Source organism: Bos mutus, chromosome 7, assembly GCF_027580195.1.
Source record: "Bos mutus isolate GX-2022 chromosome 7, NWIPB_WYAK_1.1, whole genome shotgun sequence".
NCBI lineage: Eukaryota > Metazoa > Chordata > Mammalia > Artiodactyla > Bovidae > Bos > Bos mutus.
Window position 1 is genome coordinate 43,591,089 of NC_091623.1, and position 121,731 is coordinate 43,712,819.

General features: G+C 50.7%; 5 protein-coding genes across 19 annotated transcripts; all 5 read right to left on the reverse strand.

Moving 5' to 3' along the window:
• Positions 1–489: 489 nt before the first annotated feature.
• Positions 490–18,131, reverse strand: AKAP8 (A-kinase anchoring protein 8). Of its 2 annotated transcripts, none has more exons than XM_005904145.3 (14): positions 18,047–18,131; positions 15,054–15,092; positions 13,602–13,634; positions 12,816–13,092; positions 11,882–12,365; positions 11,224–11,353; positions 10,934–10,980; positions 9,700–9,733; positions 7,756–7,843; positions 5,712–5,853; positions 5,248–5,341; positions 4,672–4,802; positions 3,419–3,514; positions 490–1,771 (listed from the first exon to the last, which is right to left on the reverse strand). In XM_005904145.3, exons 1-14 carry the CDS (start codon positions 18,063–18,065, stop codon positions 1,334–1,336), a joined length of 2,052 nt encoding a protein of 683 aa, XP_005904207.1. In that variant the 5' UTR covers positions 18,066–18,131; the 3' UTR covers positions 490–1,333. The 2 variants fall into 2 exon arrangements, with proteins under 2 accessions (XP_005904207.1, XP_070229333.1); XM_070373232.1 differs by lacking the exon at positions 18,047–18,131 and adding an exon at positions 17,352–17,955.
• A 313-nt stretch (positions 18,132–18,444) lies between these two features.
• On the reverse strand, positions 18,445–50,485 carry AKAP8L (A-kinase anchoring protein 8 like). 10 transcript variants are annotated; one of them, XM_014480941.2, is made up of 14 exons: positions 50,351–50,485; positions 45,279–45,353; positions 40,629–40,661; positions 40,282–40,339; positions 37,799–38,252; positions 37,611–37,707; positions 37,457–37,527; positions 37,025–37,088; positions 36,091–36,199; positions 34,497–34,638; positions 34,299–34,404; positions 33,932–34,062; positions 18,912–19,007; positions 18,445–18,821 (listed from the first exon to the last, which is right to left on the reverse strand). In XM_014480941.2, exons 1-14 carry the CDS (start codon positions 50,361–50,363, stop codon positions 18,513–18,515), a joined length of 1,758 nt encoding a protein of 585 aa, XP_014336427.1. In that variant the 5' UTR covers positions 50,364–50,485; the 3' UTR covers positions 18,445–18,512. The 10 variants fall into 10 exon arrangements, 4 of the variants coding, with proteins under 4 accessions (XP_014336427.1, XP_005904206.1, XP_070229334.1 ...); XM_005904144.3 differs by having other exon boundaries at positions 40,099–40,339; positions 50,351–50,484; XR_011464718.1 differs by lacking the exons at positions 18,445–18,821; positions 50,351–50,485 and adding exons at positions 34,154–34,203; positions 50,094–50,330 and having other exon boundaries at positions 40,099–40,339.
• A 2,669-nt stretch (positions 50,486–53,154) lies between these two features.
• On the reverse strand, positions 53,155–79,253 carry WIZ (WIZ zinc finger). Of its 5 annotated transcripts, XM_070373225.1 has the most exons (13): positions 79,098–79,253; positions 77,432–77,695; positions 72,299–72,371; positions 68,266–70,430; positions 66,861–67,184; positions 62,025–62,195; positions 60,620–61,123; positions 59,177–59,575; positions 58,054–58,605; positions 56,402–56,929; positions 55,789–56,208; positions 55,327–55,522; positions 53,155–54,319 (listed from the first exon to the last, which is right to left on the reverse strand). In XM_070373225.1, exons 2-13 carry the CDS (start codon positions 77,634–77,636, stop codon positions 54,160–54,162), a joined length of 5,697 nt encoding a protein of 1,898 aa, XP_070229326.1. In that variant the 5' UTR covers positions 77,637–77,695; positions 79,098–79,253; the 3' UTR covers positions 53,155–54,159. The 5 variants fall into 5 exon arrangements, with proteins under 5 accessions (XP_070229326.1, XP_070229327.1, XP_070229328.1 ...); XM_070373226.1 differs by lacking the exon at positions 59,177–59,575; XM_070373227.1 differs by lacking the exons at positions 68,266–70,430; positions 72,299–72,371.
• Positions 79,254–80,526: 1,273 nt separating this feature from the next.
• RASAL3 (RAS protein activator like 3) lies at positions 80,527–92,727 on the reverse strand. The gene is made up of 18 exons (XM_070373236.1): positions 92,682–92,727; positions 92,205–92,539; positions 90,023–90,153; positions 89,792–89,870; positions 89,619–89,680; positions 88,781–88,851; positions 87,908–88,034; positions 87,724–87,822; positions 86,735–87,277; positions 86,253–86,397; positions 85,857–86,001; positions 84,507–84,743; positions 84,218–84,419; positions 83,994–84,112; positions 82,569–82,959; positions 82,128–82,285; positions 81,569–81,632; positions 80,527–81,462 (listed from the first exon to the last, which is right to left on the reverse strand). The coding sequence occupies exons 2-18, from the start codon at positions 92,524–92,526 to the stop codon at positions 81,319–81,321; spliced, it is 3,039 nt and encodes a 1,012-aa protein (XP_070229337.1). The 5' UTR covers positions 92,527–92,539; positions 92,682–92,727; the 3' UTR covers positions 80,527–81,318.
• Positions 92,728–94,967: 2,240 nt separating this feature from the next.
• PGLYRP2 (peptidoglycan recognition protein 2) lies at positions 94,968–100,983 on the reverse strand. The gene is made up of 5 exons (XM_005904143.3): positions 100,893–100,983; positions 98,674–99,756; positions 97,956–98,166; positions 97,053–97,350; positions 94,968–96,089 (listed from the first exon to the last, which is right to left on the reverse strand). The coding sequence occupies exons 1-5, from the start codon at positions 100,981–100,983 to the stop codon at positions 96,000–96,002; spliced, it is 1,773 nt and encodes a 590-aa protein (XP_005904205.2). The 3' UTR covers positions 94,968–95,999.
• Positions 100,984–121,731: the final 20,748 nt, after the last annotated feature.

Genomic DNA, 121,731 nt, shown 5'->3' on the forward strand with positions numbered 1-121,731 from the left:
AGGGGAGCCTGGCATGCTGGAGTCCATAGGGTTGCAAAGTCAGACGCAACTTAGTGACTGAACAAAACAAATGCAGTATTAAGGAATGATTAGTAGAAAAGATTCAGAGGCACCGTTTCTTGCTTACTAAGCAATTTATTTGCTTTTAGTTCTACCATTTGACTTTTTCATAAATACCCATCTCACGTCTCCAATAAGGCTCCTTGAGAGCAGTGCACACACCTAAGTTTTGTCATGAATCAGTTACCACCTGTTGTATACCAGGTGCTCTCTTTTCTATCACCTCTTTTCTAATAACGTCCCGCTGGCCAGTGCCTTCCTAAGTGTGACAGCTCAAAGGCTTACAGGAAAACAGACCCAGCAGTACCATTTCAAAAGGGCGGTTATCTTCCAGTTCTTTTGATTATATGAAAGTGTAACTGTTGCTTACTAACCTTCAACACATGCTAGCTTTTCTTTCTTACAGATTCAGAAACTTCCAAAGGAATATTTATCTAAAATAAAATGTTTATTCACTTTCCACAGATAGGTATCTCTATGGCAATTTATATTGATTTTCCATTCACAAGACATCAAATTTTCTTTTTAAATATATTTAAGTAAAAGTAACTCAATTTAAAGAAAAACAAGAAACCCTGAAGTAATGCAGAGGTGGGTCACAAATGAGGTAAAACATTGCAAAGGTGATTCACCAAGGACTAAAAGTTGGGAAACAATGCCCCAGGCAAAATATCCTCATTCTTGAGGGTAAGTAGGTGTGCTTCCAGTGGTTCACGTGTAAGATTCTTCAGGCCTTTGAGAATTCACTGATGTGACAGAATCAAATCACATGTTACCAAGATTCTGCTGCCTCTTGTGAAGGAGGACCACACACCACACAGTGCACCACAAAAGCAGAGATCAAAAACCGAAGCCAAAGTAAATTCTTGAAACTTTAACAAAAACAGTAAAAGCTTTATAAAGCAAGATACATCCTAGTATTGAACTGCTCCCAGACCAAAAAATAAAAAGGGGTGCATTCAGCCAGTGGCTGTATTTAACAAGCAAAGTATCAGCAAGGTCTAATTATCCAACTTTTATTATTCCAACTATCATGTAAAGAGAGATGTCACAGCCACTTGGGGGAATGTACAACTTTTACAGCCTTCACACCAAGGCAGAAAGCCACACGACTCTTTGAGACAAGCCTGTGAGGTACACTTTTCTGAAGGAAATGGCTGTGTCTCTTTGCCAAAATAATATTCCAGTATCACATACCCTAGTACTACTTACAAACCAAAGGAGAGAGAATAATGCATTATATAACATATCCCTTGAAACAGGGAAAGAAGGATCATTCTGTGGGAACAGCATCTTTGGACTCTGCATCAGTCTGTTCCACTGTGGCTTCTGCAGCAGCTGTGGCTGTCACGGTGCTTTCTGACTCTGCTGCCATGGCCTCCACTTCGACTCCAGCCTCCGCAGCTTCACCTGCAGCTTCTCCGTCAGTGCTGCCCTTCCCGGGCGCCACTCTGCAGGGAGTCTCTGCTTCGGGGTAGGGACTACTGGTGGCTTCGGCCGTGTCTGTGGGGCCGTCCCGTTCGGCCGGTATCTCACCACTTTCTGGAGCAGGAGCATCCTCACCATCCACTGCCCTCACTGCTGCCGTAACCACCTCAGCCAAGACCTGGGCCGCCACCTCCTCAGGGGTCTCCTCCTTATCCTCACTTCCTAAAGGCTCATCTCCTTCTATTTCTGCATCACCAGCTTCACTGGTGAAAGGGTCTTCACCCTGGCCAAGAAGAGGAAACCCAGGTTAGTGCGGTCTAAACAACTGTCCAAACGAGAGACTGAGGCTCAGGCTGCTGGGAGTTCATGTTTTCATGATGGGCAGAGTCAATAAGAGAAACATTTTAAATCACATCAAGTGAGTCCATCCTACACATGCTCAGAAAAAAACATCTCAGAAAAGCTTCATGAGCACTATTTTGCACTTGTTATTCAAGCATACAATGATGAGGAAAGGTTTAAAAAGTCATAGATATTCTTAACCCAATTAAAAAAAAAAAAAAAAAAAACCCAAAACCCCAAACCTCATTTTAACAGGAAGTTCAGGCTTTTTTTTTTTTTTAATGTGGACCATTTTTAAAGTTTTTATTGAATCTAACACAATACTACTTCTCTTTTGTATTTTGATTTTTTGGCCACGTGGCATGTAGGATCTTAGTTCTCTGACCTGGGATCAAACTAGCATCCCTTGCACTGGAAGGCATATTCTTCATCACTGGACCACAAGGAAAAGTCCCAAGGCTCTTTCTAAAGTTTCATTTAAGCACACAGCCCAGGCATGAAGGTTACCCCCATTTTACAGTGAAGAAAATGAGACTTACTAAACAATACCACTAGCAGATCAGAAAATGTTTTAAAATACAGTGTTTAGGACTTTCCTGGCAGTCCAGTGGTTAAGACTCCTAGCTTCCACTACAGGGGACGTGCGTTCGATCCCTGGTTGGGGAAACTAAGATCCCACATACCAAAAAAATAATGGTGTGTAGGGAGTTCCCTGGTGGCCTCACGCTTAGGATTCTGAGCTTTCACTGCCACGGCCTGGATTCACTCCTGGTCAGGGAACTGAGATTCCAGAAGCTATGAGGTAGGGCCAAAACGAAACCAAGTATTTAGAAGCTTGAGTTAACAGCTGACTCCAGTAACTTTAAGTCTGTCTAAGCCTCAAGGTAAAACACTGACCAGTCCTGGTTCTTACACTGGTTGTTTAAATTCTATCCCTTTACGGATGAAATGAATCTTCAAATACTGAAGCAATTAATAACTGAGAGGAGGGCAAACACGTCCTAGTCAGGTTATGCTGAATCTTAACTGCCAGCCCCAAACGTTGAAGTCGTGGGTCTGAGCACTTAGCAAAATGGGCTTCCGAAGGAGGAACCAGAGACTCTTCCAACCAGACTCCTCTCCAGGGTATCCTCCTTGGGATTTTTTTTTTATTACTCTGCTCCTGATACCATGGCACTGCTAGCTCTTCCCTCTTCCTTGTTCCCCATCTTACGGTTGTCTCTGCTAGCAAAAATATGTTTTAGCATCTACATGAAGAATTATCATCTACTTCGTTTTTTTGTTTTGTTGTAAGCATTTCACCATCATTTGGGTTGCTATTTTATGGAGAGACAGTCATGGTGATAGTCAGCACTACTGCACAGATTAATCAAGCAGGACCATTTCCCAGAGTTCCCAGACAAGCAGTGAGTCTCAGGGAATGCACAGTTGTGGAATCTCCAAGCCTGATACATTCCAACATCTCTCAATTCTTCAAAAGACTCAGAAATGCTAAACACTGCACTTTGGATAGAATTCCAAACCCAGAGAGTTAGTTCATCCTCCATTTCCAAAGCTTTTCCCATCTACTGGACTCTGAAGCACAAACCTTGAGGTATTTTTCCAGCATCTTCACTATATGTCTGTTGTTCAAAACACTCTTAGCCACATGGAGACTTGTTTTCTTGAACTGTTCAGCAGCCAACTACAAAGGGAATCAAACATGAGTTTTTAAAAATGGTGTGCACAGAGCAGCGAGAGAATAAACCAGCCTGGGTACACTGAGTTGTTCTGAGATTCGTCCTATGCAACTAAAATCTTTCTTCAGTATGGCAAGTCCCCAAGTGCTGGACTCCAATAATAAAAGCAAGCAAGCACTGGAGAAGAATCAGAACTGAGTCTGTGAAATAGTGGGGATAAGTCTGAGACCTTAAAAAGCGCAGGCACACCACTGATGTCCAAGTACCACACGTACAAGCAAGGAAGAAATAAAAACATTTACAGATCAGAAGCTATGTGGACTCAGTAGGGGAGAAGGCCAAGCTTTTTCTTTTCAGTTTTCTGAGTTATTCTGACTTTACAAGTAAATTCTATAGGAAAAGTCTGAATGCTGCAAACATTTGACTGTTTTAGAGCCTAACTCAGATGATAATCCCTTGTTTGTACAGTGGTTTTTGTCTGGTCTTTAGTAATACCAGGAGATGATGGGCAGCCAGGTAGCTCCAATCTGGTAGTCAGGTAAACTAACCACAAAGATGCTAAACCAGGGCTTGGCAAGCTAGAGCCTGCAGGCCAGATGCGGCCACACCCATTCCCTTTACTTAAGGCCTGTGGCCATTTCTGCCCATTAGCCACAGACTTGAGGATTAACAAGTTAAGGCAGGGACCTGATGGCTGGCAAAGCTAAAAATATTTACAGTTTGACCCTTTATTTAAAAACAACAACAACAACCTGCCAATACTCTGGCATTTAGCCTCAGGCCCCATCAGCTAGTAAGGATCAAACCAATCCCTGACCCTGAGTCCTCCAGACCATTCTGCTCTGAGTGGTCCTCAGCCTCAGCTTGTAAGAAATCCAGTTTTTCAGCAACTGGGGAATTTACTCATGTGACTTACAGGGAATATTCTCAACCTGGGAAAATTTCCAGCTACTGTGTTTAGTCAATCTTAAGCAACACATTTTCCTCACATTTTAATAGAAACTGGGGTGCATGTTACAATCACTTCATGAAATGATGGACTTGATGGAATATGGCAAAAGCCCCTAAAGATGTTCACTTCCACATGAGACACACAAAGTTCTGAACCCCTCGCACTACAGCCAGGACTGCTTGCCCCACCCCACACCAGGGGGGCACTCACCCGGCGATTGTGATTGTGGTCAACAGAGTGCAGGTGCCGCTGGAGGAGCTGGGGCTGCGCCGGGATCAGCATGTCACAGGCCAGGCAGTGAGCAGCCTCTATTTTCTTGAAGAAGTGCTCCTGGCCAATCCCTGTTGACAACACCCCAGTCTTGTGGGATTTGGGTCGGCATCCAAGTGATGCTTCTCTCCCACTCACTCCCCATCAGGGCTCACATTTTCTCCCCATGGCCCTAAGGATTTAGTAAGGCCAGAATCTGAGACACGCATGACCTGCCCTCCAGCAGGTGCATGGAGACAGAACACAAGGCCTCCGCACCTGGGAACTTTATTTTTAACTTTTCTCATCCTTCGGTCCTTTCTCTTCATGCTAAGGAGGAAAAACATCAGAGTGCTTAAATAGCACCCCAATAAGCTGCCTGTAGAGCTGTCATCTACCTTAGGCCACACATGAAGGTCTCCTTCCCCTGGTAAGCGCCCCTCCCATTTGTCTTCACTTTGTCACATTTTCAGCCACTCTGACCTGGGCTCTGTGATCTGGACTAACACCCACCCTCCACCTCAGATCGTAACTCACCTTTGAAAGGATCTGGTTTTGGTTTTGTACTTTCCTTCTCCATCAGTTCCTGACGCCGTTTCTCAATTTTCTTATTCCTGTTTATAATGTATTCCTAGAGAGGTTGGGAGTGAATGAGGGGAGAATGAAATGAGGGGAGATGGCGCATGTGGGTATTTTTTTCAACTGTACCAGCGGCAGCTCACCAAGGGTGGCTGCCAAGCCCACGGTGGGTGGTGACAGCCTTATCTCAGCTGTCTTATCTTATCTCAGGATTGGAAGACAGCCATCAGAGCAGCTCCATGGGCAGAATTAATGCAAACTACAATGAGTGGAGCTCTCACTGTCCTTCTGCCTCAGGGACCTGCACACTGCTATTCTGGAAAAAGAAGTCTGGACCTAGTTTAGGCTTCCCTTCTCCGCCGGGGATTCAACACCTGCAGGATCACTGGGACACGCCGTGATGGAGGCTGAGTGTGATTTACCTGGAGGAATTCCACCGTCTTGTCAGGCAGCTTGGTACTTATAAAGCGCAGTGTCTCTTTGTGAAACTTGCTTTGCAAATGCTTCTGGATTTCTTCATCTTCAAAGCTACGGAACTTGCACACGGAACACGCAAACTGAATCCTGGAGAAGGAAGACAAAACGAAAAGCAGTGTTGGAGATAACCAGCTTATCTCTGCATCAGAGTAACAGTTACTCCAAGCTTCTCCATATTAAGAATCAGAGTACAAAGAAAAAAAAAAAAAGAATCAGAGTACAACCTTGCAAGTATTTCAGGAAAATGATTACTGTAGCACTTTACTACCATACCACTTTTTTTGGCCCAAAGAGGTGGAGACTTTTCAGAACTGTGGATTCCCTAAGTCTCTAGCCCATTGCTCTGAGGACCTAGAACCCAACTCCATAGCTTCTCAGATGTTTCTTTCTGCAGCCACTTGGAAGATACAAGACAACTGACCCCATTTAGTACCACAGAATTCCTGATGATCTCACAAAATTCAAAACTCACATGATCTCAGTTCTCCAATGGGACTCAACGGAAGGACACATGATACCTAAGGATGAAAACTGAGGTTTCTTCGTTGTGTGCTTTCAAAATCTCACCAGATACATACATGCCGTATGACAAGGGGAGAGCACCCTACAGACAGACTCCCAAACACCCAGAGCTGGGTGTTGCTTCCCTCAGCTCTGCTCCTCATGGGTCTAAGAGCAGAGGCCCTGTGCCACTCAGGAATCCTCCTCTGCCAAATCAGAGTTCTGCTGGACAAGTGCCACAAGACACCCTTGCCTTTGCAGATACCCCCGAAAGAGGAGTGAAGAGGAAAATCTCCTGGGTCCTGTGTGCACAACTGTCAGGAAGCCACCAAATAAATACAGGGTTCCCGGTTCTCTGCTGCATCTTGACCTCCCCTGTGACAGCTTCTCCAATTTTTTTGAGGATCATTAGTCACTAAGGCAGTCTAAGTGAAAGTCGCTCAGTCGTGTCTGACTGTTTGCGACCCCATGGACTGTCCCTGGAATTCTCCAGGCCAGAATACTGGAGTGGGTAGTCTTTCCCTCTCCAGGGGATCTTCCCAACCCAGGCATCAAACCCAGGTCTCCTGCATTGTGGGCGGATTCTTTACCAGCTGAGCCACAAGGGAAGTCCAGGCAGTCTAAAGATTCCTTTAAAATTAATCTCAGTTCCCATGTGGCATGAAAACAGATCTAGAATGACTGTCATTTTTATTCATCTGTTTAAAGATACGATTTCAGTGAATTCTGCAATACTTGGAACTCCTCCTTCCCCGCTTTCCAGCCTCTACTGTTTGTTCTTTTGCTAAGTGTTACTTGCACAGGAAAACCATTATCCCCATTTGAGCCTTAAGGGCAAGGATTTCCTCTCAAGTCTTCAAGAGAACCTGCGCACAGGGAAGTAGCCAGCTTGGTCAAGGCCTCATCAACCATGTACTCCAGTGGTTTATGAGGAGAGGTGCAGTGTGCTCATACCAATGCCCTTTGCGGTTTGCACTGCTGCTTTTAAATCTTGAAGTTTGACTTCTATACATGTCAAACTCCACAAGTGGTTTGGATTTACATGGACAAGGCACCCAGAACACCTTGGCAGCTTGGCTAAATACACTTCACCTGTCTGGGATGACAGCCAAGAGACAAGGGAACTCCTCACAGGCCTGCAGGAGGGCAAGCAACACCAACAAGGATAAGACTCAGTATGTTTCCCAAGTTTTGTCTCCCATTGACCTGATGACAAGGCTTTCCTGACACATACTCAGAGTCAGATGGTAGGCTGCTGGACTGGAAAAGCAAGATAGGGAAGGACACAGACAGCAGGTGGGCCGTAGTATGAGTGGGGTGGGCAGGCCGTGTCTCCCCAGCTCATCCCAACCTTATCAGGCCCTGAGGGGTGGGTGGGGGGGTTGGAAATGAGGTGATGAGGCCCCTCACCCCCAACACTACGGAGTGAAGACAGATGCGCTCAGGAGAGCCTTGACTATGCTCACCTCATCTGCCTCACCTCCTCACCTGTCAGCTGCTCGGTCTCGCATCCTGTCTCTCCTCCTCTGCTTTTCCCTTCTCTTCTTCACTTCATCGTCTTCGTCGTCCTTCTCTCCTGCAACAGAGAAGTCCCTTCCAGACCCTCTGAGGAGCCTGTAGAGGTGCTGAGCACCAGGGCTTTGACGGGGGCCACAGCTGTGCCACCATACCCCATGCCCTGCTGTGCCCTCCACGCATGGCAGGGTCAGGACACCCTGAGGCAGCAAGGGGCTGTCAAAGGCTCCCAAAAGGAGTGGGCCTTTGATGAGAACCCTGAGCAGTTCCCAGGGGAGTCACATCACTCCCCGCCAGGGCCTGATAAGGTTGGGATGGGCCAGGGACACGGCCCGCCCACCCCACTCACACTACGGCCCACTTGCTCTGTCCTTCCCTATGTTGCTTTTCCAGTCCAGCACCCTACCATTGGGTCTTCTCCCAATGTTACTTAAGGAGACAGAAGCGATTCTCCCCAGGCAGCAGCTGGACGGCTTCAGAGAGTGACGCCAGCCACTCTGCCGCCCTCTGTCCCGCTGCCAGGTGGGCTATGACAGCCGTCCTGCCAGCCTCCTCTGAGCTAGGGCCTCAGCAGGTCTGACAATCCCTGCTGGCCCAGACTCTACCTCCCACTCACAAGAAACCATCAATCTCTGGCTTTCCCAGCGATATGCAGGAAGCAATCCCAGAAATAAAAATGGGAAGAGACCAAACGGTCCTCCGTCCACCCCATGGGGCCAGCGCGGGAGCTCCGGAGAGAGCCGTGCAGCCCAGAGGTGCAGCCTGGGCCAGGCTGCCTCACCGTGGCTCAGGGCCAGGGCCGGACGCTGAAACAAGGTTGGATAAGCATCTGAACTGTAACCCCTACCCCTGATGCCAGTCACGAGACTGTCCCACGAAGATGGCGACCGGCGTGCGCTGCTCAGAAGCCTCTCAAAAGGGCGTGTGGGATTTTTGGCAAGAGATCACTGCCTGAAACTATTACTGCTGTTTAATAGCAAAGTCATCCCGGGTAGGCAGCAGGACCTGTGCGCAATAAACATGTCACCTTTGCTTTAGCATTTACCCCGCTGCACGAGCCGCTAAATGCTCTGTGGTCCCATGCTATGGATGTAATCGCTTCAATAAACAGGGCAGGAGGACCTCAGAGGGTTGGCTAAACCTGAACATGTAAGAGAAGGAGCATCTAAGTCAGGGCCTTCATAATTAATGGGAGCAGCCTGTGCGAAACCAGCTATGGACATACCCACAGGAACAGGAGAGAAACAAGTGGCTGCCTCTCCACACCCCTCCTAAAGGGCTCAACGTTCCTCTGTTCTTGCCACTCATTTGTGACTCTTAAGTCTCTCACACTGGAACTGCTGGGGCCTGCTGAGCAGTGCCTGCCTCTGGAGGATCCAGGCCCCCCACCCCCTGCGCCCCTCCCAGGCAGGCATCTGATCTCTGCCCCACACTGTGCCAGTGTCCCCACCACAGAGGCCAGAAGCACGGCCCTGGCCTGGCAAGCAAGGGAGCTGTGGACAGAATGAAGCCCAGGAGCAAACAGTACAGGGACCTGCACTGGCCAAAGGGGGAACAGAGAAGACAGGCTGGAGGGTGCCTTTTCTCTTCTCTCTTGCATTTCTGAGACTCTCTCCTCCCTACCATTTCAAGCTACTGCAGATACCCAGCGATGAGTTCCCCCTGCCTCCAGGGCCTGCATTGAGTGAGGCAAACAGACCCATTTCCAGCAAGTGTTGCTGCAAACACCAAGGCAAAGCCTCAGAGTGAGTGGCAAGGCCAAGGCCCACCTGGCAGCCACGGCCCCTCTTCTGCCCTGAGTCTCCAGCCCCTCCTCCAACCTTGCTCAGAAGCCCAGCTCAGCTGGGTATCAGGCAGTGAGTACAGGGCAGCTGGGCAGACACAAGAAAGCTCAAAGGGATGCTGGGGGATGCCTACCTCTCTGTCTCCCGGAGTCAAAGGATTCGTCCTCCTGAAAAAGGGCACAAAGGCACACTGTGAGGTGGAATTTTTAGAGCTCTCCACAAGCAGCCAAGCCCCCTGCCACCAGGAACACAGCCACAGCACGTCAGGACAAGTCCCAGGGCCACGGGACGGGGCCTGAGCGTCCTGCCACTAGTCCTGCTTGCCTTCTGAGGCTCTGTGCTAACAACTAACTTGCTTTTTTTAAATTAAAGACACAGACTAGCTTTCAGTTCTTTCTAAATCTAGAGAACTGCTGCTGCTGCTGCTACAGGCGTGTCCGCCTCTGTGTGACCCCGTGGACGGCAGCCCACCAGGCTCCTACCTCTGGCAAATGCACACCTCTGCACATGGGATACCCAAAGTGCATCCATCAACAATGTCGAGAAACCCCGATTTGTAGAAAAAGCTAGTCCTAGCACTCTTTCCTGAAAATGGGCTTTATGACATTTCCCAGCTACGTTTACATCTACCAAAAATGATAACGAGTCAGGTATAGATAAAAACTCATATAACTGAACCCAGTTCTTAGACATCAAGCTGATATACAGATCTATCAGCAGGTATACAGAAATTCCCAGACTCAACATCTAAACAATCTAGACAAGGGACAAGCAAGACAATCAGAGGAGCTGAAAAGTCACTGTACCCAGGGCCTTCCTCCCCGCCCCTAACCTCATCTGATCATCAGAAGCCCCGGGATGAAGCTTCACACGCCCAGATTTCCTGTCCTGCCCCAGACTTGGATTAGAGTTTGCAGGAGGCAGCAAAGGCTTGCACCCCAGGTACTTGTGCCTGGTCCTGGCTAAGAGCCAGCCTCTGACACCCATCTCCCATGACTGGTTTTAAGAGCTGAAGGACAGGGATACAACTCAGCACCAGCATACAGCTGGTAAGTAAATGAGTCTTCAGTGCCTATTTGAAAGCCTCAGCCTACGTGGCCACTGCAGTTACCACGTGGCAGCCAGGCACATCACTGTGAGGACCTAGGAATGGCTGGGGAGAGGGCTGGGAACGTTTTCAGGAAAACAAGGATTGTTTCAAGTGGAAAACTCTCAGAAACCGAGCTGCAAGTCTGATTATTAAATTGACTCATAAGGTGGAGTTGAATCTACCACAGCAGCTGTTCCTGCCTCTCTGTGAGGAAGACACTAAAGGAAGAAATCCCACACTAGAGACACTGGAGGTTGATCGGTAAAGGCGAACTTACACCCCTGAATTCTTCATCTCCTGATCGGAAGTCACCAGCTCCATCATCTACCAAACACAAAGGAATAAAGAAAGTCAGCCCCTGGCAGTGGGCCCACTCCCTGTTTTCACTTCCCAAACTCACTGTCCAGAGTGACTGTGCTCATCCTGACTACAGTGGGGACTGTGGCACTTCGAGTGACACATGTCATTGAGTTCCCCTGTGTGCGCTGTCCAGACAGGCAGGCAGAACACCAAACATGCAGCTGACCCATCTTATACCCACCCTGGCCTACTGGCCCCAGGGCATACCATTTTCAGAAAAATCTCCCTCACTGTCAGCTCGAGCTTGTTTGGTGTCAGGCTCGTCATAAATCTGCAGCTGCTTCCGTTTCCTGCCCAAGCTTTCTGGGCCACAGCGATTGAACCCTCTCCGCCGAGGCTACAAAGAGAAGCACACTCCCATGTATTGCTTACTCTGATGGTCCCCATTTGTCCCCAGAGCAATGAAGAACAAAGGGATTGTCAGGTCAGAGAACAAGGGCAAAAAAGGTCTTTCAGAAAGCAAAGGAAGACACCATAGTTGGAACCTCTCCCACCCTCACCCCCCCGCCGAAACACAAAAACTTTATGCTGAGTGAAAGAAGCTGGACACAAAAGGCCACGTATTACATGACTGCCTTCATATGAAACGTCCAGAAGGACATCTAGAGAGACAAAAGCTAGATTAACTGTTGCCATGCATTGAGGGAGAGAAGAGGAAACGACAGGTTTCTTTCTGGGATGATGGAAACACTCTTAATTACATAATAGTGAAAAGTGAAGGTTGCACAACTCTGCACATTTTCACTAGAAGTTGAACTGCACTTTAAAAAAGTGACATAAGGTCTCGGAAGATCTCTAAAATACTTTAAAGATAAACATATAAAAAAACACAAACAAGGCAGGTTAGAGCTTGGCAAAGGCTTACCTGATCTCTTATCCGGGTCTGTGACCGGCCACATCCATAGGGCACAGAGTTGTCATAACCACCTGCCCCCTGCATGCCCATCATGCCAAAGTCAGGGGCCATGGACTGGGAGAAGAGGGAAGGTGGGGGCCTGCTGGGGGAGGGGCCTCCAAGGCCCCGCCCACCCACATAGTTCATCTCCGTCCACGGAGTAGAAAGAGGCTCAGAGGCAGCTGCAGGTGGCATGAAGGGGTCACTGCGCATAAATGTGCTGGGGTTGCTCCGGTCCTGGAAGCGGCCCTGGCCGCGGCCCCGCATGAAGCCATCGAGGGAGCCCCGCTCACGGGTTGGGTCCCGGCAGTCACTGTACTGACCACCAAAGCCACCATTGCGGTTGGGCCCCAGGTCAAAGTCATAGTCGTAGCTGTAGCTGGGGCGGTAGGGATTGTGCTCAGGCAGGCAAGGCCTGGAATCATAGGACTCAAACGACTGGAAGCGAAAGGAGCTGCAAAGAAAGCACAACCCATCACCACACTGTCCAGGCACGATCTCAACGCCTCCTGCAAAGCACACCTCCCTACATTCAGAGCAGCAAAACCAAACTGCCATGCACCCCTCTGAGATGCTCACAAAGTAAAACATACTGAATCCCTCTGAAACACCACTGAACAAGGGGAGTGAAACCCTGGCCGCAGGAACAGGGAGAAGATGCTGGGTGCCTGATGCAGAAGTAAGGGGTCTTACATAGTTGAGCTAACGGGCATGCCCTAAGGCCCACCACCCAGGAAACCAGCAAGTCCTACCAAATGCCTCTGCCCCAACAAAGGCTCAACTTATCTGCCCTACACTGAGGAGGGAGCTGGGGAAGAGCCCTCCCAGGACGAGCAGGTGCCCACTCCCTCTATACAAAGCGGGGCACGTGGGACCCCCGGGAAGGACTCAGGTCTATAATCACCTCTCCCGGTCCTGCATGCCCTCCCCACCGCTGCTGCTCCCGCCCCTTCCTCCTTCCTTGGACATCATGTCCAAACGCTGGTTGATCTTGGCGATGAGGGAGTCAGAACTGTCAGTGCATGGTTCTGGGCCGTAAGAAGCCATGTGCATGGCAGGGCCCCCAGGCGCCAGGCCGTCGCTGGCCTTGGTGGCCTCCCATGAGGCTGGGCCGTAGCTGTAAGTTGCTCCTGTGGTGACGCTGGTGTTCTGGGCACCATAGTAATTGTAGTTTTCATAACCTGATGGAGGGAGGAAGAGCTAAGTCAGATCTCAGCAGCTACAAGACCAGTCCCTGGGGGACAAGTCAGGCAAGGAGCACCCACTGCCTGTGAAGAAGGAAAAGGGTCCTGGGATCAAGGGCTGCTGCCCCTGCCCCAGCACTGCACACGTCACCTGCCAACAGGCGGCAGGAGGGCACGGCCTCAACTCTGAGCAGTGGGTTTTTTATACCGAATCATAGGACTTGCTTCTCATCCAAAGCCAGAGAGCCCAGGAGCTGGCAGTTGGAAGACTGATGGACCCACCAAAGAGCAGACCACCACCACAACCCTCCCTACCCGCTACCTCCAGTAAACTCCCTCGGAGGCCTGCCCCCAGCACTCCCCCATATCTCAGATCCAGTCTGCTGAGCCTTCAGGACAACTGTGAGCACACCAAGGATGGGAGATGGGGGTCCCTGCACCCCAGCCCCTCTAGGTAGCTGGTCAGAGGCCTACTTACCCACCCACAGACCCCTAGAAGGGCTTACCTTGCCAGCTGGCCACACCAGTTCCATATGTACCTTAAATTAGAAGAAACAAAAACATACAAGATGTCGGTTTACAAAACGAAGGCATGTAAGACCTAGTTCCACACCCCAACCCCAGCCCCAGCCCAGACACTGAAGGACGGTTGTCACCTCACTCCACCATCCACAGGGCCAGAGCCGGGGGTGGCTAGGTCAGTGCTGCAAGGAGGCCCCCTTGGTTGCCCACTGAGGTCAGGAAAGGTGCGGTCCACTAGCTGTAAAACTCACTTCCTACAGAAATGCTCAGCTAAGCATAACCAGGGCATCTCTCCTAAGTAAGCTGTCCTTTAGGGCAACAGAAAGGACACTACAGTCTTTTCCCAGGAAGCTTGTCCAGCGTGGGCCAGCAGCGAAGAGGCTGCCAGGCCAGGTCCCCAGGCAGAGCTGTTCTAAAGTGCCAGTTTTCACCCGGCGCCAGATCTAAGGCACCGCCAACAGCATGGAGTGCACTGGTGGAGAATCATGTCCCCAGCTCAACTGAGCAGGGACATTGTGTGCCTGAGCAACACAGAAGGCCTCCTGCTGGGAAACTAGGTGATGGGTGGAAAAGCGACTCAAAAGCGACCCTGCTGCCAGTGGGGCAAGGGCCAAGTCCCAGGCTCAGAAAACAAAGGAAACCTTCAACCAATCCCCTGGAACAAATGCTGGCAAAAAGCAGAAAACCTGGCCCACCAGAGAGCACATTCTAGTTCTTCAAACACACTAAGTACCATGATGAGGACTCCTGAGCAGCGTCCATGGACGGGCCCAGGGCCAAATCTAGTCCACAGCCCTGTTTTTGTAGGGCCCACAAGCTAAGAATGGGTTTTATGTTTTTAAACGAATACTCCATAAAATGCAAACTCTGACAAAGGACACATTTTCATATCTGTCAAAACTCACAAAACTGTGTAACAGAGTAAAAACTCATGTGAACTATAGACCATACATTGTATGAACACTGGCTTATAAACTGTAACACATTCTGCTAACTATAATAATTAGGGGAATTGTGCCTGGGTCGAAGATAGGCTGTGGGTGCGCATATGAAGTTCTATGTACTATCTGATCAATCCCATTAAGTCTACAACTACTGAAAAGTATTATTTATAAAAATCTTTGGTTATACCCTCAACTATTGACTTAAGATAGAACAACAGAAATTGTTAAAATAAAGACTGTTCGATGACATAATGGAAATCACATGGCATGCAAATCTCAGTGTCTTTATGTGAACATTACTGGCACAGAGTCCTACCTTCTTGTTTATAAACTGTCTATGGTGGCTTCTACACTGTAGAGACCATGTAGCCTGCAAAGTCAAAAAATTTACTATCTGGCCCTTTACAAAAAAGGCTTCCTGGTTCCAGCTATGTTCATGCTAGTGCTGGCGGGGGGTAGCCCATGCCTCCCTGACAAGCAGGTCTCACTTACCCTGGGTGTTGGTAGGTCCAGCACTCCACGCCCCATAACCTGTGAACATATTTGTGAGTTACAGTCATACTTGTCACACCAGAGAACAAGTGCTTCTGAGGAGCATAAAGGAATCTCCTTGAAGGGGATGAGTGCCAGCCTTACAAGAAGGCAGCACAACCACAACAATGCCCCCCAAGTCATCCCACAGCTGGCTTTTGCATTATCACACTCCACCTGCCTGAGGTCAAAGCAGAAAAAAGAGGAGGAGGATGGGCCTCCGCGCCAGTTTGGTCCATCGCCTGCTGAGGGACCTTGACCTAAGCCTCAACCCACAACTGAGGAAGACACAGGACTAGCTACCAGCTCACTCACCATTAGGACATAGTCCCCACCCCCAGCCCCTCCAGCAGCCGTAAGAACCTCATAACTGGGAACAAACTTTGATTATCTGGAGCCAACAGCTGTGCCTCTATAGGCCTTGCTTCTTTTGACTCTGAACTCTCCAATGCTCTCCTGGGCCTTGAAGTCCCAGGGCTTCAGCCTGGTCCTGAGGCATCAGATGGCATTCCTCTCTGGTGGCTCCCCCGGCCCCTCCGGACACTCCCATGACAGCATCTATCTGGTCCCTCTTCATCTGTGTCTCCAGCCTGGCACTGAGCTGGGCACAGGTAACCATTCACACCTGCTAAATGACTTCAACTCTGCAAAGCCTCCTCTCTCTCAAATACCTCCCTTCTCTCCTACCAGGACTGGAGTTGCTGCTGCTACTGCTAAGTCACTTCAGTCGTGTCTGACTCTGTGCGACCCCATAGAAGGCAGCCCACCAGGTTCCCCTGTCCCCGGGATTCTCCAGGCAAGAACAATGGAGTGGGTTGCCATTTCCTTCTCCAATGCATGAAAGTGAAAAGTGAAAGTGAAGTCGCTCAGTCATGTCCGACTCTTAGCGACCCCATGGACTGCAGCCCACCAGGCTCCTCCGTCCATGGGATTTTCCAGCAAGAGTACTGGAGTAGGGTGCCATTGCCTTCTCCGACCAGGACTGGAGTAGGAAATGGCAACTCATGCCGGTACTCTTGCCTGGAAAATCCCATGGACAGAAAAGTCTCGTGGATTGCAGTGCATGGGGTTGCAAGAGTTGGACGTCAGTTAGCGACTGAGCACGAATGTTCTTACCAAGACAATCCAAACCATTAGATGAATGCCTACTGTATGCCCACACGAGACTGACACTCAGCTGGTGATCCCAGAATGCCATTCAGAGGGAGGTAGGGAGCTAAGGCTCAGATGTTATGGGACTTGAACTGAAGTCACCCTGCTGAAGGTTATCTCCGGTCACACAGATTTCCACGTCTATGCAGCAGAAAAGCAGACTAGTGATTCTAACAGCAACTGACCAATTCTGTGGCACTGGTCTAACTAAGAAGCATAAACCGTTCACATAACCTCAAGACCCTTGAAATAGGTACTGTTCACTCTGTTGTACACAGGGGTTCCAGAGTATAAGTCACTTGCCCAAGAACATGTTAAGGAGCAGGAAGAGGAGGACCTGGACCCCGATCGAGGTGCCTCCGCTGGCCAAGGAGCAACTCTTAAACTGCAACAAGTCTTAAGAAATAAACAACTCTAGGTGGAAAAGCTACAGATTCTGGGAGGCCGTTGCACTTAAACCGAGCCTGAAAAGGTTTTTTGGTAGGTAGGAAGGGGAGCAGGGTGTAACCCCTCTAAGCTATGAGCACAGGTAAGGCAGGATTATTACTAGCTGAAAAGTCTGGTTAGGGAAGCAGGCAAAGAATGGTGAGATCCAGTCAGACTGCAGAAAAGACCGGAGAACCAGGCTGAACCACTCAACGACCTTGGAGCCACCCAAGCACACCAGGACACCAGGACCTTTCTGCTTCTCTGCAATTTCAGCTGCTGGCCTCCTGCTAATGCTGCCCTTTCAAAACACGCGCCTTCCCTGAAGCAGCCAAGATCTGATCGCCCGTGTCTGAACCTCACAAGCCCGGACAGAGATCCGCGCCGGGTCAAGCCCAGTCCTGCATATTCCAACTGTTCCCTGCAGGTAAACGCGGCTTCCAGCACGCAGCAAAGGCCTCCTAGGAGGCTCAGATTCCAGAGACAGAGCAGGTCGCTCGAGGTCCGTCCTGCCGCAGACCCTGAAATCCAAGTGGGTAAAGGGCACTTTCCACCTCACACAACCCCTCTGGCGTCTCCAGGCCACCACAGAAGACAACCTTTAGGAGAACCACCGTCTGTCACGACCCCAGAGCACAACGAGTTTCCAGGCTTTGATCAAGAAGGTACCCCGCATCTGACCCTCAGTATCTTGTCCCAGATGTGCTTGAGCCAGGTCCGCGACAGGCGCCCAGTGAGGCTAATCACTGCAGAGGCTGCACTAGGTCCCGCTGTCTGCACCGCCCGGCTGGCGGCAAGGGGTCGGAATCTGCGCAGCCCACACGGCCTTCGGGATCAGCGCCCCAGGCCTCCTGTGCCGTACGGAGGCCCCAGCCAACCCCGCAGGTTCCCAGACAGGCAGGCACGACAGCCCTGGAAGAGGCAGCGGTCTCGTCTCGGTCCCAAGCCACAGATCCCGTGCCCCACGAGTCCCGTCATAGCTCCGCCTCCCGGCGCCGCCATTTTGTGGCGTCTTCCAAAAGGGACACCGGGCCTGCGAGCGGCGGGGTTCGGCAGGGCCCGGCCGACCCAGCCGGGGCTGAAAAACTGAAACGACCCCGACTGCCTGAAGCGCCCCCCGAAGTCCGCCCCAGCGTCGGCTCGCCGAACTCGGCCAACGTCCTCAGGCCCCGTCGGCCAATCGCACGCAGCGCCCCGGGAACGACAGGGCCGAGGTCCAATGAGCTGCGCGCGCGCGTCCCGGCCGCCTCTCCGCAAAACCAAACTGCGGTAACCGCGCTCGGGTGTAGTCTCCGGCCCGCGGCCCCCTGCACCGCGTCGGAACTGTGCCCGGACACTACCTTCCCGCCCCACCCCGCAGAGTCGCCCACACCAACCTCCGTAGCCCTGATCCATGTCTTCAGCTCCGCCCGCCAAGCAGCTCCTTTTTCTAGGCTACCACAGGACGCATGCGCTCAACGCACTTCCCGCCGTCCTCTACTGGTAGACCACGCGCATACGTCACCCCTGTTACGCGATACCATTGGTCGTAGTTCACGGCGGGCCCTCCTTTACCACCCCGGCTTGCCTTCCGGTTGTTCCGGGTCGGTGTTCGTAGCTTGCTAGTTTTGCTCCTGTGCGAAGTGCCTCACCGCTCGCAGGCCTATCCCTTCTCGCCGCCAATGCGCAGGCGTAACCCAACAGCCCCAGGTCCCACCCGCAGACACACAGCCCAGCGGTGAGGCCTGCACCCGCCCAGGTGGACCGTGCAGCACACAGACAAAAGACGACGAGGTGGGATGGGAAGAACTTTTATTAGACTCAGCTTCCAGCCTCGGCCCCGCGAGCCCCGCCCGTGCCAAGTCATGGAGCGCCTCCTCCTCCCTCCTCCTCGTCGTCGTCAGCCTCCACGTCGAGGCCCGGGATGCCTCGGATCTGGCGCTCCAGCGCCCCGCCCAGTAGGGGCACGGCCTCCTCGTCCTCCTCCGGGGGCGGGGGCGGGGGCGCGGCACCGGGTACTGGCTCTGGAGGCACTGGGGGCTGCGCCGGCGCGGCCTCTGCACCCTCCGCGACCCCGGCCGCTTCGACCAGCGCCCCCTCATCAAGGGCACCTCCCTCGGCCTCCTCTTGTTCCTTCTCCTCCTCTGGGCTGTCAGTGAAAGGGTTCTCACCCTGCGGAGAGGGGCACGACATGAAGAAAGGGAGAACCCGCAGGGGTCACGGCTGGGGACTGGGCCGGCGTGCCAGGGGCGTGCACCTCACCTTCAGATAGCGCTCCAGCTTCTTACTGATTAGCTTGTTGTTTAGGATGCTGCGAGCCACCATGAGCGAGGACTTCTTAGACTGCTCCATCATGAGCTGCGGGCAAGGCAGGCAGGGCTGCAGAGGCTGACCCAGGCATTCCAAAGGAGCTTCCAACCCTCACACCGCCGGGTCGGGTAGAGCCCACACACCCGCACACCTCTCCACCTCCACCTCGGGACCCAGCACTGCCAGTGACTACAACCAGACTGCCTTAGGTCTGTAAGTGGACCCTTGAGTACAAGCGTGGGTTCACTCTACAAGCATGGAGCCACGACCAGATTTGATCTTTGCTCCAATGGTCCATCTTTCCACTCCATACTTAACTATAACTGATTAAAGTCATGTCTTTACAGCTGTACTGCAGCAATCTGATTTGCTTACATAAAAATTCATAAGCAGTGAACAAACATACTAAAAACCAAATGTGCAACTCCTAACAAGAGGGCAACTGCCCTAAAACACACACAACTCTGCAGGATAAACAGGGAGGATATAAAAGCAGGAAAAGAATGTCAAACAGTATGTTTAAGTGATATGAAAGTGTTAGTTGCTCAGTCGTCTCCAACTCTTTGCGACCCCATGGACTGTAGCCCCGTCAGGCTCCTCTATGGGATTCTCCGGACAAGAGTACTGGAGTAGGTTGCCATTCCCTTCTCCAGGGGATCTTACCCACCCAGGAACTGAAACCAGGTCTCCCACATTGCAGGCAGATTCTTTACGATCTGAGCCACCAGGGAAGCCCTTAAGTGATATACATCCTTTTAATCCATAAGATTCCCAAGATAAAGAATTATACCCTCAAATGTAAAGGTTGAAAAGAGAGACACTTACACTCTTGGTGAGAGGCTCAAGTGTTTATTTTCTTAAAAATCATTGTGATAGAACTCATTGGTAAAGATTCTGATGCTGTGAAAGATGGAGGGCGACAGAGGATGAGATGGTTGGATGGCATCACTTACTCAATGGACATGAGTCTGTGCAACTCCAGGAGATAGTAAAGGACAAGGAAGCCTAGCATGCTGCAGTCCATGAGGTCGCAAAGAGCTGGACATGACTCATCGACTGAACAATAATCAAAAGTAAAAATTTCTCTCAGCAATTCCTCCCGGGAGTCTAGCCTAAATTTAAAATTGGGAACATGCAAGCACACTGGCTGCAGAGGTGAAAAATTGGAAAGCAGCTTAGTGTTCTTCAGTGGAAAAGTGGTTACGTAAACCAGATGTTCACAACACCACCATGCAGTCTTAAAACAGGGCTTCTCTCTCCCCTGGCATAAGATGTGTGATGGGACAGAGTGCGGAGCATGCCAGTGTCTGGGGGGATTTACATCAAAATGCTACATGATTTTCTCCATGAGTGAAGGCAACTCTCACTTCCATCATTAACGCAAGTAATGGTAACCCAAGTATAAAGTCATAAACAGGAAAAAAAAAAAAAAAAAAAAAAGCTATTTTTGGAGGGGTGGGGAAACTGACCTTTGGGACCTCTACTCAACCCTAGCCAATTCTTTACCTCGCATTTCAGAAAATCACTTCATTTGTCTGTTTCTATTCCCTTTCCCCACGTTCATCTTTTTTTCTTTTTTACTTGGGGAAAATAGTCCTCATGTATGCTTAAAATGAAACAAGTTAAAGATGCACAAAAGAAAACTGCCTACATACTGGTTTCCCCTGGTGGGGAATAAAAGGGATAACTGGTTCTAATCACAGGTGTAGTTGCGGGTTCTTTAAACTCTGGAGCACTTACAAGGCTGTAGTAGAAATGGATATCCTGTGGGTATTATATGTTAAATCATGTGTTATCTGTGGAATACGCACTCTCAATGTGCACACCGTTGACTACAGCTACAGAAGTGTTCCTTTAGCTGTGACTCAATTTTCTCTGGATAAGGGCAGAAACGTGTCACATTCCATTATTTGTAAAGTCACCAGCTGTTTGCTTTCATCACTTTTGCTACACTCATGTTCTTTGTATTCAGGTAACTCAAGAACAAATATACAAATATGCAATAAAAGTGAATTGCTTGATATCTATTACTTCATGTATATCAAGCACAGCAATAAAACAAAAATCTCATATGTTTAAATTTCAGGGTTTTTGCTTGTGACTTTTTTAAAAATATACTTGCCTAACATGCATATGCTGTAAAAAAAAAATAGTTAACATGGAAATAACTTGAGATGATGGCTTTGTTTAATGTCTTATAAGATTTTTATGAATAATCCAAATATAATGTGGAATAATTTTATGAATGGAAAAAAAAACTATGCACAATTAGGATACTACTACATCTTACTTGCTGACACACTATCTTTCGCCCTCTAGGTGCACAGACGGACACACCAGAATATCTCCCAACTGAGCAAACTTTAACATAGTTTTCAGATTTTTGCTATAATATCCAAATTAAGAATAAACTTAAATACTTCCATGCTAGTGTTTTTAATCCTACTAAACACGATCCCTGCAGTGACAGTGCCTGAGTACTCTGCAAAAACACTGCAGGCTGTGCTTCTTCCACCTGTCCTAAGACAGTGGACTTGTCCCCGCCTCTCCATCAGCATTAGAGGTTACCACTGTTGAATGTCTTTCCTGTAGGGTGAGAGAAAAGAATGTATGCTGCCTTCCGTGGCATTTCCCTGCCCACCAGCGAATCCGATATGCACACTTGAGCTGTCTGTCCGGATTTCTATGAAGTCATTTCTTCCACGGTCTCTTGGTTTCCTAGCTTGTTCAGGAAGGCTTCCTTTAATGTCAAGGTCAACAATCTTCGAAATGTTCTTTTCCCCCCACATTTAAGATCTTGAGAATTTAATATATAGTATGAGGTAGGAGTCCAACTTTCCTTTCCAGAAATGTGTAAGATAAACCATTGTTTCCCCCCATCAAATTGACATGGAGGTCTACAGTCCCTTATCTGCAAATCTGAAATCCAAAAGGAAAAGGTTTTCTTCTAAAATTCATTTGGTGCAAATGATGAGCTGACATATTTTTATACCATCTTTATTTATCCTATCTAAACAAGTCACTTGAAGAATTGTTGATGGTTTAACTGCAAGGCACTTTCCCAGATTCTGCTGGGGATGTTGGCAATACTATCATGTAGCTGTTCTGAAATCTAAAAATTATTTTAAAAAACATTCAGGTTTCTGATAAGAGATCTGCAACTGACTTTAATACTGAGTTCCAAAACCAAAGCAAAGAGGGCTATTTCATTAGACTCTATTCTTTAAATCACTATGCCAGTATCACTTATTTTCAATTACAATGACTCTACATGAGTCATATATCTGTCACAGCAAGTCCCTGTACTCACTGACTGCTGTATAATTTTCCTGGCTATTAGACTTAACTCTGTCAATAGTAATACGGGAGGAACTGGTTTTTGTTTTGTTTTGCTATTAAACCTCCCATCTAAGAACTTACTACTTCCTTCCATTCACTGAGGCCTTGCTTGTTTCATATCCTTGAATTTAAGATCCCATACCTTTCTTCTTTACATTCCCAGTTATTTCACACATTTTGTGGTTATTGTGAATAGATGTTTCCTCATTTATGTTTCTAATTGGTTATTACTATTAGAATGGATAAGAACTACTACTACTTTGAAAGTGAAAGTCTTTCAGTTGTGACTCTGCAACCCCAGATTCTTTGCAACTATACAGTCCATGGAATTCTCCAGGCCAGAATACTGAAGTGGGTAACCTATCCTTTCTCCAGCAGATCTTCCCAACCCCCAGAATCAAACCCAGGTCTCCCACAATGCAGGCAGATTCTTTACCAGCTGAGCCACAAGGGAAGCCCAAGAATATTGGAGTGGGTAACCTATCCCTTCTCCAGCAGAGATTCCCAACCCCCAGAATCAAACCCAGGTCTCCTGGATTGCAGGTGGATTTTTCACCAGCTGAGCTATCAGGAAAGCCTACTTTTGGTATGTCCTAACCCTCTATGGGGTTGCAAAAAGTCGGACACTACTGAGCGACTTTCACACTTTTTTTTCAACCCCTTAACAAATTCTATTAATTCTAAGAACACTTTTTTTTTTTTTTTTGCTGGAATCATCAGCTTTTCTAGGAATATAATCACATTATTTGCACATAAACAGTTTTCATTTCCAGGACTTTATACTGATAATGTTGCTAATTTCTTATTGAACCATCCTTGTATTCCAGAAGCAAATTTTACTTATAGTGTGTTACGTATTTGACTCACCACTAGATTGATAATTAGGAATATTTTGGGAATCCCTGGTGGCTCAGTGGTAAAGAATATACCTGCAATGCAGGAGATGTGAGTTTGATCCTTGGGCCGGGAAGATCCCCTGGAGAAGGAAATGGCAACCCACTCCAATATTCTTACCCAGAGAATCCCATGGACAGAAAAGGCTAGTGGGCTACAGTTCGTGGGGTCGGGAAACTTGTATATGACTCAGCGACTAAACCACCAACCACCACATCAATGGATGAAAGTTTCATTTGCTTCACATCCTTGACAACATAATTTTACTTAGCACTTTTATTCTTCAATGAACTAATCTATAGTTTCATCTCATTATTATCCTTACCAGATTTTTGGAATTAAGGTTAAAAAGACTTCCTAAAGGAATTCCCTGGTGGTCCAGTGGTTCATTCACCTGCCAATGCAGGGGACATGGGTTTGATCCCTGGTCTGGGAACTAAGATCCCAAATGCCACAGGGAAACTAAGAGCATGTACCCTACAGCCTGTGCTTCACAACAAGAGAAGCCTGTGCAATGAGAAGCCCACGCACCGCAACTAAGAGAATAGGTTCTGCTCATCCCAACTATAGAAAGCCCATGACCAGCAATGAAGAAGCCCTGTACCTCAACGAAGACCCAGCGCAGCCAATATATAATAATTAAAAACAACAACAGCAATAACAACAAAAAGGCCTCCCTCTCTACTCTGCTATCACCATTGAGGGGTGTATCTTCCCAGAAGCAGGACTGTAAACATTTCTCATCTTGTCCCTAACTGCCTGCTGCTGAGGCTAAGTTCTGGGCAAATTCAGCTGAAAGGTGGGGCTCCCTCCTATCGAGCCCCACTCATGGAATGGAAGTTTAACACCATGCATTGCTCTAACCCTGGCTTGTTCGTAAGGCAGAGGCCCCATGCCTAGAGAGGCAAACCAAACCAACTTGACCAGAGGCTACAGCTGCCTCCACACCTCTTCTCTCCTTTTTTTTTTTTTTTTTTAAAATATATATATTTATTTGGCTACACTGGGTCTTATTTGCAGCACGGAGGATCTTTAGTTGACGCATGTGGCATCTAATTCCCCAAGAGAGTTTGAACCCGAGCCCCCTGCACTGGGAGCGCTGAGTCTTTGCACCACCAGGGAAATCCCAAACCCTTCTCTTCTAAAGCAGCAGAGTCCAGAGTCTTGTCACCACTCCTAGCTCAGAAGCCTGGACTCAGGAGTTTTGCCTGAGGGAAAGGCAGACTTTAAAACAATGAGCTCCCAAATCTCTGCCCAAAGGAACTCCTTTTTTTAAAGTGTGGGGAGTTCAAAACTAAGGGCTCTCTCAAAACAATGGAGGGTGTGGAGAAAAGCAATTAAAAGGATGGTAGATATACTTCCCAGGTGGCATAGCAGTAAAGAATCCACCTGCCGATGCAGGGTGGGAGAGATCCCCTGGAGGAGGAAATGGTAACCACTCCAGTATTCCTGCCTGGAAAATTCCGTGGACAGAGAAGCCTGGTGGGCTACAGTCCATAGCGTCACAAAGAGTCGGACGCGACTGAGCTGAACTGAACTGAGCATGGATTTGATAAGCAGCACAAACTAAGCCATTGCTGTCTCCAAAAAGAACCAGTAAAACAGGTAGAAGGAGCCTCCCTAGGGTTCAGGATAAATCTCAAACAATGAATTTAATTGGATTAAAGTTATTTAATTGGATTAGGTTAATTCAGTTGGATTAGAACAATTTAATGCCTTTAGGCATTGTTGAAAACAACAGAGCTATCAGCCAACAACTTATGGAGAAGAACAGCTTGGTGCAATATGAGAAAAAGACAAATGTGGTCCTATCAAAACTACCACCATCCCTACCACCAAAATACCACCACCATAGGCCAAGTGGCTGTGCACTTGGCCAATGGCTTCCTCTTCTGAGGTACAGTAACAGGCTTTGCACTGTGGGAATTAAAGAGATTTCACTAAAAGATTTTGACTATTCACTCAAACAAACACAATAACAAGACCTACAATAGGGGAGGTCTAGAACAAAGAGTTGCCAGAAGAGATTATATAAACTGTCTAGTTTTCAACAAAAAATTATGAGATGTGCAAAGGAAACTGACATTCAGGAAAAAAGGCAGGCAAACAACAGAAACTGCCTGTGCCCATGGCCAGATGTCAGACTTAAAGACTTAAAAGCAGCCATTATAAATCCATTTAAAGAACTAAAAGGAAACATGCTTGAAGTACAAGATGACACTGTCTCATCAAATAGGGAACATCAATAAAGGGACAGAAGTTAACTATATAAATCCTAGAGCTGAAAAATACAATGAACTGAAATGAAAAATTCACTGGAGGGGTTCAACAGTAGATCCGAACTGGCAGAATAAGCAAAATCTGTAGGTTGGCAGAGATCACACAATCTGGAGAATAGAAGAATGAATGAAGAAAAATGAATAATCTCAAACAACCCTTGACACCATTAGGTGACCCATCACACCCATAATGAGATTACCAGAAAGACAAAAGGAGCAGAAAAAAAAAAAATCTGAATAATGGCTATAAACTGTAAATCTCATGAAAAACTTTAAACCACACATCCAAAAAGCTAACAAACTCCAAATAAACATAAAAAGACCCACAAAAAGACATCTTATAATAAAAATGCTGAGAGCCAAAGACAATGGAAAAATTTTGACAGCAGCAAAAGAAAAATGAATCATTACTTAAAATGGAACCCCAGTAAAGTTAAAAGCTGATGTCTTACCAGAAATGGGGCCAGAAGGCAGTGGGATAACATACTTAAAATGCTCAAAGAAACTGTCAACCAAAAATCCTGTGCCCAGGAAAGCTATCTTTCAAAAGTGAAAGTGAAACAATAACAGTCCACAACAAACAACAATTGAGTTTGCTGTTGGCAGACCTTTAAAGAAATACCCAAGGAGGTCCTTCAAGATGAAAAGAAGTGATCCCAGATAGTAATGCAAATCCACAAAAAACAACAATAAAAATAATCATATAATTATAAAGAAATACTATAAATGCAGTATCTTTTCCTGTCCTCTCAACTAATTTAAAAGGAGTTATATAAAACAATAAATATTTAAATATTAAAAATATATATACCTCTTAAATCTATATAATTGTATTACTTGACCTGTAGTAACATAGAGAAATGTAATATATTTGCCAGTAAGAGCACAAAGAAGGTCGGGAGAATAAAACTGTATTGGGCTAATAAGGCAATGACTACAGATGGTAACTTGAATCCACAGGAAGAATTCAAAGACAACCAGAAATGAGCAATAAGAAGTCTAGTTTAATAAAAGCTAGAAATATGTAACTGCTATTCTTTCTTCTTTTGGCATCCTTAAAAGACAAATTATATAAAATAATAATTACATTGTATTACATTATTGGGTTTGTAACACATATAGATGTACCACTTTGTATAACAAAAACCTATGCAGAGAGAGGTTCACAGGAGTAACTTAATCCCACTGAAATGACTGTATCTAAAGGAAATTTTTGAAGTTAATATATATAAAATAAGGCCTAGAGAAACCACTAATAATGCCCCCCCGAATTTTTACAAAAAAACCATTAAAGAAGATAAATAAATATTTGAAAAAAATAGTAACGTTAAATGTAAATGGATTAAACAATCCAGTCAAAAGGCAAAGATGGTCAAACTGGACAGAAAAACAAGTTCAAATAATATGCTCTCCACAGGAGACAAACTTTAGATCCAATAGATTCAAAGATACAAATAAATAGAAAGGAAAAGGATGAGAAAAGATATACAAACATCAACCATAAGAAAATGAACTGACTATACTAATACCAGACGAACAGACTGTAAAAAATGTTACTAAGATAAAAAGGGACATTTTATAATGATAAAAGGGTCTCTCCATCGGGGGTATTTAAGTATAGACACACCGGACAACAATTCAACCATAGCTGATTTTAATATCCCACTGTCAATAATGCAAACAACAACTTGGCAGGAGATCAACAAGGAAATAAAAGGCTTGAACACTATAAAACCAAACAGGCATAACATATCTAAAGAACACTTTGCAACAATAACAGAATATCCATTCTTCTCAAATGTACAAAACAGCACAGACTCTATACTACTAGGCCATAAACCAAGCTTCAGTAAATGAAAAGGACTGAAATAATGGAATGTATACCGTCTGACTACACTGAAGAAAATTAGAAATCAATAACAGAGAGGAATTTTGGAAATTTAGAAGTATGCTAAAATTAAATGACACACTGCTGAATAACCAATGGGTCTAAGAAAAAGAAGGCAGAGGGAAATTAGAAAATAATTTGAGATGAGTGAAAGTGAGGACGAGACATACCAAAACTTATGGGATGCAGTGAAAGCAGTACTCAGAGGAAAACTTACAGTTATAAAAGGCTATATTAAAATAGAGAAAAACCTAAAGCAAGCAGAAGATTAAAACAGAAATTAATGAAGCAGAGAACACAAAAAAAAGAGCAAAAAACCCACAAAATCATAAGTTTGTTCTTTTTAAATGTCAGCAAAATTAAACCTCAGCAAGACTGATCAAGAAAAAAAAGACTCAAAGCAATCAGAAATGAAAGAAGGGGACTACTGACAATACAGAAATAAAAAGGATTATAATGGAACACTAGGAATAAATGCATGATAGTAAATTGAGTATTAGATTAAATGCACAGATTTCCAGAAAGACTTAAAACTGACTCAGAAAGAGAGGGAATTCCCTGACAGTCTAGTGGTTAGAACTCGGCACCTTCACTACTGGGGCCCAGGTTGAATATCAGGACAGGGAACTAAGATCCCAAGTGCAGAGAAATAAGGTGAAAAAAAAAAAAAAAGAAAAGTCTAAACAGACCAGTGACCGGCCTCTTGAGAAACCTATATGCAGGTCAGGAAGCAACAGTTAGAACTGGACATAGAACAACAGACTGGTTCCAAATAGGAAAAGGAGTACGTCAAGGCTGTATATTGTCACCCTGCTTATTTAACTTATATGCAGAGTACATCACGAGAAACGTTGGACTGGAAGAAGCACAAGCTGGAATCAAGATTGCCGGGAGAAGTATCAATAACCTCAGATATGCAGATGACACCACCCTTATGGCAGAAAGTGAAGAGGAACTCAAAAGCCTCTTGATGAAAGTCAAAGAGGAGAGTGAAAAAGTTGGCTTAAAGCTCAACATTCAGAAAAGTAAGATCATGGCATCTGGTCCCATAACTTCATGGAAAATAGATGGGGAAACAGTGGAAACCGTGTCAGACTTTATTTTTTGGGGCTCTAAAATCACTGCAGATGGTGACTGCAGCCATGAAATTAAAAGATGCTTACTCCTTGGAAGGAAAGTTATGACCAACCTAGATAGCATACTCAAAAGCAGAGACGTTACTTTGCCAACAAAGGTCCGTCTAGTCAAGGCTATGGTTTTTCCTGTGGTCATGTATGGATGTGAGAGTTGGATTATAAAGAAAGCTGAGTGCCGAAGAATTGATGCTTTTGAACTGTGGTGTTGGAGAAGACTCTTGAGAGTCCCTTGGACTGCAAGGAGATCCAAACAGTCCATTCTGAAGGAGATCAGCCCTGGGATTTCTTTGGAAGGACTGACGCTGAAGCTGAAACTCCAGTACTTTGGCCACCTCATGCGAAGAGTTGACTCGTTGGAAAAGACTCTGATGCTGGGAGGGTTTGGGGGCAGGAGGAGAAGGGGACGACAGAGGATGAGATGGCTGGATGGCATCATTGACTCGATGGACGTGAGTCTGGGTGAACTCCGGGAGATAGTGATGGACAGGGAGGCCTGGCGTGCTGCGATTCATGGGGTCGCAAAGAGTCGGACATGACTGAACGACTCAACTGAACTGAACTGAAGTACAGAAATTGAATTCGTAATTTAAAAAAAAAAAAAAAAGCTACTCACAAAGAACAGCCCAGGTCCAGACAGCTTCAGAGCACATTCTACCAATCTAATACCAATTCAATACCAATTCTTCGCAAACTTCCAAACAACAGGAAGGAAAACTTCTCAACTCATTTTTTGAGGCCAGTATTCAGTTCAGTTCAGTTTAGTCGCTCAGTTGTGTCCATCTCTTTGTGACCCCATGAACCACAGCACACCAGGCCTCCGTGTCCATCACCAACTCCTGGAGACCACCCAAACCCATGTCCATTGTGTGGGTGATGCCATCCAACCATCTCGTCTTCTGTTGTCCCCTTCTCCTTCTGCCCTCAATCTTTCCCAGCATCAGGGTCTTTTCAAATGCATCAGCTCTCCTCATCAGGTGGCCAAAGTATTGGAGTTTCAGCTTCAACATCAGTCCCTCCAATGAGGCCAGTATTACATTGATACCAAACCCATAAATATCACAAAAAAACATACAGACCAATATCTCATGAGTACACATACAAAAATTCTCAACAAAATATTAGCAAAGCCAATTCAACAACATTTAAAAAGAATTATACACCATGACCAAATAGGATTTTTCCCAACAACGCCAAGGGTGGCTTAACACCCTCAAGTCAATGAAATATACTGTATCAATAAATAAAAAACAAAAATCACACGATCATCTCAATAAATGCAGAAAAAGAATCTGACGAACTCCAATGCCATTCCAGAATAAAAACACTCAACAAGATGCAACCAGAAGGGAATTCAACAACCAGAAGGGAATTCAACGACCAGATTGGAATTCAACAACCAGAAGGGAACTCAACGACAAGACAGAGAGCACCTATGGGAAACCCACAGCTAAGCAGCGCACTCAACGGTCAGACCGATGCTCCCCCAGAGATAAGAGGAGGGGCGGTCAGACCGATGCTCCCCCAGAGACAAGAGGAGGTGTGGTCAGACCGATGCTCCCCCAGAGACAAGAGGAGGGGCGGTCAGATTGATGCTTCCCCCAGAGACAAGAGGAGGGGCGGTCAGACTGATGCTTCCCCCAGAGATAAGAGGAGGGGCGGTCAGATGGATGCTTCCCCCAGGGACAAGAGGAGGGGCAGGGAGGAACTTCTCTTCAAGGCTGTGTTGTATGTTCTAGCCAGGGCAATTAAACAAGAAAAAAAAAAAAAATTTAAACGGCATCCATATTGGCAAGGAAATAGTTAAACTATAACTATCTCTATCTGCAGACAACTGATATACAGAACATGCTAAAAAATCCATGATTAAAATTAATAAACAACTTCAGTGAGGTTATAGGATACAGTATCAACAAACAAAAATCAACTCTATTTTGAAACAGGTACAAAGAACAACTCAGAAATGGAATTAAAGAACACAATTCCATTTATATTAGTATCAAAAGAATGAAATACTTGGGAATAAACTAATAATCCCCCAAATAAAAAACTTATACACTGAAAACTGAAATATTGTTGAAAGAAATTAAAGATTCTGAATAAAGCAAAGACATTCCATTTTCATGGATTGGAAGACTTAATATTGCTGAGAAAGGAATACTCTCCAAACTGATACAGAAATTGAATATAGTCCCATTAGGACACCAGCTGGCTTCTTTGTAGAAACTGACATGTTGGTCCTAAAATTCATGGAATCTCAAGGAACACAGTATAGCCAAAACAATCTTGAAAAAAAAAAAGAAGCAGAAGTTACAGGTGTCTGTTTCTGATGCTAAACCTTACTACAAAGTTACAGTATGCTAATGGCATAAGGATAAACACAGAGAACAATAGAATAAAGAGTCCAGAAATAAATCCAGGGAGCTGTAGTCAACTGACTTTTGGCAAGAGAGCCACGACCATTCAACAAAGAAAGAATACTTTCTTCTACAAACGATGTTGGGACAACTGGAAAATCACATGGACTAGAATGAAGTTGAACTTTACCTTACACCACATACAAAAATTAACTCAAATGCATTAAAAACCAAATTGTAGGAGCTAAAACTGTAAAACCCTTACTATAAGAAGGCAAAGGGATAAATCTTTGTGACCTTTTATTTGACAATGGATTCTTAGATGATACCCCAAGCACAAGAAAAAAATTTAGATAAACTGAACTTCATCAAAATTAAACTTTTGTGCTGCAAAGACACATCAAGGTGAAAAAACCCATGCCATGGGATGGGAGAAAATATTTGCAAATCATATGTCTGATTAAGAAGTTGTATCTAGAATATATAAAGAACCTTAACTCATAAAGACCACACAGTTAAAAAATAAAGTATCTGAACAGATATTTCTTCCCTTCCAAGAAGACAGACAAACGGCCAACAAGTCCATGATAAGATGCTAGAAATCATTGGTCAGTTATCAGGGAAATGCAAATGAAAAATACAACAGATACAACTCACTGCACACCTCAATGACTGAATGGCTGTTATCAAAAAGTCAGATAATAACAAGTATTGGTGAAGTACTGGTGACATATGAATAAATCAAAACTCACACATTGTTGTTGGGGATATACAATGGTACAGCCATTTTGGAAGATAAGCTGGCAGTTCCTGAAGAAGTTAAACTGTTACTATTTGACCCAGACATTCCACTCCTGTCTAAAAAAACCGTAACACATGTCCATACAAAAATTTGCATCATAATAGAATTACCCATAATAGCCAAGAGGTGGAAACAATCCAAATTCTAAAGCATGAATAAACTAAATGTGGTATAGATCCATACAAGAGAAAAGGTTTAGGCCACACAGAGGGATGAAGTTCTGATACGCTACACTATGGATGAACCTTGAACACATGCTCAACGGAAGAAGCCAATCACAAAAGACCACATACTATGGTGACTGCATTTATATGAAATGCCTAGAAATACATGGAGACAGACAGTAAATTAGTGGTTGCCTAAGGTTTGGGGAGTATGGTGGTTACAGAGTGACAGCTATAAGGTGTGGCTTTCTTTCTGAGGTGATGAAGATGTTCTATAATTGTGCTGACAGCTACACAACTGTGAATATATTAAAAACTACTGACTTGTATACCTTACATGGATGAATTGTATGGTATGGGAATTGAGCATCAATAAAACTGTTACCAAAATTAATAATAACTAGAAGCTTTTTATTTACTTCTAAATCTGGCATTTTACAGACTATAGTATTTATATTTGAACTCTCTATAACCAACTACTTCTGGTGTCTTCAAAGTATCTTTTAGTACCCTTCCAATCCCCTCTATGGCTGCTGGTTGTTACAGCTAATTTTTTTTTTTTTGCAACTTGCTTTGGAATCAGTTTATATTTTGCTAGCTATCATTCATTTCACCTAAATTTTCCAAGTTTTAATACCATGCACTATCCAGTCTCTATAGTCTGCTCTCTGTTCTCTTTCAACCCTTATCAGCTACCAATCCAAGAATCTCACCATGGCAAGATCCCTACAGCTTCTCTGTTGCCAAAGCCAACGGACATTTTCTGTATCTTTTCAGATCTGTCAACGGTATGTGCCAATCCCGAATCTCCTCCACCACCCCAGCCAGATCTCTAAGCCCATCCCACTGTTGAGAATCACTGCACTGAGAAAGAACAGAGATGAATTTGATGGGCATGGAAAAAGGTTGAGAAATGATTCCTTACACTCCCCTTGACTGCTACATCTGCTCATAAGGTCTATCAGCATCATCCAGGGTGACGGTAGCCAGGCCTCTCTTTCTAGCCCAGACCTGGCCCTGGGCCTCCCAGCTCTCTCCCTACTGCAAAGCCCCACCCCGCTCACTTGATCTCTAACAGCCAGCTTTAATTCAGGATGTCACCGATTCAACCAAAAGAACACCCACTCTGGCTTCTGTGTTAGGCCCTGGGAATACACTGGAATGCAAGACAGAATTTTTTCAATTTCTTGCCAAACTCGCTCCTTTTCTTGTACCATATACTACCCCACCCTCCTCATCTTAGCAGCACCACTGTCCACCAGTTAAACAAGCCAGAAATCTGCAATAACCCAGACTTTCATCACTCCCTCATGCCGAACTCCTATTCACTTTCTTAAACTGCTCTTCCATCATCTCCCAAGGCCCTTCACTGATCCCACTTCCTTCCCAGAACAAGTACCCAAAGTCTCTAGTCTAATACCAACTCTAACCCTTCTGCTAAGTCACTTCAGTTGTGTCCGACTCTGTGCGACCCCATAGACAGCAGCCCACCAGGCTCCCCAGTCCCTGGGACTCTCCAGGCAAGAACACTGGAGTGGGTTGCCATTTCCTTCTCCAATGCATGAAAGGGAAATGTGAAAGTGAAGTCGGTCAGTCGTATCCAACTCTTAGCGACCCCATGGACTGCAGCCTACCAGGCTCCTCAGTCCATGGGTTTTCCAGGCAAGAGTACTGGAGTGGGGTGCCATTGCCTTCTCCCTAATCCTTCTAGTCCCCCACTTAAAAACTCTGCTGCCTACAGGAGCAAGACCAGGGCCCTCAGCCCAGCCCTTGTAAACCTATGTCCAATCCCTCCTCCAACAACACTTGTACCATATGCTTCTCCCTGTTTGGTGTCTGAACCTAATCTGGCCATTGGCCCTTATGCATACGCAGGTCCCCATTTCCCACAGCCTACTTCTTCTTAAGGTCTGGCTCTGATGCCACCACCTGCCAGGCAGAATCACCAATTCCCATCCCTCTGTAGCGTGGCTGACTGCTCTGGGCTGGAGATGTGTCTATTTTCCTGCCCCTGGCAGCTCTTCATGAGCAGGCAGGGGTCATGACTCCAGCACCTCCCCAGAGGCCTAAGCCAGTTAGCCCACAGGATGGTGGGAGGGCACTGGTGGCCACTCACCCTGCGGTTCCGGTTGTGATCCATGGTCTTGAGGTGCTTCTGAATGATCCCAAACTGCATGGGAATGAAGAGGTCACAGGCTGCGCAGTGGGCTGCCTCTACCTTCTTCACAAAATGTTCCATGGCAATTTCTGTAGAGGGGAGAAGGAGGGAGTCGCCACTGGTCCCAGACACCTAAGAAAGACCCAGGAGTTGGGGGAAAATGCCAGACCAGCTCCTCACCTCACCCTGCCATTTCCACGTGGGCCTGAGGTTGTTCTCACTGACCCTCCCTGGGGGAACAGAGGGGTGTTGTGACCCTACTCTGAAAACCAGAGGAGGGAAGGCTGAGGTCCGGCCTGGTAGGACTGGGATGGAACCTCCTCACCTTGTGTCAGATCTTGGTCTCTGTAGATCTGCTGGATCAGACCATCAAGGTCCTCCACGGTTTTTCTGAGCTCCTCTGTCTTCTTCGTCTTGTTGGCGACATATTCCTGCCGGATACACCAAGGAGATAGCAAGCTTTGTGTGGGCCACTCTATGTCTGCAGGGTAACAGCAGCTGTACCAACCACTCCAAGGCTCACCTGCAGAAAGTCAGCTGTCTGCTTGGGGAGCTTGGTGCCTACGTACTTAAAGTGTTCCTTGTGAAACTTGCTGTCAAGGTGGCTGGCCATCTCATCCTCATAAAAGGTTCGGTATTTGCAGAGAGAACACACGAACTGGATCCTGCCACAGGAGGGAAACGCAGAGCTGAGACCAAGAGGGTTCTGGGGAAGGGTGCTGTTGCCTCACCCAACCCAGCTGCGAGCCCTGAAACAGGCCTTGCTCATGGGCCTCTGAGGTGTGGTCCCAGCAGGGGGACAGGCTAGGACCGGTGGGGCTGGGAGTGCAAAGGGACAGAACATCTGCAGGCTGCAGTTACTGCAACGTAGGGGACAGGGCAGGAGCTCTTCCTTCCCACAGGCAGGAGGCTGAAGCCTGAGGCAGCAGCTGCTGCAACAGGCAAGGAGTCGCTGGAAGGTTGCTGGAGGGCCTCTCTACCGAGGCTGGGCAGGAGCTTGTGCACTTGGCCCAGCTGGGGAGCAGAAGGAAGGATGCCCTGGCGTGAGCCAGGTGGCCCTGAGTGCAGAGTGAAGTACGCAGTCCTGAGGCAGGGCCCGGAAAGGTGCTGCATCTTCCTTGTGGGGGCTGAGGGGCTCAAAGACCCAGCCCATCCTCTGCTCAGAATGCTTGGGGGTAGTGTCGGGAGGGATGGGAGGCAAGCAGGCCTGGGCACCTGCTGCCTCATCTTCCTCTTCTGAGAAGAGACCAGTCTGAGCTGGAAGGAGGGCGCCTGCCCGGCCTGCCAGAGGGCAGCCTGGAGTCACCTGAGCGAGGTGCTCTGTCTGGGCCGCGTGTCCACAGCAGAAGCCCGGGGTCTGGGGCCTGGGCCGGAGCAGGCCGCCGTGGCAAGGGGCGGAAGAGGCCAGCCGCCACCGAGGCCTCGGGGCAGGTCCCTACCTCTGCCGGACGTCCTTATCTGGGCCACGGGGTCAGCTTTGTCTGGAGAGCCCAGGGGCCGGGCGCCGGCGAGGCTGAGGAAGGTCCAGCAAGAGCAAGAGTCTGAGGCGGAGGAGGAGGAGGCAAGCGCCAGTGCGGGAGCCCTGAGGGCAGACAGACCCGACCAAGGGGCGTGAAGGGCTCAGCCGCAGACAGGCCCGGCCTGACAGGGCCGGCGGGCCGGGCAGAGGGCAGGCCCGAGGCTGCCACAGCCCACAGGTGCTGCCATCTCTCCTGAGCACGGTGACGGCCTCTTGGCAGCTAGCTGGGGTGGCACAGGCGCCTTGGACCTTGAGTCTCTGCTGAGCTGGCCCCCTCCCGCAGGGGCATCAGGCCCCCAGTACACCTCGGGGCTCATGTGCCGAGTGACCTAGCGCCGGAGCTTCTGGGCAACGGTGCTGAGCAGGGTGAGATCTCAGGCCAAAGTCGCTAGCGGTCGCCAGGCGGCCGCACAGGGGCAGGGGACGAATCAGGCCTTGGGAGCTGGGCCTGGCGGAAAGCAGGGTCCATGCACGGCCGAGCAGGTGACGGCTCCCAAGGGAGGCCAGAGGGCGGTGAGGCAGCAGAGCTATGGCCCTGCTCTCCTGGAGGCAGCCCCAGAGCGAGGCAGAGGCAAAGGGGTGGAGGGAAGCTGGTTACCTTTCCACCATGCGGTCTCGCTGCCGCTTTTTCTGCTTGTCCAGGCTCTTTTTGCCTGCCTGCAACTTGCGTTTGGCCTGGCCACTCTCATCCTGGGCGCTCAGGACCCCTGTGGGAACAGAAGGATACGGTTACCAGTCTACGGCCTCTGGCTGGATATCCACTGTCTACTCCAGGGGGTCCATTCTGAAAGCAGCTGTCCGAGCAAGGCCTCTGGCTGCGAGCAGGACCGGGTGCCCTGGGATGGGCGGGGAGTTGACCCCACTACGTTCCAGGACATCCACACTCTGCAGAGTGAGCCACAGGGAAGCTGGAAGGTAAAGAGAGGCTGTCTCAGTGGGGACACTGGCAAAAGTTCAGAGGACCCAGGTGGCAGAATGCAGGAAGGCCTCAGGTGGGGCCTGAGTGCAGCCCCCAAGGGTAAAGGCCCCAAAGCTCACATGGCCCTGCCCACCCACACTGGGTACCGCGGCAACAGTAGGCTGAGGCTGGATTTAGGTTAGGTACCTGCTGGCGCTCATCACTCGAATAGGGAGACACGGACTCCCAACAGGGGCTGTAGAGGTGCTAAGGGAAAGGACATGCAAACCAGAGCCGTAAAAACTGCACCGAGGGTCCCAGCTTGGACACCAGCCACTGAGGACTTGGAACTGCATGTTACTAAGGGCCTGAGGGCAGGGGTTGAGCCTGGGGTTCCCCCACACTTTTGCTTGCCCCGCCCACCTGAAGGCAAAACCAGTGTACTGTCTCGAGATCAGGGCCAGAGTAGGAACCAGGCAGAGGAAGAGAGGTTACTCCCTACCAGTACATAGTCAGCCACACCGGGACGATCCAAGTTGGGCATATTTCTGCCAAGACCCTGCCCTTGGCTGGCCCCCTCCCGCCACAAGCCATCTGGAAAAGTCCCCAGTGCCCGGCCACTCAGAAGACTCACCCTTCTCTGCATCCTCTTTGCCACCTTCCTTCCCCTCCTCTTTTCCCTCTTCGTCTTCTCCTTCCTAAGACACAATTTCAGACTGTCAGTGTTAAAGCCTGTGCAGTCGCTCCAAACAGCTGTAAATGACAAGGCCCTGTACCAGGCCGGCATAGAGCTGGCGCCTCACGGCCTCCCAGCAGGCCTTGCACAGAGGCCTCACTGGGCCATGTTCTGAAAAGGAAACCCAGCCTCTGATCAGTGGCTGCCGGCAGCCTGCGCCCTCTACCAGACCTCCACTCCCTTGTGCTAATCATGTCTGCATGCAGGGATAACTCAGGCTGGCCTGTGTTTCTTGGGAGAGGCCTGCTCTGGGGCGCCGGGGCTCAAGCAGCCCCCTGTCCGCAGGCCTCACCCACAGACAGACAAGAGTGCAGGGCTGGGGCCACTTACTGCTCTGGAGCCCTTCTCCACAGTCTCAGCGCCTTCCGTGCCCTCTGCAGCTTCCCCCTCTGTGCCCTCGTCTGAAAGGCAAGAGGAAGCAAGCTCAGTGCAGGAGGCCCATGGGGCAGAGGGCAAGGGTCATGGGCCCAGCACACGGGCTCACCGTTGTCTGAATCACTGTTATCAGAGCAGTCCGTCCGGGTGGCTTTGCTGTCTGGCTCGTCAGGACTGCCGCATTGCTTTCTCTTCTTTTTCTTGGTCTGGGTCAGAAAGAGCGAGCAGGGTCAGGGTAAACGGCTTCAGGCCCTTCACTTTCTCAGTCACAGACCAGGAGGGGCCCCTTTCACTCACCCGGAAGTCAGCCGTGGTCCAGGTCTTCCAGGTCCGCCTCATCTGCTTCATGCCATTGCCAAACCCAAAGCCAAATCGGGAGCCACCTGGGAAGGTGCCCCCGCCACGCATGCCCTGGAACATGCCGTACTCAGGGATGATGTTCTGGGAGAAGAGGGAGGGCAGCCGGGAGGCACCAGGCATGCACTGGCCCCGGGCCCCCATGGGGTCTTCCCACATGCGCCCATAGCCCGAGGCCATCGGCCGGCCACTTCGGGAGTCCCGGGCCCAGCCCTGAGCCCGTGGGCCAAAAGTGTCGCTGCCACGCATGCGGAACTGGTCGCGGTAGGCATCGTACTGGCCCTCATAGGCCATTTCCATATCAGGGTCAAGTTCTCCGTAGTCATAGCCCGAACGGTACAAGTCACGCTCGCTCAGGACAGCCCTCGAGTCACAGGCCTCGTAGGAATCATACCTGCAGAGGCAGATGACAAGCATCAAGGGGGCCTCGGGTCCCCTCACCCTTCTGTTCCTGCCTTCCAGCAAACCGTCCCGTTTCAGGGACAGAAGACCCACTCCAGCACTACCCCAGCCCACTGTAGAGAACCAACGTTTAGAAATGCCAACTTAAAAGGCTTCTCGGGGCAGACTTCTAGAAGCTAGCAGTTCCCCCCAGCTCATGTCCCCAAGCCTGCATATGACCACGCACCAGCTTTCAGACCCCAACAAGGACTGACTACTAGGGTAGAGTAGGTCTCAGGGGAAGAGCAGGGCCACAGGAAATGTGCATGTGTCTGTGGCAGTCACAATGCCCAAGGCCGCTCCTCGAGGGGCAGAGCCAAGCATCCCAACATCCCGTAATACGTGGGCAATCCAGAGCATCAGTGTTTTGTCCACTGGGGCTGGTAACTTTCACAGGAAACCTTCAAACCCCCTCACCACTGAAAACAAAAAAGAATACAGAACGTTTGCCAGGAAAGACGCTGCAAGCTTGCCCAATGACAAGAACAGAACTCTTATGAGCTCGTATAATCCCTGGTGCCCAGGACAGGGCATCATAGCCTACACAGCAAGTGGGAAAGCAAGCCAGACGTTCTGACTGTGGAATCAGAGACAGCTATTCTAACTTCGGCTGCAGCCCACAGGCCCAGGCCCCACACGTCTCTTTGCCAAAGCTGGGTAGTTAAGAAGCACCAGCAGCATGAAAGAAGAGGCCAGGGCGACCCAACTGTCACTCTGTCTCTGAACCCTGCTTTCCAGCTTTAGGTTGCTGCAAGATGGTACACAGGCAGCTGGCACCAGCAGCAATGTCAGCCCAACCACCCCCCAAGCCCCCCTGCCCCGGCCCCACCATCTGGCAGCCTCAGATCCAACACGATGACTATCAGGCACAAGGAGAGGGGATGTGCTGGGCCTCCCCTAACACTTTCTGCTTGCTAGAGAGCCCATGCAAGCAGAAGTCTCCTTGGCACCCTCAGCCCTAGTGCTCCTGGAGCCTCACTTGGCCCTATCAGTGTCTGGCCAGGCCCCTCCTTACTCTCTCCCATCTGTCAACTGGAGCCATTAGGCCACTTCACTCCATCCCGTGGTAGAAATACATGTGCCCTTCTCACCGAAACCTCTCACTAGGGCACAGAACTCCTGGGCCAGCACCAGATCAGACAAGCACAAACCTGAAGGCAGATCTGAGTGGGAGGCCCAGCTCCTGTGTGCCTCTGGGTAAGAGATGCAACCCATGGGCGCTTCACTTTCCTCATCTACAAAGTGAGGACATCAACAGCTCCCCACAGGGGCACTTCTGAGGCTCAACAGCTACACATTGATAAGGCACTAAGGGTGGCTAGGATGTGCCCCCATCTTTCCCGTGCCTTACGTGGGACGGCACAGCTCGCCGTGCTCAGCCCGAGGGCTCACCCCATCCTTCATACACAACCCAAACGGTCGTGCCCTGACAGAGTACAGGGTGCAAAGTATTGCAAGGACTTCAAATGGCTGTCTCCAGAGGGAAGAGTCATTCAACAATGATCCTGAGAAGAGCCACTCAGAGGTCACAGTGAAACCAGCCCAGAGTGGGCTTGCTTGGCCCTCTGCAAGCTGGAAAAGAGGCTCACCACCAGGCAATGGGTGAGGATGGAGGGAGGACGGGACACAAGCCAGAGAAGGAATGTGAAACAGACCCTACACAGTCTCTGGGAAGCCCCAGCAGTACAGCAAAGAAGGAGAAAACAGACAGATATAACAGGAAGTTCAGGAGAGGGAGACTGCCAGGGGGCAGAGGGTGACCCTGCAAAGCCTTCGCCCCTAGGCTGGTGCCCACTCACCTTTCTCCACCTGAGCCGTACACGCCTCCTTGTATCATGTCCGTCTCCAAATGCGGCACCATATCTAAGCGTTGGTTAATTCTGGACAAAACGGAATCAGCACTGGCACTACCCATGGCACTAGGGTTTGCATTTGTGTCAGAGTTAGGCATTTCCCAAGAGTTTGAAGTGGCCATACCATACCCATAGTTGGTGGTGTTATCCTGGCCATAGCCATAGCCATAACCATAGTTCTCGTAGCCTGCAACGATGGAGACAGAAAGACAGACAGACAGACAAGATGGAGGGGGCGAGGAGAGACAGACAAACAAAGAGACAAGAACACCTTTGGTCACAGAGACAAGCCTGGATTTTAGCCACCCAAGGCTGGATGGGCCCAGCCTTCTGGGAAGGAACAGCCAGCCCCAGGGCACCTTGGACCCCCAAAGGCAAGCCCCATTCCGAAACCTTGGTTAAGCTGCACAGTGGCAGAAAGACTCAACCAGTCCAATCCCAAGGGAGAGAAGAGTGATCATGGGAATAATACTTGCCTCTGTTTGTCCCAGAGTTCCAAGTTCCATATCCTACAAAAAAGTAAAAGGGCAATTATATCTATAATTGCTTACAGTATGATGAGAGTCTAATTCCGGCATAAAAACAATGATTCCTAGAACCTGAGCGGTTATAGGAGGCTGAACCTCCCCTAACTGAGAAGCCTTGAGCTTGAGAGCACTATATAACTGACCCAGGCCACGTGTTGCCCTGGTGCCCAATCTTTCGTGGCTCTGACCATCTGCTATTTAAGGAACCCCCGACTCCTAACACTCTCAGGGAGTGTTGCAAGCTCCTATATGGCTTCCGCAATAAGTCAGAATTGGAAGATTACTCTCGCCCTTGGCTAAGCACCAATGAGAGGAGAGTCAAGCAGTTCTGGTGCCTCACACTGATTCCATGCTGTAAAAGAAGCTCAGCAAAGAGCTCATATCCACTCCAAAATCCTGTCAATCAGATCACCCGACAAAGCCAACTGGAGCAGAGAAAATAACCACCCTAGTCCCTCAAACGTCTGCCTTAACAGGGAGAACTATCAAGCCCTTGAATTGTGTAAGTATGCTGTGCTGGAACACATAAGCAGAGGGAAAGACAGGACACCACTCTTGAGAAGAATTGATGAAAATACAATTTGGCTTATAAACTAAATGTACTTTGCATTTTATTATAGCACATAAGAAAAATTGGTGATGGACAGGGAGGCCTGGCGTGCTGCGATTCATGGGGTTGCAAAGAGTCGGACATGACTGAGCGACTGAAACTGAACTGAACTGAACTGAACTGAAGAAAAATTCTTTCCTTCGAAAACATAAAGCCACTGAAAACTGACCAAGTGCAAAGCAAAGGGCAATCTCTGAGTCGAGCACACACGATTCTTTCCCAAGGAAGTACATGAGAACAGGAGACCACTTTCCCAGTGTCTCTGGTGGGACCTCAGAGTTATCTCCTATTCCACAATGTCTACCTTGCAGAGAGACAAGTCATCCTTGTCCCAGAACAGAGAGAGGACCAAAGCTCAGCAAGACAGGAGCGTGAGGAACAAAAGAATCCAGCCACAGGAAGGCAAGAGTGCATACACTGAGAAGATGAATCAGAGTGAACATGCGAGGTGGGGCAAGCTGAGATCCTATACTCAGGTTTCCCCTCGATCTACTGCACAAATGAATAGGGAGACACTGGAAACCAGCAACGACCTAGAGATGAACACTAATGAACCGTGGACATGCTAGAGCTCACAAAGCAAAAATCCTCTACAGCTGGGGAAATCAAAGCAGGGGCTTCTCATTCATTTGTTTATTCAACGATTATCATGCTCAGAGCACACAGAACAGAAGCTAGCAGTCCCAGGCACTCCTCAGGCCCAGAGCACTGTGTGGTAAAGCAGACCCTAAATAATTAGAGAGCAGCAAGGGACAGCAGGTGGAGATCATGCAAGGAGTGAGTGGTGAATGGGGCATTCAAACAGGCAAGAAGAGTGGCTGGCACAGCCACACAAGGAATAATGCACACTTAGTCCCAACAGCTAAAAGGGTCTGGCCACGTGGCTGTCTGCAACCAGGACAGTGGACACTGGCTATTCAAAAAGAGACAGGACTGGGAGACAAAGGCAGCCCATCGAGGCTATGCCTGAGTCCCAAATATGGTGTCCCTGCCCTACTCCAGGCTTCCACTACTGAGGACTTGCCAGACCAGCAAAGAAGCACAAAGAAAGGAAGCAGCAGTAGGCATTAACTCTGAACACAAGCACAGGCTGGTGGCTCCTGTGACAGCGGCAGGCAAGCACTCTCTATGTGCTACCTGCTATGCCTAGAGTAATCCTGGTGGGCTCCCCAGCCAGATCCCCTCAGGGGAAATCTTTGTCTACACTGTGTTCTTTGGTGACTCCCTTGCAAAAGAACACTGGAATTCACTTCATCTCCACAGAGATGAGACCATAGTTGACAGACTATTTTAAGAATGTAATTTATTTTTAAAAAGGAAACCAAAAAAAGAAAGAAGGAAAGAAAAAGTAAAGAAAAGGAGCTGGTTATAGAAAACAGTATTTAAAGAGCAAAAATAGAGAACTATGTAAATGTTTGACTTTAAGGTAATAGTTAATCACATTACGGTCAACCTACTCAGTAATATCACATAGGCATCAAAAAAGAAACTACTAAGCCTTATGCTGCCCAAGGAAACGCTCTAACAGCACAACAAAACAAGTTCTAGCCGCCTGTAAGTTATTCAACTACCTAAAATAACTATGCTGACAAGTATAAAATGGTGGGACCTTGGTTGACTGTTTTTCAAAATGTTATTTAAACGTTGTTATATTAGTCTTACAATTTAAGCCAGAAGTAAAACTATTCCTTCAAAACATGATGTAAAACTTCTCCAAAAAAAAAAAAAAAAACTACAAAAAAAAGTTACTAGTGGAAAAAAAAGTTAACTTGTGAATAAGTGAGCTTAGCAAGGTTTTATTACAAGATCAACATACAAAAAGAAAAAAAAAATCAAATTTCTACATAACAGCAATGAACAATTGGAAACTGAATTTTTGAAAACTATCATATCCCATACCATTAAAGACATGAAATGCTTAGCTGTAAACTGAACAAAATATGTGTAAGATTTGTGTGCAAAAACTACAAAACACTAAAAAAAAAAAAAAAGACATGAACAAATGAAGTGACATACTGTGTTCACATATTAGAAGGCTTAATACTGTTAAGATTTCAATTCTCCCAAACTATAGATTCAAGACCATTCCACTCCAAATCTCCAGAGGAATTTTTATAGAAATTGACAAACTGATTCTAAAATTTATACTTACAAGCTAAGGAACAAGAATATCCAAGTCAATTTTGGAAAAAGAATAAACCTAGAGGACTCATATTCATAAATTTCAAGACTGACTATAGTGATCAAGACAGTAAGGTACTAGAGGAAACTTAAGACAGGCAAATCAATGAAAGAGAATTAGAATCCAGATACAGACCCACACATATACATTCAATTAATTTTCAACAAAGGTAACGAAGAATCTTGACTTACATTGTATACCTGGTAGAAATATTAACTCAAAATCACAAAATAAATGTAAAACCTAAGACTATGAAGCGCTTAAAATCTTTGTGACCTTGGGTTAAGTATAAATTTCCGAGATACAACTGGGGGGATTTCCCTGGTGATCCAGTGGTTGAGAATCTGCCTTCCAACGCAAGCAGGGGACTTGGGTTCAAACCCTGGTCAGGCAACTAAGCTCAAGAGTCACAACTAGAGAGTCCCATGTGCTGTAATTACTGAGCCCATGCGCTCTAGAGCCTGTGTTCTACAACTAGAGAAACATCTTGCAACTAGAGAAGCTCCTGCGCTGCAAAGAAGAGTCGGTGCAAAAAAAAAAAAAAAAAAGATTGGCATTTCCCTGGCAGTCCAGTGGTTAAGACTCAAGTTCAATCCCTGGTCAGGGAATTAAGATTCCACATGCCACACAGCACAGCTGCAAGATTTTTAAAACAAAAATAAAAGACTGATGAATTGGACTTCACCAAAATTAAGAATTTGTGTTCTTCAAAAGATACTATCAAGAGAACAAATAGATAAGCCCCAGCCTGGGAGAAAATATTTGCAAATGCCACATCTTATAAAATGCTCTGGACTAGAATATATAAACTTGAGAGAAAATGGTTCAAAAAAGATGTGTAATTTGGGATTATGTCTAATGAAAAGGGTTGAGGCAGGGAGGGCAGGACAGAGAAGCCATGCAAACAAAGTTTCTCCTCCTTATGAACTATTTGATACCTCCTTACTCATTTTCAGAACATTTTTTTAAGTCTCTCTCTCTCTCCCCTGGGACAATCTGACAATCCTTCAGGGAGTTTTACTTATTTCCATTTAATCAGTGACTCCTGAGAGAATGTGACTGTGTAGACTCAGTCTTTCCCTAGACCTTGGCAGTAAAACCAATTACCCATCTCAATAACCAAGGCAAAACCCTTTGAAGAAAGCTCCTTCATGACAGAGAACTAGGGTCATGGTCACAAATCACAGAGAAACAGCTTTACTGGCAGTTTTGGACTGCTGAGAGACACCAATAGAATATCTATGGATCCTTCTGAATTAGAGATTCAGTGTGTCTGTCCACAGTTGAGAAATCAATGAGAAACTTTCAACCCTGTGTGTGAGGAGCCTACCAGCCTGACTGTGTCTCTAAAAGCCATCTAGATTCAGACAGGCAGCCTCTCCTACACTGGAATCTCATGCACTACCCTGGGGTTAAGTTAATGGCTTGGTTTCTGCTCACATCAATCCTTTGGACTTTGATTGGCTACTCTCCTCCCCAGACCCTCCCTCGAGGGGATTTTCTGAACCTACATCTTTGTCACAGGCCACAAGTACTTCTAACAGTTTGTCAAAGGGTCAAAAGAACCAATCATATACAGTCAAGAATTCCAGCTTGCTCAATAACAGACCTCTTTCCCATAATTGCCCCCAAAGGGCAATTCTAACCCCCTGAAGCTATTCTAAGAGCCCACCATACCATTTCACACAAGTTTGCATTTGGAAAAGACAGTGTGACAGCACTGTTAAAGGCAACTAATAAACCAGTGGATTGCTCTGCCACTAAAAGCAGAGCACACACCCTCCAATTCCCAGGGGCCCACACTTACCGTAATCACAGGTGGGCTGGGCGCTTGTGTCTGAGTACGTTGACTGCAAAGTGGTTTCAGATCCCTGGACAAAGCCTAAATATATGTACAGTGTGGTTAATTTCTCCAAAAAAGCCACATGAAGATGACCTAAGACTACCCTTCAGTGGAGACTGCCTGGCAGACCCTCCCCTCACTGGAAAACCACCAAAACTTTTGGTTTCTGAACACCTCCAGAACATATCAACCAAAGGAAAGGCAGGCTATATTTAACTTGTTATGTCAGAAGAATTGGATAAACATTTTTAAATCTTTAAACCAGTACCCTGTTTTGATAAATGGGTACCCAAATTATTCAGGTAAATGAAGAAAGTGTTTATATCACTGAAAGGTGAGCTCCAATTCAAATAACAATGGGGGTTAATTTTGAACAATGTTAAGGTAAATAATACCTATTCCATTCCCCCAAATCTAAAGCTTATATATATTTTTCATCTGCCCATTAAAAAAAAAAAAAGTGTATTACAATTACCTCTTAAATGTAATTACTTGGGGTTAGCATGTTTATATGGAACAAGCATTATAGATTCTATGTATAATTTCCAATCTTCTCAAATCTTATACTATTTCTCAACTTCTAATGAATTAGTAACAAGTACAGAAAATCTGAACTTCTACCAGAAACTACTGGTCTCAAATGCTGATTATCTTTTAATCTACACTTTTAAAATATTTTTGTAAAATATTTTTAAGTGATTTGCCCTTAGCACTGAAATTATGATAGACACCGTAAGAGGCAACATTTGCCTGTTCCCATCAAGACCCAACTCATGACCTAAAAATTAAAGCCAGCACCTCCAGTAGCTTTCACAATAAAAGCATACACCAAGTGCCTTTCCCTGGGCAGGCATTCAAGTATTTGTTGACACTCTTTCTACTTCTCTTTTTTTTTTTTTTTCCAGTTCATTTCTTAAGACCATAGCGACAAATAGGACAGCAACAGCAGCCAACACTGAACAAGTGTTTTTCCTGCAGGGTGCTAAGGGGTTCATCTGCATTATTTTGCTTCATCCTCACCACAGCCAACAAAAGGGACAGGGCCAAGATCCCTTACCCTGCCAATTCCAAAGTCCAAAAAGGTCTGAAAACCAAGTGTTTTCGTCAAATGTGGTGTCAACATGCATTTTGGGAAAAACTGACCCATGAGGACATTCTTTATCTTTCTTCATTTAATTACAAAGTGCTGCCCCAAACCCCACTACAGGTGTCATGCAATGTCCTTTTAAGCTAGAATTCCAAAACACACCCAGCTCCAAGGGTTTCAAACAAAGATCAGTGGATCCACACTTTACTTCCCAGAGGAGGGGGCTGAAACTGGGCACGGGGGAATAACAGAGCTGGTGACAGAAGCATATAAATCCAACATTTCCTACATACCCTAATTAAAGAGGGCACACTGGAATGGATTTCCTCCAGGGACCCAGAACCTTCCTGAGATGCCCAAACTGTAACCCTGATAATAACAATACACAAGAAACATTGAAAGTAATCTAAAGAAGGTTCACCTGTGGGGAAGGCTCCCAATGTAAGTACCACCTTACACTGGCCTTTTCCATTGTTTGGTCAACTAGCTTCTGGAAACCTGTTTGTTCAGCAATAGTGCCACTGGCAAAACAACTCCAGACTTTAGGTAACATGGTCTGAAGGTACTGCAGCTGCAACTAGAACGTACCACAAGCTAACAGGAATACATACTGGATTAAATACACAGTATTAAAGCTATAGAGCAAAAGATCTATGTATATTCAGGGGAGAGGGCCCTGATTCTTCTTTGAGAAAAAGGAAAGATAATTCATCAGTCAACCAAACCTTCAGAGTTCAAAGGCAAACTCAGCTCTAGTTCTGTCCTCTCTACATTAATATTCTGTGCCACAACACTGCCCCCAGGGCAGGACCTTCTTTAGCTAGTTATGCTCCAATTATGAACCAATTCTTATCTGGCTTGAGTATCGATCTTGTCTTGGTTCAATTTTTCAGCTTGATTAAATTCTGAATGAAAAAATAAGCTCTGAGTGAAAAAATAAAATAAGCAAATTTTTGGTCCTATAAAGTGAAAGGTCAGACCATGGGTTTATAACTGTGTATCACAGCCCCTCCCTACTGGCCAGCCTCTCTGATACCTTTTTTGCTCAAAAACACACAAAGCTTCTCTATTTTATTCTTTTCCTTCTTTTTTTAGAAGGGGATTCTTTGAAAAAATAATATCAAGTGACAAAAACTGGAAGACAATAGGAAAGAGGTTAGGTTGCAGCCAACCTCCACTATCCAGTGAAAATCAGCCTCCAAGATGGCCTCCAATGATTCTGGCCTTCTGACATCATGTTGTCTCTTCCCAAATAGATGGAGGCAGTTTAATAGAAGATATTGCAGAAATGACCCAGTGCAACTTTTGAGGCTTCCACCTCATTCTTTCTCAGATTATTCACTCTTACTATAAGCCAGCATATAGTAAGGACCCTCTAGTAGGCCTGTGGAGAGCTCCAGATAGTACAGAAATCAATAGCCAGCATCAACCTGTCAGGCACATTAGTCTGAGTCACCTTCAGCCCAAGTTCAGCCTTCAGATGTCTAAGGTCCCAACTAACATCCAAAATGTAACCTTATGAGAAATCCCAAGCCAGAGCCATCCAGCTAAACCACCTGTGCATTCCTAACACAGAGAAAATATATGACATGATGAATGTTCCTATAAAAAGACTGGTAGCATTTCAGACCTTTGTTTAAAGATCTGATTCTGGATTTTTTGTCCTGTTTTTCCACTGCTCCTATCTTCCTCCCCTTGGTGGTAGAGACAGAACCTTCTTTTTCAAGTATACATAATAAAATTAGATTAAAAAATTAGATAAGTTATCAAAAAGATACATTTTAAATCACCTTCTACCCTTACTAATAATGCTAACATTTGCTTTAAGGCCTCCAGAAATTCCTCTTAAAGGCAACGAGTTGTCTAAAATGTGACATAAAATGCCTGACATTCATTCATTCATTTATTTATTTATGACAGCACTTCCTGACATGTGGGGTCTTAGTTCCCCCACCAGGAACTGAACCAGTGGCCCTGCAGTGGAATCTTAACCATTGGATTGCCAGGGAAGTCCTCACATGCCTCTGACTTTAGTGGTCTGCTTCTTAAAAGGGAAAATCACACGTTATAAAGCAACTGTGGTTTTCAGTTGGTCAAGATCAGGGGAAAACTAATCATAACCTCATTAGCTTGGCTACCTCACTGCCAACTCAAACACAGAATTACAGCCTACAAGATATGGAGCTGAAATTCAAACTTGACCATCTGTGACCTGTATACATCAGCTTCCTTGTCTATGAAATTAAATGGATCATTATTAAGCTATCCACCAGCACCCAACCAGTCTTCCCCTGGTTTCTTCAGCAGTCCTGTCCCTAAGAACCACAAAACTGTCTTCCAGTTCTTGATAAGATTTGGTGAATAGGATCAGTTTTCAATTTCAGTTATGTTAGTATCAACCTGACTGACTTCCCTGGTGAACCAGAAAAGGTACACAAAGGCTAGGGCAGGGTTGCTCAACCTTGGCACTACTGATGTTTGAGGCCAGAAAATTCTTTAGGGTGGGGCCACCCTTTGCACTATAGCATGTTTTAGCAGCATTCCTGGCCTCTACCCACTAGATGCACATGTAGCAACTTCCACCCCAAGAAGTGACAACCGAATACCACGCTACAAACTTTGTCAATGTCCCCTGGAGGGCAAACTTGCCCTTGGTTGAGAACCACTGGGCTAAGGGATGGTTGCTTAAAAAAACTGGAGTTCTTGCCAAGCTCCTGACCTGGAGGAGGGACAGCTAACACTACCTTCTCATCTAAGGCCAACATACAGCTGTCTATGGAGCAGCCCCAGAGGCTCAGATTCCATTCTCAGTCCTAAACATTCCAAGTAGAATGCAGCTTACCCAGCAACCACACAAGCTCAAGCCCTATTAACAAGGGAAGCTCTTGGCTGAAAAGCCTCATCAGTTATTCTGAAAGCAGTCCCAGGCCAGCCTTTGAATTCATTCAGGGATGATTTGTAATCACCCAGGCATATCCTATGGCTTCCTCTCTAATCTCATCATCCCCTCCCTCCCCTTAGCTCAAGACCCACTGATCACCTTGGGCTGATCGTTTAACACGCCAGGCAGCTCCTGTCACTAGGTCTTTATATGGAGGGCCCCATGGCCAGATATCCCTAATTCCCACGTTCCATTCAGGTCTCTGCTCAAATGCTCAATGCTCTCCAGAGGTCCCCAACCACCCCCACGTAATAGAACAAGGTCCTCAGGGTACTGACTACTCCACAACACATACTACGTTCGTTTCCCGATTATGGTCTGCCCTCTTCTGTAAAACACTTGAGGAATTCCCGTCAGTATGTCAGTGTCTATTCAACCCCCGACGCCACAATGAATTTGACAGTTGTGCAATGAGTTAACACGGAAGCCAGCCGTTCTTCACAAGGCTCAGTCCCTAAGGATGCGAGGTTCCCCATTCGGCTCTAACGCTTCATGCATTTATTCACTCACATCCCCACTCTAGGGAGGGGCTGGCGCCTCTTCCAGCCTGGGGCAGGTAAAGGCGAGAGGGTGGGGCGGGCAACCACGGTATTTGCGGGGAAACTGCGCGGGGGACAATGGCGACGGCAGCCGAGTCCGCAGATCGACCTGAAGGGCCGAGGCCCGAGAAAGGGCGACCTGAGGCGACGAGGGCCCAGGGGGCCGGGCCAGGGACGGAGGCGAGAACTCAGGTGCCGAAACCAAGACTCACCGACACCGGCGACAGAAGCCAAAACTTCGGGCGGTCGGGAGCCGGGACGCAAGGTGGCCAGCACAAAGAACTGAGACGCCGAGGCGTGAGGGGCGCGATACTGAGGCGACGGGACCCCGGCGCCATTTTGTGACCGCAGAGAGGGCAGTGTCCAAGCCCCGTGGGAGGCACGGACGAGCCCGGCGCGGCTCCGGCACATCCCTATCCCTCTCCACCTGAAGCCTGACCCCTCTCCTCACCAACCCTGCCGGGCCCACCTGTATAGCTCATGGCAGCAGCGAAAACTGCACCCGAAGATTCTGGCAGCTGCTCCACACGTCGGACGCCGCCGCGTTAGCGGAGACAATCCCCCGAGCCCCTTCTACCCACAACTAAGCCCCGCCCCTCGACAGCATTGGCTCGCGCCGGACCCTGGCTTCACGCCTGTTGGATAGCCTCGCTGTCCATCTCTAAGCCTCCTTAGCCCCGTGGCTGAGGGCTCTGCCAATCTAATGAGAGCCCCGCCCTAATCCCGCCTCCCGTTATTTTGAGACCATGCGGATTGGCCTAGAGGAGACGGCCTGGAGGTGGACTCCCGCAGAGTTCGAAGGGGCGGAGCTGTTCACTACGGAAAGACCTGAGGCCCAAGCGCGGCCAGGCGGGAAAGGCCTGTGCCCTGGAGGCCCGCCAGAGGGAGCTGGGTCTACAGGACAGGGCACTCCTCCAGTCCCGGCTTTGCCACGGGGGTGTCGTGCCAATCTACTCTCTTTCCTAACTTCCCTGGCCTTCAGCTCCAAAACGAACAAGGTAAAGCCATGTTGGAATGAAAATTACATTTAAGTGCCAAACAAGATACTGGGCACAGTTTCAAATATGTGAAATAACATATGTGAAGAATTCAGTCCGGTGCCGGGTGATCTTAAGAAATGTTACATTTTGTTATCCACCGTTACATAAAGATAACAGATATACATCATGTTTATATCACTATATGTAATAAATATATATTTGTATTATTTCAAATGCTCTGTGAGGAAGTTGTTTTTTTTTTAACTCCCATTTAAAAAGATAAGAAAACTGAAGCTTGAAATTCATGACTTGCTCAGGGTCCTTGACACTTAAGTGTTAAAGCTGGAACTACTCACTCTAAACCCTTCTCCGTTTGTTCTGGACTTTAGAGATCCTACAGTAAGAAGCCCAGCCAGGCTCCAGCGCTGTGTCCTTAGCAGCCTCTTTGGACGTGTCCACTGTCAGAGCCATCTTATAGCTGCTAAGAGACGACTTGAGGGAGCTGCAGACACTGAAACTTGTGCTTAATGTGTTCGTGAAAATTCATCAAGCTGGGTGACTTGTACTTTTTTGTTTTAAAGTATGCCACTACTGACTTTTTGATATTAATCTCTCATTTCGATGGCACTTTTTAAAAGTCCGTATCCTTCAGAGAAATATGCTGAAACATTAAGAGATTAATTGGTCTGGTAACTGTAATTCATATGGAGACAAGGACATGAAGGGGCTGTAGCTGAAGAGATGGTCATGAGTTTACAACTGATGAGTAGGTGACAGTTCATTTTACTACTTCACTTTTGTGTGGTTAGGATTCTCCATGAAAGGCTTTAGCAACTCCTCCAACCCTGGGCCTATGCAAAACTTGCTGCCACGTGGGACAAAGTTCACAATGTATTGAAAAACTCCACATATGAAGTACATAAAGTTCTGCCTAGTGTGCATTCCAGTTGTGGGGCTCATTTCAGTGTCACCCTCAGGGAGACCTGCCTGCCCTCCAAACTAAGGCATAGCCCCAGGACACCTCTCCTGGATCCCATAGCTTCCTTCATGGCGTGTACCACAGCTATGTTTTACCCTCATATGTTGACTTCACTAATATCTAATGCTCTGCCTCTGAGACAAGTAGTAGAACTGCTTATGAGAAGGGGTGTGATCACAAGTTTTAGGGAAAGATCCCTCTGTGGCAAGAACAGCATTCAACCCTTTCGAGGACTGGCCCTTATCATGGCATCACTGTGGGTGGCGCAGGACCTCCTACTTTCTAAGTTCTTGTATAGTTTGAACTTTTTTACATCCAGCTTACATCACTTTTTAAAACTAATGTATTAGTTTAAAAAAAAAAACTTATGAAAAGCTGAAAGAGGTGGTGCCTTTGGGTCAGGTCTCATTCCAAGAGAGGCTTTACCAGCATTCAAAGTCTCACACTAGACATGAATAGTAGAGGGCCTCCTCCGGCAGGCAAGATATGTATCCTGATCTCATAGGAGCAGAAAAGCCAAGTGTGCAGGCCAAGACCACCCTTGGGGAGAGGGGGTACATACTGTCACAGCTTGTGAGTCCCCCGTTCCCAGTCAGGGGCATGGTTGGGGGCCCAGGATAATGGGGTTGGGGTAGGAGAGGCCTCTGCCCCAGGAGGTCATTCCCACTTTGCAGCCCCTGGCTGTTTTAAGTGAAAATAATGAGCTAAAAAATCACATGCAATAAACAAGGAGCAGCCAACAAAATCTCTTAAAATCTCAGAAACGTTCAATAAACATTTGCAGAATGAGAAAATAAATAACAACGAAAAGGAGCCAGCAGCTCTTTTTCCCCCTTGTGTTAGTTGGGTTCAGGAAGCGTGTGTATCTCCCCACACAGGTCACATGTCTTGAAGGCAGGGCAGTCCCAGCGGCTGTGCACTTCACCCTCCCCACCAGTGAAGGTCCCCACACCCTCAATGGACAGCTCCTGCCCTCGGAGAGCCCTTTAGGCCTCAATCACGGCTCAATCCTGGCTCCCTTCCCAGACCAGCTGCCCAGGGCTCTGGTTCCTCTCCTTGGCTCACAGGAGCTGCCGCACCAGCTGGCCAGAGACCCACCCACCGCCCCCTCCCCCAACCACCAGCCATGCCACGGAGGGCCAACAGCTGGGAACTTGGGCTCATCCCCAGACAGGTCTGGTGGGCTTGGCAGCCAACAGGAAAACCCAGGGCTTCCAGGGGCTTTTGGCGGAGGTGCTTGATCCCAGCCCTGGCTGCCAGACAGACAATGCCAGCTTGTCCACTCGACAGAAAAACACAACGCTGGCTGCCTGCCCCGGGGTGTTTCCAGAAGAGAAATTTAATCTAATTTACATACTTCTAGGTACATCGATAACCAAAATGTGGCCACTGAAAAAAGTTAAAAGGGCAATCGGCTCCCGGTTTCTAGCTGGCCCAGGATTGCAAAATAAAAAGATCGACGTTCCTTATTCTCTACACAAAACGCGTTTTTAAAAAAGTGAAAGGTCTAGGGAGCTATACATAGAAAGCAACAGTGAAAAGGGGGGGGGGTGAGGGTGGGGAAGGAGAGTCCCACCCCCACCCCCTCCCAGGCCCCAGAGCCCCCGAGACTCTGGGAGGGCCTTGACACGGCAGGAGGCAGCTGTCAGCTCTGAGCTCTTCCTGGCTGGGAAGGCCCCTCTTGCAAGGGATGAGGGGGAGGCGGCCAACAAGGATTTCCGTGGCATTGTGGGCTCAGGCAGGGGGCTCCCAGGCCCTGGCAGAGGGCCACAGAGGGAGTGTGCCTTCTCCTGAGCAAGCACCGTGGCGTGATGTGGTAGTCGTTCAACTCGGGAACTGGAGGGCTGGGGCCGATTCCCGGGTCTCACGAGGTCCGTGAGTGCGTGCGTGCTTGTGAGAGAGGATATTCACAGGGGCAAGGGCAAGAAGGAACCAGGACAGGGGTCCTTGGGGTCTTTGCAAGTGGCCACAGATGGCAAAAATAGCCCGCCTGGCTGCTGGACACGGGAGAACGCTGGTCTTCCTCCCTTGTGAACCGACTGGCTGCCGCCAGACACCTGGCCGCTGCCGCTGCTGAACCAAATGGGCAGGTGGGTGTGGGCTGGAGGAAGATGCCCTGTGTGTGGCCCCAGAGTCCTTGGGCTAGGGGAAGGGTGGCTAGCTGGCTTCCGGTGCCCCGGCTGTAGTGTGCCCGGCCCGTGAAAGGTACCGGTTTGAGGTTTTGGCTTGCTCCTTTGGAAACAGAAAAGAAAGAGGGAGGAAAGAGAGGAGAAGAAGGAGAGAAAGATGGCGTGAGAGGGGGTCTGGAATGCTTTTGTGTTAGGGTGCCTCTGCTGCCGCTGTCTGTGCCTGTGGGGCCTGAGGCTCCTCCGGCGGGGGGTCCGCTTTGGAGAAATTCATCTCTAGGATGTGCCGCTGTAAGTGCCGCACCCACTCCTCCTGGATGGAGAGGGGTCCCTGGAATTCCACCTCACAGAACCTGGGGGGGCATGGGGAACAGAGAGAGGAAAAAGTGGCCATTGCAGTAAGGAGAGGCAGAACCATAGCCCTGGCCGCACCCTGAGCATCAGGCACACCTGCTGCTCCTCACTGTGAACAGAGCAGGCCCAGGATGTGAGGGAAGGGGGACCCAGAAGTTAGGTGTCCTCCTATGTACAGCTACCTCTATCCATCACGGGGTCGTGCTAGGGCCCCCTGGAGAGACCCCCACTATGCTCAGGGCAGTCTGCCAGCTCAGGTGCTGGGTATGAGTCACTGAGCTTCCTAAACACCTCTGCCAGGTGACTGAAACATGTGCTCTGAGGCGGAGAGGGACCCCAGGGAAGCAAATGCAACCCTGCCAGGCCCCAGGAGAGAAGGATGGGAGCCAGGGAAAGGGGGGTTGGACACCAACTCCAACCCACCTGACTCACGCTCCCAATTCACCCACTCCTCACTCTCTCAGCCTCAAATACAGAACCCAAGCTCATGGTCCTGAGCCCTGGGTTTGAATCCTACTTCTGACTTGGCCTGTGTGGCCTGAGGCAGGCACACTGCATCCCAGACTCTCAGTTTCCTGGACACTGATGGATGCGTGGACTTTACTAACAATGAACTAAGACCTATTTTTTTCCTCCTTAATCCAGCAAACACTTGCCAACTGCTTACTATGTGACAGGTACAGTTTGAGTGTTTTGTAACTACACAACTTTTAATCCTGACAACAAATCTATTTGGTGGATCTGTTATCAATCCCATTTTATAGGTGGGAATATTGAGGTATGGAGCAAGAAACTCTTGCTCAAGGTCACTAAACTGTGTGTCAGAGCCGGCAACTGAACCCAGGTCTTGCAGGTTATAAAGCTCAAGGGCCTGAGGCTGTGGGGCATCGCTGTCTGTGAGGAGCCCCCACCCTGGGCCCAGCCACACCCCAGTCTGGCCCAGAGGCTCTGGAGGCCAAGCCCTGGGCGGGCGGTCTCCTCCCTCCCCCAGGGGAGGGCTGCATACCTGCACTTGAGGGTGTAGATGTTGCCAACGAACTTGACCAGTGATGTCTGGGGGGGCCGGGGCACCAGGGCGGGGACTGGCCTGACCCGGGGCGGAGGTTGCCGCACCTCCTCCAGCTTCTGGTGCAGGTCATTGGCCTCCTCACTGCCCCGGGCCGCAGAGGCATCTGGAGGGCGGGCTTGTCGGCGCTCAAATTCTGAGGTGGGGAAAAGCGGGGAGTGGGACGGGAGATGAGCCGGATGGCAAGGCCCCCGAAGAGGTTCCCGCCTTTAGCGAGTGAGGGGCAGATGCTGCGGGAATTTTAAGTCAGGATTGCTGGTGAATGGAAACCTCCTGGACCGTGGGACAGGTGGGACAGACGGTGGATGACTGAAGAGGAGGGTAGCTGGGAAAGTGACCTGAGGGGAGATGCATGGCAGAGGACCCGGGGGCAGCTCGTGACCCTCCTCCACCAGCACTCACTGTTGATGTTCTGACGCTGGTGCTCCTCGGCCTTCACGGTGCCTGGCGGGCTGGCCGCCAGAGGCCGCTCACCACTGTCGGCTGCCCGGCCAGCCTCGGGCCCTGGTTCACCCCCAGCACCGCGGCCCACCACAGCCAGGCCCCCAGGGGCCAGCCCCAGGGGCGGCCGCTTGTCGCCATCACGGCCGTGGCCGGCACTGCGAAACTTCTTGGTGAAGGGACGGCCGCTCTGGATGTAGCTCCGGTAGGCGCCCGCCTTCTGGGGCCGGTGCTTGATCCACTCACTCAGTGTCTCGATGGGTGAGCCGTTCACGCACCACTCGGTCACGCCGAACTGCCGCAGGTGCGCCCGGGCGTGACTGGCCAGAGCCTTGCGGTTTTCGAAGTAAAGGCCACACAGCTCACAGCAGGCCTCAGTGGCTGCAGGCAGAGGGGGTGCTGCTGAGCCCCAGCCCCGAGGGAGCAGGGGTACCCAGAAGGCACTGCCCAGGTCGGGAGTCAGTCCCGCCTCCCACAGGCGCCTTGACCCCCACTGGGGCTGAGCGACATGGCACTGCCCAGCCCAACAGGCCCTGGCAGATGCCCTCCCTGGACCCTGCCGCCCACTGCTTACAGGAGTGGGAGGTCTTCTCATGGAGGGTCTTTGCCTTGAAGGGCAGTTCAGTCTGGATGTAGGTCTTGGCCTTGACCTCTGCTGGGAGGAGGCGGTCCTCCTGCAGGGGCCGCTTGGCTGCCACAGAGCCCAGGTAGCCGGTGGCTGAATGCTTGGTGCCAGTGATGGGTGCCAGGGTGAGCTCACGGGGAATCTGGGCTGGCCCAGCTCCGGGTTTGCCTGGCCGGCCAGCCATTGGCGCCAGGGGCAAGGGGGCCTGCATGGGCCCAGGGGCCACTGTGGGAGGCCCGTCCTCGGTCAAGGCAGGGGCCAGGTCTCCAGCCGGCGGCTCCTTCTTTATGAGGCATGGCTTGGATTTCTTCTTGAGGATCTCCCGCAGCGTGTCGATGGGTGAGCCGTTGACAGACCACTCGGTCACACCCATCTGCCGCAGGTGTGAGCGTGCGTGGCTTGACAGGCCCTTTCGGTTCTCGAAGAACTCGCCGCAGAACTCACAGCGGATGTCACGCACCGGCTCTGCCCGGGATGCTGCAGTGGGTCGGGGTAGGGGGAGGAGAGGGAGGCGGCGGCTGTTGGCAGGAAGCCTCCAAGCTCAAGGTCAGCGTTAAGTGCCCCGCTGCCCATCCATGCAGTCCCAGACCTGAATGGACCCACTCCCTCATCTGCCTCCAGAGGCCCTTGAGTACATGATCCAGCCCTTCTGCTGCTTCTATCACCTCAAATTCTAGCTGGCTTCACGATGACTCCCTGACACTGTGATGGATTGAGGGGCAAGCGCTCCCTGGATCCTGGACTCAGCTGCAAGCTTGGCTATGACTCCCTATGTGAAGCTGGGAGTCTCAGTTTCCTCCTCTGCAAAATGGGAGATGGAAACCACCTCTCTTGTGTTCCTGGGGTCTAAAGCGGAGCAATTCAAAACATGTGGTTTACAGCAGTCGTGGAATGCATGTGAGCACTAAGGCAGAGGCCTGGGCCCTCCTTACCTGCTCGGCACACAGCAGCTCAACCAACTGGAGCAGAACGAACACAGTGAGAGTTCGAGAGGGGAGCACTCTTGCTTGCTGTAATAGGGATGTTACAACTACTGCATACGTGGAGCTTTGTTTCAGCGTTAAAGCTAAGTGCTTTACACCACTTCGGAAAACTGTAGAGTTGGGAGCATGAGCATCTCCATCTTCCAAAAGAGGAAACTGTCCAAAGTCACATACTGGTAGACTCTGGAGCAGCTGAGACCTTAACCTGAACTCCAAATGCCAAGTGCTTAGTGACCGGGAATATCAGAAAGACACTCATTTCCAGCACTTACACTCCTGCCCATGGCAGACATCACTGATTGATCCCTACAAGCGTGTTTTTTTTTCCCCTAGAAATCTGGATGGTAGCCACTACCAATCAAAGATGGCAGAGAGAATCTCTTTACCCCTGCCTAATGACACAATTCTGCCTCCTTCACAGGAATGTAGAATCATCAAGCAGCAGCTCACTCAGTTGGGGGTCTGCATAGCCGGAACTCTCAGTTAGCCCCTTGTCCTCTGGACCTATGTACTACTTCCTTTTCCATTTCAACCCTGGGTGTTCCGGGTACCCCCGAGGGAAGTGAGGGGAAGACCCCTCTACCTGTTCTCCCTGTCCTGCCCCAGGGTCACACTTACACAGGTTCAAGGGGGTCATGTCTTCCCGAGGTGCCACCCAGGGACCCTCGGATGGGTGCGGTTCCCCATGAAGGGCCCCCGGCAGCATCTCCCGCTTGATCTCAACCCTCATTTGTTCAGGCTTCAGCTTCTTGGGCAGGGAGGGTGAGGAGAGGCCTGGGAACATCTTCCGGGCCGTGGGAGGAGGAGAGACAGTTGGTGAGTGGCCCAGGGGGCTGCCTGGTGGCGGTGGCAACTTCTTGGCCAGGGGTGAGAGGTGAAGGTCCGCGGGACTGCGGGCTTCCAGTGAGCTGCCAGGACCTCCGCTGCTCACCACCTTGGCCAGAGCTTTGGGGCTAGGCCCTGATGGGTTGGGGGGTCCGCCAGGCCGGGACTGGGTCCGTCTCTTGAGGATCTCCCGCAGCGTGTCGATGGGTGAACCGTTGACGTACCACTCGGTTACGCCCATCTGACGCAGGTGCGAGCGGGCATGGCTCGACAGGCCCTTGCGGTTCTCGAAGAACTCTCCGCAGAACTCACAGCGGATGTCGCGTGCCGGCTCCGGGCCCGAGGCTGCAGCGGGAGAGAGGGGCGGTCAGCTTCACCGGCACTGTTAGCATCATCACCTGCGGGTCTCCTGGTCGGCTGGGCGTGGACAGCAGCATGTCCAGGGGCCGGGGTGGTGATGGAGGGTAAGTGCAAGGGAGGGAGCTGAGGAGCGGGCTGGGGGTGGGGGCAGACACCCGGCAGGAGCGCAGGGAGGCTCTAGAGAGAGCCTGCGGGCCTTGGGTCCTGGTGGAAAAAGGACAGAACCAAGACGCCACAGCCCTGAGGGTCCCAACCGGGATGGGGGCAGGAAGTGGTAGCCCTGCCATCCAGACCAGGGGCAACCATGGGCACCTTCTATACCAAGAGGCAGCACCCCACCCTTGGCCTTCATTCTGAGGGAAGGTCAAAGGCCGAGAGAGAAGGCCTAGCAGCCAACGGCCAGCAAGATCTCTGGGCAGAACTGGGCCACTGCTAAGGGCCCCTGTCCACTCCCGGCCTCAGCAGGGAAGGAGGAGGGACAGGGCTGTGACTCCCCACCCTGGGAGGGGCTCCAGGGCCCGCAGGGAGGACCGGGGCGGCTGAAGCGAGAACCTACAGAGGTTGAGAGGAGACGGCTCCACATCAGAGGCCCAGAAAATGCCAGCGGCTGCGGCGGCCGGGAGGTCCTGCTTCCCCCAGGGGCTGGCCGTACCCTTGGCCTTCAGCTTGGCCCTCTTGGCCGGCGGTGGGGGGGGGAGCAAGGAGAGGGCCGCAGAAGCGGGAGGAGGCCGCCCCAGCAGGGCCAGGGCGCCCCGCCCGAGTGGGAGGCGGATCTGGACGCCGGCCCTCCGGATGAGCCCGTGGAGCACGTCTATGGGGGATCCCTTGGCATCCGGGTCGCTGACGCCCAGGTGGCGCAGGTGGGCGCGGGCGTGGCTGGACAGGCCCCTGCGGGTCTCAAACCAGGCACCGCACAGCTGGCAGTCCAGCTCTCTGCCCCCGTCACTATCTAAAGCTGCGGAGACAAAACACAGGGGGGCGGTTCACGGCCGCCACCTCGGCCGGCCCTCCGGGACTGAGGCGGGAAGGCCTGGTGTGAGTCTCGGCGGCCCAGGCTGGTGGGAGTCCAAGACTCACTGCTGTGGATTTATGAGGTTTGGGGCAGCAGAAAGTCATGTTCCTTGCCTAGGCCTTTGGCGTCAAGGTGAGTGTAGAGAGCTTAAGGCTACGGAGACAGCGGGGTAGAGAGGCAGTGGCCCAGTTCTAATGGCACAATCTGAGGCTTCCAGGCCCCCTTCAGCCAGGGAAGCTGTGCAGGATGGGCTGGAGGTGACAAAGCAGGGGCACACTGGCTGCCAGGCATCATACAACCAAGGGCACACCTGCTCAGACCCTTGCTCCTGGAAGCACAGACCGTGGAAGCAGCTTCATTGGAACATGAGGTGCAACGGGGGTGCCCTGTTGGTCAGGGGGCCAGACCCTAGGCTCGCTCTCAGACCCTGAGGCCCACAAATGTGCGGGGAGGTCTGAATTCCTGAGATGGCCTTTGTTAAGTCTGCTCACCATGCCTGGGAGTTGCTTCCCAAGCCCTTCTTTGCCATGCCCACAGGCAGCCCAAGAGGTATAGTTCCAGCCCTGGGCACGGAGGTACCTCTGCAAAGGACACCAGGAACAAGAGGATGTGAAGACAGGGCCAAGCATGGGCCCACCTGGCTAGTGGACCACCTGTTTACCTGCAGGACCCCAGGTGCCCCATGGGAACCCTGGCTACCTTCACTGCCCCAACCCTCAGGCCCAGAGAAGGTCAAAAGCAGCCCTAAGGGGCAAGGATGACCCTGGCAGGCTTAGTAGCCACCGCCAGACTTCCAGGGGGAAGAATGGCGAAGTGAAATGGGAGACAGGTAATATGCCCAAACGGAGACACAGCACCTTAATTAACACGCTCTGACCCAGCCGACCCAGGATACGCAGGCACTACGGTCCCCACTGCATCCGCCCCGAGCCCTGAGGCCCAGCCTGAGGCCCCACCCTTCCCTTGGCTCCCAGGACCCGCACTCACTGAGGTTCAGGGGCCCCTCGTCTTCAGACTGGGGCCACTGGGCCTTTGGAGAGGCTGGCCGGGGGCTCAGAGACAGCTGGGGGCTCTTGTCCTCAGGATTCTTATGGGTAGGGGAGCCCGCCAGGGCCAGCGATGCCTTCTTGAGGAGTGGGGAGTTGGGCGGGTGGGCCAGGCCCTTAGCTGAGAAGCCGGGAGGCGACTTGATGGCCTTGTTGACAGCAGGGGCATCGAGGGGCTTGGCCAGGGCGAGCAGACCAGGTCGTGGGGCTCCAGCGACTATCTCCTTCGGCGAGTTGGACTTCTTCGTCAGGCTTGGGGGCAGCCCGAGGGGTGTGTCAGGCAGGCCCTTCTGCTTCACAAGCTCGTAGAGGAGGTCAATGGGGGCACCGCTGCTCTCCGACTCGGCCACCCCCAGCTGCCGCAGGTGGGAGCGCGCATGGCTGGACAGGCCCTTGCGTGTCTCAAAGCAGGCACCGCAGACCTCGCAGGTGGTCAGGCTCTGGGCTGGAGGGTGAGACCGAGGCCGGGAGAGCTGTCTGTGAGGCTGTACAGGCTCTGCTCTCCCGCTGTTCCTCCCCCTGGGGTCCCGCTCACGCAGGCTCCTGGCTTCCGTCAGCCCCTCCCACACTTAAAATGACCCTAATGAGGCAGGACTTAGCCTGTTCAGTTTTCAAATATAGGAAACTGAGTCTCAGAGAGAGGGGGAGGAAAAGTTGTGCCCAAAGGCACACAGCAGGAGGCAGAGCCCTTGGTGGTCCACGCGGTGACATGCTGTTCACATTTCTAATGTACCAGGGTGTCCTGGCAGCAAGTTTTCACACAGACGCTGACCTGCTAGGCACACACTTTAAAGAGTAGCTTAACTCGTGCCCCAGATGCTAGGCTGGTGGCCTCAGCCATGGTCTCCGTGGGGCCCTGTCTGCACGCTTTTCTGCAGAGCCCTCATCTCTACTTCTCTGCCTTGCTGTCCCCCAACGGCAGTGACCCCCAAAGACAAAGGCCAGGTCTCTTTTGCGTCTCTCACATCCCAAGGGTCCAGCACAGTGCCTGCCATTCCTGAGTAACAACCTGAGAATCAACGGAAGGACAAGGCAGTTTCATGGAGAAGATCAGATAGCTACCGACAATTAAAGTCAGCACATGAACTGGGTCTGGGGGTGCGCTCCTGATGACAGTGCCCACTGCCTCTCTGGATGCCCCTCCCCTGACCAGGGCTCGAGGCCAAGCATGCCTGTGGCAGCAAAAACTCGAGAGAGAAGACAGCCGGGGGTCTCCTTGGTACCATGAGATGCCAGAGAGAAAGCTGTGGCTAACCGAGGGCCTCCCCCCCATTAACCCTCCAGCCCAAGAGCTTCCTGAGAGCATGACCAGCCTGGTCAGCACCCTTGTCACCTGCGCCACTCACCCTTGAGGTCCGGCAGCTCTTGCTTGCTGCCATGAGGAACCTCTGCAGCCATTTTGCTGCTCAGCCGATTGGCCACCTGCTCCAGGGGCCCAGGGACAGGCAGGCTCTTCTTGGGAAGCGGGGGGGAGCCCAAGTCCATGGCCACCATTGCGTTTTCCTCAGAACCCAGGCCTGTGAGGTTGGGAAGACAGGCTCAGCCCAGGTAAGGTGTGGGTTGTCTACCCCTGTGAGGACGGAGGGCCAGGGGCGTGGGGCTGGCAGTAGTGGGAGCCTTCTTCCTCATCCTTGGTGCCTGCTCTCACTCTGGGACGCAGCTCACCCCATGAAAGCTGAGGCTCCATCCATAACCCCGAGCTCCGATACGATGCAGGGATGTCGAGGCCGCCAACTGACAGCACAGACTAGGAACAGCTTCCACCTACCACAGCACAGACAGGTCACCGGACGCAGTGCTAATCTCAGAGAAAATATCTCTCCAGGCAGAGAGATGTCTCTGGGCTCCTCTCTGCGGAGCGGAGCATCTGTCAGTCATGGGGGTACGGGTAGGTGGCAGTCAGAAAGGGAATTCGGAAAGAAAAGGCCAAGGTCAGAGGCCACAGAGGCAGTGCAGAGGCAGGCAGCACAGGACTGGAAGGGAGGCTCCCAAAGACTTGTGGGGAATCTCCACCAGGCAAGACAACTGGGGGCCCTAGGTTGGTCTTCTAATCTCAAGCTAAGCCCAAGGAAAGGGTAAAAGTAAGAACTGTGAGCCTGGAACAGCCGGGGACCTGACTGGGGACAGTGAGAATGGGAATCACTGAACTTTCTCATAAGTTTCTGAGGCATCCATCAGGCTGGAAAGCTTCTCTGGGTAAGATGTATGAGAACACAGAATCAAAAGTGAGTTTTCATGGTCTAATTTTTTGGAGAAAGGGGCCTGAGAGGCCTGTTGAGTCCGAGTTTTAGCGTTCAGAGCATGGAGAGAGGTCAGAATGAAGGAATGGTGTGTCAGATGGGGCCCTGGAGGTGCTCCGTGTTATGAGCAGCGGGAGGTGGGGAGGGACGGACAGGTAGGTCCCGGGCTCAGTCTGAGTCCTACAGAGGCAAAGAGAAAGGAAGTTGGGGTTCGGCGGGGGTGGGCGCCTGGGACGCCTAGGACTTTGTCAAAGTCTCCGGGTGGAGTGGGCGCATCTGTCAGTCGGGGCAGCGACCGTGTCAAGGCTGAAGTGACTTGGAGTCGGTTTCCGCGCCGGAGGAACAGAGGCTGCGGTGAGAAGCAAACCACGGGCTCCAAGGAGCTTAGCGGCTATCTGTCAGATGGGGTGAGGGTTCAGCAAAGTGGCGGCGGAGAGTGTTCCTGAAGCTCGGGACCCTGCGAGCCGCGACAGGAGGCCCAGGGTCCCCGCGACTGGAGCGCTTGGGGGGAGGGGAAGTCCCGGAGACTGGACGGCGGGTGTCTGGGGCGGCGGCTGCAGCAGGGGCCGGGCGGGACGCCAATTCTGCCCTCCCCGCACCCTCCCCGGCGCGGGCTCTTACCCGGCGCGGGCGCGGGCCCGGGCCCCGGCTCCGGCTCGGCCTTGGGCCCGTCCCGCGACGGCGGCGGCGGCGGCGGGGGTGGGGGCGGCGGCGGCGGCGAGGGAAGAGCCGCGGGGCCCGGGCTCGGGGGGCCCGGCGGGGGCGCCCCCGCGGGCGCGCGCTCACGGGCGCCCCCCGCGCGCGGCCCCGCCGCCGCCTTGCTCTCCGCTTTTGTCACTCGGCACTGGGCGGTGGAGGCGGCCATCTTGGCTCCGGCGCACGCGGGGCGGCCGCCCCAGGCGAGAGCAGCCGAACGCCGAGTGCCGCCGCCGCAGAGCCTGCTCCGCTCCGCCCCACCCCTCGGGGTGCGCCCAGGGCAGCCAGCCGAGCGCCGAGCACCGCGAACGCACCCCCCCGCCCCCCTTGTCCCCGCCCGACCGGAGGAGAGCTCGCGCACTCACGCACGCAGTGCTACTGGCGGCTGCCAATTGCTGCTCTAGCCGGGTCTCAACGGCCCGAGACATTCTCCCCGTACCCTGGACATCTCTAAGACTACGATGGGAATCCTCCGGCCACACGCATTCGCCTTAACAGCATCCAGGCTCCTAGAGCCCGACGGGCGAACCTAGGACCTGCCTGGGGACACTGTTTCATTCCCTTCCTTGGAAGTCTCCCCTCCGGGTCAGGAATCCTGGAAGACACCTGATTCCCAACCAGGAGGATCCCCCAACATCATGCTGGCATCCAGCTGTCCCCTGACGGCGCTCTCTGGCAATCCTACTGAACTCCACACAAGGCCGGCACCGCGCGTTTCAAGCGCAACCTGCTTCTCCCTCCCCCAAACTAAACGGATTGCCCCCAGCTGTTACTTGACAGCTGGGTGGGACTAGCATCTGACCACTGCCCCGCCCCCAACTTGGAGTCCGCTCCCCACCGCCCACTTTGGGAGGCATGGGAGATCCTTCTAAGAATGGCCGCTTCTCGTGGTTGGTGCCCGGACCCGGCCCTTCTGTTGGACATCGTTTCTCAAGGCTTCTAGGATCTTCTCAACCACTCCTTAACACCCTCACCCACAACATGTTCACTGAAAGACTGATCATACCCCTAACCCCCCAAGGACAGGGCCAGTGCGGTAGCAGGCTGACTCCTTTGTCCCAGTGACATGGTCAACTTCCTCAGCACTAACTGGGGGCTGGTACATTGGTCTTCTGGTAGAAACAGAACCTGGCTGCTGGTTGCGTGTTGTCATCCCCTGGGTGCCTGAACCGGGTGCCAAGTAAAGGGTGTAAGCCTGACATCCAGGACTCAGAGAAAGAAGGGGCCAAGGTTGGAGCCTATAAACTGCTTCCTGTCCCCTCCTTCACCTCCTTCCCCTCTCCCACCCACGACTAGCCATCTTCAGAGCAACCGCACCTCCCAGCCACCACTGAGACACCAGGAAACCTAGCCAGGTATCTGAGCTGATTGCCTAGGGGATAGCCTTCACAGAGGCAAGAAGCCTGAGGTCACGGCCCCACTCCGCCTCTCCCTGAAGTGTGACCTCAACCAACCACTATCCTCTCTCTGTGCCTCAAATCTCTTCCTTGTCCAAGGAGGGGAGAGGGCTTCAACAGCCACACTCTTCCCTTTGCAGACCCTCAAATGTCCTTCGGTCTTGTGGATGGATCCAGCAAAGGCAGAGTACAGATCTAGGGGTATGCGTGTGTGCGTGTGTGTGTGTGTGCGCGCGCGTGCGCGTGTGCGCTAAGTCACTACAGTCGTGTCTGACTCTTTGAGACCCTATGGACTGTAGCCCGCCAGGCTCCTCTGTCCACGGGATTCTCCAGGCAAGAATTCTGGAGTGGGTTGCCCTGCCCTTCTCCGGGGGATCTTCTTGACCAAGAGATTGAACCCACATCGTTTATATCTCCTGCATTGGCAGATGGGTGCTTTACCACTAGCACCACCTGGGAAGCCCAGGACCCTGAAAACTCCAGGTAGGAGAAACAGAAGGAACCCTTAGCCCCAAGCAGCCCCTGGACAATTCCCCTGTCCAGGTACCTTCTCCATTCCTCAGAGCCTACATTCTCCTCACTGCTGAGTTTTTCTCCTGTGAGGTTCAGTAAAGACTCCCACAAAGTCAGGCTTTGTCGGGCTGAGTCCTTCATATTTCCACTTCCTCCATGGAGTCCTGCCCCAGGCTCCTTCACCAAAATATTACTTCTGGATCACCCAAGCCTCTGACGGTAGCACCTAACGTGGTGCTCAGAAGTCTAGCTGTGCTGCTTGGTGGCTGTGGCAGAGCCGATGACCCACAGTTTCCTTATCCAAAATACAGGAACACAGAAACCCTTAGCTGCATGGAACTGTTTTGAGGTGTAGGTGAGGTGAAACCTTGGGACACAGCAAGCACTCACTTAAGGGAGGGGTTATCAGTGCTGCTGGACACAGTGCATACATGTGTGCTCGGTTGCTCAGTCGTGTCCGACTCTTTGTCACCCCGTGGATTATAGCCCACCAGGCTCCTCTCTCCACAGGATCATCCCAGCAAGAATACTAGAATGGTCGTCGTTTTCTCCTCCAGGGGATCTTCCTGACCTAAGGATCGAACCTGCATCCCTGTGGCTCCTGCATTGGCAGGCGGATTCTTTACCATTGAGCCATCTGGGAAGCCCAGATGGACACTGTAGGCACCACTGAAAATCTAGAATGTAAACTCTAGATCTACATTGTCCACTTGGATTACCACTAACCTTGTACTAACTGCCTTTGACTCAACAGCCATATGTGGCCAGTGGTGGTGACCCTGTAGGACAGTATGAGTCTCTAGAGAACATTTCCATTGCCTCAGGAAGTTCCACCAGACAGTGCTGCTCCAGGTAAAAGACATCATTAAGATCAAGGATTCTGAAGCTTATGCTTTCTGGGCTTTCAAACCCCAGCTCCACATGCTTTCAGCTGTATGACCTGGGGCATATTAATGAAGATCTCTGAGCCTCAGTTTCCTAATTGATAAAATGGGGATAATAACACCTGCCTTTAAAGGGTTGTTATGAGGATATAAATGAGTTCATATTTGTAAAAGGCTTAGAAGAGTATCTGGCTCCTAGTAAAGAGATCAGTAAGCCTCTGTTAAAACCACTGTCAGGCAGGGCAGGGAGGAACTGGACCTAGACAGAGCCCTGGCCCAGCCACTGAGTAAAATAGGACCCCTAAGTGGTGGGACAGTAGTCAACCTACTTGGTAAAGTGACTTGAAGACACTTGCAGGAAAGCAGAGTGGCGGCCCACCTCCCACTCCTCCATCCCTCCAGGCCCCTGGGAAGGGTCAGGGCTCCAGCCTGCCTGCCCCCTTTCCCCTTACCATCTCCGTAGGCTGGCCCAGGGTCCTCAGCCCAGGTGGGTGGGAAGGGCACTGTAAGAGGTAAACGGGGCCGGCGGGAGGTCAGGAAGCCACTAGGCGGCACCCCAGCTTCACGACACAGCGGGCTGGGGGGCCGCTCAGCAGCCGAGGTGGCCAGCAGCTCTTGCAGGATGTTGATGGGTGAGACAGTGAGCTCCCAGTTGGTGATGCCAAAGTCACGCAGGTGGGCCCGGGCGTGGCTGGACAGGCCGGCCCGAGTGTCAAAGCCGGCCCCGCAGAAGTCACAGCGCATCAGGCTGAAGGTGCCCGGGTCAAAGTTAGCCACTGTGGAGAGAGAGAGGACATAGACTGCCTGAGTAGGGGGCGGGGTGTGTGTGTGTGTTACTCTACATCCTCCGCTCTCCAGTTCCCAGGGCCACTGCCCCAGCGGATCACACACCCCGTGCTGGTCCTCACCCTGGATGCCTCCCTGCCCTTTGTTGTACATGCTCCTGCCTGCATCTGCTCGCTTAAAGAAGCTTTCTCTTCCTGGCCTTCTATTGTCTCCCTTCACACAACTCAAAGCATCAGGGACCTCACCCCCAGAAATACTTCTCCAGGATCGATTTGCAGTCATTTGGACAAGTGTTTGATTAATACCCTTCTTTCCTCCAGAGCTCATGTCTGTATCACCCCAGTGTTATCAATGAAACCTTGGCTGAATGAAGCAATGGATCAGTGGGTGGCATGCCTTCCTCTGGGAATCTGCTCAGATCCCCCAGAGTTGGGGATCTTCTCTGGGCTTCCCTAAACCCCTCCCTGAGCTGCCCCCATCACAGCCCAGGTCCCTTAACATTGTAACTGCCTAGTTTTGTGGCAGTCGGTCCCCTGCCCGTTCCCCACAGTGTGCATACACACACACCCTCTCAAACACCATACCAGCCCCTCCCCATGTAGGCTCCATGTCCGCCAGTATCAGAACTCCTCAGGGCACTCATGTGGAGACAGACCTCTGGAATCAGAACCTTGGTGCCTGGAAATCAGCATACCTCACAGGCAGCCCCAGGGGTTCTGAAGTCAGCCAGGGTCCCACCATGCCTCTGGCACTGTGCACTCCAGAAGGGCAGGGACTCCTGTTCTGTTCATTGTGGTGACCTCACTCAGTAAAGATTTGTCGAATGAAGGATTCAGTGATATTTTCTGCCTGGGGCTACACTCTAGCTACTGGAAGGGCCAGACAGTTGGGATGTCCCCATATCTCCTCTGATGTGGTGACCTTGGCCCCAGCTCCCTGCCTTCACCATGCTGGGCACTACAGGGAGGCTTTAGATTGAGGGTTTGTTGGTTCAGGACTCAGCCACCCAGCTGTGCATCTCCCCGGCCTTGGCCTCGGAGGGGGGTGGGTGCTGGAGTGGAGCCACCCTACCTTTTTTCTTCTTCTTTTGGAAGGAGAACCTGCGCTCGATGGCCTTTACCTCCTCAGCAGAGATGAAATGCCGCACATTGTAGCTGACACCCACGCGGTTCAGGTGGCCCCGCACGTGGTTGGCCAAGCCGATGCCATTGTGGAAGCGGTCAGGGCAATAGGGGCATTTCCGCTCCTCAGGCTTCAGTGTCACCCCTGGGTCCCCATCCAGGAATGGGTCCAGCCCCAGAGGGCCGCCCAGTGGCGTGTCCAGGAGCAGGAAGTCCAGGGGGTGGGCGCCCCCCAGCCCCAGCTCCTCAGGCTGCAGCCTTGGGGGGGCCCTGGCCGCCGCAGCCATGACTCGCGGCCCGAGTTTCGCCACCAGCACTACAGGCACCATCCCACAGAGCTGCTGCTGCTGTGCCCGCGAGGCCACCGCCGTCTGCAGGGCTTCTCGGAATGTCCGCTTCAGCTCCAGGGCTGACTGTGGGATGAGGCTGGGGCTGGCTGGCGGCGCAAAGACCCTGTTTTCAGGGGGAAAGTCCATTTCTGAGGCCAGCAGTAATTCTTCCTCCTCCTCCTCCTCCTCCTCATCTTCCTCTTCACTCCATGGGTGCCTCTGGTCCTCCAGGTGGCCTGGGAGCCCCTGAGGTTGGACAACACTCTTGCTTCTGCTTGCCTGTAAGGAGTAGGCGGCGGATGCTAGTGGCGAGGGGAAGGCTGGCCTTCCCAGGGGCCTCTGGCTCGAGCATTGTGGGAGTGGCTTTGACAGTGGGAAATCCCTCGTGCCCAGCTGCTGGCAGCCTGGGCCAAAGGCCAGGCTGGGGTCGTATCCAGCCGGATTCTCCTGCCACGTGGGGGCCAAGAGCGGCTCAGCTTTGCCAAAGTAGTCGGCGGCCTCAGAGAATCGGGTGTAGGCGTCCTGGCTGGTGCCCGGCCGGCTGGCAGGGCCCTCCTCCTCAAAAGCCTCACCATCCTCCTCCTCCCAGTGGGGATGGGCGTGCACCAGCCTCACATGCTCCCTGAGCAGGCTCTCACTGGGCGCAGGGAAGCCACAGAAAACACAGGCACTGAGGCCCGAGGGGTCCTCATAGGGCTGGTAGGCAAGGGAGGTGGCGTCGGGGCCTGGGCTACCCGCCCCGCTGCTGCCCCCGAAGGGCTCCTGGGCCGCTGGGCCCCGTGGCTCCTGTGCGTGCAGCTTGGCATGCTGCACGAAGGCCTTGGAGGAATTGGTGCCAAAGACGCATCTGGGGCACTGCAGCCGTGCCTCCCGGCCCGCGTCACCTGGGACCTGCTTTAGCTTCTGAATCTCCTCAATGATCTTTTCCCGGGAGGCCTGGTGCAGCTGGCGGTGCCGCTCGAGGGCACCGGGGTCAGCAAAGGCCCAGCCACACTCGCCACAGGCCAGCGGGGCCAGCTCAGCCGGTGGCTCCTGGCCCGGGGCTCGGCGGTGCTGGCTCATGTGCTCCAGGAGGTGCTCCTTTTGCTTGAAGTAGATGCTGCACTCGATGCATGGGAACACAGCTGGCTCCTCGTCTTCGTCCTCCTCGGGGCTGTCTGCCCCCTCGGCCACCTCCTCCAGGAGCTCACACAAGTAGGGCCTCGTCCGGATGGAGGACAGCAATGGCTGCAGCCGCTCCACAGATGCCTCTGAGTTCACCGTCCAGGTCTGCGTGGCCACCTCTGAGGCGGACCGGGGCAGGCTCCACTCGGACGGCTGGGTCAGGCCCTCCAGGCCTGCCAGGTGCTCTCTGGTGCCCACCACGGGCCCATCCAACGTCTTCATGGTATCATCTACGGGCATGAGCACTGTCCTGAAGGAGGTAAGGGGTGATGGCTGGGGAGGCAAGTCCATGTCCAGCCCCGCATCCTGGAGCGGGACCGCCTCATCTGCGTCTTGCAGCCAGTCGAACCTGGGGCGGCCCCGGGGGACCTTCTCAAATACCTTTGATTCCCCTTGGTGGTGGTACAAGAACCTTCTGGAGCCCTCCAGCTCAGCATGGGGCTTCACGGTTCTCATGATGACGGAGTCCTCAAACCTCTGCTCAGATGCGAGGTCCTCCCCAGCCTCCTGAATCAGGGGGCGCTCCCAAGGCCCCCGGCCATCCAGGGGGCCTGGGTAGTGGTCCAGGGGATGGGGTGAGGGGGAGCCTGGTTGGAAGTCCAGGCTGCCTCCATCCCAGCAGCTGCAAGGAAGGGCCAATGGGGACAGGTTAGCCACAGGCCTCGGTTTCTTTTCCTTGGGCAAGGGACAGTGAGGGGGTGGGGGGTGGTTCCCAGGCGGTCTGAGACAGGTTCCAGAGAACTCAGCCCACGGGGACTGAGGCGGGGAGTGTGTGGGTGTCAGCTGGGAGGTCGGGGGAGTATGTGTGGACCCTTCCAGAGCAGTTGGGTCAAATATGAGATTCAGCTCCCAGGGCTCATGCCTGTGTATGGAACCCAGCCCTGCTGCACTGTGGGGGGTGGGGGCAGGGGCGGAGTGTGCAGAGACCACAGCGGGGATCACAAGGAATGTCTCCAAGTCTGGTGGCACAGTCAACTCTCATCTGTCCCCTGGGAGGGTCCTAGATGACTTTCCCATTTCAGTTACGCTGCAGGCTGCTTTTTTTGTCTTGGTCCTCCCCAAATTGGAGTTATTTGTGCATTGAGTTTCCTCTTTCCAGCAAATTTGGTAAAACTCGGCAGCAGGAACCATTCAAGAGAATGCACTTTCCTCCCTGCGTCTCCCGTCTTGGGAGGAGGGCAGAGTCAGGCCCTGGGCAGCCTGTGGCTCCAGTGACCCTGACCTCCTTTGAGGGGCAAGGGGAGGCGCGGCAACCTCACTGAGCCTCAGTTTTCCAGCCCTAAAAATGGGGACAAGTCCCGAGAACCAAGAGCTTCCGTGCCTGTATGCAGTGACTGAGGGAGTTTTCTCACACCGTAATCAAAGAACACTTAACACGCTGCAGGTGCTTATTTAAATGATGGCAACCACAAGCTTTCAAATGGGAACCTTGACCCCGTGAAGTGCAGGGTGAATGTGACACAACTCAGTGCTGGGAAATGCTTCACTTGGCCTGAAGCCTAGCTCCCAGTAGGCCCACAACCAATGTGGGTTCTTATTATGACTGTTCCTGATCGATTTCTCTCATTTTCAAGATCTGGCCTCCATAAGCGGCTATGACTCACACCCATGGAACAGATGTGGAGATGGGCTCTACTGCGAGGCTGAGCAGAAATCATGGGGTTACCTCCATGTTAACGGGCCCACTCCCCACAGGGCTATGGCAAAGATTCAGTGGGGTAAAGTCCCACACTGAGAGCACAGTATACAGAAAGTGCTAAATAACAGAGCTATTATTAATCCCAATATGGATGTTGTTACACATTAGCGCCTGCCCATCCATTTAATAGGGGGCTTCACTGGTGGCTCAGATGGTAAAGAATCTGCCTGCAGTGCAGGAGACCTAGATTCAATCCCTGGGTCAGGAAGATCCCCTGGAGAAAGGAATGGCTACCCACTCCAGTATTCTTGCCTGGAGAATCCCATGGACAGAGGAGCCGGATGGGCTGCAGTCCATGGGGTTGCAAAGAGTCGGACATGACTGAACGACTAACAGTTTCACTTTCAAGCCATTTAATAAAAGGTTGCTGCCATCAGCACTGCTGTTGATTCCTGCTCCGACGCTACATCCCTCTGGTCTTCGAGGTGAGGTTGTGAGATGCACTACAAGGACTCCATTTACAGATGAGGAAACTGAGACTCAGAGAAGCCGAACCTTATTCTAAGGGTCACCTGGCAGAGACAGGACTCCGAGGGTCCAACCTCCAGGCTCCTGGCCTTCTGGCCCTGCTCCCGGCAGGGATAATGAGAGTTGACTGTCTGTGTTCATCCCAGTCCTCCCACCACCCCCTGCGAGCGCCCAGGGGCTTGCCTGAGAGGAGCCACCTCCTCCTGCCTAGCATCCTGATTCCCTCCTGACCCCGTCTCACTCCTAGGGGCTTCTCTTGGGCTTAGGTATGTCCTGCTCACCCCCCTGCCCTCCCTGAGGTCAGGGCCAGCGTGGCAACTCACCAGCTGCTGATCCGATGGGTGGCGGAGGTGGCACGGGGAAGGGCTTCGCTGAGGCCAGGGTGGGGCTGCCCATCTGCAACAGAGAGGGGAGACCCTGAGGGGCTGGGGTCCCCCTGGCTGGGGCCCTTCACAGCACCCCAGCTCTGGGAGCCCAACCGGGCACCTTGGAAGGGCCCAGCTAGCTCCCCATCCCTCTCCCCTGAGAGGCCTCTGGCCTCTGTACTCCTGAGCCCCGAAAGGGTTTCTCTGGAGGGGTCCTCTTGGCTTTCCTAGGGGACCATCAGGGCTTGCTGCCTTCAGTCTTTCTCTCTTTGTCCCCCACCTAGCAGCCAGGGTGATCTTTTTTTCTTTTTTTTAAGTCACACCCTGGTAAAAACTTGCCTGGCTTCTCATCATATCTCCAATAAAAGCCAGATTCCCAACTACCACCTGCAAGGCCCTGCGAGGTCAGACCTTTGCGGGTCTTTCCAGCTTCGCCGCCTTCTCCTCACCCCTCTCTCACTCTGCCCAGACAGCTCATGAAGCTTCAAGCCCACCTCACTGTTTTTGGCCTTGGGGCCTTTGCACTGGCTATTCCCTCTGCCTGGAGAACCCTTCCCTGGCCACCTGCTAAACTGAGCCTCTGTGATTCCTCACTCATTGCCTTTTTTCTTTTCTTTCCTTAGCACTCTCTGAAATTGCCAGGGTCCTCCACTGGCACATAAGCCACCCACCCCCACCCCAGGGCCTCGCTCACTGCAGCATCTCAGTGCCTGGCACAGGGCAGGTACTCAACCAACAGCTGCCAGATGAAGAGTAAGGAGCCCTTGAGCCTGAGCTGCAGAGGGCCCATCCCTGCCTCCTGCCTCCCAGACCACCTTTCAGGCCTACGACTTGGAATCACGTCCCTCCTAGGAAACCTCACACAGATAGAGCCAACTCTCCATTATCCGCCTGTGGAGCCAATGCCTGGAGTGACCACAGGAATCCTGGCCTGTGCCTCCTCTGCCTGCCACGCCCGCCTGATGCAGGCAAGCATGCCAGTCGGGGCACAGGCCAATTGCTGGGGCCAAGGTTAACACACTGGGAGATCTTGTGCCCCATCCAGAGCCCAACAGATGCAATTGCTGGATCAGCTTCAATTTGAGGATGGTCCAGAAAGAGGGCTAAGTGCTGGGGTTAGTACTGATACTTTTCCCAATCCTCTACTTTCCAATTTGCCCAGGAGATTGAGAGCCGACTGTCAGGGGCCAAAGAATTCAGAGCTGACGAGGGTGGAGGGGAAGGGTCAGCAGGCTGTGATCACCGCCACAAGGGTCTTTCTGTGGAGCCTGAGAGAAGGCGCATGACTGGCACGTGGCCTCCAGGAGGTGAGAGTGTGATGGGGATACAGGAGTCTGCATCATTTAGAACAGTTTCTCAAACGTGGTGCTGCTCACTTGAGGGGCTGAATCATTCTCTGGAGTGGGGGGCATCCTGTGCGTTGTGGGATCTTCAGTAGCACCCCTGGGCTCCACCCACCAGACGCCAGGAGCCACCCCTATCCTTGAACCTGCCGTCATGACAATCAAAATTGTCTTCAGACACGGCCACAGTGTCCCCTGGGGGTAGAATCTCCTTCCTTTGAGAAGCTCTGTGGTAGACAGATGGGGAGCAGGGCCAGGTCAGGGTTGAGCCCGGATGCAAGGGTCAGGGGAGTGCTGGAGAGGGTTTGAGGTTTGGGGAATGAAGGCCTGGACCAGCTAAGGGAGTGAGACCCCAAGAAATGTGTCTCTTGAGAACACAAGAGTCCCAGACGTGAGTTTCGTGGGAGAGGCCAGCCAGTTCACGTAAGTCCGAGGGTCCAGATGTCCTGATTCTGAGATTCTGGGACCCCAAGCTCCTGAGATTCCGAGTGTCCCAGATTCGATGGTTCTGCGATTGCTGTTGTCTAAGAATTCCGCGAGCCAGGGGGCTGTACTGGCCTCTTTGTTTGAGCGGCTCCAGTGAAGCACCTATTTTTAGGTGCTTTGGAGGAAGCAGACCAAGCAGGGTGCCGTATCCAAGACTGTTGGGGGAACTGGGGGCTCATCCGCAGCTTCCACCGTTGGAAGGGGGTTCAGAAGTCCCTATGGGTCAGACAAGGCACTCTGGATGCGGCCCCCAGTGATGGCTGTGCTGAGGCACCCTCGTTGGCTCCTGCCATCTGGGGTCTGTCCCCGAGAGGGTCTGAAAGTGAGCAACTGAAAATGAGAAGGGTGTCCGTGAGCAGCTTGAAGCCCAAGCCAGGCAGCTTGGCAAAGTGGCCAGGAGTCTAGACATCAGAGTCAGACAGATCCAGTTCAAGGCCATGCAGGAAACTGAAGGGCATGCCTTTTTCACTCCAAGCCTGTTTCCTCCTCGATATAAGGGCAACAGCTACGGCCCCAGTCTGGAAGGGCCAGAGACGGGCGCCAAGGGAGATCACAGAGTAAATGCTCAATCCAGAGAGTCGGCGGTGGGGGGAGGAAGGGGGGTGGTTTGCCCAGGTTGGGGTTTAGGGTTGGCTCAGACACCCCCCAAGTTGGAAGGTGGAGGCTTGACCGAGAACCTCAGGCCCACTCACTCCACACTCTGGGACCCCATGAGGGCAGAAAGGATGCATTGTGCGTCCTTTAGCTCCCTGGTCCCAATGCCAGGCATGCACCAGACTCTTCAGAAATCCATATGGACCATCCCAGCCCCCAAGCTTCAGGTGCACCCGGGAAGCCAACCAGAGAAGCCAAGCACTGGGTGAGGGGCTGCAGGTGAGGCCAAGGCCAACAGCTATAATGGAGGACAGAGGAGGCAGTGGACTCATCCATGTCGAGGTGGAGGAGTTTGCAGTAGCCCCTCCAGGGGTGCTCTTAAGGGCCTCCCAGGACTAGGTGGGGATGAGGGAGGACCCGGGCTTCAGCATGGAATGGCAGCCTCAGAGGCTGTTCCTATTTATAGGCATCACAAGACTCCTAGGGCAGGTGCCTAGGGAAGGCGGGGTGGAACGGGCTAAGAGGGCAGTGTGGCAGACACTCTGTCTGAAGCCCAGACCCTTCTCCACCTTCCAGGCCATGGCCTTACTCCAAGTCAAGCCCTCGCCCCATGCCCTAGATGCTCAGTGGTACCATTAGGAGTAGACCTGTCCCCTCTCAGCAGCCACAACCCCCTTCTCCCCAGGCACATGCCCTGGACCCTGGTGGACTCCCCAGGGGGAGTGAGCACACATCTACCCACCTACCTACTTGCTCCCTCTCTCCAGACCTGCCATTCTTCTTTTTCTTTTTTGGCCACACCACGTGGCACATGGGAATCTTAGTTCCCTGACCAGGAATTGAACCCACACCCTCTGCAGTGGAAGCGTGGAGTCTTAATCACTGGACCAACAGGGAAGTCCTCAGACCTAGGACTTCTGCCAGGTAGAGCAGAATGCCCAGTTCCTCAGAGCCAGATCCAAAGAGGGTCCTAGGTCCCAAAGTCCGTTCCCCAGGACTCCCACAGAGTCAAAGTCCTGGACCTGCCCTGGTCAGCTGCATGACCTGGGACACAGTCTTGCCTTTCTTTGGGCCTTGGTTCCTAAGAGTATGGGGGAGGGTATGGTTCTTTGAGCAGGGGTCTTGCCCTCTCGTGCTCCTACATGACATCTTTGGGTACCACTAGTCACCTCCACACCACTGCATGCGTGGAGCCCCCTGTCTGGATGTCCCCTGTCCCCTGCCTGACTCACGGTTCCTCATCCAGGACTCTGGGATGTCCCCCAGCCTGGCCATCCCCCACTGCAACCTGTGCAAGTACGTCTTAACAGCTGGTGGCTGGTCTGTCTGTCTGACCCCAGATGGTAGGGTTCAGCAGGGGCGGAGGTGGTGTGTGTGCTTGGTCCCTGGCTGCGCACCAGTGTCCAGCCCCGAGGAGGTGAGCATGCCATGCTCTGTAAGTAACTGGACTTCATGAGCCTCACTAAGGTGAGCTGGGGCAGGTCAAGGATGCCCTGACATAGGGTGGTAGTGAAGGATGAAGGCTGTTAAGCCAGGTTACTGCCTGGCTGTGGGCCCTTGGGAAACTGACTTGACACTTCAGGATCTGAGTTTCCCCATCTCTAACAATGGATAATAATAACTGAGGTTACCCCACACAGTTCTTTTGAGAATGACAGGAGATGATCACGTAAAGGGCTTGGCATGTAGGAGACCCATGATGAGGTGCTTGGAGATTCCTAGAAACCAAGGCCTTTAGAGCAGGCCAAGGAGATAAAGGGAGACACGGGGTACATCAGCCTACACCGCACCCACCACTCTTTAGCTACACCAGGCTCCTGCCTGGCCCTTGACTACACCAGGCTCCTCCTTACCATAGGGCCTCTGCACCTGCTGTTTCAAATTCCACTCCTTTAGGGAGGTTTTCCCAGGTTCCCCTAGGCATGATCCTGGCACTCTGTTTAATACCCTCACAGCACCTGTCACTACCTGCCCTTATGTTATTTGTGTAGTTGCTTGTTGTCTGTCTCCCCGACTAGAATGTCAGGTCCCTGAGGGCAGGGACTCTTGTCGCTTTTGCTTACAGCTGTATCCCCAGCAGCTAGAATGGAGCCTGGCACATGGTAGTTGCTGAGTATTTAATGAAGGAATGACAACTCTTTAGGTGGGGATGGTGCGAGATCCCCTTTTGATGGGAAACAGAGGCATAAAGGGATGGCTGTCATCCCTGACTGCCCAGTCTCTCCCCGGCCACTAGGGGGCATAAGCTGTTTGGGCCCCTGGCTCAGAAGTGGGACTCATCAAGACCTTGTAGCAAGACAGAACTGGAATAGACTGACGGGAATGGGGGCATACCTGGAGAACAAGTGGGTTCAGGGAGGGGAGCTCAGGGGTGCTAAGCTGAGCATCTGGACCCCATTAGTATGAGCAGAGAAGGAAGCCAGGCAGACCTGAGTCAAGTCCCAGCTCCTTGCTCTCCACTGGGGTGGACCTTAGTCAGGTCATTAGTTCCCGAGACCTCTGTTTTCACAACTGTAAAATGGGCAACCAAGCAGAAGGCAAAGGCTCTGAACCCAGGCAGACTCAGGATCCCAACTCAGCCCCTGATGGGCTGGGTGACTTGGCCCTCCCTGAGCCTTGGGGAACTGGCTGGATGCTCCCATCAGGGCCACAGGGCCCACCCTCTTACCAGAAATGCCACCTCTGCCATCCAGAATGTCTCGAGGGCCCTCCTTGGTGACAGGCAGGTAATGGGTAGACCGGAAGATGCAACCTTCCCCCTCAGCAACGTCGGCCCCACCTTCGATGTCCTCTCTCGGCGCTGGGCCAGGCAGTCTCTCAGGACCTCGAGGACGATCTGGGGCGGCCAGGCCGCCTGCCAGGGGCCCATCCATAGATGCTCTCTGCTTGGCTCCACTCAGCTGCTGGCCCGGCTCAGTGAGGCATTGTAGGTCTGGTGGGGGCAGAGAGACAGGTGCTCAGGGGAGGCTGGAAAGGGATTCTGCCTCAGTTTCTCCTTCCTCGAAGCCTCTGTCCTCACCCTTGTGGTTTGGTGCCTCAGTTTACCCCCAAGCACAGATGAGCAAGTCCCAGTGCTGAGGCCCTATCCCTACACATTGATCTCAATGGTCTCTAATCTCAGCACACCTTGGCTTTCGTCCACAACTCCTCTCTTTGCACTGCCTCAGTTTCCCCCACTTTACAGCATTCACGCTTAGACACCTTGCTTTCCTGCAGCATTAAACTTATTACTTCTCTTAGATGCCTCCCTTCATTCATTCATGGTTGCACTTTTCCCAGTTGTGAACTCACTTCCATGCACATGCATATCCTATGCGTGTGCCTCAGCACTGCTACACTCTGATCCCATACACTGTCTCAAGTCTCCCCATCATTACCCCTGCACTTTTCTCACTCCTGTTGCCCGATCAGTTACCCCTCACTTTTCCCACACTCCAACCCTCCGTCCACACACAACCTTAGGGTTCTCCAGCATTAACCCTTTCACCCTCACGCTCAGCCGCAAGTGACCCCAGCCTTCACCCTCTTGCTTCACCCCAACGTTACCCCTCATGCATACCCAGCCTGGGTTCCTCCATCCCACCCTCCCAAGATCTCTCCAGTCTGCGGGCAAAAGGGAAGGATGGAGCTCCTGGTCCAGAAATGAGGACCCTGGGGAGGCCATGGGGGGTGGGGGCTGTCTTCTCCACCTATAAATACCTTCAAGGTAACGGCGGAAAGTGAAGGGCAGGAATGAGGCGCCCTCCCCAGGGAGATGGTAGGGAGGCCGATCCCAGGCAACCGGGGCGGGGCCGGGGCTCCAGGCCTGGCTGCAGGCGCTGCCCTCGAGGGCCTGGGGGCTCCCAGGGGGCCTATCCGTGGACTGGCCGTTGTGGTGGGGGTCCCTGCCCAGGCCCCGAGGAACCACCTGCGGGTGCCCACCGGGTGGGCACTGCCCGCGGGGAACCGGCGGGACCGCAACTTCGGAGCACTTTGGCAGCGTGGGGAAGGGGGTTCCCTCCTGGACGCCCCCGGAGGTCGTAGGGGTGGTGGCGGCGCCGCGCCAGCACACCCCTCGGGGCGCCAGGGTCCACGCGATGCGCCCTCCGCCCGTGCACCTCGGGGCGGGAGACCCCGCGGGACGCGCCGAGGTTGGGGGGGGGACACCTGCCCCAAGACCCCCGCTCCTCCCCCCAACCTGTGCGGCCCCGCCCCCGACCAGGCCCCGCCCCTACAGGCCCCGCCCCCGCCCCCCGCCCCGGGGGGTCCCGCCTGGCCCGGCCCGGCCCGGGCCTCCCCCTCCCAGTGCCGGCTCCGCCCCGCCCGCGGGCTCCCCAGGCCGGGCCGGGCCTCACCGGGGAGGCGGCGCCGCCAGCTGGGTGCCGGGGCTCGGCGCTCCCTTCTTTGGTGCGGCCGTCGCTGCCGCTACCGCCCTTGCGGCTCCCGGTGCCGGTGCCACGGCCTCCGCAGCCGCCGCCGCCTCCACCGCTCGGGGGACATTGTCCCTTTAAATCGCTCCCCCCGCCGCCCCGCCCCCCCGGCGCGCCGCCGTGACCTCAGCGCGACAGCCCCGCCGCGCCGCCATGATGGGGAGGTCCGGGGCGCCCCCCCGCGCCACCCCGGTGGGGGGGCAGCCAGCAGGCGCGCCGCCATTTTGGGAGTGGCCAGAAGGGTGACCCTTAAAGGGCCCGCGCGACCTGAGAGTCCAGGGAGAGGCTCTGTTACCATGACAACACTCTTGTCCTCCTGTCCCCAATGGCTCTTCATCACCCCACTGGTTCTTCCAACGCTAGGCCCGCTAATAGCACCAGAAGAGTGGGAGGGGGCAGAGAAGTTCCCCCATGGGTCATTCATAGGTCATTGAGGATTCCACATGGCCAATCCCTAGCCTTCAGACCCTTGCTACCTTCCAACCACAAGCTCGTTTCCTCCTTCCCCATTACCTACACTGGACTTCAGTACTTTCATGCCCCTAGAGCTGGCCTAGGTCCCCAGTGCAAAGCCCCCCTTTCCACCCAACCCCCAAGATCACAGTTGCCAAGGCGACCCCATAATGTACATAATGCTACTTCTCCCACCCATCACCCATCCACATATCCAAACTACCCATTCATCTCTCCACCCATTCACCCACACACCCAACAACTCATTTACCAATCCAGTCGATTAACCACCTAGCCGTCCACCTCTCCCACCACCTATCCATCCATCCATTCATCTATCCACCCATCCATCCACTCACTCACTCAATGACCATCCACCTCCCATCTACCTACTCATCCATCCACTACCAATGTAAATACCTACTTATCCATACAACCAAGCAAACATCCACCCATCTCTGCACATAATCCTTTCATAATCCTTTCATCCAGTCGCCCAAAAGTGAAGTCACTTAGTTGTGTCCGACTCTTTGTGACACCATGGACTGTAGCCTACCACGCTCCTCTGTCCATGGGATTTTCCAGGCAAGAGTATTGGAGTGGGTTGCCATTTCCTTCTCCAGAGGCTCTTCCCAACCCAGGGAATGAACCCGGGTCTTCCGAATTGTAAGCAGACAGTTTACCATTTGAGCCACCAGAGAAGATAGTCACCCAAACACCTATCCATCAATTGCATGTTTGTCTTCTCCACTAGAGTGTAAGCTCCATGAGTACAAGAGTCTGTTTGTGGAGTTCATTATTGTTTCCCCACTGCCCAGCCTGAGAGTGTCAGGAGACCTCAACAAATGTACATGCAGTACATATAACTGCTTGCTCATTTAATTCAAATATTTATTTCCTACTATGAACCAGGCCTTTTCCAGACAGACATACCCATCCCAGCTAACCACCTACTCAACTACTCACCTACCAGGACAAACATCCAGCAAATGCTAACCTATTCATCTGCCTATTGTCCTATCCACCCTCATCCTCACCCATTTACCCACTCATGATTCAAGTGCCCATTCATTTTTTTCAACCACCACACACAGAGCTTAACTTTCTACATATCTACCCACTCCTTTCATCTGTCTCCCAGACCCACGCCCTCACTGAATCAAGGAGCCAATGTTGGAATTGGAGTGTTATGAAGATGCTCTCATCCGAGACCTGGAAATTAGTGGAGATGAGATCTGGGCTTTACTGAGAATCAACTGCTACCCCTAACAATGACCGATACCTTTTATCAAACATTTTAAACTCTAGGTCTTTTACTGTATAAGGAACTTTAAATCAATTTTACAAATGAGGAGATCAAGGCTCTGAGAAAAGTGAGGGACTAAGGTCACAGAGCTCATGAGAATCTCCCTGCATCGCCCCACTCCCCTGAGACCTGCAATTTAGGGGAGAGTTTGAGAGAGCTGGATTGAGGGGATGGAGTTTGCTTTCTGATTGGCAAAATTCAGGGGCAAAAAAACCATCGATTTTTACTGAAATCAAGATTTTACTGGGGAACCTGATAGTGCCAGACTGTTTGGTACCTACAGCTCCACTCCCTACTGTAGGCCACGTGGGTTTGAGGCAGGGGGTGGACAGGCCCCTTAGACGGCTTTCTCTCTGCTCCCAAAGCACATCGGGCCGAGTGGGCAACTCAAGTGGTGTCTCCGTTGATGCAGGGAGCTTTGAGGGGCACGGGCTGGCTCTGGGACTCCGATGTCCTGGGAAGAAGCTGCAGGTTCTGGATGGTATCCTTCAGCTGGGCCTGAGTACTCTCTATCTCAGCTAGTCGGCACTCCTGGGGAGGCAGCGGCAGTAGACTCAGAGCCGGGTGAGGGTTGCATCCCAACTCGCGTTCCCTCACCCAGCCTAAATCTGTCCCGGGGCTAGGGCATGGGTCTCACCAGACTTTTCAGCCTGTGGCCCTCATTGGTTGAACGATCGCGCCCTGGATCCAACTTCGCGGTCCTGTAGGAATTACGGGTGAAAGGAAAGAGTCAGAGGCTGAGAGACTCCCCTAGAGCTCCTGGTTGGAGTCAGGGACTCTGGCGCGGAGCTTGAGATGGAGGTGGGGTTTATCCAGCCTGGGGGTGGGGCCTAGATACATTTCAAGAAGGGACTGCGGAATTAGAACCTGGACTGGCTGCGATGAAAGGACCAATCAACCAGTCCTGCGTGAGGTCGTGAGCAGGATAGGGGCGGGCCCAGACTAAGAGATAGCGGGTCTGTCCCAACTTGTTTGGAAGGAGCTGACTGAGGGACTGCTCGAGAGGACCTCCCAGCGACTTGGGGTGGATGGAGGTGACCAAGAAGCGGGTCTTAGATGTGTAGGGGCGGGTCTTACAGAGGGGGCGTGGCCGTGCCAGGCGTGATTTGGGTGGATTTACTGGGAGGCGGGGCCTGAGCCGATTTCTCTTTAGCAAGGCCGCCTGGGGCGGAGCTAATAGAGAGGGCGGGGCTTACCCTTCTCGGAGCCTGGAATCCAGGAGCTGAAGCTGGGTCCGAAGCTGCTCCTGCTGCTCGCTCAAGGACCGGATGTGGGTGCTGAGTGACTCCACGAGGCCGGACAGCATCTTCAGATCCTGACGCAGGGCAGCCACCTCGCACTGAAGCTCCGCCAGCTGTGGGGAGGGAGCAACTGTAACCTGAGCCACTGTCCTGCCCCTTCTCCCCACGGACACTGACTGACCTCCCTGTTCCGTTTGCTCTTCCTCCTAACCGCCCTATGGGGTAATGACGCTCTAATTGTACAGAAGAGGAAAACTGAGGCTCAGAGAGGGTTGGGTTAGGTCTGAATCACAGACCACAGGAAGCTCGGTGTTTGAACCGAGACCTGCCTATCTTTCAGTCTTTTTCCAATCCTGTTTCCCCACTCTATGCGCAGACCTGAGCTGTACACCTCACCTTGCCCACGGGTCGGTGGGTGCCCAGCGCCTGGTCTTTGTCTCTTGGCTGGTCCATCTGGCGCTGCCAGGGCACCGACGGCTTCCGAGGCAGCGATGCTGAGGCTCCAGTCCAGGGCCGGCCGCGGGGCGCGGGTCCCGCGTGTAGGGAGCCTTTGGGTCGCGGCCGCGGTCCGGCAGACGGGCGGCGGCGAGCGGGGCGGCCAGCCGGGACACTCTGAGTGCGCTTTACCGGCCGAGGCAGCCGAGGGGGCTGTTCCTCCTCCAGCCGCGGCCGGGCCCAACTACCTGCGCCGTGAACGCTGCGCAGGGACTGACTCTTGGAGATGAGAGGGGTGTGCTTGGGGAGGTCGCGGGGGGCCAGAAAGCCAGGCTTCTCCCCTGCAGAGATGCTGGGGGTGGGATGGGGAGCTCAGACTTCCACCGGTTTCTGAGCTGACCCCACCTCTACCTTCCACCAGAAATAACTCCACCCCTGATCTTTTACTTCTCTGCAAGCCCTGTGACTGAAGGGATCCCATTTTGACTTCTGATCCTGTCCTGGACTTCCGATAATACTGTCCCTTCTATGACCTCAATCTAATCTTTGATTCCTCTCTAGCCTTGTCCCGGAGCTCTGACACAGTGTTACCCTTGACTTGAGCCTCTGTGTAATCTCTACTTCCAACCTGCCGGAGCTTGTCTGCATGCTAAATCACTTCAGTCCTGCCTGACTCTTTGCAGTCCTAAGGACTGTAGCCCACCAGGCTCCTCTGTCCATGGGATTCTCCAGTCAAGAATACCGGAGTGGGTTCTCATGCCCTCCTTCAGAGAATCTTCCCAACCCAGGGGTCAAACCTGCATCTCTTACATCTCCTGAATTGGCAAGCAGGTTCTTTACCACTAGCACCACCTGAGAAGCCCCCTGGAGCTTGACCTGTGCTCAAAACTCTACCCTCTTCCTTCCCAATCTGACTCCCTCTTGTCCCCAACCTCTGACCTTCAACTGAACCTGTCTCTGCCTTCTGAAAGAACATGATCCCTGACTTCTGACCCCCAAAATGACTCTGCCCATAAACTTTGACCCCATCTCCCCCTGGGCCTGACCTGAGATCTGCCCCTCATTGCTGAAAGTGACAATGTCACTTTCTCTGACCCTAGACATCTCTCTGACCCTCTCTCTGCAATGCCTAATCCCCACCTCAGAGTCCAATCTGACCTGATGCCCCCCTCTCTGATGGCACTGTGAGCCTCTCCCTGACCCCCAAGATGACCCTGTCTCTAGCCTCTGACCTCCATCCTACAATGTCTCTGATGATGAACATGACCCTGTCTCTGATCCCTGACATGATCCTGTCTTCACCTCTGACCCTGTGCATGCCTTTGGCCCTTCCCCCACTCCCACCCATCAGAACTGGATCAGGTCAGACTTGAGGCAAGTAGATACCTGGAATGGCCCTGGGTGCGGGGTGCTGGGAGACACATTGGCACAGTCACAGGTACAGGTCGGCCCTCTTCGATGGCATGCAGGATAGTGGGCAGCGGTTCCAGGTTGTCCCGGGTGGCCTGGTAAAGCATGCAGGGAGGATGCTGAGCAAACTCTCCAGGACCAGAGACCCCTACTCTCTTGCCTCCCTACCTCATGTTCTGGGCTCTGTGCTCAGGCCACACCTGGTCAAGTTCAGCAAAGATAGTACAGAGCTGGGCATGCAGGACTGCCAGCTGGAGGGCCAGGTCACTGCTGCCCTGATAACCACTGGGTGCTGTGTCTGCATCCACCGTGGCCACCTGGTCCAGGAAATGTTGCATGGCAGGTCCATGATCCTCCAGAAAGGTGTTCATGAAGCTCATGTAGGCTTCCTTCTCACCAAACCTGCATCAGAGCCCAAGTGGGTGGGTCAGGTCCAGCATCTGCCACCCCCACCGCCCCAGTGTGGCTACCCAGCCTCCCAGCACCTACGGAGCACGGTTGGCAAGGTTCTGGATGACCTTGGCAATCAGTGTGAGGGTGCGGGCTGGGCCAGGTGCCGGGTGCTCTGGTGCTAGGCCGAAGAGGCTGGGTGACAGAATGGCAGGACACAGGAGCCGCAGAAAGAGAGAGGCACATACGAGTCGGGGCCCCAGTGCCTCAGAGCCACGTGCTTTGCATGCTTCTCGCCAGCCTGAGAACACAGTGCCCAGCTCTGCTGGGAACCAGCTGGGAGAGAAGAGGCAATAGTCAGAGGGGAAAGATATGAGCATAAGGTTCATGGATGATAGAAATCCTAAGGTTGGGGTCAATAGATGCCTGCATGCTAAGTTCCAGGATAGAAGACGTTGGGGATAATGATGGTTGGGGTTATAGGTCTCCTTGGGGTCAGGGCTTGTTGGTGGTATACTCATTGTGGTGACTTCTGGAGTCAGAAATCTTAGATTTGGGGGTATAGGTTCACAGGAGGACAGAAGTCATGAGCTTCATGTCCAGCTATAACTGGATATGAAACTGGGATGCCAGACAGAGTACATAATATGAAGTAGTATAAGATTGGGTCACAGAGTCATCTAGATTCAGAAATCATGAGATTGATGTCCTAGGTGACATGGGATTAGGCACACAGGTTAACCTAGGGTCAGAGGTCAAGGAATTGGAAGCTTAGGAATTCTAGTTACATGGGATTTGGGATACAGGGTTACTTAAAGTCAGGGATCATGGGATTGGGAGTATGGCATTACTGGAATCAGAGATCATAGGATTGAGTGAAAATGAAAGCGTTAGTTGCTGAATCCTGTCTGACTCTGCAACCCCATGGACTGAAGCCTGCCAGGCTCCTCTGTCCATTGAATTCTCCTGGCAAGAATACTAGAGTGGGGTTGCCATTCCCTTCTCCAGGGGATCTTCCCAAACCAGGGATCAAACCCGGGTCTTCTGCATTGCAGGCAGATTCTTTACTATCTGAGCTACCAGGGAAGCCCCAGTAGGATTGAGACCCTATGTTAACTGGGGTCAGGAGGCATGGAATTAGGGTATGGGGTCACCTGTAGTCTAGAAGACAAAGAATCAGGTCCTATGTTACTTGGGGTTAAGTAGCATGACATTGGAATGAGTTGCCAGATTTAGCAAATAAAACTTTAGGAAAAACAGTTAAAGTTGAATTTCAGATTTTAAAAAATTGAATACTTTTTTTAAGTATAAAAAGGTATGTCACAAATATGGTATCTCATTTAACTGGGCATCCTATATTTTATCTGGAAACCTTAATTTGGAGTCAGAGCTAGCATAGTGACTGAGAGCACTGACACTCACTTGTAGCAGTGGTGCCCTGACACTCACTTGTAGGAGTGGATGATGTTCTCAAAGACCTCCTTGCAGCTGTTTCGCAGTCTGCTCTGGTGCTGGGGCAGATCTGAGGCTGGGCATTTACTGGGGTCCACCTCACAGTCCTCAGTGGAGGCACAGAGACGCCGCACGACCTGTCCTGCAGTCCAGCACAACCAGAGAGGGCCTGGACCATGACCACAACCCACAGCACCCAGCCTCCAGTTCCATCTCCAACCTACTTCGGAGGCACCTAAAATCTTGGGGAACCTCCAGTTCGCTCTAGAATCCCAGCATCCCCAGGGCATCACCCACTACCAGAATCCAAGTTTACCCAAGGGTTCTCAGATTTCTCCTGGGTTGCCCTAGCGGGCTCAACTAAGCTTCTGACCCCTGCCCCACTCTGCTCACCCAGCGTCTCTTGGAGGTAATCCTGTGCCACCAGCTTCATGTACTCATCGATGGCCTTGGTGGCCAATGTGTTTTCCCGGAACAGCAGTGCCTCACGGCCTCCACTGCGTGCCAGCTCTGCGGTGCCCAGGTCTGTCACCAAGGCCTAGGCATAGTGGGGTTACATTGAGCTGGGCGCGGACTGAGTCGTGAGAATCCCTGCTCTTGGCGGGTCCCTCACCTTTGGGGCACAGGCCCTGCCCCTCGCAGCTGCTGCCCAGGCCCATTGGCCTCGCTGCTGGGGTTCTTAACTAAACGGGAACCTCCGCATCAAAGCAGAAACTTGGGTCTCACGGTGCAGAAGCTCAGTTCAGACCCCACCCCTCACGGTGCCCCGCCCCTCGAAAGTACCACTCTGGTGCTGGTCCCCGCCAACTCCCCCCTTGGAGCACACGATCTGTCAGCCCCTGGTCACCCGGGTTCGTCCCGTCGCGGCGCCGCACCTGAGCCCGGCCGGTTGCCCGCAGCACGCGCACCATGGCGGCGGCCAGCTCTTCCTTGGCTTGAGCGGACAGCGCGAGTTCGAGAGCCCCGCAGAGGCGCGCGTAGTGGAACGTGAGGAACTCCGCCAGCTCCTTGTAGCGCTCCGACGGCAGCACTCTCAGGCGCCGCGCCCGGATTCGTGCCCGCAGCGCCGCGCCGGCTGGCGCCCCGAGCAACGGGAACCAACGCTCCAGACCCGCGGCGGGCGCCCGGGGGATGCCCAGCTCTTCCAGCACCAAGGCCACCCGGCCCAGTACCGCGTCCCCGGGGCCCGCTCCGCGTAGTCGCAGGGACAGACGACGCGCTGGCGGCAGCGCCTCAAAATGGAAGCGTTCTGCCCAGAAGAGCTGGCCCGGGCCGGCCCGCGGAGTCGTGCGCGCCAGCAGCGCTCCGTCCAACCACAGCTCCGTGCGCACTCCTGGCGCCGCCGCCGCCGCCCGGGGCAGCCCCTTCACTTCGTGCACCCACACGCTCAGCCACGTCTCTTCCCGCTCCACGTTGTCCTGCGGACCAAAGCAGAGAGACAGGAGCGTGGCTTCGGTGCTCCACATGGCGCACCAGAGGTGAGGCGCGGGACGCGTGCTCCCAGGAGGTTCGCTGGACCTCTGGGGGAAGACAGCGGGACTATGGGGATCCTACGATGATCCTCTAGCTTTTCTGGGTCCTCCCGGAAAGATCCGGGGTCCAGGGAATGGAGGAGTAACCGCGGGGTGGAAACTTGGCGACTCCCTGGGGTGCAAATAGGGCTTGGACTGAATACAATCCGAGCTGTGGAAGGGGCTGGTAATTCATGGAATAGGCGGAGGATCTCGGAGTGGTTGCAAAAGTGTAGGAAGGCAGATGTGTCCAAGGGGCAAAGTTTTGGCACGAGTGGGATTTGGGTTGGGTGGAAGGGGCGGGGCCCGGGCTGTGGGCGGGGCCTCCAAGCCCGAGCTTACGCACTACCGACCTGACTAGGCTGGAAGTGGCGACGAAGGTCCTCGATCCAGCGGTCTCTCTCGGCAGCTGAGCGACAGGAGAAGCAGCGACTCCCGCCCGCCCATGTTACCTGTTGAGGAGGGGGAGTCGAAGAGTGCGGTTGAGGCCAAAGGTTGAGCCAAAAGGTTGCGAGGTGGAGAGTTGCCTTTACTTACCTGGAAGCAGTGGGGCTCCTCCAGCAGGCTGGGGTGCAGTGGCCAGACCCGCACGTCCCGCTCGGCTCCGAGGTCCAGTTCGGAAATCGTGGCCAGCGATTCCCGGGAGCCCAGAGCACTGGGGGGCCTGGCGAAGGCGCACGAGAGCAAGCTGTCATTCCTACTCACTCCCTTGATCCCCACAACCTGCCCCCTACAGCCCAAAGGGTGGAAGGAAGCCAGAGGGAACTTGAACCTAAGTTGGATGTGAATCCATCCTTTGACACTGAATTCCTCACTGTCTGTGTACTCCAGTCACACTGGCCTTCTTTTTGTCACTTCATTTGTCCTCTTGACCTTTGCACTTGCTGTTCCTTCTGCCTGGAATGCTTTTCCTGTCCTTTTTGGCCTGATTAACTTCCATCTAGACTGACGTGACTTAGCAGCAGCAGCAGCAGCCTTCAAATCTCCCCGGAGGGAGGGAATGGCAAACCACTCTAGTATTCTTGCAAGGAAAATCCCACTGACAGAGGAGCCTGGTGGGCTACAGTCCGTGGCATTGCAAAGAGTCAGACATGACCACACACACACACACACACACACACACACACATCCTTCACGTCTCAGATCAAGTGTCCCTTTCTGAGACACTCACTCCCAAACCAAGGCGTTGACTCGGCTGCTATTTTGGAGTTACTGTGTCACACTCTGCCCCCACCCTTCAGTGGAGGGCTGACTCCATGCTAAGGGTCTTTCAGTGGCGCCAGCATTGCCCAACAAGGGGCAGGACACAGAGGCCCACAGGGTATATTTGGTGAAGATCAGAATTATCAGCAGGAGGAATGGAGGGGCAGTGTTGAATCCCAGCTCCTCTAGCTCCTCAGAGACCCTTACCCATCTCGGGAAGCACTGGCTCCTAGCTCTGACTTGGCCTTTTTCTTCTCTTTCAACCGCTTCAGCAGCCCCTGTGGGGAGGGGGACATCAGCTGGGCAGAACCCTATGTTCCCTCCTCAGGTCCTTTCCTCGCCCCACCCAGGATGTCCTGGAATATCTATTGATCTTGGGGGAAATCACAAGTTCAGACTACGTTTGCAGGAATATTAAAGGCAATCAACAGCTGCCATTTCTAAAGCACCTGACATAGTGCTTTCCTTCACTGTCTATAGGCTTTTCATAAACAGCCCCAAGAAGGAGCTTCTCTCACCAACTTCATTTGACAGATGGGGACACTATGGCCCAGAGAGGGTCAGTGACCTGGTCAAGATTGCCCAGGAGGATTTCCCTAGTGGTTCAGTGGGTAAGAATCCGTCTGCCATTGCAGGGGACATGGCTTCCGTCTCTGGTATGGGAAGATTCCACATGCTGTGGAGCAGCTAAACCTGAGCATTGTATCACTGAGGCCAAGCTCTAGAGCCCACGATCTGCAACTACGGAGCCCAACTGGTGATTACTAAAGCCCATGTGCCTAGAGCTCATGCTCCACAATCAGGGAAGTCACTGCTATCAGAAGCCCACACACCTCCAGGAAGAGTAGCCCCTGCTCGCAGCAACTACAGAAAGCCCATGAGCAGTAACAAAGACCCAGCACAGCCAAGAATAAAAACAAATAAATTGAAAAAAATTTTTTTTAAAAATCCCAGGAAATTAATGAAAAAAGATCACCCAGGAAAAGTCTGCCCTTTCACCTCTGAGGGTCTGAAATCTTTCCTTTCCCCTCCACCCACCACTTACACGAACATTGTGGATCTGGTGGGGGCCAGCAGCCTCTGGATCTGTCTTTCCAGGGGTCCGATCTGTGGGTGGTCAGGGGTAGAAGATTGTGGGGGTGGGTGGGATCACCTTGGATTCTGCCCCACTTTAACAGGTTCCCAAATGCCCCAGCTCTCCCTGTCTCTCAAGCTTACCTGGATCCTTGAGATTCCCCGAGGCCACGTGGATGCTGCTCTCAGAGCTAGCGCTCCCCATCCGGGGCTGGCGAGGACCCTGTCCCCCAGCAGGAGTGGATGGTCAGAAAGGGGAGGCAGACAGACAGAAGGAGAGGCAGACACCTTTCTGTTATACCCCTCATGCTCCCTTACTGCTGTTCTTGCTCCCTTCCTTTCTTCCCCTTCCCTTGCCTGTGTGGCCCCTCTTACCTCATCTTCATTCCCAAGCAGCACCAGCTTCCCATCAAGTAGTGTGAAGGCTTCGATGTTCCAGACGGGCACGTCGGGGGTGGGAGCCTCTGGGATCTGTGTGGCCAGGGGCTCCAGCTCCGGCTCAGGCTCTGGGTAGAGGAGGCGGTGCTGGGGGCCTGGGAGTCCTTTCTTCTCCCTCAGGACAACCTTTCCACTCACCAAGGCTCATCAAGGCTTCCCTCCTAAGTGCCTCCTCTTCCCAACCCACCCAGCAGTCATATCAGGTGGGGGACAAGCCTCTACCCCTCTCTGGGCCTTGTCTCCAGTAGCCCTGGGTAGTAATGGGGAGTGGATGCAGCCCCACAGACTATGTGCCCGGTACTGTACTTACTACTCCGCATTCCTTCTCTCATTTAATCCTCCAAAAGCCATTCAAAGGGCTATTATAACCCCCATTTTACCAAGGCTGCTGCCATTTGCTGCTTAATCACTAAGTCGTGTCTGACTTTTTGTGACCCTTTGGACTGTAGCCCACCAGGCTCCTCTGTCCATGGAATTCTCCAGGCAAGAATACTGCAGTGGGTTACTGTGCCCTCCTCCAGGGTATCTCCCTGACCAAGGGACTGAACTCAGGTCTCCTGCATTGCAGGCAGATTCTTTACCACTGAGCTACTTAGGGAAACCCCTTAACCACTGGACCACCAAGGAATGCCCTGCACTGGATCTTGAACAGCAGATTTGATTTGACAGAGATTGAGGAGATGGTAGCATGAACAGAGTGAGCAGGGTTTCTCAGCTGGCTCAGGGGTAAAGAACCTGCCTGCCAATGTAGGGGATGCAAGAGACGGAGTTTCAATCCTTGGGTTGAGAAGATGCTCTGGAGTAGGAAATGGCAACCTGCTCCAGTATTCTTGCTGGAAAATCCCATGGACAGAGGAGCCTGGTGAGTTACAGTCCACGGGATAACAGAGATTCGGAGATGACTGACCAACTGAGAGCACACACACACACACACACACACACACACACACACACAGCTTGAGGAAAGGCTGGGATTTGGCATGTGGCCTGGTCCATTGAAATAAAGGGAGGCATGAGGAGGGCTTGGAGGGCTTAAAGGCTGGAGGGGAAGGTTAAGGAAGAGATTGGCAAAGCCTTGGGTGTCAGTTAGAGGAGATGGGGATTCATCTTGAAGGTATTAAGGAGCCATGGGAGGTGTTTGAGTAGGGGAAGAATGGGGGGGGGCTTGTCAGAGAGCTCTCACCGGATGCTATGGAGTGGGCAATACCTGATACCCTGGAGGGGGCTGAAGGGATACCCCTGCAAAATGGGGATATGAGTGATGAGAATTAAATGAGCTTTCAGAAATGGGAGGACAGCATCAACCCTCCCAGAGGACCCATCTGTCCTACTGTTTTACCACCAGGGGAATAAGCGATAACTCCATTTGCTAACGATCACATAAAATGTGCTGAGTCCCAGGCATTCCTGAGCTCCAACCCTCATGGTACCCTTTGCAATTCTAGGTCTCTCTGTGTGACACTTAGCCCCATCTGTCATCTCCTCATTTACTTGTTTACTGCCTGTCACACTCACTGCACCATGAACTCCATGAGGCAGGCAGGCACTTTCCTCTGTTTTGTTCCTGCTGTGTCCTCAGTGTCTAAGTCAGGGCAGGCCTAGGACATAGTAAATGCTCACAGACCTCTGTTTGAATGACCAAATGAATGAATGATATACCCTTCAGGATAGGAGTCATGATTCCATTTTAACCAGTGGAGAAACTGAAGCTCAAGGAAGAGGAGATACTAAGACATTGAGGCTGGAGGGCAGGAGAGTAGGAGACAGCAGAAATGGGTATCCAGGCAGGAGAGAAGACGCCTGGGCCACTGAATATGAGGAGAGACCTACCAGGGCCAAGAGCCATTTGGCATCTGGACAGTGCTGCCCCATCAGTCTGTTCCCTGCCCCTTCCCCTGAATGGACCCCCAGCTCATAGGTTCCTAGTCACTCCCACCATGCCCAGGCCCCTGGGGTGAGGGGGAAAGAGGGAAGAGGGCAGCCAGCCGGGCCCCCAGCCACTTCCTGTTGGGCTTTTGCACTCCCCACAACTTCCTGTGTCTGTAAGGCTGATGCTCCGGAGGCAGACAAAACCTCCCTGCATCCGGGCCTCCCAGCCCTGGGTGGGGGAGCCATGTACCTGGGTTTTCTGGCTCCGGCTCTGAATCCAGCGGTGGGCTCTTGTTTTTCCCCCAGAGGCTCTTGGATATTTTCAGGCGGCTCGTGCGTGACTCCTTAGGGGGTGCAGAGAGGACGCGACGAAACAGCGAGCGCGGGGCCGGCTGGCTGCTGGCCGTGGTCTCCTGGTGGCTCTGTGCCCTCCCCCATCCTGCAAGGCGGCCCCAGCGGAACCCCCCAGCCCCCTTCTCCCCACCACCCCCTGAGTGCCAGCGGTAGGAGGTTAAAGGAGATGGGGCTGCAGGCTGGGTTTGGGAGGCCCGGCTTGGTGAAGGTGGGTCCATGGCAGAGATTCTCCTGGGGGAATGAGAGGGTGATAATTCTGTCCAGTGTCTGCCCACCAGACAGGGTTGTGCTGTCTTCGTTTCCGCCCCCTCCTCACCCTCAGCTCTGCCCCCAGGGAACCCCCTTTGGGGGCCACATGCACTCCCTTTCTTACCTTGATTTCCTGACCAGCCTCAGAATCAGCAGCCGTCTGCACCCTGCCCGGCTTCCTCCGGCTGAACGCAACTCCACGTGACCCTGTCTGTCCCACCCCACCCCACAGCCAGGCTGGGAGGGCACAACAGGGGGCAGGATGCTAGAGGAGAGGAGGTGACAGAGCAGAACCCAGAATCTCTCAGTGACCAGGAGGCAGCCTATGCCCCTCTTTGAGCCTCAGTTGCCTTCTCTGCAAAATGGGTACATGCAGATCAAATGCTGGAACTCTCATCCACTGCTGGTCAGAGGGTAGACCGACTCATCCAAGCTGGAAACCTGGTGTGATCTTTGAATATTGACCATATACCTCTTCTCTGACTCAGGAGTTCCACATATTGGGTGTATATGCTAGGTAAACACCCAACACACATGCCCACCAGCCCTATTCATAATGTGTGTGTGTGCTCTCAGTTGCTCAGTCATGTTCTACTCTTTGTCTTACTCTTTGCAAGCCCATGGACTATAGCCCACCAGGCTCCTCTGTCCATGGGATTTCCCAGGCAAGAATACTGGATTGAGTTGCCATTTCCTACCCCAGGGGATCTTCCCCACCCCGGGATCAAATCTAGGTCTCCTGTGTTGCCTGTATTAGCAGGTGGAGTCTTTACCACCGAGCCACCAGAGAAGCCCTTATAAAGATTGCATGCTTGCAGGCTAAATCGCTTCAGTTGTGTCCAACTCTGCAACGCTATGGACTTTAGCCTGCCAGGCTCCTCTGTCCATGGAATTCTTCAGGCAAGAATACTGGAGTGGGTTGCCATACCCTCCTGCAGAGGATCTCCCCCACCCAGGAATCGAACCCGTGTTTCCTGCGTTTCCTTCACTGGCAGGCAGATTCTTTACCACTGTGTCACCTGATACCCCAAACTGAAAACAACCAACATGTGCATATACAGTAAAATGGATAAATTGTGGTCTCTTCACATAGTGAAATATTATGTAACAATAAGAATAATCTAACTCAGATGAATCACAAACAATGCTGAACAAAAAAATACAAACAATGAAGATTAAACACTATGTATTTCCATTTATATGAAGTTCCAAAGCAGGCAAAACATGTGTAACAAGTCAGGAGACGTGTTTCCCTTTGGAGGGGCTGGAGACCGGGGAGGTGGAGGAGCACTAGGGAGCCTTTGGGGAGCCGATCACTTTTTTTAAATGAAGTGAACTTCACGTAGTATAAATATAACCTCTTTTATTTCTTGAGCTGAATGTTGGTTACATGGGTGTGTTCTGCTGTGAAAATTCATTAACCACACATTTGGGTGCTCTTTCTTGCATCTCTGTTATGCCACAATAAGTGTTCACTTGAAAAAAAAAAAGGGTGTCCAAATGCTGTTCAAAGGAATGAGTGAGTTAATGCGAGAATCAGTAGAATACTGGCCCACTGGTCCCAGGGTGAGTTTGAGTGCCAGCTGGTCCTTCTCTCACTGTGTGACCTCAGGCAAGTCACTTCCTCTCTCTGAGTCTTGGTTTCCTGATTTGTACAAGATGATAACATCAGTTTCAAAAGATTTATAATGGGACACCTTGTTTCTTCAACCAATGTTCCCTTCATGCCTGCTATGTGCTGGTACTGGAGAAGCGACAAGAAACAAGATGAACTTGATTCCTGCCTTTCTGGAACTCACAGTACAGCAAGACAGACAAGTCCTAAACATGACTTCTTCAAGTGTCCTAAACAGGACACTTCTACATTGGTGAGGAGGGAGGACTTAAAAGAAAACAAACAGACTAGAGCAGAGGCTGAGCACAAGAGACCCACTTTGAACTGGAAAAACCCAGGAGGGCCTCCATGATGAGCTGGCATTTGTGACCCGAAGCATGAGAAAAAGCTGGTCGTGTGAACAGCTTGTGCAAAGGCAAGGGTGACCAGCGTTTAGGTGATGGGATGGGTAGAACTGCCCTCATTAGCATGTGGCCTGTGCAGTCACCCAGGGCCCCATGCTCAGGGCTCTACACTGAGCTTGATTTAATGCTCTGCTGTTGCTGTCTTGAAGTTTCTGCTTTTTGGACAAAGGGCCTGCGTTTTCATTTTGCACAGGGCCTCGAACATTCTATAACCTGTCCTGAGGAGGAGGGTCTTCAATGAGGATCAAAAACCCTTGTCCAGGGGCTGGACATGTTCACGCAGGTGCACACACCTTAGCTACGCCCTCCTCATCCATGCGGCACTCGGTCCACTCACTGCACACTGCTTCTCCCAGGGTTCTGCTGGATCTCTGAGCCTTCACCTCTTCACTGTGCACTGGCCCCACTCCCTGCATTTTTGCTGGAGGACTTTTTTCTGACAGGTGGAGTCTACATTGCCCGTACAGCTAGCAATCCCAAAGTGTCAGCATGTTAACACCTCCCTGGGAGCTTGGGGCTTCCCAGGTGGCTTGGTGGTAAAGAATCCACCTGCCAAGCAAGAGACATGAGAAGATCCCCTGGAGAAGGAAATGGCAACCCACCCCAGTATTCTTGCCTGGGAAATCCCAAGGACAGAGGAGCCAAGTGGGCTACAGTCCATGGGGTTGCAAAGAGTTGGACACTACTGAGTGACTAAACAGAAAAAAGAGAAAATAACCAGGGGGCTGCCCTCAACCAATGACTATGGGACTTGGAGGATCAGTACTCCAGCTCCCTTGACCTTTAAGTGGGATGTCTGTGAGGTATATGCCCTACGTGGTCCCCCAGACGTCCCCAGTAGGATGGAGCTCCATGTGCCTCCCATATCAACATGACTTCCCTTCCTTGTGTCATTTCCTTATTCCCCAGGTGATATGTCCTGGGATCACCACCCAGACAAACTACTTCCACTGGGATTCTTGTCCCAGGGTCTGCTTCTGGACAACCCCAAACTATAACTGAATGTGCAAATGCAGATGGTGCTTGAACACAGGCTTTCTATTCATGTCCTTTTTTTTTTTTAATGTTTTTAAAAAATCATTTTATTTTCTGGTTGTGCTAGGTCTTTGTTGTTGTGGGTGGGCTTTCTCTAGTTTCAGCAAGTGGGGGCTTCTCTTCATTGCAGTGCTCAGGCGTCTCATTGTGGTGGCTTCTCTTGTGGAACACGGGGCTCTAGGTGTGCAAGGCTTCAATAGTTGCAGCACTCTGGTTCGATAGTTGTGACTTGCAGGCTCTAGAGCCGGGGTTCAATAGTTGTGACCACAGGCTTAGTTGCTCCACAGCATGTGGAATGTTCCCAGACCAGAGATCAAACCCATATCCCCTGCATTGGCAGGTGGATTCTCAATCACTGGACCACCAGGGAAGTCTCTCCAAGGTCTCTTTATTGGAGGTCAGTGGATAGCAGTATCGTTGGAGGTGGTCTTCTCTTGGATCTGCTGGAGGCCCTCCTGGCAGTTCTTGGTTTCACGTTCTGAAAAAGACAAGAGAGTTTAGGTGGGGATGGTGGTGGTGGTGGTGATAGTGGAGCTGGGTTTGCCCTCTTCATGGTGGCACCCTGGATGGGTAAGAGGACAGGGGCCCAAAATGAGGAAGTTGGTAAAACCTCAACTGCAAGCCAGCTTATTGAAATGGAGTGGTAGTTTGAAAGTGGAGCTTGATTGTACAGGGGTGATTATAGAGGTGGCTTTGTCATTATTGTTGGTGGTGTGGTGAGAATGTGCAGACTGGGCTTAGATTGCTCCAGCATAAAAGTTGTCATCAAGGGTCAGGGAGCCTGGGGCTGAACAAGCATCCTTGGGACTGAGATGCTCTGGGCAGAGGATTGCAACAACTGGGTTAGGGGCTGGGCAGAAGCTGTGTGGGCTTCCCAGGTGGTGCTAGTGGTAAAGAACCCACCTACCAATGCAGGAGACATGAAAGACTTGGGTTCCATCCCTGGGTTGGGAAGATCCCCTGGAGAAGGGCATGGCAACCTACTCCACTATTCTTGCCTGGAGAATCCCATGGACAGAGGAGCCTGGCAAGCTACAGGGTTGCAAACAGTCTGACATGACTGAAGTGACTTAGCATACAGCACAGAAGCTGTCCTATGCAAAGAGGTTTTCTGTAGAGGATCACAGGCTTGATCACTGTTGTGTGGACAGAGAGACTTTGGGTTGAGAGCAAGGGTGAGGGCAAGGTTGGGTGGCTGGGAGAGGGGCAGGGGCAGTAGGCTATGTTGCAAGCAGAATGACTGAAGAAGTCTGGGTCTAGATTGCCTGAATAGATTGCAAGGGAGTGAAGGGTCTTGGCTGAGGTTGTGGGCACAGGGTTACAGGAAGGAGTGAGAGGGGCCGGCTGGAGTTAGGCAAGCAGGCAAGGATCAGGGCACGCGCTGAGCTTGTGTGAACAGAGGGGCCTCAGGCCGAGGTAGTGCGGGCGTCGGGGGACTCACCTTGTCGAAGTGCGGCCAGGTGCGCAGCAAGTTGAAGAGCAGGTCGCCAGGGCACTCAGTGGGCACGAGCTGGCGGTGGCCTAGCAGCGCATAGTCTGGCCTCAGGAGGCCGGCGCGTATAGCGCAGCGCGGGAGCTCGTCTCGCACCGCTCGCAGCGCGGCCTCTGAGGGCAGCACCGCGGTGTAGTTGCCTATCAAGGCCACGCCGAAGCCGCGGGAGTTGTGGCCGAGTGTGTGAGCACCCACCCAGTGCCATCCGCGGCCCTCGTACACGTAGCCGTCTGAGCCCACCACGAAACTGCGGAGGAGAGGGAAGCAGGAACCAGACGGCGTGAGGTCTCGCTCCGCATCTGGCCCTCTACCCCAGTTTCCGCACCCGTGCCAAGGGCCACCGTCACCCCAAGTTTCCCCCGGTCACGCAGACTCCACCTGGTCCAGCCATGTCCCACTCTCCCTCCAAATGCCGCTCCAGAAATAGTCCCGTTTCTCTGGATCTGTCCTCAACATTAGCCCGGTCTCTTTCTACCCAGCTCCCTCCCCATTATTTCAAGTCTAACTCCTCTGCAATTCTGACCCTTTTCTGGCTGAGATCATATCCATCATTGCTCGGTCCCAGACTTAGCCGCTACCACAGGTCCTGTTCTTCTCCCAAGTCTGAACTCCTTTCCTGGTTCCCACCCCAGACTAAAAAGAGTCCCACTGTTGAGCTTTCTAGTAGACTCCAACCCCAGTCTAGGCCACGCCCCTCTCCACCCTGGCTCCACCCACCCTAAACTCCACCTCTGTTTTGTCTGCTACGCTCTGTTTCAAACCCTGCCCCCTGAGTCAGGCTCCGCCCATCCAGTCTTTCCACTGCACCGCCCCTTGGTCTGCCCTGCCAGCGCTCCGCAGGTTCCCGCCCACCTGTATCCTATGTCGGACCAGCCGCGTGTCTGCTGGTGGAAACGTTGCATAGAGCGCATGTCTGCGGCGCAGGTCTCAAAACTGGTGCAGGGTGGCGCGGGCAAGTACGTGTGGTGCACATAAAAGAACCCGAGCGGCAGCTTCAGCAACGTCGGGCGGCCCTGGTACGGTGCGGCACCCCAGCGGCAACGCGGGTGGATGGCTGGACACCCTGAGGGGAAGGGAATCCAGAGTGGGAGTCAGCGAGCATTTCTCTGCCTGCAGCCTTCTCTCACACTAAGAGGGCAAGTAAGGATCATCCGTCCAGTCTCCTCCCAGATTTGGGGACGGTTCATTCTCACATCAGTCTTCCCCAGTGCCTCAGATGGTAAAGAATCTGCCTGCAATGCAGGAGACCCGAGTTCAACCCCTGGGTGGGGAAGATGCCCTGGAGAAGGGAATGGCTACCCACTCCAGTAATTCTTGCTTGGAGGATCCCATGAACAGAGAAGCCTAGCCACTGTCCATGGAGTCACCAAGAGTCCAATGCGACTAACACTTTTTACTTTTTTCACTTTTCAATCACACCACTCTGGCCCCCACTGGGAACTAAATCTAACAGCATCCTAGTCCTGTCAGCCCCCTCTGGAATCCCCTAACCATAGATCCCACTGACCTGTCTGGCACTGAGGAGGTATCTGTGAGAAGGATTGTCTCAGTGGGTGGGGGTCCTACTCACCTAGGAAAGCCTCAGTGAACTCCTTGGTAGCGTGGGTGGCCACCTGTGCCAGCTCTTCTTGGCTCATGCCCTGTAGATGAGGGTGTGCTGGCTCTAGTCTCTGTAGCAGGATGAGGGCCCCCCATACTTGCTGGGTCAGGCTTGGGGCCGAAGTCAAAGCAGCTCCGTTGTGCCGTCGAAAGTTGCTTCGAAATCCTGGGTCTCCGGCTACCCCGGCTCCATAGTACTGGCTCAGCAGGTGACTGAGGGGTGGCCGGGGCTCAGGGGTCCGGCTCAGGTAGTCACCAAGGAGGGCTCCGTCCAGGGCACCGTTAAGGAAAGCCGTGGTGAGGGGTGATGCCTCAGGATCCAGGAGCATGAAGGTCCTGGGAACAGAGAGCTGGTCCCAGCATCCCTCAGTTCCCAGTCCAGAATGATTCCAGGTCTGGGGGCCCTGGAGGAAGTTCAGGCCCAGGCCTCTGGCCAGGGTGACCACAAGGAGGCTGTCCACAGCAGTTGGTAACTTGGCCTTGGTATCTGGAGAGGAGGCCTGGACATCTGGAGAACCAGGTCTAACTTCTGGAGAGGTGGCTCCGACATCTGTATCTTTGGTGCTAACATTTGGAGACACGGCTCTGACATCCCCAGAGGTGACATCAGGAGAGGCATTGCTGAGCCCTGGGGAGGTGGGTCCAAGGTCTGGAAAGGTGACTCCAGCATCCGGAGGGGTGGCCGTGCTCTCTGAGAGGTTTACGATTCTGTGTCCCTGAAGCCCTGCCCAAAGCCCTGCCAGAAGAGGCTCCACAGCCACCGTCGAGCCATCGGGTGCTAGTACCACCCCATATTCCTTCCCATCCTGCACGCTGTGTCTCGCCACCTCTCCCATCAGGCCTCGAAGCTCTGGGCTCAGCGAAGGAGGATCCAGCTCGGTGGTGTTGAGACTCTTCCCCTCCAGCAGGAAGTGATAGAGGGGACTGTGGGTACCAGAGCCCTGGGCTGTCAGCAGCCATGCAGCGGCACTATGGCCAGCCTCAGTGGCTGGCGCCTTCTGCTCCAGCTCAGCCAGGGCCTGGATGACAGAGTCCATGAGCAGGGGCAGGGTCGCTGTGGGAGGAAGGATGGCATTAACCCAACAGCCCAGTACCCCTTGTTCCTCAGCCTCCTCCTGCTGCTCCTGCATCTTCTCAATGCCCCCAGCTCTTTGTTGGACAACTTTACGATGTCTGACACTGCCCTTGTGTAGGTGAGGAATCTGAGACACAGACAAAAGGTTAAGGAGCTTAGACTATCCGTGGGCACTGTGGAGCCAGGACAGCTTCATGAGCATGAGAGATACACCGCCAGGTTGAAATTCTAAGATTGCTCTTTTGAGTGCTGTATGAAGAATATAATTTTTTGGAGGGCAGATCAGAGTAGAGAAGGGGAGAGAGGGTGGAGGTAAGTAGTGAAGGTGGCTGAAGCCAGGATGGTGATGCTGTGAAGGATAAGAGTGGGCAGTGTCTCCAGGTATCTTGAGGGAATGATGGACAGTTTTTCTTAGTGGATTGGAGTTTGCACAAGTATAGAGGGAATGGTGTCTTGAAGGGTGCCCAGGGGAGGGGGAGCCTGTGCCATGTGGGAGAAATGTCAGTGGCTGAACTTGGAACTTAGAAGTGTGGGGCTCAGAGCTAGGGTGAGTTGTTGAATAACAGCTGACATTAATTAAATATTTACTATGTGCCAGGCACCATTGTAGGTGACTTATATAACTGAACACATCTAATCTTCGCAAGGACCCTATGAGCGTGAAGAGGTTAAATTACCTACCTAAGATCACACAGCGAGGAAGTGGCAGAGGCAGCATTTGAACACAGGAAGTCCTAATCCTTACACTCCACCATCTGCTGCAATTCAGACTCTTCTCCAGACAGTTCACATAGTAATTCCTCTATAACTTTGCTTTACTCTCTGCCTAAAATGTCCTTTACTGCTTCACCACCAAGTAAAATTCTTCTTCCTGTCCTAGATTTATGTCCCCTCCTCCAGGAAGTCTTCCTAATTTTTGCTCTCTTGGCTCCAGTTTCTTCCCCCAACCCTTGCCCGGATCCTATGGGGATGGGAACATCTGTGTTCCCAGACTGGAGTTTCCTAGAGACTTGAGCCTTGTGAGTCCAACCTCACCCTGTAAAGAGCTGGGCACAGAGGGGCAGTAATATACTGAACTAAGAGTCCTGGCTTCAGGCCTCTGCCTTCTGACCCACCTGTCCCTGGCTCCGGCTGCAGCAGCAATCCATACAGGATCCAGAGTATACCCTGGACCACCACTGTGGGCTTCCAGTTTCCAAAGGACATAGCCGGTTGACCTCAGTGGAGATCTCAGCAGGGCTGGAAGGAGACAGGGAAAACAAATAGTACCTTTGGCTACTGTCAAAGTCCAGCGGTGAATGACACGGCTGCCACTTGTAGAGCTGTGGACCTGAGGCAGCAGAGGCATGGGTACAGAGTGCCGTGCCTCAAGGTCATCTGGGTCTCAGGGGCTCCCCTAGCCTATCCCATTCCTCCCAGGCTGAGGTCAAGGATCAGTAAGTTCCAGGAAGGGCGTTGGAAACCAGATAGTTCAGACTCCATCAGAGTCAGCCCATTCCCCAAGAGAGGTAGACTGAGGCCCATCCAGCATTCCACCCTTCCTATGGTGATAGTTTTGTGGCTGCTTCTGGCCACCAGAGGGGACTCTCAAGTGCCTGCCCAACTGGTAGGACAGGCTGTGCTGAGAGTGGAGAGAGGAGAGGCCTGCCTGAAGTTGACAATACCTCCTGCCTTATCTGATGCCAGTGCTTTAGCCTCAGGCAGAGGGAGCGTAGGGGGACTCGGAGATGTCACCTCTCATCTGGTTCCAGCTCCGGATCCCATGCCACTAGGGATAGCTGAGAGCAGGAATTGGGCTCGGGGGAGGTGTTCGGGACCCTGACTCTGTCCCCGGACCTGACTTCTGGGCTCACCTGGGCTGGTGGTGAGGGGTTCTCTCCCTTTTCCTCTGGTGTCCGTGGCCAAGTCCTGCTGAAGAGAGCCCGTCTCCCCTTTATCTGGTGTCAGGTGGGATGGGCTCAACGTGACTGGGGCTGCCATGGATATTGCTTCACTGTGGGCCTCCCATCTCGAAACCAGCCCGGGGAGTTTCCAGGAGACCCACCAGGCTGGGCATTCAACAGAGGGCGGGCCCTGGGCGGGCCTGGGAATAATCAGGCTGAGCCAGGCCTGGGATTCCCCAGGGGGCCTACTTAGCTATTGAGAGTCCTCTTTCTGGTCACCCAGCATGGGCTTCCTTGGTGGCTCAGTGGTTAAAAATCCACCTGCCAATGCAGGATATGCAGGAGATACGGGTTGGTCTCTGGGTTAGGAAGGTGATCCCTGGGTCGGGAAGATCCCCTGGAGAAGGAAATGGCCACCCACTCCGGTATTCTTGCCTGGGAAATCCTATGGACAGAGAAACATGGAGGGCTACAGTCCATGGGGTCGCAAAGAGTCGGACGCAACCAAGTAGGCACCTCAAATTTGCCAAAATTCCAAAATTTGAAGCATGGCTTAGCACAAATCTGGGCACACAGTGGGGGCTCATAGTTAGGTGCTAAGGGAGGGGGGTGCTTAGCCCAAAGCCTGCTCCCCAGGAGATTCTGAGGAAATCTCCTCCCCCAAGCCCCAGTTTCTGAGGATTTGGGGTCAAGGGCTCTGCCTGGTAGAACCATGTGGAGGATGTGGGCTGTGTGTCTGTTGGGTGCAGGACTAGAGTGGGGAGTGTAGAATTTAAGGTGGTGGTGGAAATCTCAGCCATCAAGATAATAATATTCTAATGCAATTGTTTATTCTGGCTGTGCCCCGAGGCATGTGGGATCCTTGTTGCCAGACCTGGGATGGAACCTACACCACCTGCATTGTAAGATGGAGTCTTAACCACTGGACCACCAGGGAAGTCCTGCTAATGCAGTGTTTTACTTATTTATTTATTTTAAAAGATTTATTAATTTATTTTAATTGGAGGATAATTTCTTTACAATATTGTGATGATTTTTGCCATATGTCAGTATGAATCAGCCACAGGTATACATGTGTCCCCCATCCTGAATCCCCCTCCCACCTCCCTCCTCATCCTATCCCTCTATGCTGTCACAGAGCACCAGCTTTCAGTGCCCTACTTCATAATGCAATGTTTTAAAAGACTAAAAGCAAAGCAAAAAAAAAAATCCATGATGAACAAATTAGCAACATTTTAGTAAAGACAGGATCAGGGGCAGTGCTGTGCTCAGACATATTGGAGCCAGAGGTGAAAGGAAAAACATCAGAAAAACATCAGAGCCTTTGTGGCTCACTTACTTTATCTTCATTCAGGCCCTGGATCCACTGGGGGTACCCCCCAGGGGCTGCCAGGTAGACCGTCCCATGAGATTCCTAGCCTGGAAATGACCTTGATGAGGCCTCATGAACCCTGGGTTTGTCTCTCTGATTCTTGTGGCTGTCGGGGGACACTTGCAGTTTTATTAAAAATAATTTTTCTGTTGGTCATCCATTTTATTTTTTTAAACTTTTTATTTTATATCAAAGTATAGCAGATTATGGAGAAGGTGATGGCACCCCACTCCAGTACTCTTGCCTGGAAAATCCCATGGAAGGAGGAGCGTGGTAGGCTGCAGTCCATAGGGTCGCAAAGAGTCGGACGTGACTGAGCGACTTCACTTTCACTTTTCACTTTCATACATTGGAGAAGGAAATGGCAACCCACTCCAGTGTTCTTCCCTGGAGAGCCCCAGGGACGGGGGAGCCTGGTGGGCTGCCATCTATGGGGTCGCACAGAGTCGGACACGACTGAACCGACTTAGCAGCAGCAGCAGCAGCAGCAGCATAGCCGATTAACAAAGTTGTGATAGTTTCAGGTGGACAGCGGAGGGACTCAGCCATTTGTATATCATGTATTCATTCTTCCTCAAACTCCCCTCCCATCCAGGCTGGCACATAACATGAGCAGAGCTCCCCGTGCTATACAGTAGGTCCTTGTTGGTTATCCATTTTAAATATAGCCGTGTGGACATGTCCATCCCAAACTCTGTAACTATCCCTTTCTACCATCCCCTTCCTGTGGTAACCATAAGTTTGTTCTCTAAGTCCCTTGAAGTTTTACTTAACCACCCACTGATGCTCATTTTACCCAGCAGGAGGGTGAGCTCAAAGAGGTTAAATAACTTGCCCAAGGTCACACAGTGAGAACCTGGGGAGAGCTCCAAGCTCAGTGGTGTGTTCACCATCCTGTGGCGAGATCAGGGTCAGAGGCAAGACTGGCGACAGATCAACTTCACACCCAGTAATTCTTGGGCCAGATGGGCAGCCTTGATACCCTTTTAAAGCTTGAAGTTTGTGGTAGGAGCTTGGTTGTTTTGGAGCCAGGGACACGGCCAGCCAGCATTTCCCTAAGGGTCCGTCTGGGATTAGTGACTTTCTTGGGTAGGACCCTTCCTCCAGGAAACCTCCCTGATTACCCCTGGCCCCCAGTTTCTCCATTCTGGTTCCCTAGCCCAGGATTCCTACCTTTGACCCAGACCTATTCATACAAAACCCTGAGTTTCTCTGTCTGGGGTTCCATCTCCCCCAGACTAGAAGATGTTGAATTTTCTTAGGCTGTCCAAGAATGCCCACCACAGCTCAGAGACCAGATAGGTAGCAGGGAGTGACTGTTGAATATAGGATAGGCCTTCTTGAGGACGTAGGGTCAGTTTGAGGGCAGGCTCTAAAACACAGGCACATGCAGGCACCCACACACCAGGGCACCTGGGCTGGGCTGGGCCTGGGAGGCGACAGGAAGGCTGGAATTCCCATGATGAGTCATCCCCCGCCCCCGCGTCCCTCCCACCTCTGTGAAGCCCAGTGGCAGAGAAGGTCAAGGCCCCTCCAGGCTGAGGACAGGCCAGGGGTCTTATGAGAGTACCTGGCGCCTGGGTCCAGGCTCAGCACACACCGGCAGAGCCCTGGAATCTGGATCTAAAGTGACGCTGGGATCAAGGCCAGAGGACAGAGAAAAAGGAGCTTGGGGGCAGGGCTGGGTTTGGGGCCAAGATTGGAGTTAATAACTTTCTCTCTGGTAACAGTGGGCTTCCCTGGTAGCTCAGATGGTAAAGAATGTGCCTGCAATCCAGGAGACCCTGGTTCGATCCCTGGGTTCGGGAGGCGTGGCAATCCACTCCAGTGTTCTTGCCTGGAGAATCCCATGGACCGAGAAGCCTGAACTTTGTGACAGTCCACAGGGTCACAAAGAGTTGGACATGACTGAACAACTAACACTTTCACTACACTTCCTTTGGTAACAGTAATGATAATAAGAGTGAAGACCCTGATAAATTTGTGTACGGGTCTCTGAGAGAAGGTTTTATTTATTTATTTTTAAAATAATTTTCTTGATCTATTTTTGGCTGTGCAGGCTCTTTGTGGTTGCTTAGGCTTTTCTCTAGTTGTTGAAAGCGGGGGCTACTCTCCAGTGGCGGACCCCAGGCTTCTCATTTCAGTGGCTTCTCTTGTTGCAGAGCACAGGCTCTGGGGTAAGTGTGGGCTTCAGCAGTTGGAGCACATGGACTCAGTAGTTGCGGCTCCTGGGCTCCAGAGCACAAGCTCAGTAGGTGTGGAGCACGGGCTTATTTGCTCTGAGACATATGGGATCTTTCTGGATCAGAGGTTGAACTTGTGTCTCCTGCATTGGCAGGGGGATTCTTTATCATTGAGCATCATGGAAGGCCAAGATAAGATTTCATACGCCCATGTTAAACATTTTTTTTCTTTACAGGAATACAGCTGATTTACAATGTCGTGTCAGTGTCTGCTATACAGCAAAGTGACTCAGTTATACACATATACATACTATTTTTTAGAACTTTCTTTTCCATTATGGTTTATTATAGAATATTGAATATAGTTCCCTGTGACATACAGTAAGACCTTGTTGTTTATTCATCTTATGTATAATAGTTTACATCTGCTAATCCTGGGGGGGGGGGTCAGAAAGATCCCCTGGAAGGAAATGGCAACCCACTCCAGTATTCTTGCCTGGGAAATCCCATGGGCAGAGGAGCCTGGTGGGCTACAGTCCGTGGGGCCACAAGAGTCAGACATGACTTAGTGACTAAACAACAACAATCCTGGAATCCTTCACTCCTCCACCTTTCCCCTTCAGCGTCCGAAAGTTTGTCCTCTATGTCTGTGAGTCTGTTGCTGTTTTGTAGAGAAGTTCATGTGTGCCGTATTTTAGATTCCACGTATAAATGATATCGTGTGGTATTGATATTTGTTCTTCTCTTTCTAACTTACTTCATTATAGTATGATAATCTCTAGTCATACCCATCCTGTCTGATTCTCTGGATCAAACCCAGGTCTCTCGCATTGTAGACAGATTCTTTACTATCTGAGCCATCAGAGAAACCCCTCTAATTGTACCCACATCATTGCAAATGACATCATTTCATTCCTATTCACGACTGAGTAGTATTCCATTGTACATATGTATCACATCTTTATCCATTCGATGGTCATTTAAATTGTTTCTATGTTTTGTATAAGCCTACATTTTTAAGTTCAGCTCTGGGTTTTGTGAAGAGATGTTTTAAAGCAGGAGTGGCCACAGTCTGTGGATTGATCATCTGTTTTTGTAAACAGTTGTTTTTTGTTTTCAAGGTGAAATTCACCTAACATAAAGCAAACCACTTAAAAGTGTACAGTTCTGTGGCATTATTACATTTATAATTTTGTTCAGCCATCACCTGTATCTGATCTACCAAAATTTTCATCATCCCAATATAAAACCCTGTACCCAATAAACAGTTACTTTTTCATCATTTACCAGCCCCTGACAATTGCCAATCTTTTGGTCTCTGGATTTACCTATTATGTATATTTCATATCAATGTAATCATATAATATGTGATTTTTGTGTCTGGCTTTTTCTTTTCATGGAGCATAATGTTTTCAAATTTCATTTATGTTGTAGCCTGAATCAATGCATTTTATTATGAATCACTCTTTATATGGCTAGTAACATTCCATTCTATGGATGTAGCACAATTTGTTTATGTAAAAGGAAGATTTCTTGGAATACATTTTCTCCCACTTGTTTCCACATTAGCCTATGACTATTTCCATGCTCTAACAGCAGAGTGGTGTCCCTGCAATGGGGACCATTTGCTGTGCAAAGTTGAAAATGCTTACAATGTGCATCCTCCACCTCCAGCTTTATTGAGATATAATTGACATAAAACACTGTGTAAGTTTAAGGCATGCAACGTGATGATTTCATGCAGGTATATATTGCAAAATGATTACCATAACAAGGTTAGTTAACACATCCAACACCTCACCTCACAGAGTTATCATTTTATGTGTAGGTGGTGAGAGTGTTTAAGATCTACTCTTTCAGCAGGTTTCAAGAATACAAAATTGGTGACTGTAGTCGCCGTGCTGTCCATTAGGTTCTCAGAAGTTATTTATCTTATAGCTAAAAGTCTGTACACTTTGACCAACATCATCCCGTTTCCCCTACTTGCTGCCCTTGGCAACCACCATTCTACTCTCTGTTTCTATGAGTTCATTTTTTCTTTTGTAGATTCCACATATAAGCAAGACCAAACAGTATTTGTCTTTCTGTCTGACTTGTTTTACTTACCATAATGCCATCAACTTCCATTCATGCCGTTGCAAATGGCAGGACTTTCTTATATTTTATGCCTGAATTGTACATATCACAATTTATATAAATACAAATAAATATATAATATATATCACATTTGTGATATATATATATATATAATATGCATACATGCTTAGTCTCTCAGTCATGTTTGACTCTTTGCAACTCTTTAGACTGTAGCCTGCCAGGCTCCTCTGCCCATGGGATTCTCCAGGCAAGAATACTGGAGCGGGTTGCCATTTCCTTCTCCAGGGAATCTTCTCAACCTAGGGATCAAACCCAAATCTCTTGTGTCTCCTGCATTGCAGGCAGATTCTTTACCCACTGAGCCATCAGGGAAGCCCTTGTATATTATAAGCATATTACATTTTCTTTATCCATTGAGGGGCACTTAGCTTGTTTCCCTGTTTTGGCTATTATGAAAAAAAATGCATCAATGAACATGGGGTGCAGAAACCTTTCTTGCCGGGAGCCGGTGAGGCATTCCACTCGTGACAAAGGTCATGAGGAAGGAGGCTCGGCATACGCAAAGGCGGGATCGAGCCTCAGGAGTCCGCCCGGATATTCTCGAGCATTTTCCCCCCAAAAACCAGAGTCTGCCTACTTTATTGCTTTGTGCTCTCACCTCTGACTTTACTGGGGGCTGTCCCCTACCACCATCTCTCTCTCTCTGTCAAAGAGTTAACTTACAGCTCCAATTAATAAAGTTCCTGGGCAATTAGGAGTGTTTAAATCCAAACCCCTCAGATGGCTCTCTAACTCGCCTGACAAGTTTACCCGGACTCCTGCAGCTATGCATACGATTGTTTACAGTCTCCTAGCCTCCAGAGGCACGGGAAGCTTAAGATATTCAAATAGCTTAGAGCCTCTCAGAGAGTTAAAAACTGTCAGAATAAACTAGTAAAGGATTTCATCGATGAGTCAATGTCAATGCTTGTTGCCAAGTTTTCACATCCCCTAAATTGTATCCTTGAATGTGTATTAATTAATAGTTGGTATATAGAAAAAATAAGTAGTGGCCTTGGTGTTAGTAACTTTAGACCCTTAAGGTAATAAATTATTTTCTTTGTTGTAAGCCCATTACACATCCACCCTATAGGAATGCAATTTTATCTTTGGAAGATGGCGCCAAACCTTAAAATAATTACTCTTAGAGAAAATAAGTCTTTGTTGATAAGTTCTTGTCAAGAGTCATAAAATGTTAGTAGGCCTTCTGGCCAGAAGATGATGTAAATCACCTAAACCATTTGTATACGATAAATTTGCAGGAAAGTAACCTTGGTTTTTGATAAGAATCAAAGACTGCTGACTTTGCATCCCCTATTATCCTCTATGTGTAACTTAGGGTATAAAAGCCCCTGTTAAAAATAAAGCTACGGGCCTTGCTCACCAACGCTTGGTCTCCCCATGTCATTCTTCCCTTTAACTTCCAGCTGAGTCTCCATCTGGAGCGCGGAACCCACCACGCTTACTAATTATGCCTGGGCTTCTAAGACCCACTCGAGAAGGTGTCTAGGGTGGGGCACCTTCCGCTATTCGAGAGGGCGCCTGCGGCCTACGTAAGTGGTGCAAACTTCTTGTCTTGAAGTTTTATTGGTCTCCCGCGTAAACCAAGCTACTCAGCCTCTTTTCTCCACTGAATTTTCCTACTGAGCTATCCTCATTCTATTACTCTTTATATCTTTGATAAATAAATAAATAGTCGCCGATGCCGTCTCCCCTTCGAATACCCTGGATCAGCCGGGGCTGGTCCTCGGCACTTTCTGGGGAGTAATTTCATTTCATTCAGCTTCATGTGGCCTTTAGATAAAATTTGCTGACTCCTGCTGAGCCAGCCCACCCAGATTCCTATTCTCACTCTGTTCCTTACTAACTAGAGAAAGACTTAGTCTTGAGCCCCCATTTTGCCCATCTCTGAAGTGGAAGAGTAGTATCAACCTCATAGGGTTATTGTGAGAGTTAAATGGGCTTCCCTGGTGGCTCAGAGAGTTAAATGAGGACATCCATGCAAAATGGATTGAAGGACCATGCCTTCAAACTGTGGTGCTGGAAAAGACGCTTGAGAGTCCCCTGGACTGCAAGATCAATCAATCCTAAAGGAAATCAACCTGAATATTCATTGGCAGGACTGATGGTGAAGCTAAAGCTCCAATACTTTGGCCACCTGACCCAAAGAGCCAACTCATTGGAAAAGATCCTGATGCTGGAAAAGATTGAGGGCAGGAGGAGAAGGGGGCGACAGAGGACAAGATGGTTTGATGGCATCATCGACTCAATGGACATGAGTTTGAGCAAACCCCTGGAGACAGTGAAGGACAGGGACACCTAGCGTGCGTCCCTAGTCCATGGGGTCACAAAGAATCTGACATAACTGAACGACTGAACAATAACTGTGCCAGGGTGTGGAAAGTATTCAATAAGTAGAGTCATTTCTGCCCATCTACCTGATTGTCCCGGCCTCCCCAGCAGAGGGCCAGCCCACAGGACAATCTATTATGGCCAGACTCCCACATCCTGGATGAGTCCAGACTCACAGTCATTTACTATTTCTGCATCTGGGGCCCTTATCAAGCCAAGTCTTCCCCACTGGCCCCCTCCCAGCACCTCTAGCAGCCAGCTAGGCCTTAGACAGTCTGAAACCACAGCCAAATTGTTACATCCAGGGCAGACTGCTCCAAGAATTGATCAGATCTATTTTGCAAAGGGGAAAACAACTTGTGATGTGTAAGAGTGACCTCACAGCTTCCAGCTGGTGTTATTCTACACTCTCCAGTGGGCAAAGGTTGACTTCAGTTGCTTTTCTCTGGGGGACTAGAGGTGAGATTTAATCTCTCAACACCTGGAATTAGAGAGGAGGGGGTTTTGCAACTGAGCACTCTGGATATTGCAGCAAAATCGTGAGCTCGACCCTCGTCGGTATGCTAGAGGTCAAGAGTGAGTGTGAGGTAAACGGGTCAGATGTTGGCACTTCCTGAGAAATGTTTCCCCAGCACCAATGAGCTCCTAATCACCCTGCTTTGAGGAAATGATACAGGGCAAAATAATTTTTAACCTTTTTTCCTAAACAGAACATTTCAAGTGTATTCAAAAATGTGGAGAATTGGGCTTCCCGGGTGGCTCAGTGGTAAAGAATCTTCCTGCCACAACAGGAGACATGGGTTCAATCCCTGGTCTGGGAAGATCCCACATGTTGCAGAGCAACTAAGCCCATGCACCATAACTACGGAGCCTGTGCTCTAGAGCCCCGGAGCTGCAACTATGGAGCCTGCGTGCAGCAACTACTGTGACTCTCTCTTCCTAGAGCCTGTGCTGTGCAACAAGAGAAGCCACTGCAATGAGAAGCCCGTGCATCAAACTGCAGAAAAAGCCTGTAAAGCAGTGAAGACTCAACACAGCCAAAATAAATAAATAAATAAATAAAATTGTAAAAAAAGTTGCAAATGAAACAACTGACAAAGGATTAATCTTCAAAATATATAAGCAACTCATACAGCTCCACATCAGGAAAACAAACCGCCTAGTCAAAAAATGGGCAGAAGACCTAAGCAGACATTTCTCCAAAGAAGATGTATAAATGGCTAATAAGCACCGGAAAGGAGAAGGCAATGGCACCCCACTCCAGTACTCTTGCCTGGAAAATCCCATGGACGGAGGAGCCTGGTGGGCTGCAGTCCATGGGGTTGCTAAGAGTCAGACACGACTGAGCGACTTCACTTTCACTTTTCACTTTCATGCATTGGAGAAGGAAATGGCAACCCACTGCAGTGTTCTTGCCTGGAGAATCCCAGGGACGGGGGAGCCTGGTGGGCTGCCATCTATGGGGTCGCACAGAGTCGGACACGACTGAAGCGACTTAGCAGCAGCAAGCACCGGAAAAGATGCTCAAAGTTGCTCATTATTAGACAAATGCAAATGTAACTACAATGAGGTATCACCTCACACCAGTCAGAATGGCCATCATCAAAAAATCTATGAACAGTAATTGCTGGAGAGGGTGTGGAGAAAAGAGAACACTTTTGCACTGTTGGTGTAAATGTAAATGGATACAGTCGCTATGGAGAACAGTATGGAGATTCCTTAAAAAACTAGGAATAAAACTACCATATGACCCAGCAATCCCACTATTGAGCATATATGGTGAGGAAACCAAAATTGAAAAAGATACCTGTACCCCAGTGTTCCTTGAAGCACTATTTATGATAGCCAGGACATGGAAGCAGCCTAGATGTCCATTGACAGATGAATGGATAAAGAAGTTGTAGTAATATATAAAATGGAATATTACTCAGCTATAAAAAAGAATGCATCTGAGTCAGTTCTAATGAGGTGGATGAACCTCGAGCCTATTATATACTGAAGTAAGTCAGAAAGAAAAACAAATATCATTTACTAATGTATATATATATGGAATCTAGAAAGATGGAACTGATGAACCTATTTGCAGGGCAGCAATGGAGGTGCAGATATAATGAACAGACTTGTGGACACAGAGGGTGAGATGAACTGGGAGAGTAGCCCTGAAACGTATACATTACCGTATGTGACACAGATAGCCGGTGGGAGTTTGCTGTGTGACTCAGGGACTGAAACTTGGTGCTCTGTGACGACCTAGAAGGGCGGGATGGGGTGGGATGTGGGGGGGAGGTTCAAGAGGGAGGGGACAGCAGAGACCAATGCAATATTGTGAAGCAATTATCGTCCAATTAAAAATAAACACATTTTTAAAAAGTAGAGAGAATTGGATTGGCCAAAAAGTTCCTTCAGTTATTAAGTTAAACATAAAAAGCACATTTTTCATTTCTACCAAGAACTTTATTGAACAGCGTATTCACCGTTTCGTCCGCTACCTGCTGCCATTTTCTAGGCAACTTCATAATTCCATCTTCCCCAAAATTTTTTATATTTTTGAGCAAGGAACTGTTCGAGGTGTCTTTACAGTCTTCCAGGGAAGTGAAATTTTTTTCACTAAGAGTATTTTAAAGACTAAAATGAATGCAAATCCAAAGGTGCAATGTCAGGTGAATATGGCAGATGAGCAGACCTTCCCAGTCAATCGGTAGCAATTTTTGCCTTGTCATCAAAGAAATAAAAGGTCTTGCATTATGCTGATGGAAGATTATGTGTTTACTGTTGACTAATTCTGGACATTTTTTGTTAAGTGCTGCTTTCAGTTGGTCTAACTGGGAGCAGTACTTGCTGGAATTAATAGTTTGGTTTTTCAGAAAGAGCTTATCATAGAGCACTCCCTTCCAATCTCACCATATACACAACATCACCTTCTTTGGATGAAGACCAGCCTTTGGTGTGGTTGATTTCACTTGCCCCATGACCCCTTCTGTTCCACATTATTATATGGTATCTGCTTTTCACTGCCTGTCGCAATTTGTTTTAAAAAATGGAACATTTTTGTTATGCTTTTTAAAAAACAAGGTAGTTTTAATTTATTCGTGTATTTTTGGCTACCGTGGGTCTTTGTTGTTGCATGCAAGCTTTCTGTAGTTGTGGAGAGTGGAGGTTACTCTCTAGCTGTGGTTCATGGGCTGCTCATTGTGGTGATTTCTCTTGCTGTGGAGCACTGGCTCCAGGGCTCCCAGGCTTCAGTAGTCGCTACCCATGGGCTCAGTAGTTGTGGCTCATGGGCTTAGTTGCTTCGCAGCATGTGGAATCTTCCCTAACCAGGGATGGAACCGGTGTCGCCAGCAATGGCAGGTGGATTCTTAACCCCTGAAGCAACAGGAAAGCCCTGTTCGTTATGTTTAAGTAAAGAATCGCATGTGGAAATAGGATCAAGAAGGTTTTTTTCACTTAAATTGTGTGGAGCCCAAACATCAAAGTGATTATCATAACCATGCTGGTGCAAATGATTTTCAATGCTTGATTTGGGTATTTTGAGTATGTCGGCTATCTCCCACATGGTGCAATATTGGCTGTTCTCAATGAATGTCTTGATTTGAATGCTATCAGCTTCGATTAGTCTGCCTGACCATGGAGCGTCATCCAGAGAGAAATCTCCAGCACAAAACTTCGCGAACTGCTTTTGACATGCTTCGTCAGTCACAGCACCCTCTCCATGCTTCTCTGGTGGCTCAGATGGTAAAGAATCCACCTGCAATGCTGGAAACCTGGGTTCAATCCCTGGGTTGGGTAGATCCCCTGGAGAAGGCCATGGCAACCCACTCCAGTATTCTTGCCTAGAGAATCCCATGGGCAGAGTAGCCTGGCGGGCTACAGTCTGTGGGGCTGAAAAAGAGTCGGATGCAACTAAGCATACACACACACCACTTTCTCCATACACTGCACAGGTCGTTTTTTTGTTTTGTTTTGTTTCAGTTGCATTTTTGCCTTTCTTGAAATAATAAAGTATAATATTCCAAAATGTTGCTTTTTTCTTTCCCATTTTCAATATTAAAATAGCTACATGAACTTCACCAATTTTGATGTTAAAATTTAAATGCAGGCTGATACAACAGCTGTCACAATACAATAAAAAATTGTTCCAAATAAAGTTAAAGACAATAAAGTGCTGCTGCTGCTGCTGCTAAGTTGCTTCAGTCGTGTCTGACTCTGTGCGACCCCATAGATGGCAGCCCACCAGGCTCCCCCATCCCTGGGATTCTCCAGGCAAGAACATTGGAGTGGGTTGCCATTTCCTTCTCCAATGCATGAAAGTGAAAAGTGAAAGTGAAGTCGCTCAGTCGTGTCCGACTCTTCGCGACCCCATGGACTGCAGCCTACTAGGCTCCTCCGCCCATGGGATTTTCCAGGCAAGAGTACTGGAGTGGGTTGCCATTGCCTTCTCCAATAAAGTGCTAGTAGAGCCATCTTATGGAAAAAACTGAACACACCTTTTGGCCAACCCAATATAATGAACCTCCATGAATATCCATCACCCAGGTGATATATGTCGACTCATGAGGCATCTTATACTTCCATAACCTCCACTCACTGTCTCTTCTCTGCAATGCTATCTGCTATTGATGATTATTGCCTAGATCTATTAGTTCATTGGTTTCCCAAATGGCTGAGTGGTAAAGAATCTGCCTGAAATGCAGGAAACCTGGATTTGATCCCTGACTCAGGAAGATCGTCTGGAGGAGGGAATGACAATCCACTCCAGTATTCTTGCCTGGAGAATTCCACAGACAAAGGAGCCTGGCAGGCTACAGTCCATAGAGTTGCGAAGAGTTGGATGCAACTGAGCCACCGACAAACACACATATTGCAGTCTTTATCATGCAGTTGCAGTTTCAGTTTAGTTGCTCAGTTGTGTCCGACTTTTTGCGACCCCATGGAGTGCAGCACGCTAGGCTTCCCCGTCCAGCACCAACTCCCAGAGCTTGCTCAAACTCATGTCCATTGAGTCGGTGATGCCATCCAACGATCTCATCCTCTGTCATCCCCTTCTCCTCCTGCCCTCAATCTTTTCCAGCATCAGGGTCTTTTCCAGTGAGTCGGTTCTTTGCATCAGGTGGCCAAAGTATTGGAGTTTCAGCTTCAGCATCAGTCCTTCCAATGAACACCTAGGACTGATTTCTTTTAGGATGGACTGGTTGGATCTCCTTGCAGTCCAAGGGACTCTCAGGAGTCTTCTCCAACACCACAGTTCAAACGCATCAATTCTTTGGTGCTCAACTTTCTATATAGTCCAACTCTCACATCCATACATGACTACTGGAAAAAACACAGCTTTGACTAATCAAATTATTTTCCCTTCTCTGGCCAATGGGAGGCTGTTCACATTGACTCCTGAGCTCTTTTGGACAGGACTCTTAGGTAGCTTCCTTGTTATATGATGTAACAAGATAAGGGACATCTTGTACATTTCTTGCCTCAAGCATGGAATCAGCCATTTCTCCAAGGAGATCTTGTTCCTTTGATTGGAAAGTGGTCTACACACCACAGCCAAGGGTGCTCATGGCTAATGGGTTTTTAGTTGTTTCTAGTGTTTTCATTGGACAGAAATAGGAAATTCCTCAGTATTTAAAAAAATAAAAAAAAATACATCATGAACTTATATCGATACTTCCAATTCATATTTAGGGTTATATGACTTACTTCATCCGATAAATCTTATACCTATATTCCCCATGCTGAAAATTCAAAGTCTCAATGACACTGGCATTTCCTTTATTCCACAAGGCACATATATCATCTCAGAATAACAAAACAGTGCCTGAAACAGTATGATTATTGAAAATCCATTGAAGTGTTTTTTTTTCTCCTTTTTGTCCTTTGGGTATATCCCATTGGGAATGTGCTGTCAAATTACTGTCCTGCATATTCACTTGAGGGTCTTCCCTAGTAGCTCAGTAGTAAAGAATCTGCCTGCCAATGCAGGAGACACAGGAGACAATGGTTCAATCCCTGGGTCAGAAAGATCCCTTGGAGGAGGAAATGGCTACTCACTCCAGTATTCTTGCCTGGAAAATCCCATGGACAGAGGAGCCTGGGCGGCTAGAGTCCACAGGGTCCCAAAGTGTCGGCCATGACTGAGGGGCTGAGCATGCATGCAATGTCACTTGAAGTAGCTTCATTTTGTACTGTTACATCTCTAACCTGAAGCTTTCAATTTTTAGGAAATTTCTTTCTAACGACAGAAAGTTTTTATTTTTTTTAAACCATAAAACAAAAACAGCATAAGATTGTGCAATTGGAAACAATGTGTGATTAGAAAATATCTCAAGTAATAGGGTTTATGTTATAATAATAATTATTAGCCTGCTATTATTATTGAAACATTCACATCACTATTCCACCACCCCATTTAAAGCTATCTCTGAGTACTGTGGATCACAACAAGCTGTGGAAAATTCTTCAAGAGCTGGGAGTACCAGACCACCTTACCTGCCTCCTGAGAAATCTGTATGCAGGTCAGGAAGCAACAGTGAGGACTGGACATGGAACAACAGACTGGTTCCAAATAGGAAAAGGAGTACGTCAAGGCTGTATATTGTCACCCTGCTTATTTAACTTACATGCAGAGTATATCATGAGAAACGCTGGGCTGGAAGAAGCACAAGCTGGAATCAAGATTGCTGGGAGAAATATCAATAACAGATATGGAGATGACACTATTCTTATGGCAGAAAGCGAAGAGGAACTGAAGAGCCTCTTGATGAAGGTGAAGGAGGAAAGTGAAAAAGCTGGTTTAAAACTCAACATTCAAAAAACTAAGATCATGGTATCCAGTCCCATCACTTCATGGCAAATAGATGGGGAAACAATGGAAACAGTGACAGACTTTATATTCTTGGGCTCCAAAATCACTACAGCCATAAAATTAGAAGACACTTGCTCCTTGGAAGAAAAGCTACGACAAAACTAGGTAGTAAGAAAAAAAAAAAAAGAAGCGATCCCCTTGCCAACAAATTTCCGTATATTCTTAGCTATGGTTTTCCAGTAATTGTGTATGGATGTGACAGTTGGGTCATAAAGAAGAATGAGTGCTGAAGGATTGATGCTTTTGAACTGTGCTGTTGAAGAAGACTCTTGAGAGTCGCTTGGACTGTAAGGAGATCAAACCAGTCAATCCTAAAGGAAATCAACCCTGAATATGCATTGGAAGGACTGATGCCGAAGCTGAAACTCCAACACTTTGGCCACCTGATGTGAAGAGCTGACTTATTGGAAATGACCCTGATGATGGGAAAGATTGAGGGTAGGAGGAGAAGGGGACGACAGAAGATGAGATGGTTGGATGGCATCACCGATTCAATGGACATGATCTTGAACAAGCTCCAGGAGATAGTGAAGGACAGGGAAGCCTGGCATGCTGCAATCCATGGGGTCGCAAAGAGTCCAACACCACTGAATGACTGAACAAAAACTGAATATTGTACTATAAAAAATGCAGCTTAGTTCTGCTATGAATATGCATGTACAACATCTATTTAGGTTCCTGCTTTGACTTCTTTCGGGTGTATATCCAGGAGTGAAATTGCTGGATCATGTGGTAATTGTATGTTTACTTCTTTGAGGAACATCATTCTCTTCTCCAGAGTGGCTGCACCATATTACCAACCATGTACATGGTTCTGATTTCTCCACATCTTCACCAACACTTGTTATTTTCTTTTTTTTTTATATTAGCTATCTTAATGGGTATGAAGTGAGGGGACTGATTTTTAAATCTAATATGATTTTGTTGTTGTTCAGTTGCTCAGTCATGTCCAACTTATTGCGACCCCATGGACAGCAGCACACCAGGCTCGCATGTCCTTCACAATCTCCCAGAGTCTGCTCAAACTCATGTCAGTGATGCCATCCAATCACCTCATCCTCTGTCACCCACTTCTCCTCTTGCCCTCAAAATACTTGTATGGTTCCAAAATCAGATCTACAGCATAAGATATATAGAGAGACATCTAGCTTCTATTCTTGGATGGAGAACCCTCCATCATGTTCTTTCCCGTCCTTTCAGTAACAATTTACAATTTTTCATGTTTTTTTTCTCTCTTTCTCTCCCTTTCTTGTATACAGAGCACTTCCTCTTTCTTTTTTACAGCTGCGTAGTGCTCCACCATGTGATCGTGCCACAGTTTATTCAACTGCTCCCTACCGTTGGACATATGGAACTTTCCAATATTTTGGCAATTTAAATGGTGCTGCTATGAAAAACTTTTTTCACTCATCCTTTCTTTTTTATTTAAAAAATTTATTTATTTTAGTTGGAGGTTAACTACTTTACAGTATGGTATTGATTTTGCCATACATTGATATGAATCAGCCATGGGTGTACATGTGTTCCCCATCCTGAACCCCCCCTCCCACCTCCTTCCCCATCCCATCCCTCTGGGTCATCCCAGTGCACCAGCCCCGAGCACCTGTCTCATGCATCGAACCTGGACTGGTGATCTGTTTCACATATGGTAATATACATGTTTCAGTGCTATTCTCTCGGATCATCCCACCCTTGCCCTCTCCCACAGAGTCCATAAGACTGTTCTATACATCTGTGTCACTTTTGCTGTCTCACATATAGGGTTATCGTTACTATCTATCTAAATTCCATATATATGTGTTAGTATACAGTATTGGTGTTTTTCTTTCTGACTTAACTTCACTCTGTATAATAGGCTCCAGTTTCATCCACCTCATTAGAACTGATTCAAGTGTATTCTTTTTAACAGCTGAGTAATGTTCCATTGTGTATATGTACCACAGATTTCTTATCCATTTATCTGCCGATGGACATCTAGGTTGCTTCCATGTCCTGGCTATTGTACACAGTGCTGTGATGAACATTGGGGTACACATGTCTCTTTCAATTCTGGTTTTCTCGGTGTGTATGCCCAGTAGTGGGATCGATGGGTCATAAGGCAGTTCTATTTCCAGTTTTTTAAGGAATCTCCACACTGTTCTCCATAGTGGTTGTACTAGTTTGCATTTCCACCAACAGTGTAAGAGGGTTCCCTTTTCTCCACAACCTCTCCAGCATTTATTGCTTGTAGCCTTTTGGATCACAGCCATTCTGACTGGTGTGAAATGGTACCTCATAGTGGTTTTGATTTGCATTTCTCTGATAATGAATAATGTTGAGCATCTTTTCATGTGTTTGTTAGCCATCTGTATGTCTTCTTTGGAGAAATGTCTGTTTAGTTATTTGGCCCATTTTTTGATTGGGTCATTTATTTTTCTGGAATTGAGCTGCAGGAATTGCTTGTATATTTTTGAGATTAATTCTTTGTCAGTTGCTTTGTTTGCTATTATTTTCTCCCATTCTGAAGACTGTCTTTTCACCTTGCTTATAGTTTCCTTTGTTGTGAAAAAGCTTTTATTGGGGTATATTCCTCTAAGTGGATAAATACATGTATAATTTTGCCAGATATTTACTAATTTCCCCCCTCCAGGACGCATATCACTTTGCATTCTCCCTAGTAAAGTATGTGAGTGTGTAAAATACTCACAAGCTTTTTCATTTGACCTGATGGACTCCTATGCATGCGTGTGTGCTAAGTCGCCTCTGTCGTGTCTGACTCTCTGTGACCCTATGGACCACAGCCTGCCAGATTCCTCTGTTCATGGGATTCTCCAGGCAAGAATACTGGAGTGGGTTGCCATTTCCTTCTCCAAGGGATCTTCTCAACCCAAGGATTGAACCCATGTCTTCTGTGTCTCCTGCATTGGCAGGGGGGTTCTTTACCACTAGTGCCACCTGGGATCCCTGATGGACTCCTATACATACTTCAAAACCCACCCCCAACATCCAGGAAGGCTTCCCTTCTCCTCAGGCTTCCCCTTCTTGCCTTTCCCAGCTCCAGAGTCCTTCCTCTGGTTCAGTCCTGACATCGAGAGGCTGAGAGTGTCTCAAGCTCCATATTTTCCAGACTGGGAGCTCCTTGATTGCTGGCTCCAGAATTGAGTCTTAACGCAACCCCGTACTCTTGCCTGGAAAACCCCATGGACGGAGGAGCCTGGTGGGCTGCAGTCCATGGGGTCGCTAAGAGTCAGACACGACTGAGTGACTTCACTTTGACTTTTCACTTTCATGCATTGGAGAAGAAAATGGCAACCCACTCCAGTGTTCTTGCCTGGAGAATCCCAGGGACGGGGGAGCCTTGGTGGGCTGCCATCTATGGGGTCGCACAGAGTCGGACACGACTGAAGCGACTTAGCAGCAGCAGGGGCATTCAGCACAGGACTGAGAACAGAAAGGTGACAATAACAGAAGGTTTTCTGCCTGAACACAGGACAGTCCCTTAGCTCTGGGCCTCCCCAGCTGGTCCTCCTGGGCCAGAGGAAAAGAACCAGGTCAAGCTAGCCAGTATTCTGGATTCTCCTGTTTGCCCTCTTGCTAAATCACCTGTGCTCTAAGGCTGATGTGTTCACTGTGAGTCACCCGTTTGGCTTCCAGGCAGAGGAGTGGAGCATGATTGAGGGCAGAGAGACCCCAGGTCCAATTCGGGCCTCCCTACTCCCTGGGTGGAGCCCCTCCTTTCTCTGTGCCTTAATTTTTCCATCTCTAAATGTGAATAATAATGTATCTATCTTATGCTTGGAGCAAAGGTATGAATGATATGAAATAACATCAACCTACTTATGAATTATATCTAATTTATTTATTAATGAGGTGAAATCCATGTACCATAAAGTTAATCATTTCGAAGTGAACAATCCAGTATCATTTAGTACATTCACAATGTTGGGCAGCTATTATCTCTATCTAGTTCCAAAACATTCATCACCCTAGATGGAAACCTCATACTGATTAAGTAATCACTCCCCATTTCCTCCTTCCCCTCTCCCTCCCCAGCCTCTGGCAACCACTAATCTGCTTCCTGTCTCTAAGAATTACCTATTCTGGGCATTTCATAAAAATGGAATCATACATTATGGGACATTCTGTGTCTGGCTTCTTTCACTCAACATAATGCTTTTGAGGTTCATCTACATGTAGCTTATGTCAGAGCTTCCTTCCATTTTATGGATGAATAATTTTCTTTTCTGTAGATATTTGACTTTCTGTTTCTCCAGTCATCATTTGATGGGCATCTGGGTTGCTTCCACTTTTGGCTACTTTGAACAGTGATGCTATGAACGTGCCCCACTCCAGTACTCTTGCCTGGAAAATCCCATGGATGGAGGAGCCTGGTGGGCTGTAGTCTATGGGGTCGCTAAGAGTCGGACACGACTGAAGTGACTCAGCAGCAGCAGCAGCAGCTATGAACGTGGGTGTGTGCTTGCACTTGTTTGAGTACAGTTTTCAGTGCTTTTGGGTTTCCATCTAGGAGTGGAATTACTAGGATGTTTAATCTTTTGAGAGATCATGAAACTCCACCATTTATTTTTACACACTTGGTATCTCTGATGCCTCCCAAAGCCAGTGAGGAGAGAATTCTAAGTCTCCATTTGGCAGCCAAAAAAACTGAGGCTGGGAGAGGTACCACACCACCTTGAGTTTAATGACCATAGAATAGCTCCCATCTGCTTAGTGACCATTGGGTGCCAGACACTTGCTAAGGAGGGTCTTAGGATTGTACCCCCATAGCCTCACCATCCCTGGAATCTGATAGATCTGGGTTTAACTCCCAACTTGGGCAAGGTATACTCTGAATCTCCATCTCCCTCTTTCATCTGCATGCATGCTCAGTAGCTTTAGCTGTGTTCAACTCTGTGCAACCCTGCAGGCTGTAGCCAGCCAGGCTCCTCTGTCTGTGGAATTCTCCAAGCAAGAATACTGGAATGGGTTGCTGTGCCCTCCTTGAGGGGATCTTTCCTGGCCCAGGGATCGAACCAGCATCTCTCATGTGCACCTGTGTTGGCAGGCAGGTTCTTTACCACTAACGCCACTTGGGAAGCCCCTCTATCATCTGAGTCCCTATCTTAACGTGGAGAATGAATGTGGAGAATGTAGGCAGATGATGGGGCTTGTGTTAAACCTTTGAGG

Coding starts and splice junctions, on each gene's coding strand:
- AKAP8 (XM_005904145.3), bottom strand. Junction 12,366..12,815: donor GGCATGCAGGACCGGGAGAG/GTGATTATAGAC, acceptor CTTTCTTTGCAG/CTCCTTTCGCTTCCAGTCGT. Junction 10,981..11,223: donor GGGAGATTTTTCTGAAAATG/GTATGCCCTGGG, acceptor TGTGTTTGGTAG/ATGATGGAGCTGGTGACTTC.
- PGLYRP2 (XM_005904143.3), bottom strand. CDS start 100,983: ATGTCCTTTGGAAACTGGAAGCCCACAGTGGTGGTCCAGGGTATACTC. Junction 97,351..97,955: donor TGGTCCGACATAGGATACAG/GTGGGCGGGAAC, acceptor TCTCCTCCGCAG/TTTCGTGGTGGGCTCAGACG. Junction 96,090..97,052: donor CCTGGCCGCACTTCGACAAG/GTGAGTCCCCCG, acceptor TGTCTTTTTCAG/AACGTGAAACCAAGAACTGC.
- AKAP8L (XM_005904144.3), bottom strand. Junction 40,340..40,628: donor GAACTCTGGGACAAACAGAG/GCAAGTATTATT, acceptor CCATCGTTGCAG/GCTACGAGAACTATGGTTAT. Junction 34,063..34,298: donor AGACCAAGATCTGACACAAG/GTGAGGAGGTTC, acceptor TCCCCTCTACAG/AAATTGCCATGGAACATTTT.
- RASAL3 (XM_070373236.1), bottom strand. CDS start 92,526: ATGGACCCACCTTCACCAAGCCGGGCCTCCCAAACCCAGCCTGCAGCC. Junction 89,871..90,022: donor TGCTTGGGAATGAAGATGAG/GTAAGAGGGGCC, acceptor GCTGGGGGACAG/GGTCCTCGCCAGCCCCGGAT. Junction 81,463..81,568: donor GCCACAGGCTGAAAAGTCTG/GTGAGACCCATG, acceptor CTGCCTCCCCAG/GAGTGCCGACTAGCTGAGAT.
- WIZ (XM_070373225.1), bottom strand. CDS start 77,636: ATGGATGGGCCCCTGGCAGGCGGCCTGGCCGCCCCAGATCGTCCTCGA. Junction 67,185..68,265: donor CCAAAAGAAGAAGAAAAAAG/GTAGGGTGGCTC, acceptor CTCTCTCCACAG/TGGCTAACTTTGACCCGGGC. Junction 56,930..58,053: donor CATGACCCCCTTGAACCTGT/GTAAGTGTGACC, acceptor GACCCACTGCAG/CATCCCGGGCAGAGCCGGTG.